Genomic DNA, 144,179 nt, shown 5'->3' with positions numbered 1-144,179 from the left:
AACCACTATTTAGGGGAAAAAAATTATCACATGATATATTTTGATTTTCTTAAAATGTAAAAACATTTTCATATCCTATTCTTTATACAACATGGTATTTCATGTTCCAGAGAAGGGTGACTCTGATAACTGCTTCTCATGCCAGCTAAAATATTGATCCATACGCTTCCCTAATAACTGGAATGTAAATAAAGATGAATACTCCTTCCTTCCTACTTAAGGATAGATAGTACAGTAAGGCTATTTATTTTTAAATTAAATTTTAAAAAAATTAAATCCAAAAAAGTAAAATTTTTCAAAAATGTCTTCAACAAGCATGATGCCACACACCTTTAGTCCCAGCACTCAAGAGGTAAAAGCAGGCAGATAGATCTCTGTGAGCTTATATTCTAAGCCAGCCAAGGCTACATAGTGAAACCCTGTCTTAAAAAAACAAAAACTGATGGGAGATGTCACTCTGTAAATATGTTTCTCGTATTGGTTAATGAATAAAGCACTGTTGGCCAATAGGAAAGCAAGATAGGTGAGACTAGGAGACGAGGAGGAGAGAGGAAGAAGTAGGGAAGAGAGTCAACATGAAGAATGGAGAGAGTAGAACGCCAGACCCTCTCCCTGGTAAGATAAGACCACGTGGAAATATTTAAATTAATAGAAATGGGTTAATATTTAAGACAGAGCTAGCCAATAAGAAATGACAGTAACAGGCTAACAGCATTATATCTAATACAGCGTCTCTGTGTGTTATTTGGGGCTGGAGCACTCTGGGACCAGGTGGGCGGAAAAACATACTCATACCAGCAGGGAAAACATACTCCTAACAAAACACTAAATGATTTGTACTTGACTCTGATTGTAGTCTTCCTCTTCTCTCCACCTTTACACCTTTATGTGTAAGCTTCTGAACCTGAGGCTGGTCACATAAAATTTATGGATACATGTTAAAAAAAAAAATTATCAGATGGGGGTGGGAACAAGATAAAAAGAGAAAGGAAGGAAGGAAGGAAGGAAGGAAGGAAGGAAGGAAGGAAGGAAGGGGAAGGGTATGACAGTCTCAACAGTAAGTGAACTGGCTTCCTACACAAGCTCTGAGCTTTTAATAGGAACAGCAAAAAGTGGATGGAAGCAGCAGCACCTAAGTTACAGCACATGTGAGGCCAATGTTTAATATTTGGATAACAAAGTCCAGACTATGACGAACAAGTCATCATGGATTTAAAACACTACTTTTTCAACTGCTGCTATGCCTTTTATTTTATGTGTTTAAGTTTTTTGCCTGCAAGTATCTATGTGCACTGTGTGTGCCTGGTGCCCATACAGATCAGAAGAAGCCACCGTATCCCCTAGGAGTTACAAATGTTTGTAAGCCACCACGTAGGTGCTGGGAACTGACCTAGGTTCTCTACAAGAGCAGCAAAGGTGCTTTTAACCACCGAACTTCTAGGATTCTGACACAAAATTTGCTGACATTCAGAAAGGGGGGGCAGAAAAGTTAAAGTGAACTTTTACCTGTATCATGCATTCAAACTGGTACATGCAAAGGCCCAATTCTGCCATGCTTGGTTTAAAGAGTTCCCGAAGTCTGTAGTCTTGCATTAATTTAACAAAGACACAAAAAGCCTCCTCTTCTGGCATCTGTTTTAAGAAGAAGAAAATAGTAACACAGTTCAGCATTTCATGATACACAAATAAGCCAAATCATACTATGAACAAGTACCACTCAATAACAAATACTGTTTTTCTTTTTTCTTTAATGTTTATGTGTTTGTGTGTACAAGTATTCATAGAGGCCAGAGATCAACCCCGGTGCTATTTCTTGAGCTCCATACATCCTATTTTCTTGAGACAGGGTCTCTCAGAGCCATGGGCTCTGACTAGCGTTGGGATTGCACACACACACACCAGCACACTTAGCTCTTGTACATGGATTCTGGACACTGAACCTGTCAGCCCTATGAATAGTGTTTTCACTGGCTACAGAGTAATGTATAAAGTGCACTGGAATTAGAACCAGGATGTTCTAGACTTCCATTCTGAGAATCAGACAATGACTCTTGCAAACTCTGAGACCAACTGTCTCAATCTGTCTGATTTATTAACTTAATCAACATATATGTGTGTGTATACATATACATATACACATATATATGACCATATATGTGACCATATATGTGACCACATATATGTGACCATACCCCCTGAATTGAACCTGTATCATCTAACCAACATTTACAGCTAGATACTGTTCTCTTTCTAAATACAAAAACAACAGCAACAAAAAACATATAAACTTTACTCTCAAGGAACTTAAACTTTCTAGAGATAAATAGGTAATATACAGACAAATCATATTTACATCAGTGGTGATGAATGCTAAGGAATCAATTAGAATAAGGGAACTCTGGGGAGACAAACTGCTATTTATATAAGTCAGGAATGGAACTTCAATGAAGTAAATTTTAAACAAACAAGAGAATGAAATTAGGGAACACTGAGGAAAAAACAATCCTGGAAGACAGAGTGTACAAAGGCCCTAAAATGGAACAAGATCCCTGTGGTGTCTAATGAGAACAGCCCCCATAGGGTCACAGATTTGAATGCTTGGTCCCAGTTAGCAGACTATCTGTAAAGGACTTGGAGATGTGGGCCTGCTGGGAGGAGGTACAGCTTTGTTGGATGAATTCACTGATGATGGGCTTTTAGGATTCAAAAGCTCACACCAGATCCTGTCTGTCTGTCTGTCTGTCTGTCTGTCTGTCTGTCTCTCTCTCTCTCTCTCTCTCTCTCTCTGTGTGTGTGTGTGTGTGTGTGTGTGTGTGTGTGTTTCTCTGTCTCTATCTCTGTCTCTTTTTCCTCCCCCTGTCCAATTTCATCCACTCCATCTCTCCCCCCCCTTCCTCCTCCTCCCTCTTCACCCTCATCCCCACTTGTGAATCAGAATAAGCTCTCAGCTACTGCTCCAGAACCATGCCTATCTGCCTGCCTGTTGGCACACTCCCCACCATGATAGTTATGGACTCACTCTCTGAAACTGCAAGCCCTCATTTAAATGCTTTCTCTATAAGCCACATTGGTCATGGTGCCTCTTCACAACAATAGAAAAGTAACTAAGACAGACCTTAAGATGCTGGCATGCTTGGTCAGCAAGCAGGAGACCACTAAGATACAAGTCAAGTTATCCCCATGAATAAAGTAAAACCTACACAAGAAATAATTAGCAGATTGTAGTGAGATATTCACCTTGTCCGCACCTGTGGCATAGACCATGCCCACTGGAGGTGGAGACAGGGCCTGACGTGACCTGGGGGAACTAAGGCTGAGGAGGGGGCTCCCAAAGCTCTCTTGCTTGCAAGACAGGAGTACATCTGGAGGCATCCTTGGGACCAGGAACCTGCTGGTGTTCATCTGTCTATGTTGTGAGTTATTTCTCCCTGAATAAACATCTATTCAGCCTATTTGTTTCTCCTGATCCTTATTAAACATCAATGGCAAATAATAAAAAATTAATCAGATTAAATGTATCCCTTTTTAAAGGGTCATGAGTAAAGGAGTTATAAAGAAGAAAAAAATTAAACCAAACACATAAGTTTTGGAAGCCATTCTATTATTTTTTTTACTTTTACCTTAAAGTAGCTACAAAGCTCTGGCAATTCTGAACAGAAATGGTACACGATGTAAATACCAAAAGAACTTCTACCTTTTAAAATTATCTGTAATTGGGTTTTAAAAGTATAAATCACTAGAAAATATCCAGTGAGAAAATAATTTAAAAGGCATTCAAAATATTTAGGCAATAGCACCTACATGGCTAGATAACTTTCCCAAAAATAATAGTTTTCTAATCTTCATTTAGTCTGTGAATGCATTTCAAAAAAGATCTCTCAGTATCTCTTATTGAAAACAGTTGGAAAATGACAAAATACATTTTCCCCATGCTCAACATGGCCATGGACAGCAGGTAAACGTGCATGTTCTTTCTCTGTGCTAACACAGCCACAGGTGTACTGTGGAGACCAATCTATTAACTCAAGACCTAAAATCCCACTGACTTCTCAGTCACTGTAAGAAGCCCAAGACCTCAGAATTCTCCATCCTATACAGTTCTCTTAATCCCCTCCTCTGCCTCTACTTCCAAACTCCCCATTCTATGCTCAATCTCATTCTTTAAGCTGAACTACACTATACCTTAGGGTAACTGTTTTCCATCTCACCACTTCAAGGAGCAGGACTGAGCAAAGCATCACTTCAGGATCACTCACAGAATGAACCTTGCTACCTTAAAACCCCACCAACCAATGCTACCCATCTGCTCCTCCACAAACTTCAATGAAGCTTCCACAAACTTCAGGGTCACTTTCATTGAGATAACTTTCTAGCTTTTGACTCCCTTTTCTCCAGTGAGCCTGGCAGACAGTTACTATCTCAGGCTCTACAACCATGCCAAAGGCTGAAACCTGTTTTCTACTTCTTGTGTGGCTATTTCTCCAGGACTAAAATATCCTCTTGTAGAGAAGCAGGAGTCTCATGAAACAAGAAACTCAGCAGGCTCGAGGCCACTTATACTGAGGTTGTGTAGTACAATGGGAGCAAAAGATGACTTTGGTGGTGCAGTTGCTTCGCAGGAGACTTGGGTATAGCAGCTGTACAAGCTCTGCAAGAGCTGTTGGGGGGGGAGGCTGTTCTCTAGAACCTAGAGTCTAGATTCTTAGCAAAAATGAATACTGTTATTTTGAAGTTAATATGAAAGAAAAGAAACAGATTTGCAGCAAAAATCACTAGATTGATTATTATATCTGACTTAACAGTAAAAAGATCTGCTAGTGACAACCATTTATAAATCAGAATGATCAGAACTTTGTGGACGCTCTACATACATCACAGCCCAAACTTATCTAACATGGAAAACCACCCGCAATAACCACTCCAAGCACGGTGAGTGGTAGTCAGTCAGTTTATGGACCAGTATGCTCTGAAAGGAGGAATGGAAGCCAGGGCTAAAATGAGAGGAGGCCGGGTGCTCAGCATGCATGAGACCCTGGGCTCATCCCTGGCACTGAGTGAAAGACAAAAATGAGGAGGATGGGGTAAAAGGGGAATCCCTGACACAGGGCTTTAAAAAGTCAGATAGTGAGGAAACTGAAGAAAAATGCCAGGGAACAGAGTTTGATGCTGCTCTGCTTTCGTCTACTCAGAATGGACAAAAGCCACTCTAGTTTTACTGTATGGCCTCACACTCGCCAAACACCATTCCAGGCTTACACCTGCATAAAGCTAGCAATAAAAGCGCACAGGCTGAGTGTAGAACTGAGATGAAAAACTACAGCCAGCACAACTCAAATCAAACCATTTTTCAGGACTAAAATTCTGAGACTATATAAAAAGTAAAATAGAATAAGGAAATTTTCAGCAAGGCTAAAGAAATGGTTGTATATCCCATATCCCATTACCCTTTCCAACTTCAGTTTGTCCTGCCCCTAAATTGTGAGAAATCAGTCAATGCTAATGTCGTATCACTAGACAGTAAAGGTAGCTGAGTAATATAACTTTAGTATAACAAGCCTGTAGCTAAATGATAATACACACACACACACACACACACCTCCAAACATGCACATAACATAAATAAGATATTATATGAAAACTTTATTCTTACCATACTTGGTTGGGAAAAGATTACTCCCCGTTAAATGCTAACAAATGAAATTTAAAAACAGGTAAAAAGTTTTTATAGAATATCTTGGTACAACTGTATATATTAAAAATTAAAGATGAGGTTGGAAAGATGGTTCAGCAGTTGTTAAGATCCCATACTAGTTTGGTCTCCAGCAACTCACAATTGCATGTAACTCCAGCTCCAGGAAGATCAATACCCACTTCCAGCCTCTACAGGCACTACAGTCATGTGCACAACCCCCCCCACACACACACACATAATTAAAAATAAAAATACAATCTTCAAAAACATAAGAGGTAGAAGTTGGGGGAGCTGGCAAGATGGCGCAGCAGGTAAAGGTACTTGCCAAGACCAATGGCCAGAATTTCATTCCTGGAGTCCATATGGTAAATGAGAATCAACTCCTACAAGCTGTGACTGACCTACATGCACATGGCCACACACAGTCTATGTAAAAAGTATTTGTAACTCTTTTTTTCAAGTTAGGGAGCTGGGCCTGCAGCTCAGAGATATAGCATATAATCTCCAAAACAGAAGGAAGGAGACGAACACAGGGAGAATGAAGGAGGGTTACAAGAGCTAAAATTTCATTTGGTGGCAAGACAGTATTACCATGTCATTTTACTTTCAAAGTGCAAAAGTAAATTACTATGTACATTATGTTTAGGGAGAGAATACAAATCTGCTTAACTTGAAGAAACCAAAGATTTTTTCAATTCTCTAACTGAGTTTAAGAAGCATAGACAGTTACTACTTACATGCATTAACTCACCTGCATAAGCAACAATCCAACTATAAATGCACTGCCTTGACAGTAACCAACCTCACGATCCACCAAGGAGTATGCCTAAAAAGTAAACCATGGTGTTCAAAATACTTCAATATGTACATTGTACCTTCCCTTCTCCAAAACCTAAAATTGGTGAGACAGTTAAAAGTCCATTTATTTGTTTAGAAAAGCTCTTGCTTACTTGTTGTAGATGTTATTCTATAAATGTTTAAAAAGCAAAAGGTTTATTACATAAAACTTGACAATTTTCCAAGAACAAAGTGGCAGCTCCTAAGGACAAAGAAAATTTACTGACAGGTAACTGATAGAGACAAACATAGTGCAGGTAGGATAAACAACAAAATTCAAATAACTTTAGAAATTGGTATCTTGCAGAGGTAGATGGGAGAAAAAGAAACTATGAAAACGCAATATTAAAAATGCAACAATAAATGTTAAAGGGCTGAGCACACTTAACAAATGGGGGCATTACCAAAGATCATGAAGCTGCTATAGAATGAATGATCCACTCTCATAAAGAACCCTGCAGTGGTCACTGAGAGTAGATTATTGTCAAGTAATGCTAAATAATGTGATGAATTTTCTAATTAGTTCTCCAAACTACTGACAATGAAGCATGAGAACCATGAACCTGATTATTATGACGGGAATTTATACTTCACTATGGAATCATGTGATTTCAACCTCTGACAAATTAATTTCACTTCAAAAAAATGAATGAGCTTACCTTCATTACATTAAATAAGACCTCCTGTCCAAGACTATCTTTTTCCTTAAAAAAATTGTGTTCTGGGTAAGTTCTAGCAATGTCTCTTCGAATCAATTTTTCACAAGGTGAAGTCATCTTCAGAAGTTCTGAATACTGGTCCTTAATTGGCATACTCTGTGCATCACATAAAAGTTGCCAAACTATTGCTCTGAAGTGGTGGGGGTATCCCTTTACGAACCAGCTCCTAAAAGTAAAAGGAGAACAAAACTTTCAAATGTTGCATACCTTACTATCCAAGCATTCTGGGGAGGGGAGTGTTTAAAAAAATGGAAAAATGTATCAAATTTATAATTTATAAAGCTTGTTTATTAATAAACTGTGAAATTCTTTAAAGAAGTAGCTGGAGAGATGGCTTAGCGGTTAAGAGCACTGGCTGTTCTTCCAGAGGACCTGAGTTTAATTCCCAACACCTACATGGCAGCTCACAACAACAGGCCTCTTCTGGCCTACAGGCAGAACAATGAATTACATAATAAATAAACATTTTGTTTGTTTGTTTGTTTGTTTGTTTCAAGACAGGGTTTCTCTGTGTTGTTACAGCCCTGGCTGTCCTGAAACTCACTTTGTAGACCAGGCTATCCTCAAACTATAAATAAATAAATCTTAAAAAAAAAAAAAGAAAGAAAGAAGAAGGAAGGAAGGAAGGAAGGAAGGAAGGAAGGAAGGAAGGAAGGAAAGAAAGAAAGAAAGAAAGAAAGAAAGAAAGAAAGAAAGTTCTAAGCCGCCACATGTCTCTTATCTTCTCAAACCGACATCCCTCAAAAGCCAATCATGGACCAGGTAATGCAGTTTGTTGAGCCAAGTCCGCAGTTCGTTAAGGACTTAATTCCACTGGTTAAAAGATGCACCAAACTCAATAGAGAAGAATTCCAGAAGACTGCCATGGCCACAGCCATAGGATTTGCTATCATGGGATTCATTGGCTTCTTTATGAAATTGATTCATATTCCTATTAATAACATAACTGTGGGTGGCTGATTGCTCTCTCTTCATGGGAACTAGTGAGCAAATGAGGATGTGAGAAGCTCATGAAGTAAAAAGTAGCTTGGATACTTTGTGGGTTTTGTTTTTGGTTTTGGTTTTTTTTTTTTTTTTTTTTTTTTTTTTTCCTTCCTTTCCCTAAGAGGTTTTCTATTTCTAAATTAAAATAATTTCAAAATAAACATTTTTTCCATGACAAAAAAAAGAAGGAAGGAAGGAAGGGAGGGAGGGAGGAAGGAAGGAAGGAAGGAAAGAAGGAAGGCTTTAAAGAAGTCTAAGAGATGGCCCTGGATAAACTGTCATTTCACTGAGAATGTGGCCTTTAAGGTCTTAAAGGCCTGACATACCACATCACTATACCCACAATATTCAAAGGACTGCTAAAGGGAAAAGGCAAAATACTAATACAGAATGTCAAGATTTCATTAACAAAATGGGAGTTTAATTTCTAAAAATAATTTTTAACTGAGAATTTCTAAGTTTTCAGGACAACCCACAAACTAAAACTTCAATCAGGCATAGATGATGAAGACATAAAAAGCCAACCTGTTCATAACATAACTCAGAAATTACAAGAATCCTGTGTTTTCCTAACGCTCTACTAATCCATGCCTGATACTCTGGGGTTGACAAAAAGAATGTGGCAAACAGTACAAATACCTTCACTTGCTTTTCTTTCTTCTTGCGCACATCATCCCATTCATTTACAATTCTTCCCCAAAGAATCCAAGAGTCTTCTTCCAGGTGACTGAGGTTGCTGGAGGCTGAGGAACTTGACACAAGAGAGGAGCCACTGTTTCTTCTTGACCCATTTACAGATCTTAAAGACTTGCTATCAGTCTCTATCAGTCTAAAACAGAATTAAAATTGTTTAAGGCACCATCTCACATGGTACTAGATGAAGTGGGGATTGCACTTAAAGCTTCACTACAATAACTAGTCTTCAAGACATGGGTTGGTTGGTTGGTTGGTTGGTTGGTTGGTTGGTTGGTTGGTTGGTTGGTTTTTCTAAATAGGGTTTCTCTGTTTAGCTATGGCTATCCTGGAAATCACTCTGTAGACCAGGCATCTCACTCTTGATTACATTAAAGGCAGACGCCACCATGCTGGCTTTCAGATACAGTTTTAACAATTTTTGTTGGCTGAAATCATCAACTGTGTACTTTTTCACTATTCATAGCAGTTTCAAAACCTGAATTAGGAAGGTGCATTTTAGTTCTATCAGCCCCATTATAATTTGTATTCAATTCCACTGAAAATAAAAAGAATCCAGTAAGAAGGCTAAGAGGATAAAGGTGCTTGCTGCCAAGCCTGACAACCTGAGCTCAATCCCCAGTGCACAAATGGAAGGAGAAAACTGACTCCATGTGTTCTCCTGATTCCACACCTGCTGCTTTCACACACACACACACACACACACACACACACACACACACACACACGTATATAGATACACACACACAACATAAACACACATGTATATAGATACACACATATACACACACAAAACAGACATACACATACATATACACACACATAACCACACAGACACACACACATATATAAATACACACACACACACACTATAGAGAGAGACACATATATATACACATATACACACACATATATACACACTCAGAGCATACACACTTATACATATATACATACATATGTATATATGTACATGTACACACACACACAAAATACTTTTTTAAAAACAAAATCTACATTTTTGTCCTCTACCACCAGTCCTTGGCAAGAGGTGAGTCTGGGCCCAATCCGGGCCCCTTACACCCTCCCCCGGGAACTCCCTGGGTTGGCCCCTGGATCCCCCTGCTCCTGTGTCCTGTCCCCATCGAGAGCACTGTTGGAGTTCTGATACACCCCCACCCACCTCCACCATGAGCCTGCCCTCCCCCTACCCTGAGCCCTACCCAGCCCACTGTCCCACTGCTCTGGTTGAGCACTGGGACAGAGGGTGGAGCCAACAGTACATACAACTTCAGGGGACTTCTGGGAGCAGCTCTGAACACAGGAGACCCTCTCTGACCCCCAGCGCCAGTCCGGGGCCCCTCCCAGAGATCCGCCTATCTCTGAGGGACCACTCTGAGTTCCAGCTGAGATCCTGCTGGCAGGATCCTTGACCCCCATCACAGGGCCTCTGCTAAAGAAGCCTCAGCTGGAGAGTGCCAGGCCCAGGATAGATCTGCCTATAGGCACAAGGAACATCCAGAGTCCTGGCCTGCATTATCTTTGACCCCCCCCCATCGCCAGTCTTCTACTGGAGCCTGATCGCTGACCCCCATCCCCGGACCCCTGCCTGTGGAGAGACCTCCTAGAGAGTTTGGACCACCCAGAGGTACAGATATCAACCTCTGACCCACATAAGACCACCGGGGAACTACCATAGAGAGAGGGAGAGACCCCCACCAACACCTACTGGAAGAAGCTATGGAAAGATGGCAATACAAGAAAAAACCTCACAACAGAAAGACAACCATGACACCACCAGAATCTAGGGAATCTACACCAACTAGACCGGAACACAACAACAAAGCAGAGGAAGCAGAAGGGAATGACTTAAAAGTTATCATCATAAAAATGATAGAGGCCCTCAAAGAAGATGTGAGAAAATCCCTTAAAGAAATGGAAGAAAAAACAAAAAAGTTGAAGACATAAAAAATTTCTTGAGGAAAGTAAAGAAAGTACAGAAAGCCAAGAAAAAACAATTAAGCAGGTGAAGGAAACGGTTCAAGACTTGAAAACTGAAATAGAGAAAATAAAGGCAACACAAACCGAAGGAATGCTGGAAATAGAAAAACTGGGCAAAAAAATCGGGAACTACAGATGCAAGCATAACCAATAGAATTCAAGAGATGGAAGAGAGAATCTCAGGCACGGAAGATAAACTAGAAGAAATAGATTCATCGACCAAAGAAAATCATAAATCCAACAAATCGTAAATACAAAACATCCAGAAAATGTGGGACACTGTGAAAAGGCAAAACCTAAGAATAATAGGCATAGACGAAGGTGAGGAAGCCCGGCTCAAAGGTGCCGAAAACATATTCAACAAAATCATCGAGGAAAACTCCCAATCTGAAGAAGGACATGCCCATGAAAGTACAAGAAACATACAGAACACCAAATAGGCTGGACCAAAGAAAAAGACCCCTCGACATATAATAATCAAAACACCTAGCATACAGAATAAAGAAAGAATATTAAGAGCAGCAAAGGAAAAAGGACAGGTAACATATAAAGGCAGACCTATCAAAATTACACCTGACTTCTCAAGGCCAGAACCCTCAAGGCCAGAAGGTCCTGGATAGATGTTCTACAAGTACTAAGAGAACACGGATGCAACCCAGCAAAACTCTCAATCACTATAGATGGAGAAAACAAGATATTTAATGACAAAACCAGATTTTCCCAATACGTATCTACAAATCCAGCCCTACAGAAAGTATTGGAAGGAAAACTCCAACCCAAGGAAGTTAACTACGCCCACAAAGACAAAGCAACAGATAATCTAACTACACCAGAAACCAAGAGTAAAGCAAGACAAATATATTCATAATACCACTGCCAACAACAAACCTAAAACAAACAAGCATTAACAATCAATGGTCCTTACTCACCCTCAACATTAATGGTCTTAACTCACCTATAAAAAGACTCAGGCTAACAGAATGGATACGAAGACAGAATCCATCCTTCTGCTACATACAAGACACACATCTAAGCTTCAAAGATAGACATTACCTCAGGGTAAAGGGTTGGGAAAATTTATTCCAATCAAATAGAACCAAGAAGCAAGCAGGTATGGCTATGCTAATATCTAACAAGTTAGACTTCAAACCAAAATTAATCAAGAGATGAAGACGGTCATTTCATATTCATCGCAGGAGAAATCCATCAACACAAAGTCTCAGTTCTGAACATCTATGCCCCAAATACAAAGGCACCCACATTCATAAAAGAAACGCTACTAAAACTCAAAGCTCACATAAAACCTCACACACTTATAGTGGGAGACTTCAACACACCACTCTCAACACTAGACAGGACCACCAATCAGAAACTCAACAAAGAAACAAAAGAACTAACAAGTTATGTCTCAACTGGGTTTAACAGACATCTATAGAACATTCCATCCAAACACAAAAGAATATACCTTCTTCTCTGCTCCACATGGAACCTTCCCTAATATCGACCACATACTAGGTGGCATAACAAACCTCAACAGATACAAGATAATTGGAATAGTCTCCAGTATCATATCAGACCACCATGTTTTAAAATTGGAATTCAACAAAACAAATCGCAGAAAACCTGCAAACTCATGGAAACTGAACAGTGTGAAATTGCACCACACCATAGTCAAAGAAGAAATAAAGAAATTAAGGACTTTCTAATATTCAACGAGAATGAGAACACAACATACCCGAACTTATGGGACACCTTGAAAGCAGTGCTACGAGGGAAGTTCATTGCACTAAGTGCCCATATGAAGAAAACAGAGGATAGTCACATAAGAGAATTAACAGCACAACTGACAGCCTTAGAACAAAAAGAAGCAAACTCACCCCGGAGGAGTAGATGCCAGGAAATAATCAACTTGAGGGCTGAAATCAACAAAATAGAAACCAGGAAAACAATACCAAAAAAAAAAAAAAAAAAAAAAAAAAAAATCAATGCAACAAAGAGTTGGGTTTTTGAGATAATCAACAAAATAGGCAAACCTTTATCCAAACTAACGAAAAAGCAGAGAGAGAACATGCAAATTAACAAAATCAAAAACGAAAAGGGGAACATAACAACGGACACAGAGGAAATCCAGACAATTTTCAGGTCATACTTTGAAAACCTGTATTCCACAAAATTTGAAAATTCAAAGGAAATAGACAAATTTCTGGATAACTATCACTTACCAAAATTAAAAGAACAGACATACAACTTAAATACACCTATAACATGCAATAAAATAGAAGCAGTCATCGAAAGCCTTCCAAACAAAAAAAGCCCAGGGCCAGATGGCTTTAATGCAGAATTCTACAAGACATTCAAGGAAGAACTAATACCAATACTCCTCAAATTGTTCCACAAAATAGAAACAGAAGGTTCATTGCAAAACTCTTTTACGAGGCCACAATAACCTTGGTACCCAAGCCTCACAAAGACAAAACTACAGACCAATATCCCTGATGAACATCGATGCAAAAATACTCAATAAAATACTGGCAAACTGAATTCAAGAATACATCAGAGAAATCATCTACCATGACCAAGTAGGCTTCATCCCTGGATTGCAGGGATGGTTTAACATATGAAAATCTATCAACGTGATCCACCATATAAACAAACTGAAAAAGAAAAACCATATGATCATCTCCCTAGATGCTGAAAAAGCCTTCAACAAAATTCAACGCCCTTTCATGAGGTCTTGGAGAGGTCAGGAATAACAGGAACATACCTAAACATAGTAACAGCAATATACTGCAAACCAACTGCCAACATCAAACTGAGTGGAGAGAAGCTTAAGGCAATTCCTCTAAAATCAGGAACAAGACAAGGCTGCCCTCTCTCTCCATATCTCTTCAATATCATACTAGTAGTTCTAGCTAAAGCTATAAGACAACAAAAGGAGATCAAGGAGGAAAGGAAGAAGTCAAACTGTCTCTATTTGATAGTTTACATAAGCGACCCAATAAACTCTACCAGGGAACTCCTACAGCTGATAAACACCTTCAGCAAACTAGCAGGATACAAGATAAACTCAAAAAAATCAGTAGCCCTACTTTATTCAGATGACAAAGAGGCGGAGAAAAAAATCAGAGAAACATCACCCTTTATAATAGCCACAAGCGACATAAAGTATCTTGGGGTAACACTTACCAAACAAGTGAAAGACCTATATAATAACTTTGTGGCTCTAGAGAAAGAAATCAAAGAAGATACCAGAAAATGGAAGATCTCCCATGCTCTTGGATAGGTAGGATAAACATAGTAAAAATGGCAATCTTGCCAAAAGCAATCTACAGATTCAATGCAATCCCCATTAAAATCCCACCACAATCCTTCACTGACCTTGAAAGGATAATAATCAACTTTATATGGAAAAACAAAAGACCCAGGATAGCCAAAACAACCCTATACAATAAAAGAACTTCAGGAGGCATCACCATTCCTGACTTCAAGCTCTACTACAGAGCTATAGTTCTGAAAACAGCCTGGTATTGGCACAAAAATAGACAGGTAAACCAATGGAATTGAAAATCCTGATATTAACCCACACACCTATGAACACCTGATTTTCGACAAAACAGCTAAAATACAGTGGGGCGAGGAAAGCAACTTCAACAAATGGTGCTGGCACAATTTGATGATGGTGTGTAGAAGACTACAGATAGACCCATGTCTATTGCCATACAAAAAACTCAAGTCCAAATGTATCAAAGACCTCAACATAAATCCAGCCACACTGAACTTCTTAGAAGAGAAAGTAGGAGGTACCCTTGAACAAACTGGTATAAGAGACCACTTCCTGAACATAACCCCAGGAGCACAGACACTGATAGCAACAATTAATAAATGGGACCTCCTCAAACTTAGAAGCTTCTGTAAGGCAAAGGACACAGTCGACAAGACCAAATGGCAGCCCACAGACTGGGAAAAGATTTTCACCAATCCTATATCCGACAAAGAACTGATCTCTAAAATATATAAAGAACTCAAAAAACTAGTCAACAAAACACCAAATAACCCTATTAAAAACTGGGATACAGAACTGAAGAAAGAATTCTCAATAGGGGAAATCAAAAAGGCTGAAAGACACTTAATAAAGTGCTCAACATCCTAAGCTATCAGGGAAATGAAAATCAAAACAACTTTACTCCTGCCAGAATGGCTAAAATTAGAAACACCAATGACAACTCATACTGGAGAGAATGTGGAGAAAGGGGAACACTCCTCCACTGCTGGTGGGAGTGCAAACTCATGCAGCCATTTTGGAGATCGGTATGGCGGTTCCTCAGGAAAATGGGAATTAGTTTACCACAGGACCCGGCAATCCCCTCTTAGGCATATACCCAAATGATCCACATCCATGCAATAAAGACATCTGTTCACCTATGTTCATAGCAGCATTATTTGTAATACCAAGAACCTGGAAGCAACCTAGATGCCCCTCAATTGAAGAATGGATAAAGAAGATGTGGCACATCTACACAATGGAATACTACTCTGCAGAAAAAAAATAATGGAATCTTGAAATTCGCAGGCAAGTGGATGGCACTTGAAGAAACCATCCTGAATGAGATAACCCAGTCACAAAAAGAGGAACATAGTATGTACTCACTCATATATGGATTTTAGACCTAGAGCAAAGGATCACCAGCCTATAATTCATACCACCAGAGGAACTAGGATACAAGGTACATTCTAAGAGATTCATATAAAGTCTCTCACAGAAGGGGGAAGGGACAAGTCCCCCAGAGTACAGAGGAAGTGGAGGGGCGGTGAATGGAGAGAGAAGTAGGAGAAAGAGAGGGGGAGGAGAGGAAAACGTGTGACTAGGAAGATTGAGAGATTGAGTCAGGGTAGGAATAGAAGACAGGAAAAAGGGAGGGAAGAGGGAGAGAGAGGGAGAGGGAGAGAGAACATAAAAGAGGGATCCAATATTGGTTTGAAGAGAAAAGTGAACCTAAAGAAAGGTCTAGAGACCTACAAGACTGCTGCCAACTAACAATTTGAGCATCCGTGGAAAGGCTACCGTAAATGCCCTTCCTGGATAGTGAGATCAACAACTAACTTGTCCATGGAGCCCTTATCTAATACCTGTTGGAAACAGAAGCAAACACCCATACCTAAACACTGAGTTGAACTAGAATCCAGATGCAGACGGAGAGGACAAGACCAGGTTGCAGAAACACATAGAGACAGCTGACCTAAATGAACAAGGAGGAGCTAACGGGCCCCCAGACTGATAGCTGGGAATCCAGCATGGGACTAACTCAGACCCCCTGAACATGGGTCTCAGCCAGAAGGACTGAGCAGTCTAAGGAACCTCAGACAGTGGAACCAGGATATATCCCTGGTGCACAAAAGGACCCTGAGAACACATTCCCCATGGAGGGGAGATAGAGTCCTAGTCCCTACTTCAAATGACCTGACAGATCTACATGACCCCACCTGGATGGCATTGCCCTACATGTGGAATTAGGGTGGGGGGATGGGAGGGTGGTCAGGATGCATGTGAGGGAGAAGAGAGGGTAAAAGGGAGGAGGGAGGAAGAGGGAACTGGGATCAACATGTAAAATAATAAATTAGAAAAAAAAAAAAAAAAAAGAATCTAATGGAGCCCAGCACAATGTAGCATTTCAGAAAGGACCCAGCTGCTCAGGAGGCTAGGAAACTTAAAACTCTCTTAACCAAGAGTTTTAAGACCAGCGTGTGATGGGAGATGTCATTCTGCAAATATGTTTGTCTTATTGGTTAATGAATAAAGCACTGTTGGCCAATAGGAAAGCAAGATAGGCGGGACTAGGAGACTAGGAGGAAAGAGGAAGGAGTAGGGAGGAGATTCCATAGAGCAGAACGCCAGCAACTCTCTCCTCCGGTAAGATGATACCACGTGGAAATACTTAGATTAATAGAAATGTGTTGATTTTTAAGACAGGGCTAGCCGATAAGAAACACTAGTAACAGGCCAATAGCTTTATATCTTATACAGTGTCTCTGTGTGTTATTTGGGGCTGGTGCAGTAGTGGGACCAGACCAGCAGGAAAAAGCTACTCAAAACAAGTGTGGGCAACACAAATGAAAAAAACCTCATCTTGAAAACCAATCAAGGACCAATGAAATGGCTCAAAAGGTAAAGGTACTTGCTGATGTCCTGAGTTTAATTCCTGGGACTCACATGGTAGAAAGAGAGAATTAATTCCCACAAGTTGTTTTCTGGTCTCCACACATATTCCCCCTCCTCCAATAAATAAAAAAATAAAAATGTAAAGTGCTTTAAATTCAAATGAGGAAAATGGGGGTGGGGCTCCAAAGGAAAAAAAATATACATCTGTAAAAAATTCAACAGAATCTATAGATTTACTAATCCTTAAATCCTATCAAGTTTACACTGTGACCAGACCTAAAAGCTAATGATTAATCAAACCCTTCTTTTTTCCTGTTCTACACATGTAAACAAAGTATTTATATATAGAGATATAAGTAAGTTGTAGGATATTAATATAAGGTATGTTACTTTTGTTTATGATCTGAAACATTTTTTAATGATGCAAAGATGTGTTTGATTAAATAAAATTCATCTGTGGTCAGGAGGCTGGGTCAGCAACTAGCTGACAGGAAGTTATAGGGAGGAAGCAGGCAAAGAAAGTTTATAAAGAGGGCAAGAAAAAACAGGAGGACTTTTTGAGAAACTCTAGGAGGAGAGCTGCTTGTTATTCAGCCTCTAGGGGAAGCAGGATTCTACCTCAACCTTTGAATCTTGAGTTCCTTAGTGAAAAAAGAAATTTAAGTAAGTATCATTAGTAGCTTTGAAAGAGTTGGTGCCTGAGGGAACAGAATTCACTCAGGCTTCAGCTCTTGTGGCCTTGTCTTGTGGTGGAGCTGCAGCTGCTCTGAATAGGATGGCTGTAACATTAAAGGCTGAAGAGAAACAACATCCTACCAAAAGCAATCCCCAGATTCAAAGCAATCCCCATCAAAATTCCAACACACAATTCTTCACAGAAATTCAAAACACAATTTTCACAAATTACACAAATGGGAACAAGAAGTCAGCAGGTATAGCGATTTTAATATCTGACAAAATAAGACTTCAAAACTAAACCAATCAGAAGTGATAGGGAAGGGCACTACATTCTCAAAAGAAAACTACACCAAGAGAATATTGTAATTCTAAATATATATACACCAAATACAAGGGCATTCAAGTTCATAAAAGAAATACTACTACAGCTAAAATCACATATTAACATTGAGTAAACTTCAATATCCAATTCTCACCAATAGGTCATCCAGACATAAACTAAACAGAGATGATGGAGTTTAATAACATCATAAATTAAATATACTTAGCAGATTGTTACAAAACATTTCACCCCAATACCAAAGAATATGCTTTCTTCTCAGCAGCCCATGGGACATTCTCCAAAACTGAACACACACTTAGATACAAAGCAAGCCTCAACAGAAAAAAGAAAACTGAAATAACACCCTATATCCTACTGGACTACTGCAGACTAAAAATGGATAGCAAGAACAGAAAGTATGGGGCTGGAGAGATGGCTCAGTGATTAAGAGCACTGGCTGTTCTTCCAGAGGTCCTGAGTTCAAGTCCAGGCAACCACATGGTAGCTCACAACCATCCATAATGAGATCTGTGGCCCTCTTCTAGCCTGAAGCCATACGTGCAGGCAGAACACTATACATAATAAATAAATCTTTAAAAAAAAAAAAAAAAAGTATACAAACTCATGGAAACTGCCCTACTCACTACTGAAAAATGGATCAAGGCAGAGATCAAAAACGAAATTTAAAATGTTCAAAAACTGAATAAAAATGAAAACACAACATACACAATACTATGTAGGGATGTAATCAAGACAGTCCTAAGAGACAAGCTTCATAACACGAACTGCCTTCCTTAAAAAAAAAAAAAAAAAAAAAAAAAAAAAGGAAAGATCTAACATTAGCAATCTAGTAGCAACTTAGAAAACTCTACAACAGAAAGAAGAAATAACACCCAAAGAATAGACAGCAAAGAATAGTCAAACTCAGAGCTGAAATCGTCCAATTAAAAACAAATAAACTGACTTTAAAACTCTGAACTCCACCAAATTGCAAAATCTACAAGAAATGGATAATTTTCTCCATATAGACAACCTACCAACATTAAATCAAGAACAGATATCCAATTTAAACAAATTTATAACCCCTAGTGAGATAGAAGCAGTCATTTAAATTCTATCAACCAAAAAAAAAAAGCCCAGATGGTTTCAGTGCAGAATTTTACCAAACTTTCAAAGAAGAATTAACCCCAATATTCCTCAAATTATTGCATAAAGGGAAACAGAAGAAATGTTGCCCAATTCTTTTTATGATACCTAAATCACATAAAGAAAATTACAGATCAATTTCCCTTAAGAACATAGATGCAAAATTCTCAATAAAGTACTGGCAAACTAAATCTAAGAACATATATATTTAAAAGATCATTTACGATTATCAAGTAGGCTTCATCACAGACATGCAGAGATGACTAAATACATATAAATCAGTAAATGAAATCCACCACATAAACGGACTAAAAGGCCTCCGACAAAAATCCAACATTCCTTCATGGCAAAAGCCCTGGAAAGAGTGTGGATACAAATGACATAACACAATAAAGGCAATCAACTTAAATGAAGAGAAACTCAAAGTATTTGCACTAAAATCAGGAACAAGATAAGGCTGTCCGTTCTCTCCATGCCTCTGCAAGAAAGTACTTGGAAGTCTTAGCTAGAGCAATTAGTCAACTGAAGAGCATAAATAGGAAAAGAAAAAGTCAAAGCATCTTTATTGGACAATGATATGATTTGATATGCAAGTGATCCTAAAAACTACCAGTTTCAGCAAACTAGCAGAATACAAAATGAACACACAAAAAATCAGAAGCATTCCCATATACAAATAACAGACTAAGAAAGAAATCAGGAAAACAGTACCCTCACAACAACCTCAAAAAATAAATACATAAATATCCTTGCAATAACTCTAACTATGCATGTGGAAGCCTTTTATAATGAAAACATTTAAGACATTAGAGAAGTCAAAGAAGATATCATATGATGGCCAGATCTCCAACATTCATTGACCAGCAAAATTAATATAGTGAAAATGGCCACCCTCCCAAAAACAATCTACAGATTGAATGCAATCCCCATCAAAACCCCAACACAATTCTTCACAGAAATTGAAAACACAATTTTCACAACTGATCAACAGAATCAAACTGAAGACCCAGACATAAGTCCGCACACCTATGGACACCCAATTCTTGACAAAGAAGCAAGAAATTCACACTGAAGACATAGCATCTTCATCAAATGGTGCTGGTCAAACTAGATGGCTGTATAGTTAGTTACCTACACAAAAATCTACTCCAAATAGAACCAGGATATATAGTTATAGAGAGACAGTTGAGGGGGAATGTAAACAAAGAATTACATGTGGATCAATTAGTGGAATAAAGGAGGAAATGTTAAGGAAGGACACTAACATTAAGGGCCATTTGAAGAGTCATATAGAAACCTTTAGATGCTACTCAAAAGAAATTTACTTATCTATTTATTTATTGGTTAGTATGGAAATCTAAATGAAGTGTCCCAACTAAATATCCTCTGACACCAAATCAAACTACCAGTGCCAGGAACGGGTTACATTTAGTTGAGTCACTACTCCATGAGACTAGTGGCCTGCCTGCATAAAATGCTAGTGCAGTAGTAGCACAAACATTGTGGACATAACCACTATTGGATTGGATTAAAGACTCACTCCCTGAGATGGAACCCATGCCCGACACTGTTTGGGTGGCCAAGAACCTATTACTAGATAAGCCATGAGCCTATAGGAAAGCCAAACACTATTGTTCTGCTAAAGTAGCATAGCAAAATGATTCCTAACAACATTCTGCTATACACACAGATAAGTGTCTCACTCATATCGTGGTTTAATAAGAATTAGGAAAAACAGGCTGAATAGATGTTTATTCAGGGAGAAATAACTTACAACAGAGACAGATGAACACCAACAGGTTCTGGTCCCAGGGATGCCTCCAGATGCTCTCTGCCCGTCCTACAAGCAAGAGAGCACTACAGGCCCCTTCCCTAGACCTAGTTCCCTTAGGTCACGACTGTCCCTGTCCCCACCCCCAATGGGCGTGGTCAGTGCCACACTCAGCCATTATTAGAGAGGCTTTCTTTCTCTTGCAGTAGGTGGGAACTAATACAGAGTCCTACAACTGGACAGTGTGCAAAGACTGAGAGACACTGGAACACTCAGTCCTAAATGGGACATCTGCATCGAACCCCTCTGCTCAGGGCTCAGAGACTGAGGAAGAGGAGGCAGAAAGACTGTAAGAACACAGGGGAGGAAGACACCGAGGAAACAAGGTCTTCTAGACTCAAAAGGTGTGGTGCACATGTCAACTCAGAGACCGTGGCAGCACAGAGTCTACAATTGTCCAAGTCAGATAAGGTCCCAGTGCTGAGAGGGCAGGGTGAACACATCTACAATCCCTAACATAGAAGCTATCTCCAACTGACAACCACTTGCAAAGGAAAAATGAGTTTTCTACGATGGAGTCACTGGGTACATAAACCACACTTAAGGGCAGGGCCCACAATCAGCAGTAGACAGCCAATTCAGAACTAACTTATGGTGTTTTTACGGATTTTTGTTTTTAAACTGGTCTTTTACTTGGGTATTATGGTTTCCAATTTTGTGTTATTGTAGGTTTTATTTCTGTATCTGTGTTTCTTGTGCTTTTTAGTTTTTGCTGTTATTTATTCTGGTTTGTTTCTTCTTTTTTACTTGCCTTTTTGTTCCTTAAACTAAGAGGGAAAACATTCGGAATGTAAATAGAGACCTGTCTTTTGTCACTGTAAGCTTTCCAAAATGTGTTTAAAATGTGAACTACTTAGTGAAAGATTATTTTGGTACCCTTTATAAAGAGAAGAGATGTAAGCATTTATCTGCTTTCTCAAGTTTCTGGTATATTCTAGAAATTTTTGGAATAATCTTTAAAACTCTAAAATCAAAAATTAAAAAGTGAAAGAAGTCCTTCTATCTGAGATTTGAAACATTTGTCTTTTCAGTCATCAGTAGTTGTTCAAAGTGAACCAGAGGTATTACGTGGTATCCTGGTGACAGCTGCATCATGACAGCATAGTACAACATATTACGAATCTGTGATGATGGTATGTTACAAAACAAACAATCATATCGTCCCTGATGCACTGTCACCTTCCCTGGCTGTCCCTTCCGCGTGGGTCTGTAGTAGCAGGCACAGACCGTGGCACGAGCCCACGAGCCCGGGCACGGGCTCCGGCGGAGGGATCTGCGGAGGAAGAGAGCGCTTCTGCGGCAGCACAAGAAGGGCGGCTGCAGGGTGATGTGCCAACCGATGTGAAGACGGACACTGTGTCCACGGTGGCTGGCCCGGGAGGGAGCTGAGTGGGCCTCGGCCCCCTGTGCATCCTGCCAGGGCCAGGCCAGAGGCGCCCACCTCCTCTTCTGCAGCTGATCCACAACCAACGAGGCTGCCTCAGCCCCTGCCTCGTCCGCCAGGGCCTACCACGACAGCCTCCCAGCATGGCTCTTAAGAGAATCCACAAGGAACTGAACGACCTGGCGCAGGATCCCCCAGCCCAGTGTTCAGCGGGCCCCGTCGGGGAAGACATGTTCCACTGGCAAGCTACAATCATGGGGCCCAATGACAGTCCCTACCAGGGCGGGGCCTTTTTCTTGACAATTGACTTCCCAACAGAGTATCCCTTCAAACCGCCCAAGGTTGAATTTACAACAAGAATTTATCATCCAAATGTTAACAGTAACGGCAGCATTTGTCTTGATATTCTTCGCTCACAGTGGTCTCCAGCACTAACCATCTCCAAAGTGCTTCTGTCCATCAGTTCTCTGCTGTGTGACCCCAATCCAGATGACCCCCTAGTGCCTGAGATCGCTCAGATCTACAAAACAGACAGGGACAAGTACAACAGAACAGCTCGGGAATGGACGCAGAAGTATGCCATGTGACCAAAGAGATTATTGGCTATCCTCTACAAATAAAGCTAGGGGAACTCTGAAAGTCCTTCTGACTCCCATCTGACTGCTGTGAGCCCACACCGCACCCGTTTCATCCCTTCCTGGCGCACCTTTGTTCACCTGATCCGGTACAGCTGCAAGTTGTCCGCACCAGAAATACTGTACTGTCCTAGCACAGGAGTGCTCTCGAGGCATAACCAAGATGTGAGATTAAAAGTTTTCCTAACTGACTTAAATGTAACCAGTGTGAAGGGGTGGTGGGTGCCCTACACTGCTTAGAAGGGAGAAAGCCCCACAAATCTGCTGGAGTTTGTGAGATTGCTTTTAAGTGGAAGCCATTTAAATTTTTAAAGTTATGAAAAGTTAGGTGACCATGAAAGTGTCTGTACTCATTTTATTCCATAACACCTAGAACTTAGATGAGCATTAGAGCCAACCAGATTAAACCCAACCCACCTGTACTTTAAGGTCTAACTGGTTAAGAAAAATAGATTGATGCTATTAGTCCATAAAGTGTGACTGGCTTTGTTCCCAAATCCTTTATACCTCCCTGACTCTTCAACCGCCTTTCTCTCCACATTCTTTAGTTTATTTGTGATTTCTCAGCACATACTTCACTAATAGCTCTTATTTTTCTTATGTTAACTGTTTAACCCATTTGGATATAAGAGTAAAAACTCCATTTGATGAAAAATAACATGTATAAAAGACCCAATGATTCCTCTGGGGCTTGTACATTCAATAATGATTAATCTGTGTAATAAACCAACTGTTCCAGCCATTATTTTTGTGTGAACAGGTTTTATTGCTTGAAGAACCTTGTTTGGCTGAAATTAGTAGATTTTTCACTCAGCCTTATTCATTTAAATTTGTCACATTTTTCAAATATGAAAGGATTTCAGTTTATAGTTTAAAAGATACCTTAAAAGCAATTTTAGCCAGGCATTGTAGCACACACCTTTAATCACAGCACTCTGAAGACAGAAACAAGTATATCTCTTTGAGTTCAAGGCCAGCCTGGTGGTCTACAGAGTGTATCCCAGGACACAGAGATATACCCTGTCTCCAAAAAAAGAGGGGGGGGAGGTTATTAAATATGATAGAGAAATAAACTTAAAGGGCTATGAAATAATATACAACCTCCCAGGAATAAAACTTAAATAAGAAACTTTCTTTATGAAACTAAGCTGTATTATACCAAAACCTTGTGAAACTCTTTGGTACACATATAAAACAAAAAAACATTACTATTACTGAGTTAAAGAGTACCTTTAACCAAACTTAGAAAACACCATCATACAGCAAGTCATTTACATAATGCACTTTTACAGGATGTTAATCCAATTTCAAATTGTGTGTGTATACAGCGTGTGTGTGTGTGTGTGTGTGTGTGTGTATTTTCCCTCATCCATACTCTAGTAAAACAATATTTGAAACATGTCAACTGTGTTTGTCTGAAACCAGTCTTCAGCCATGTAGATGTTCTCTAGACAACAGATTCTTTAAAATGAATCTTTACTCATGAAGCATAATTTGATGCACGTTCATTAAGTACCTGATTAGACAGCTTACATATTTATTGGATACTCTGAACAGCTGTAAATTAGTCCGTAATTTAACCATATAATTAAATAGATCCAACATACTGTTTCATAGTTAAATAATTTGTTTTCTCTTAATGTGACCAATAAAAGGTTTGGGCAGGAAGCTTGTTAGCATTGATCTAACAGCCTTAGGACAGCCTCCAAAAGAAAAGCATTGCTTGGTTTGGGGTTTTTTGTTTTTGTTTTTGTTTGGTGTGTGAGAGTGTAGGGAGGACAGCTCCACATGCTTTAACTGCCTCTACAGACCTTCCAGTGGGACAGGAAGGACAACTAAAAGAAACAACAATAATCCTCACTTACTAACAGACATACAAATGCATGTATACATGCACAAGTATCTTTTTAACCAAAGTTTTTCAAGTAAGTTTAATTTTAAATAAAATTTATAAATAAAAAAGTATTTTGTACACCCCCACATTGTTTTAAACCAGTTATTTTTACATGCATAAGAGTCACAAATATATCAAGATTCCAGTTTTGCAAAACACACCTATAATTCCAGCACTTGGAAAGCTAACATGGGAGGATGACAAGATCAAGACCAGCTTGAACTATGTAATTAGACTGTCTCAATGCCCTTCCACAAAGAAAGTGTGAAGAAAAAAATTATAGATCTAATGTGGTATATATTTGTAATGCTAAAACATCGGAGGCAGGAACAGAAAGATCACTAGACGTTCACAGCCAGCCTGGGCTGTATAGTAAGCTGCACAGTCAGGTCTATGTGTGAGACTGTTTCCAAAAAACAAAAACACACACAAAACAAAAAACCCCTAACTAAATCATATACTTTAAATATACAGAAAATACACACACACACACACACACACACACACACACACACGTAAAGCCTACAGCAGTGTAGTATCCTGGGCCTGCAAACTCATTTAGCTCTCATTGTAATACAAAGTTTACAGGATCTATTGTGGTAAATGTCATACACAAGCATACTATTGTTCTATATGCCTTTTTTGTTTAGATACACAAATACCACTGTCTTATAACTGACTACATTATTTATACAATATACAGGTTTAGAGCCAAGAAGCAACGGGTAAGTTGCTTCTAACTGGCAAGCACACTCTAATGCTCACATTTTAGAAAACCATTTAACAGTGCCTCTCCTAGATCTATGTCATTAAATAGACATGGCATTCAAGAAAAGCATTTACAAATGCCTTAATAAGTAGACTTATAAAAAAATATATAATTAAAATAAAGTATCTTTGAATGTGGTTAATAACTTGGAAGACCCCAAAACAGATGACCATGTTAATTTCAACATAATTAAGAAATTACAATAATGGTAGAAGACAAACTTAATGCTTGAAAGTCAACAATTTCCAGACCAGAGTCTGGGAACTGGGAAAATAGGATGCAACATCACTGATACAGTCTGTGGGCACTGAGAAGTTCCTCTAAAACTTACTCAGTTACTTTCAAACATCCTTGTGGGCAGTACCAACAGTTTGAAACACAGCCTAAAGTTCAGAGGGGAAAAAAGGTAAAGAATACAGAAATTTGGCAACTATGAACAGATGACATTAAACACTATGAATACCAGATGAGATTTGGCTAACTGTTTTCCCGTGGTTATCAGAGCAAAACACAGCAGCAACCAGTCAGCATACAAACTAGTAATCTGCAAATTGCTAAGATAGTTTGCAAAGAACTAAGGCAGAAAAATGCTGTGCTAGGAAAACAGATGGGAAACTAACTATTCTGGCACTTAAAAGCAGAGAGTCTTATCGCAAAGTGAACAGTGTTTCCAGCATAAGATTCCAAGGTCTCTAATAATATCACACTAAAACAGGATATGAAACATGTTTGGAGAAAGAAAATAATTTGTCAATTAAACGGTTAGCAAATCAGTAAGATCTGGTTCTTTAAGTCTCTCTGGGCCTGCTATAACAAAATAATTGCATTAGGTATTTTATAAACAACAGATATTTATTCTTCACAATTCTGAAGTTGGGAAGTCCACACACTAAAATTCAAGTCTGACAAGGGCTGTTTCCCACTAACAGTGCCTTATATAACCATGTCACATGTGACAGACACTGCCAAAGGCTTCCTAAAGTCTCTTTTATAAAAGATATTAATTCCATCCATGAGAACAGAGCTTCCCAAAGGCTCGACGTATTATATTTCAGATTATAGAGTCCAACAAAGGAATTCTGTAGTCACAAACATTCAGACAATATGCCTGACTCATGCTTTCCTGTCAACACATACAAATTTCTCTCTGATCAGTAAAAAAAAAAAAAAAAAACAGAAAGCACAAGAGTTTAGCATAGAAAACATGACGTGTCAAAATGACAGCTCTGAAAACCCATTTCTTTCTTTGCTTTGTTTCTTTAGAACGACATCTCAAGTTCAAGATTCCTTTATACAAAGAACTGAAAATAAAGTAACCACCCTTAGTCAGACAGGAGGACTGACATCTGTAACCCAGCACTGGGGAGGCTGAGGCATAAATTATTACCATGAGTTTGAAACCAGCCTAGACTATGCAGCATGTTCTAGGAAATTCTGAGCTACAGTGTGAGACTCTAAATACTGCTTTCACAGAAAGAAAAAGAAAAGTAGAAAAACTCAGAAAAAACAAAACCAATTCAAATGAAATGCCATTTCCCTATAATATATATATGTGTGTGTGTGTGTGTGTGTGTGTGTGTGTGTGTGCGCATTGTTTGTAATTTATATAGGTGTATATGTGTGTACACACAAACACACACACACACACACACACACACACACACACACACACACGGCTCAAGTGGTTAAAAGCACTTGCTGCTCTTACAGAGGACAGGTTCAGGTCCAGCACACATGTTGGCTTACAGCCACAATTAACTCCAGTCCAGGAATTCCAACACCCTTTTAACCTCCACACCGATTGCACACACACTTAGTCAGGCACTCACACATAAAAGAAACCTTTTTTTTAAAGATAAATTTTTGACATAGACTTGAAAGTATCTATTTTGCTTGAAAGCTTTTCATTTGTTAGTGAATTTTGCTGGATATTTTATAGAGGATATCCTTGGGGAAACTGAGGTAATGCTGTTTTTACACATTTTCTTAAGTATTTAATGAACATTAGACCATCTAGACCAGACTGTACAACCAACGGAAATATAATGAAGCCACTTATACAACTTTAAATGTTCCAGGCAGTAGCTATGTTTTGAAAATTTAAAAAGTTACTAATTTTTATAATTTATTATTTTATTTATTTGGGTTTCTTTTTTTATTTTGAGATAGGGTCCCACTCTATAGCCTTAATTGGCCTGGTACTTGTAGTAATCCTTCTGCCTTCCAAGTGCTAGGTTTACAAGCATGAACTACCACACAGAACTACTTTATCCAATATAAAGAAAGTCATTTCAAAAGAAAAAATGTCATTTTAACATATAGTCATTATCTTAAAATTAATGTCACATTACTTTTTCAAAAACCTGGTATAGTTTACACTTACCAGCATGACTAAGGCATATCTCAAGTGCCCAGTAGCCATGGGGTTAGTGGCTAAAACATTCAATAGTACAGATCAAGTGTAGACACTTAAACTAAGGTATCAAAGATTCACAGTAATTTTATTTTAAAAACATAAACTATATTTAGTATAAAAATGCTTCTGTTTTATCACTGTAATATTGTTCCTTGAAGGAAATACTAAAAAGTAAACCAAGTAAAAGGAAATAAACATGGTTGCTATACCAAAATTTTAAACATTACAAATAGATAGTTCAAACTTTAAAACAGTAATATTTCCCCTTTGAACTAAAATGCATCATCACACTTGAAACTTACCTCCTTAAATTCATCTCTGCAATGTCTTTGTATTTTTATTATGAAAAAGAAAAACATTTTAACACAAACTAAAAAAGCTGTCCTATTTTAACTTAAGCCTATCAATTATTAACTTTCTTCAAACAAATCTTTGATATTACACTGAGCCATTTCTTCACATTTTGGAGGGATTGCCATGTACACTTGCTTTTTTAAAGAAATAGTTGTAATAAAACCATATAAAGGAAAATAATTTTCTATTGTCATGCTCCTTACATTTTCATTTTCCAAAAACACTGTCCCTATTTTCCATCTCATAAATCAGTTAAAGACACAGAGTAGCATCTCCATGTGGGGAAGGAATCATACAAGCTAAATAAGAATATCTACTGTGGTATATCACAGGCAGCAATTCTGTCAAGTACCTTCTACTTTTAGACTTGTAAAATACACTTCCTTACCAGATCAGACAAATGATAGATAGGGTAGAAAGGCAAAATCGGAGGAAGAAAGCTAAACCTTCAGGTATGACATTTTATTTCGGCTGTTGTTGTTTTTAATAAAATTAAATATATCTTTTGCTGGGCCTGGCATGGGCTTTGATAACTCAAAACCACCCTCAGTGCACATCTAATCTTTTCCAAGACCATTCCACCAATTAGGGATCAAGCATTGAAATATAAGAGCCTGTAGGACATTCTTGTTCAAACTATCACAGGAGACTAATATCTGGTTTCCAAACCTATTACAAAGCTGTAATAAATAAGGCAATACAGTATAATCTTAAGACCAAAAAGTAACATATGAACAGAATGAAATTGAGTGCAGATACAGACTCAAACATCTATAAACAACTAATATTTAACTAAAGTATCTGGGTAATTATGATCAGGCAAAGAAAGGATCTAGGATTTAGTCTCAGCACTGGGGAGACAGGCAGGGGGTTTCTGGGACTTGGAGGCCACCTTGATCCACATAGGGAGTTCCTTAACAGCCACAGAGCTACACAAAGAAACCCTGTCTCAAAAAAAAAAAAAAAAAAAAAAAAAAACCTTAAACTGTACATTTTAAATATATGTGTATCACATGAGTTACACATCAAAACAAAGCTATTCAAAATTATCCTTGTCACCCTTAAAGCTGTAGTATTTACCTGCTTTGCCAGGCACTAAAGACTATTGTCCCTTACATCCTTTTGTGGATGATGGTTCAAAGAGTCCTAGAGTTCATTCTGTAGACCAAGCTGGCCTCACACTGAGAGACCTCTGTCTCTGCCTTCTTGAGTGCTGGAATTACAACCATGTACCTACACCTAGGTCCAGAGAGTTCAAAGTTTAACAACAGAGTAAACAGGCACAAAAGATCCAGAGTCCTAGAAGAAGAAACAATTACTGTATCTCATACTCCTAATGAGAATTGGATACCTTGCTTTCTACAGGATTTCCCACTCTAAAATACAAATCGGACATTCATACTAGACTGAATTCTTTTATATTTTAACCAAAGGTAAGTACTTAGAAAGTCTGAAATAAAAAAGTAGGGATGGGAGCATAGGTCACTGGGGGGAGTGTCTAACTTAGCAAGGCCTGAGGGTTGAATCCCCAATAAATAAAAATGCTAGTTTGCCCTTAATAATTCATAAAATTCAAGGACGTAGAGACTGCTATACTAAGAGTGTTATTAGCTAAAGGTAAATCTTAGTCTTAGACTAACCTCCTCAAAGAAATGTTGGAAAGTGTCTGTTCAGTAATTCTGATAAACAAGGAGTCAAATATGCTCAGTAGAAATGAATATTTAAAATTGATGGTGGTTTGATTTATATGATAACCAACAAGAGAAAAGTCCAGCAATTTCACTCACCGATTTTGTTCCTCCAGCTTAGCCAGGAGTTCTAAGTCGTCTGGACTCAACTTTGATGGGGAAGAAGGTGACAGTGCCGGTGTTGACAGTGTGGTAGATGAGGATGTAGTGTGTAGGGAAGCAGACGGGCTTGCCACCTGACTGGCCATCTGACTGACTGTATGCGAGACTGTGCTCTTCATCCATGAGAGAGTAGAACTCAGCTTTTCTGCAACCTTGTCTGTAGCCACCTAACAACAGAATAAAAAGTGTATTTTAGTTGTATTACAATCATTGCCAGAAACTCAGTGATTCTACAAAATTTTACTCAAAACTCATTGAGGTGGTAAGGGTTAAACCTGTTTTTGCTACCATTATTCTACCACCCAGACTTTGAAACTTCCTTTCTTTTACCTTTCTCCTTTCTTTTTAAGGATCCATTCATTTCATTTTATGTGTTTACCTGCATATGTGTATATACACCACATATACACCTGATACCCACAGAAGCCAGAATGTGTCAGCTCCCCTGAAACTGGACTTATCCATGGTTGTGAGCTGCCATGCAAGTACTGGGAACCAAACTCGGGTTCTCCACAAGAACAGTAACTGCTTTGTATACCAGGCTACCCTCAAGCTGACAGACATCAGCCTGCCTCTGACTCCCAAATGCTGGGATTAAAGGTGTGTGGCACCACAGCCTGCTACAATGCTTCTTACGAAGAGCTTCTGGGCTGGCAAAAATAGCTCAGCAAGTAAACACAATGCACTTGCCATGTAAGCCTAGCACCTGAGTTTGAGCTTCAGAATTCACATAAAAGGTGAAAGGACAGAACAAACTCCACAGTTGTCCTTTGTCCTCCACACATGACTATGTGTGTAAATACACATACACAGTAATTTTTTTTAAAGTCTTGATTGTGACATAGGTAGCCATAAAGATTACAAGCCAAGCAGTACTTGTCTGATCTTTGAGAAAACCTCATCTTATATGACAGGGAAAAGCAAAAGCACTGTAAACCATCTTCTGAATTAATATAATGCCAGCCACCTTAAAGTCTATTAATTCCATTAATTCATTCACAGATACTAAAACACAAATGCATGCACAAAACCATGCTTGACTTAATGACAGTAGATAGTACTCTTATTACAGATTGTCCAAAGCTATGAAATGGTAGTCTCTCCCCACAACCTATACTTCAACCTAGTATTAAAACTCTGTGCAGGGAAAGGGTAATATGGAAAAGAAATTCTAAGCCATATTAAGCCATTCAACATAGCAGTGAAGCATCTAATACAGACTCAGTTTCAAGTACTGATGGGGCAGGAATCTACCTCTTACTTTTGCTTAGCTTTCAGTACCCCTCCCTACTAGAATTTCTTTCCTTCTGGAAATAGGTATTACAGAAGAGGCTATCTGGCCACAGATACTGAGGAGAAAGACCACAAGAAAAACAAGCAGGATAAAGAATGGAACCCAAAGCAAAGAAGTATGGGGCAGATAATTTATTCAGCTTGCTTCCTTCCAGATATCTCACCCTCACCTCCAAACAACTGCTGCCAAACGTTCACTTAGAGGAATCAAGAATACTATAAGCCAGCCAGGCGGTGGTGGCACACACCTTTAATCCCAGTTTGAGGCCAGCCTGGTCTACAGAGTGAGATCCAGAACAGCCAGGGCTACACAGAGAAAGCCTGTCTTGAAAAAAGAAACAAACAAAAATCTAAAGCCAAGTATAGAAACCTAATGAAGACAAGATAGTGACTTTACACTATTGACTCCATCTACAAAGAAAAATCTACAAGTTTAAGTGTGCAAATGACATTAATTTGCATTCTGGACACACAGAATAATACTTAAAATCAGAAAACTTAACATATGGTCGGAGAAGCTCCAGAGATCCCTAAACCACAGACTTTGCTGTGAAGACACCACACATGTGGGCAGCAGGACAGAGAAATAAAGGTGGACAGGAACTAGAAGCATCTTCCCTGTACTGGCTCACGTGCACAGAGTTGCTCAAGCCCTGCCCTCCAGGCGTCATCTGACAGTTGCTCCAGGCCTGCTTACCACACAAACCTGAGGACCTGAGTTCAAGCCCAAGATTCCAACCTCAGCAACATGAAACGCTGTCTCAAAAATAAATAAATAAAATTCTAAAATGGCTTTTAGTTCTGATCTTTTTACATCTTTGTAACTCAAATTCACAATGTGCCTAACCCTTTTCTTTCACCTGCTCTAGGCTTCACTGGAGCTTTCCCTCATTCTCATTCTCTGAGCTAGAAGCTAAAACCAGCGACTTCACCCCTTCCTTTCTGACGGGCATGGTTTCTAACTTAACTCTATTGTGGCCTGACAGCACAAGTTAAAGACCATTTCAGGTGGTCTGTCTTGGGTTTACCCTCACAAGCTTAGAACAGTATGTTCTGCACTCATCAGTTAACCCAGTGCTAACTGCTCAGTGATGGGCACACTGAAAGGGACTGAACTCTACAATTCTTAGAGTGGATCTGGCTTTTACACTCAAGTTCCAGGTTTTGCTTGTTGGTTAGCTCTGTGCTAAGGCAGGGTCATATGTGGGTTCACTAGCTTGCTTTGCCCGATGAGTGTAGTGTCTTTTTTGACAATGACTGTAATGTCTTTTTGAAGAAATGGCTATATTTTGTTATGCAAGGACTGTCTTTCTTCCTAGTATCTTCATCAACTCTGCTTTATCTAAAATTAAGATAGCTACTTCAATTTTCTTTTGATTATTCAACAAAAGTCCAAAAGGCAAAGAATTATGTAAAGCTTGGTGGGGCTTATTTGTAATGCCAGCACTCTGGAAGTTGAGGCAGGTGGATCCCAAATTGAAGGCCAGTTATATAATGAGATCTCACACCTCAAAAGAAAAAAAAATCCGCAGAGACAAGAGTGAGTTCAAGACCAACCTAAACTGCAGTACCAGGACAGTCAAGGCTACACAAAGAAACCCTGTGTTAAAGAAACCAAAAAATAAAAAGAAAAATAATTAAAAAAGGAAAAAGAAGAAATACAACTTTGTATATAAAAGGATGGGCTCCCTTCTGAACAAGAGTTTTTTCCAACTATTTTACTGAGTTAAAAGTCCTACCAACACAATGAAGTTTTAAATGTTTTTTATTTTAAGTATAGGTGTTAGTATTCAGGTGTCTGTACTGGCCCGTCCTTGAGGTTCTGACAGGATCTGTGCCTATTCAATATGTTCCCTTTTAAAAGGGCCCTGTCCCTCCCTCCCATCCTCCTCCCTCTCTCTGTGTCTCTCACCCCTTTTTCCCCCTTTCCTCTCTCCTGCTGATGCTTGTCTCCTCCCTTCCCTTTTCCCTTTTCCCTTTTTATGATCCCTTTTCCTAATAAAAAAAAAAAAAAAACTCCTCTGCTTGAATGGCCTACACACACACACACACACACACACACACACACACACACACACACACACACAGATCCACCTGCCTCTGCCTCCCAAGTGCTGGAACTAAAGGCATCCACCACCACTGACCAGAATAATTAATTCTTGATTAAAAGTGGAAAATTAATTCACATCCATTAAAAGAATGAAACACAAATACGTTCTAGAACATGAATTATCCTAAAATCAGTATAGTATAATGAAACAGCTGAATCAAGAACTGCATAGTATGACTCCATTTGCATGAAACTGCTCCAGATTATTATTTTAATGGGTGTGGTATTTATGCTGCCATTTGTTTAACTGTGATTCGATCACTGTCTTTGTTTTAGACAACAATGGCCTAATAAAGAGCTGAACAGCCAATATTGAGGCAGGAAAAAGGATGGAGTTGGGACTGGTAGACAGAGAGAATAAATAGGAAAATCTGGGAGAAAAGATAGAAGAAGAAGAGGAGGACATCAGGGGCCAGCCAACCACCCAGCCATGGAGTAATAGTGAAAGTAAGATAAACAGAAATTTAAAAAAAAAAAAAGGCCCAAGTAGTAGAGATAATTTAAACTAAGAAAAGCTGGCAAGAAACAAGCCAAGCTATGGCCAGGCATGAATAAGCTTCCATATGTGATTTATTTGGGTGCTGGTGGTAAAGAGTAGTAAAGAGTAAAAACAAACAACATGAACTGTCCAGAACAAACAATCCATAGAAAGTAGACTGTTGAGGGAGAGTGGATAGGAGCAGGAGACAAGCAGCAATACCTAAAGATTAGAGTGGTGTCTCAATGAGGTAAAGAGAACTTTTTTTAAATTGGCTACAATAGTTGCATGTATTTGTAAACATGCTAAAGGCCACTGAATCATACTTTAGGTCAATGGTTCTCAACCTGTGGATCACAACCCCTTCAGCAGCTGAACAACCCTTTCACAGGGATCACATAAAACCATCAGAAAACACATATATCCACATTTACAATTAACAATAGTGATTAGTTACAAAGTAGCAATGATTGGGGTCATTACAACATAAGGAACTGTACTAAAGGGCTACAGCATTAGGAAGGCTGAAAAACACTGCTTAGAGTGAATGATCAAGGAGGAGTAAACTATTGTCATGTGAGACTTTTCCTGGAGACGAAAAACAAACTTCTATTCACCTCAATCAGGAACTCACTACAGAATCAAATATCACCGAAATCCAATGAGGTGAACCAGTGAGTTCATTAGGATTACTTACAGGAATAAGGATGAGGAGGCAGGGGCAGGGGCAGGGACAACTCAAAGGCAGCTTCATCACCAAAAGCAGGAACCCTTGAGATCATTGCACTACTTGCAGAGAACAGCAGGATAGTCTGTTCTCAGCTGTTCTTACTGTTTGTATCCTTGAGGGAAAGGGATAGACACAGACCATTTGACTCTGGTCAGTTTCAGGGATGTCCTAAGACTTATGAGCTGCCTGTAGTTCTACATTTAAGGCTAAGGCCCCGTAAGATTTCCCTCTTTCATCTACTGGTATCATTCTCGTTGAGATCTTTAGGCAGCCATGCTAAGGAGACTTCATAGGTGCAGCTACTGTGACATTTCTAGGAAATGAAATTCAACACCAAATTCCCTGTTCCTCTGGCTCTTTACAATTACAATCTTTCTGCTCTCTTCCACTATGATCCTGAGCCTTAGGCACAAGAGTTGTGTTCTAGCAGTGGAGGCTGGGCACTAACTACACAGAGGTAAACCCTAAAATCATATGATACAGGTAACTATACAGATGACTGAGCAGGTTGTACTGATATATTTAGAAATATGTAACACAGAGAGAAAGAGAGACTAAAAAACAAATTGAGGCCATAAATTTGAGAAAGAACAGGGTAGAACATGGGAAGGACCAGAGGGTAAAAACAAAGTAATTATATTTAATTTCACAAACTAAAAAGATTAACATGAAAATTAAAAATAAAATGAGTAAAACCCCCCAAAAAAGGCAAACACCACCAAGCACTGCCCTCAGATTTTCTTAAGACACTGCTCTGTTGTCTTAGACCCTAGAACTCTATGCATGTGACTAGTACATTATTTACACAAATGCAGGTGTCTGCACACACATGTGCATGCATGCTGGAACCAGAGTTGGTGATGGGTTTTCCCAACTGGTCCCCCTTACATCTTCTCTTCTGAGGTAGGGTCTCTCAATGAACCCAGAGCTCACCTAGGGCTCATACTGGCAAGTCAGTAACCTCCCGGACCCATCTCCTTTCCCACCCACCCACCCGTCCAGACTTACAGACGAACACCACTACTCAGCTTCTGGAAGGACAATGGGAGCTGAACTCTGGTCCTCATGTGTGAGAGGCAGGCACTTTACCACTGATCACATGGTAATCTGAGATGTGTTTGTTTTAGTCAGTGTGCTGCCTAGTCCTTTTTTTTTTTTTTTTTTTTTTTTTTCCAAGACAGGGTTTCTCTGTATTGCTTTGGAGCCTATCCTGGAACTCACAGAGATCCACCTGCCTCTTCCTTCTAAGTGTTGAGATTACAGGCGTGTATAACTAGGCCAGAAGCAACACTGATTTTTTTTTTTTTTTTTTAGCTTTGTTCTATGATACAGTTCTATGTGCCATAGAATTACACTTCATGTTATAATTATCCTGTTACTTTTAATATTTCTGTTTTCCTTCTCTCTCTACCATTTCCTAGAATGTAGTCTGACATAAAGCTGTGTAATACAACTGTTTATAATTAACAAAGATGGAGGGTTTACTGTAACAAATATACATGTATTTGTACAATGATTTTACACCCCCCCCCAAGACCCTCTTAAATTTTAACATTTAATTTTATGTGTATGAGTGTTTTGCCTGTACCCAGAGGTCAGAGAAGGGGATGTCAGATTCCCTAGAACTGGAGTAATGTAACTGTGAGCAACCATGTGGGTATTGAGATCTAAACCCAGGTCCTCTGCAGGAGCAACAAGTGCTCTTAACTGCTAAGCCGTCTCTCCAGCCTTCACAGTACCATTTCTCATCCATGCTCCCCATCTGTCTCTCCCATTTTAGTTTGTCTTCCTCCTCAGACTCCAAATGAGAAAATATGTTTGGGGTCCCAGGGGGATTTGTTTTGTTTTTTGTTTTTAGACAGTTTCTCTATGTAGCTCTGGCTGTCATGGAACTACATAAACCAGACTAGCCTCAAAGCACAGATCTGCCTGTGTCTGCCTCCCAAGTGCTGCCATCAGATTAAAGGGTACACCACCATGCCTACATCTGTTTGAGACTGGCCTGTAGCTGAATGTTTTTCTCTATCCCACTGGTCCCCCTGGACCAGTTCCTCTCCAGCTCTTGGGTACCTGTGGCCATTTATGAAATAATCACTCAGAGCTTAATATTAAATATAATTGTTTGGCCAATGGCTCAGGCTTATTACTGGCTCTTTCTTACAAATTAACCCATTTTCAGCAGAAAGGGGATGGGCTGGGTTTGGTGGGAAGATGGGATAGGAGGGTGAGGGAACTGGGATTGACATGTAAAACAACCTGGTTTCAAATTTAAAGAAAAAAAACAAATAATAAATTAACCCAGTTTTAGTAATCTGTATATCACCATGGCTTACCAGTAATGTTCTGGCATCTTACCCCTTTGGAGGCTACATGGCATCTCTGAGTCTGCCTCCTTTCTTTATCTGTTCGGATTTCCTGCCTACCTTTATTTTGTTTGGCCATTGGCCAAATCAGCTTGATTTATCAACCAATAAAAGAAACACATATAGCCAGGCAGTGGTGGTACACATCTTTAGTCCCAGCACTCGGGAGGCAGAGGTAGACCAGGACAGGCTCCAAAGCTACAGAGAAACCCTGTCTCCAAAAAAAAAAAAAAAAGGCAACACAGCAACACATATTCACAGCATACAGAAGTACAGAAGGACATCCCAGATCATTGACCTCTGATGACATAACATGATGACTTTCAGGTTCCAAACATTTTCCTGGAAACATGATTGCAATTTTCTTTATGACTGAACAAAGCCCTACTGTCTATATATAAAATTTTTGTTAGCCAATTGTCTTAGTGTTCTATTGCTCTGAAGACACACCATGACCAAGACACCTTGTAAAAGAAAGCATTTAACTGGGGGCTTGCTTACAACAGCAGAGGGTGATTCTGTGGCCACCATGGTGGGGAGCATGACAGCAGACAGGTAGGAATGGCTGAGAGCTTGCATCCTGTGGAGACATGGAGGTGGGAGGAGGGAAGGAAAGGAGAAGGGGATACTCATGTACCTGAATGCTTGGTTCCCAGTTGGCGGACTACTGGGATGGTTTCAGAACTGTGTCCTTGCTGGAGGAAGTATGTCAATAGGGGTGGGGGTGGGGGTGGGCTTTGAAGTTTCAAAAGCCTACTCCAGGCTCACTCTCTCTTACCTGTGGCTTGATGTAAAGCTTATTTCTACACTTTCTACTCCACTGCTCACCTTTCTGTTTCAGCACCACTACCAAGCTGGTTTTGTTACCACAGTTACACAGTATAAAAATCAATTAATGTGATACCTCCAGTATTGCTCTTTTTGCTCAGGATTATTTTACCTATTCAGCTCATTTCCATGCAGATATTGGGGTGTTTTGTTTTTTGTTTTGTTTTTGTTTTTTCTATCTATCAAATACCATTGGAATTTTGATGGGGACAACAATGAATTTATGTATCACTTTCTGCAATACAGTCATTTTCACAATATTAATTCTGCCAAGCCATGAACACAAGCAGTCTTTCCAATTTCTACTGCCTTCTACTTTCTTTCTCCAGTGCTTTGTATTTTTCATTGTAGATTTCAACAACTTTGGCTAAGTTCATACCTATGTTTCGTGTTTTCTTTTGAAACTTCAGTATCTGGAATTTTCACAAGTTTTCAGGGAGTTCTCCCTGGTATAAAGGCGTAACAGAAAAGTTACTAATGTTCACATGTGAATTTTGTATCCTGCTACGCTGCTGGAAGTTTTTTTATCAGATCTTAGTCTTCTAGCAGAGCAGTTAGCCTTTTAATTATAGGAATAATCAGATCTGCAAACAAGGATAATTTAACTTTTCTTTCCATAGTTGTATCACTTTTATTTCACTCTCTTGCCTTATTGCTCAGGCAAAGATCTCAAGTACTATAGTAAAGAACAGCAGTGACAACAGATGCTTCTCTTGTTCCTAATTATAGAAGAATTTGTTTTCCTTCCTTACCCATCTTAAAAATGTTTTTGATTTAGTGAGTTTTTGCATTCCTTTCATAGTTTGCTTTCTATTGCTATGATAAAACACCATGACCAAAAACAACTTGTGGAGGAAAAGGTTTATTTTAGCTTCTAGTTTATAATTCATGATGAAGAAAACTCAGGCAGGAACTCAAGCAATAATCCGGAAGCATGAACTGCATTAACATTTGGAAGAGTTATTATCGCCATCATACATTTCCAAAGTTCCAACATGGTCGTGATGGTCACAGATTGTTTAACACTATCTACACCAACTCAACTATCTCTCCATTAGAACTCTGCAATTTTATTGAACCCAGTGTTGTTTCAAGGTGGTGGGCTGGAGGCTGATGGAAGTTAAATGACATTCACAGAAGAGGAAGAGGAAAACCAAGGCCAAGACCATGCAGGATGGACAGTTTTCAAAATCTTTATGGGGGTCTTCTTAGACGTAGCCTTTTCATTGGGTTAGTCTTCATTGATGTTTTGCTCCAGATTCATTTAGACACAGAAAATGCTGGGTATATCTAATCTGCCCATGATAGAGGTGTTGCAGAATATTATTTAAAGGTGTGCTACATTTGTTTAGGTTACACTTGTCTAATGATTTTAAGATGTGATGCTTTTGTTTAAGTTGCATATGTTTAACTCTGTGATTCTTTGCCTGTCTAAAATACCTGATGGTCTAATAAAGAGCTGAATGGCCAATAGTGAGGCAGGGGAACGGATAGGCAGGACTGGCAGTCAGAGAGAATAAATAGGAGAAAAAGAGAAAAAGAGAGAGGAAGAAGCAAAATAGAACAAGGAGAGGAGGACATCAGGGCCCAGGCACACAACCAGCCACAGGGTAAGAGTGAAAGTAAGATATACAGAAGTAAGAGAAGGAAAAAGCCCAGGGCAAAAGGTAGATGAGATAATTTGAGATCTAGAAATAAGCCAAGCTGAGGCTGGGCATTCATAAGAGTAAGTGTCCATGTTGGTAGCAGAAGCAGGCTGCTGGGGCTCATATTTTGAACAGCAAGCATCAAGCAGAAAAAGCCCTGGAAATGGTAGTGAAGGCTTTGAAACCTCAAAGCCCACCCCCAGTTATGTAGTTCCTCCAACAAGGTCACACCGCCTAAGCCCCAAACAATGCCATTAATGTAGTCCAAGTTCACACACCTAAGACTAGGCTAAACATCTCATTCAAACCATCACACAAATATCAAAACTTTATCTGCAATCTTGCTTGCTCCTTCAGCCCATTTTAAGCTGACTGGAATGAATGGCTATAATTCTACAGATCTCTCCTAATTATACTATTACAAATTGTGGTAATCTTTTCCTGTTGTGGTTTAAATGAAAACAGCTCCCCAAAAGTTCATAGGGAATGGCATTATTTGAAAGTATTAGGACATGTGGCCTTGTTGAAGGAGGTGTGGCTTGTTGAAGAAGTGTGTCACTGAGGTTTCAGAAGCTCAAGCCAGGTTTAGTGTTTCTCTCTCTTCCTGCTGCCTGCCAATTCAGATGTAGAATTCTCAGCTCCGTCACCAGGTCAACTGTAAACCAGCTCCAATTATAAGAGTTGCTGTGGTCATGGCTTCTCTTCACAGCAAAAACAAAAAAATCCCTAAGTCTCATGCTTTGTTTTGATTTAGTGCTGAGTAGTAAAGCCAACATCCTCAGATTCCTCATCCCCATTTCTATAATTGTGCACATATGTATATGTGTGTGTGTGCGTGCATGTGTCTTCTGTATGTATATGACTCTATGTGTGTGGCTGTCTGTGTGTGTATGACTGTGTGTGACTGAGTGTGTGTATGACTGTGTGAGTGTGTGTGACTGTGTGAGTGTGTGACTCTATGAGTGTAACTGTGTGTCACTCTGAGTGTGTGTGTATGTGTGTGTTTGTGTATGACTGTGTGTCTTTTGTATGTGTATGACTCTGTGTGTGACTGTGTGAGTGTATGTGTATGACTGTGTATGTGAGTGTGTGTGACTGTGTGTGTGTTTTTTTTTTTTTTTTTTTTTTTTTTTTTGTGTTTTGTTTGGGTATGTGTGTATGTGTGAGTGTGTGACTGTGTACATCAGATGACAACTTTGTGGAGACACCTACTTTTTCACCTTCTACTTTTTGAGTTCCAGGATGAAATTCAAGTGGTCAGGATTCCACAGCAAGTGCCATTTTCCATGCTCCCACTGACAGAGGCACAGACACATACAAATGTGAGATGTGGAACCACAAAAGAAAAAAACTAAACTGGCAAGCATCCTTCCAGTAAGGTGTTCCTTTAAAATTTTCAGATTTAAGCAGGAGTGGTACCTGAAAAATGACTTCAACGTTGAATTGCAATGATTCCCTCAGAATATCAAGGATCAACAAGAAAAGAGAGCCAAACTGAAGCAAATGAAATAAATGAAATATTCCTTTAAGAAAAGGACCTGCTACCGCAAAGGTCTGGCACTGTGTGAAGTAAGTACTCTGGCCACCCCTACAATGAAATAAAAGCTATGGGAAGTAACTTCTGGTGGGGGGGGGAGAGGTTTAAAATAATGATTTTAAAATTTTTTCCAGAACAGGATAACCCTCAAAGCTCTAGGTCAAGACCCATATAAACCCTGAAGCCAGGCTGAGTTCACGCTGTGCTTCACTCAACTAAATAAGAACTTCTATAGTGCACAGGGCCACAATTTTTCTACCTCCTCTCCATATAAATTAGCATTTTAAAATACCTGAAGAGAATTTCTGTAGAATCTGTTGTGAAGTATCACTTTAAAATGTAGGGATGGGCCAGGTGGTGGTAGCACATGCCTTTAATTTCTTAACTACTTGCTTCTTTAAAAGATAAATGGAATTTCCAAAAATATTTACTCCATTTCTATTTGTGTGTGTACACACATACATATCAGATATGTCAGATCCCTGAAGCTAAAACTAAGGTGGTTGTGAGCCATCCAATATGGGCACTAGGAACTGAACTCAGAACCTCTGGAAAAGCAGCAAGTGTTCCTAACAAATGAGCCATCTCTTCAGTTCAGGAGGCAGAGGTGGCAGATGTCCGTGAGTTCAACAGGGCTATGTAGAGACCTTGTCTCAAAGAAACAAAACAATAAAATTAAATAAATAAATATGTAAGACTTGTAGTTCACTGGATTTTTTTCCTTTAACTAGTGTGGTTATATTTTGTTTATGATCTAACAAAGCTTGCCTGAAGTTCACGGTGCAAAGCTAGCCACACAGGCCAGGCACTCAGGAGACAGGCAAACAGATCCGTCTCTGGATTTTTATTATTAATACCGATTAAAATTTGTGCAAACCTAGTCACAATGAGCCTTAATAAAAATCAAACACTAAATCACACTTTGTCTTTCTTCCCTCTGTTTTTAAGTCTTGGGAACAGGGAATTTGCATACAGCCCCCTCCCCACCTCCACACCTACCATTATGCTGAAAAATGGACAATTGGAGGCTATTAAGCTTGGTTTTCCTGGACTTAACCAAATTTCCTAACACAATGGTCTAACCTACTACAAATGTACCAGGCTACTTAACAACCTCTATAACCTTATTTGTGTAATAGACCCTTCATATTTTCAAAACAGCAACCAAGTTGAGTCTTTAATTTTATTCTCATCTATTACAGGAATTCCAAATAAATATTCACGAATTTCTCATAGATTTATTCTCAGAGGGTAAAGAAGTTTGCTACACAACCCAAGTTCAATCTCTGAAGCCCACATAAAGGTGGAGAAATCTACATAACTCTTCACCTCCATTCATGTGCCATAAAACACACATGCCTACATAAATCATATACATATAACATACAAATATTAAAATTTTGAGTATTTTAATTTAAAATCCATCCTTAATTAATTTCAAGTTGTCTTCTCACCATCAAATGATAGGTTGAGTCTTCTAAACTACTATGCTATACCTGAAGATACATTTTTCTCTTATCTTTCACAAGATACCATGTTACATGATTGTTTACTAAAGCTACAATTTTATCCAGTATTCACTAACACTGCTACAATACATTCATTTGTAAAAGCCCTTGAGTTTATCTTTAACATGGCAATATATCATTTCAGCATCAATTTACAGTCAAAATCTGCATCCTCATTTCTACACCAGTGCTTTAAAAGACTTCTCCATGAGCTGGGAGGTGGTGGCGTACAACCTCTAGTCCTAGCACTTGGGTGACAGATCTGTGTAAATTCAATGCCAATCTAGTCTACAGAATGAATACCAGGCAGCCAAGGCTCTTGAATAGAGATGGGTGGGTGGGTGGATAGGTGGGTGGGTGGGTGGATGGGTGGGTGGGTGGATGGGTGGGTGGGTGGGTGATAGATGAGCCTTCGCTGTGAATAAAAGCCAGAAAGCCATTATCACAAGAAAGTCAGTTCAATCCTAATTCTCATCACCAATCATGAACACAGAGAACTAGCAAGTCCTTCAGGAATCCTAACAATGAGCTTGTAAGACAATCAAGAGCAAAACTGACAAAGCCCAGACCAGTTTAACCAGCTTTTAGGAACATTTTTCAGAACACAGCTGAATGTTGGATAAGCACAAAGAACAATGAACAAGTACTAAACCCACATTGTCTTTGGTCCCTTAAAAACGTAAATGAACTGCAATGATGTGCTCCCATGTGCCAAGCAACAAAAACTGGACTGTGCAGACTGCACAGCAGGGAAAAATCAAGTACAATTACAATAGACAGCTGGAAATGCAAAGTAAATAGCAATCAAGATGTAGTAATGAGAGGTCCTCTCTGGAAAAACTGAAGAGACCAAAGTCAACACATTCTACCTGCAAAACACAAAATTACCTGACATGTCTCTAATGAGGAAAGACTATCAGACCACCACGATAACCAGTAATTGCCAAGGTCATTCCTGACTGACATCCTGAACATTATATATAAACATAAAAAACAATTGTGATGTAGCAGAATAGTAAGGACCTTGTACCATGGTGAACAATTTTTGTGTTGTTAAATCTTGTTAAAAAGTATTGTGAAGAGTAGCATAGGGCAAAAAAAAAAAAAAATCTACTTAGCACAACCAATTTCATAAAGCTAGCTGTATATAGAAAATGACAAGACATGACTTAAAGGTACATCCTGGGCTAGGGAGAAGTTCACTGGGCAAAATGCATGACACAAACATGAGGACTACCTTATGGACCGCCAGCACCCAAGTAAATGGCCTGCATGAAATGTCAGTCCTCTTTAAGAAAACAGGGAGTTCCCCCTAGCCAGATGAACCCTCCTCAGTCATTTCTGTGTTTAGTTGAAACCCCGCCTCAATGAGTAAGGTGGAAAGTGATCAGCTACAAGCACACACATGTGCACCCACACATGCAAACATGTATACACACACCCACACACTACATACACACAAAAGGTGTATACTTTAAATTAAATAAGCTTGCCAGGCCATCTGCAGATGCAGACGCAGACGGATCTCTGAGTCTACAGAGCCAGCCTGGTCTACAGAGTGAGTTCCAGGATAACCAGGGCTACATAGAGAAACCCTGTCTCAAAAATAAAATAAATTTTATATATAAGATTTACCTTAAAAAAAAACAAAAACAAAAAAAAAACGTATTATTTCCACCTTAACAGGAACTATAGAGTGAAAACTCTGACCAAAAAAAAAAAAATTTCTAATCCTAGCACAAAGCAGGCAAGGTCTCTGAATTCAAGGCCCGCATGTTCCAGGCCAGGCCAGCCAAGACTCCACAGTGAGACCCTACCTTAAACTTTATAAATAAATAGATAGATAGATAGATGTGGGTGTATTATTTTAGTGTATGTAGATACACGCAGTCCACATGCCTATCACGGCAAGCATATTGAAGTCACAGGACAACTAGCAAAAGTCAGTTCTCTCTCCTCCTCCTCCCATGTGGGCTCCTGGGATGGAACTCAGTCATAAAGACAGCAAGCACCTGCTGAGCCATTTCACTGACCCACCTTCTGTGTTTTAAAGTAAAAGCTGGCCAGGTGTGCCAGCTTTTACTTTAATCCCAGCCCTTGGGAGGCAGAAAGATCTCTGTGTTCCAGACCAGCCTAGTCTACTTACATAGGAGAGTCAAGGACACTTAGAGAGGCCCTATCTCAGACAGACAGGACTAGACACAATGTTGCCCACCCATGATCCTATCCTACCACCAAGAAAACCAGGAGATCAAAGACAGTCTTGACTACATAGCAAATTTGAGGACAGCCTGAACTACATGAAAGAGCCCACCTTAAAAATTAAAACATGGGGGCTGGAGAGTTGGCTCAGCAGTAAAGAGCACTGGCTGTTCTTCCAGAGGTCCTGAGTTCAATTCGAAGCAACCATGTGTTGGCTCACAACCATCTGTAATGAGAATTGGTGCCCTCTTCTGGCATATATGCATACAGAACACTGTATACATAATAAATCTTAGAAACAAAAAAGAACAAAAATACATGTCTAATCCAGATAATTATTAAAATAAATAAATAAATCTTAGGAAAAAAAACTCAAAACATGAAAAGAAATGGGAGGAGGCAGAAAAGGAAGAGAGAGGCAAAGAACAGCCAAGCTATTAGATACTTAACACAGAAGCTTTCTAATGGGTAGCGCAGGTTCACCTATAACTGTGAATAAACAACAAAGATCTGTCTGACTTTAACAACAGTTTCCTACTTTTCCTGGTGTAAAAGTTTTAATAGCAGGTCTGCAGGTATAACTCCGCAATACAACATTAGCATGTGCAAGGCCCTGTGCACCTCCCCCACTACTGGGGGAGGGTCCTTTTCTAAATAAAACCTTTTAAGTCCTTCCTCACCCTATCACAGTACTTTCCTTTAAGTATTAATTAGCTGAAATGGCAAAACCATCCTAACTTTTCAATATTATAATTATTTTAATATTATATATTACAAATATGCAAAACCTATTATTTACACAATGATTAATATGCACAAAGATTTATAAGCTTTCAGATATCCAAATATATTTCTCATTCTCATACCTGACTTTTCCATATTTAGAAAGCATGAAAAAGTGCATTAGGCTGAATTATCTTTAAAATAATTTCCATGTCTGATGCTATAAGATTCTGGAGCAATGAGCACTTCTAAAAGAGTGTGAAAAGTCTTGGTGACACAAGCCTGTAATCTCAGTAGCAAGAGATGAAGACAAGAGGATCAGGAGTTCAAGGTCAGCCTGGGCTACATGAGTCTGTCTCAAACAAAAAAAAAAAAAAAGACAAAAAAAGGTGAGAGAGAGCTTGATCAAAAATGTAGGCCATCTCCCTCCTAGCAACCTAGCTTATTAGCTTGGTAACTGTTTAAAAGAACAAACATAAAACGTGTGAAACACATAAGAGGACAGTGGTGGTGAGATGACCACCATGGCAACTGGTAGATACCCAAGTCAAAATGCATACTGAACACACAACCTACATTGCTTCTTCATGAAAACACCACTGACACTTGGGCATTTTAGTTTTGCTGGGGTTGGTGAGGTGGCTGAGTTGATCAAGGCACTTTTAGCACAAGCATGGAGAGCTGAGTTCAAAATTTCATCTCCCACATAAAAATTTGGACACAAAGCAGCACAGACCTATAATCCTGGCACTGGAGATGAGACAGGAGGAGCCTATGGGACTTGCTGGCCAGCCTAGCAGACTGGCCAGCTCCAGACTCAGTCAAAGAGTCTGTCTCAAAAAACTAGGATAGTCAGCCAGGCAGTGGTGGTGCATGCCTTTGATCCTAGCATTCAGGAAGCAGAGGCAGGTGGATCTCTGAATTCAAGGCCAGCCTGGGCTACAGAACTATAGAACTAGTTCCAGGACATCCAGGGCTACACAGAGAAACCCTGTCTTAAAAAAACAAACAAAAAGAAAAAAAAAAAAAAAAAAAAACACTGATGCTGGCTCAGTGGTAAACGTGTGCCATGCAGGCCTGGCAAACCTGAGTTCAAGACCCAGAACCCATGCAAAAGTAGAAGAGGAGAACCCACTCCAGTGTTGTACTCTGACTGCCACACGCACACCATGGCAAGCATGCCTATATACATAATACAAACTCTAACAATAATTTAATTAAAAAATCCAGATGCCACTGGGTGTGGGGGGCACCCCTTTAGTCCCAGCACTCAGAGGAAGGCCAGCCTGGTCTACAGAGTGAGTGAGTTCCAGGACAGTTAGGGCTGTTATTGAGAATCTGTCTGGAAAAACAAAACAGTAAGTGCTAATGTCTGAACTAGAAACAAAGCAGCACATGCCACTGCACAGAGAACAGGTACACAGGATAAAGGTACACAAGACAAATTCCCACCATGCTCTGATTCTGTGTCAGGTCCATGGTAAAAATCAAACTGTACTTAATACTGTAAGTTTATTTTTACATTATGTATTTATTTTGTGTTTTTTGTTTTGTTTTGTTTTGTTTTGTTTTGTTTTTTGGTGTTTTGGGGGGATTTGGGGGAATTTTTTTTGTTTTGTCTTGTTTTGTTTTGAGAAATTTTTCAGTGTAGCCTTGGCTGTCCTGGAAATTGCTCTGTAGACCAAGCTGTCCTGGAACTCAGATCTGCCTGCTTCTGCTTCCTGAGTGCTGAGATTAAATGTGTGTGCCACACTCCAGGCTTAATACTATTAGGGCTTTTTTTTAAAGCACTCCATGATACTCTAACGTAGAGCCAATGCTGAGAACTATTGCCTAAGGCTAGATTATAGCGTACACCCGGACATTAGGAAGTCCTACTTATAAACTTGAGCTATCTGGTGCTCTCTTAACCACAAACAGAAAAAAACAAGAACTGCCAGCCAGCCTTGAGATCTACTACTAACAAAGCTGTAATACCAAGTAGAAAGTTAACCTGGAGGACACAAACCAGGCAAAGAAAAGAAAGCTGAGTAAAACTATCTTTAACATCCCTAGCTAGGACAGACAGGGCATCCACAAAACAACAAATAGATGAAGTATTGGCTGACCAGAGGAAGAAGCTGAACCTACCACAAGCTTACAAATGGGAATATGGTCAAGAAGCAACTAATTTGGCTACTCACAAAAGCCTAAAAAGACTAAGAAAATGCATGACTCAAGGTCAGTGGTGAAGAGGTTAAAACATTTATTAGTCTGTGTAAGGGTACAGTTAAACTTTCTAGGTTCTCATTCTAATCCTCTCATAATTTATTCCTGGAAACACTGACCTGGAGTGACTCCAGACTCAAGTAGAGTGAGGTTGAAGGCTGAAAGCCAAGGAATTAAGCAGAAGTGTTTTTAGCAAACAGCAGCCACCCAATGTCCAGTTCCTCTGCCCAGCTTTCAGAACACTGGCAGCCAGATACATGTATCAGGTCCCTATACCCACAGGGCATACATTCCAAGAGCACAGTGAACACTCTGAAGCTCTCACCACCACTCATCACAATGTGACTGTCCTGTGCAGGCAGATGCATGACCGAAAAAATAACAAAACTCCTTCATCCTTCCTCTCCTCTTACAGATTGAAGATTGTTCTTAAGTAGATCTTAGCAACATCACTACCCTGTTTTTTTTTATAACATTCACGTTTTCCAAGAAGCATTTTGCAACTCCACTTTCAAGTGACTCTCACACTTGGGGCTGTTAATAAGTAAAATAAGATACTTGAACACAGGCATGGAATGCCAAGGCCACTAACCTGCCAACCCCAAGCATTACTTACTAAAGTCTTTGTACAGCCTAGATATCCTGGACAAAGGAGTAATTGGCTTCTCACTTGAACAGTGTTCAACTACTCAAAAATGGCATGTAATTTAAAACTTAAAAACTAAGTGAGCTAATGTGTATCATGAGCTCAGAACAGTGACTGGCCAAGAGTACCTAAGTAAGTTCAATAAAAGAAAGTTTAAGAATACTAAATTGTTTACTTCTGGTGTTCTGCAGATATTTTCAGTCCACTGATAAAAGAAACCTTGGAAAGTTAACACAGTTGCTCAAGCAAGGACACTAAGTTCTGTCCCTAGCACTACAAAGAACAGTAGGAAAATAAAGAGATCATGAGAAACTAAGCGTAATACATAAAAGAGACACCTCACAAAATTAATAAGATATTAACCTCGATCACCACAAAAAAATGAAAAATAAACCTACACACTGATAAAGTACTGTACCATCACCCAAGTAGCAGAATTTTTTTTAAATAAGCGCCATCAGTAAGTACTGGACTAACTGGACTTTTACTGAGCACTAATGGGTACACTAATGGAAAAGGCCTGACAGAAACCTACAAACAAAACTATCTGCCAGACATAGTGGCAATATCCTGCAAGGAGGTGGGGGGGGAGAGTTTGTCAACAGCCTGGGCCACACAGCATGACTCTCCTCACCCTGAGACAAAACCGAATAAATTAACAAAAAATAAAAATAGAAATTCCATTCCTCTGAGGAATATATCCCAACCTAGTAAAGTCTATTTCTTCTTGGTGTGTGTTGTTTCACTTAAACCTCAACACCTGCAAACTTAGGGCTGTGATTTTTTTTTCTTTTTTGCAAATATACTTGGAATACATTTTCTACGATTTCCCTGACACCACAAACTTCTCAGAGAAGGACGAGCATTTTCTATTGTCTCACAGAACGCAAATGCCTGAAACGCTAAGGAATTTTAACTAATAATACGACAACAACCCCCCCCCCAAGCAAAGACTTAAAAACTACAGAGATCGTGTTTCTCTTCTCTCTAACTTTATCCAGGAAGCTCTGGAACTCATCCCCTCGGAGGAGAAAAAAGAGATTTTTATTCTCCGCCATAGCTCAAAGAAACCGCTTGCTGCTCTTTAAAGTTAGCTCCAGCTTTACAAAAAAAAAAAAAAAAAAAAAAAGAGGAAAGCGAGGCAGCGGGACAAAAAGTTTTGCTTAACTCTCCTGCGCAAGGACGCCTCCCTCCTCCTCCCCCCGTGACCTCAGGTCTGGGAAACCGGCAGAGACACCTCCACCACCGCAACCCGACCGCCGGAAACCGCGCGCTTCACCTGGGGCTCGCCCGCAAGTCACGGGGCGACTCGTGCGGTGTCACTCGGCACACCTGGCTTGCCCACCACCTACCCGCGGCCGCGGTCACCGTCAGAGAACGACGCCAACTTTCCGAGCGCGGGCGCACCGGCGAGCGATGGGAACGCAGGCCCCGGCGGGCTCGTACCGCAAGTTCGGCGGCAGCGCAGGGCGGCGGCGCGGCCCTCCGAACGGCGGCGCCGCGCTCACCGCCCCTCCCGCCCGCCCGCGCTCCCGCGCCGCAGCCCGGCCTGGCGCGGCGCCGCTCACCTTGGAAACCTGGGGTGAACGTCGCCGTCAACATGAACTTCCCATCCAGCCGGCGGCCGCGCCGCCGCCGCCGCCCTCCGCTCCGGAGCTCGGGACCTCGGGGCCGCTCCCGCGATCCCCCGCCGGACCCCGCCGCACCACCCGCGACCCCGGCGAACCCCGCCCCGCAGCCCCTCGCCCGCGCGCCCGCCAGCTCCGCCCGGCTCCGGCCGGGCCGCTTCAGGAAAGCCCAGGGCGCAGGCGCGGCGAGGGCCTTAAAGTGCCGCGGCCGGCCGGCCTCTACGGCATAATGGGTTCGAGCAGCTCAGGGCCCCGGCCGGGTTGGCGAAGCAGAAGCAGGAACCGAAGGGATTGGACCGCGGGCGGCGGAGGCGGGGAGATCCCTGTGTGTCCTCCGCCCCACTTTCCAAGTACCCTGCCCTCAGCCCTGCAAATTGCTGACTTCCACAGCCGCCAGAACTGCCCCGAGCCAATCCCCACAGCAGCAGACACTGCTGTGCCCCCCTCGGAGTGCCCCCCGCCCCCGTGCCCCGGGCAAGCATCCCGCGCCTGCCTGCGGGCTTCCAGGCCTGGGGTGCGCAGGACGGACGCGCATCCTTGCGAAAGCTGCCCGGAGTCCGACTCTCAAAAACGTTACTCAAATGGCACTTGAAGTGGTCAAATGGGTCTTCACCAACCCTCTGGACACCGTGGGGTTTGGTCGGAGTCCGACAGACGGCAGAAGGTGGGCAGTTATCCAGCACCAACGAAGAAATTCTTGGAAAGTACTTAGTTCGGGACAAAAACAGGAAGAGCAGGCAAGAAACAAATAGAGGCAATGTAAATCATTTTAGTTATACACGTAAAAATGACCAAAATTATAGCAACTATCACCGTACAGTCAAAAATTGTCTACTAATCTGATACCCTTGTGTTTTGTTTTTAATAGGTTCCACTATCAAGCACTTCTAGAAAAAGTATTTTTCAACAAGACTAGGAAATAAGAAAATAGGAAGTAAAACCATGTCCTCCACCCAACTAAAAGCTTTGAAAATTTCAAACTTTTCTGAGGCAATTTTTTTTGCATAACTTATGTCAATTTTACAACTTCATTGTAACTTGATGAATCTTGCTTAACAAAATAAAACATTTTTTATAATCCACTCTCCAATTTATTTGCAGATCCTGTTTTATCTGCTGGTTTCCTTGAACCTGTCCTATGTCCTCCCATCAACAACCACCCTGCTCAAGGTTACTCCTTGACTCAATTTACCCACATCCCTCCTACCCTTATCTAAATTTTCTCATAACACAGGAAGAATGTTCAGAATACTGTGTCATGTTTCCTCGTCCCATTCTCTTAGACAAACCTTCCTAACCAAACCCTTCAAGGCCAAGCATTTTGCCCACCTTGACTCTCTCCCTCTCTGCTCTGCCCACATTCCATGCTGCTCCCTTCTCCAGCTACAACTGACCTCTTTACTCTGAGCAGTTCCTCCCTCCTGTCAGTTTTCTCAGCTGCTGTTGTCTGGGAAGTTCTGGCCTTCATCTTACCTAGACCCTGGTCTCTGGATCTGAGGCATGCTCTTTGACTGCCCTTATGTTGGTCCTGTCAGTCCATTCCAGGAAATTGTAATTATAGGGCTCTTTGGGGAATTTTTGATTCTCCTACTAAACATCTGGCTCCATAAGGCCAGGAGGCTGATTTTACTTGATTTGTAGTCATATTTTCATATTTGTTCAATGAATTCTAGAATCATGGATTTGAGGACTTAAACTAGATGTGGCTTAAATGTTACTGACATCACAGGTAAATGTCACACTTTGACATTAGGAGTCAGAACCTAAAAAGAATAGATTTTAAATTATTTTAGCTGGGGTGTAATAAGATTCTTTGGGTAATATGTAAAACAGTGCTCAAACCTCCCACTGATGAAGAATATATCAGACTATGGTGGCACACACCTTTAACCCCAGCACTTGGGAAGCAGAGACAGGTGGATCTCAGTGAGTTTGAGGCCAGTCTGGTCTACACAGCAAGTTGCCAGACAGCCAAGGCTAAACACAGAGGAAACCCTGTCTCAAAACAAAAAAGGATAGCAGGAGCTGTGGACACCGTGAAACTATCAACACCAGTTGTTTCAAAAGTTGAAGGAGGGATAATTAAGAAGCATTTCCAGAGGCAGGAAAAGGACTTTTTTTGAATACCCAAAAGGCTTAAAAATAATACTTTTTTCCATTTTAAATTATGTGAATTACCAATTTTTAAATGAATGACAACAGGGTATATAGTATATAATTTCAAGTATGTAAAATTCCAGAAAAGGCAAAACTGCATATAGTGAAAACAATTATAACAGGGCTAGAGATACAGCTTATTGTGGCCAACATGTTACAAAGAAATCATTTTGAAATACTGGTCTCAAAATAATCCTCCTGAGGAGGGCCATTAGCTTGAGCCTCCGGCATTATCCCTGGCTTATGCCTTTCTTTCACTTGCCCCAAGTGTGTCAGTTTATTTGGTGAAAGAGCTTACACTTCCATGCCCCACTTTAATTGCTAACACTCTCTGGCACTCAGGCACTTTCATAAGTGATATGCACTGTGTGAATTCTGCTCTGACACCACCTCTGCTCCTGCCACTCTGCTGCTTACACTTTAAGAGTCTAGATTCTAGTCTAGAGCCTCACATGAGACAGAGGAGTGTACACACCAGTGGGCAGCACCACTGTCTTCGGAGGAGGCCATTTTATTTAGTCAATTCAGTTAGCAATTCTAAGTTTTCTGTGTCCCATACTGCATACCCCTTAGCATGGATTTAGGTCACTATCTGGGAAGGAACTCCTTTAACCTGCCAAGGGTGAAATTGCAGAAAACCATGACACTGACTGCAAAAGGTGTTCAAGCCAGCCACATAAGCCCCATTGGTCACCAAAAGAAAACAAGGGAGGCATTCTTCAGAGAGGTCAAGCCACCCAAGCTATAGGGGCAGAACTCTGCCAGGTCAGATCCACAGTGAACATCACCACTGTCACCCTGAGCAGCTGGCATCTGAGCTTCCTCAGAAAAGCAGGGCACTCATTTCTGTTCTAGGATTATACTGTCTAATTCAGGGGCCGTGAGAGCCACTAGCCCTGTGTGACGGCGGCTTGTATCTCAACAGTTTGAGCTTCTCAGTCACACTCACACATTCCAAGTACAGTAACGGCACCTGTGACCAGGAGCCCACAGTCACAGAACATTACCATCTGTCAGAAGGTGTATCAGTGACACCTGCTGCAGAAGGAAGAGGAAGACTCCACCGAGAGTCCCAGATGAAGATCAAAACTTTTTACTTTGGAAAACAGTTACAACACACCTCACCAGGCTCTTTACTTACCACAACAGGAATCTAACGTACTCATGGCAAAAAGCTGGGGGCTCTCTACTTACTGAGGTTCTAAAAATGGGTTCATTCTCACCACTTCACCTTGACCACACCCAATGATTGTAAGTCACAAGTATCACCTTAGGAAGGAAGAAGGCACTGCATGGCACACTCTTGTTGCCGCCTCTTGACCCTTGTGTGTGGGGAGATACCTAACACTTATTGAAACTGAGCCTTTGGCTCCACAGTTTCTCTCTCTCTCTCTCTCTCTCTCTCTCTCTCTCTCTCTCTCTCTCTCTCTCTCTCTCTCTCTCTCTCTCTCTCTTCCCCTCCCCCTCCAAAACAACAGGATTTCCCTATGTAACAGCCCTGGCTGTCCTGGAACTCACTCACTCTGTAGACCAGGTTGGCCTTGAACTCACAGACATCCTCCTGCCTCTGCCTCCCAAGTGCTGGAACTAAAGTCATGTACCACCATCTCCCAGTGAGGCAAAGTGGCAAAGTCTCTTGACTGAACCCAGAGCTCTGTGATTCGGCTAATGTAACTGGCCAGCTTGCTTCCAGGATACTGTCTGGGCCTTCTGAGCACTGGAATTACAGCCAAGCTGTCTAGCCACTCAGTTCTAAGGTTCTGAACATCTGTCTTCACATATGAGGGTTAAGAACATTGCTGAGCTATAGCCCCAGGCCCTCTTTCTTTCTTTTTTTCTTTCTTTTTTTTTTTTTTTTGTTTGTTGTTGTTGTTGTTTGTTTTGTTTTGTTTTTTTTGACTGTCCTGTATTGTTTTGGAACTTGTCCTGGAACTGCTCTGTAAACCAGGCTGGCCTTAAACTCACAGAGATCCACCTGCCTCTGCCTCCTGAGAGCACCACCACCGTCCAGCAAACCCGCTTTATTTTTATCTTTAAACTCCACCAAACCAAATGACATCTTTTGAAAGCATACCACCAAAATAAGACACCAATACTGTGTTAGTTCCTACATCACCTAATAAAAGGAGAAGTCTGTTTGTTTCTTGACCTTCTTAAGTATCTGTTTTAAAGCAAGATAAAATTTGATGCAAATAGAATTAGTAATCTCACTTAAATTATTGAATTTCATACAGCAAATGACTGGAGGCTGTAATCTAAGATGTTAGGCATGCTTGGCAAAAGTATATTTAACCTCCTCATATACCCCAATCTTCTATTCCATAAAACAGTTAATAATATCTACTTATGCACTAAACTGATCATTAAGTGGAATGAATATGCAAGGCATGTAAACATTCACCAAGTGGTAGCTAATGCAATTGCCATTTTCCAAAGTCACAAAGTACTGTAAGACCTGCAGAGCATGGACCTTCACACAAATCACTCATGAGAAGTGGTCTTGATGCAAATAGCATGAGGAGTTTTTATTCCAAGTGCACTGGGGTCCACAGTCATAGAGGACTGAGGACCTCGAGGGCAGAATTGAGATGCTTTTATAGGATTTACATCAAAGCTAACAAGGCCAGTTTCAAAACTAGCCTGTTATTTTCACTAGACCTAAAAGCAAGGTCATGGGATAGTTCAAAACTTGGAATGGTTAGTAAGGTTTCCTAGGTTACAGAGATTTAGCACACCTGCAAGGTTAGGGGGTTTCTTTCTCAAGAACCAGTGGGCTCAGTAGCCTTGTCCTTGAGCGGCTGGGAGAATGAATGTACTTTCCAGTCAGGGAGTTATCTATATCTATTGGCAGAGGCTCTTGTTTTCTCTATCTTTCCCTTTTTGCTATGAGTCCCATCTTTTAGTTATTAATTTTCTTTGTGGACAGGATGACCCATAACAGTTCCCAGACTGTTGTTGTGGATAACAACATTCTTCAGAAACTAGGTGATTATGACTAATAATAATAATAATATCCAGAAACCAGTCATCATGATCAAGCTATTTCATGTGTTTTTCTTTTTTCCTGAGCTTTGCATGCAGCTAGGGTGATTTTTAAATACATGCTGATGGACTTTTTCTAAATTTCTAACTTTTAGTGGTCATTAGAGAGTTAAGCTGTATTTTCATCTTTTCAGTACTAGTGCAAATATTTAAAAGACTCTGAATTAGAAAAGAAAATCCTGACTCTACCACCTGCTGGTTGTTTGGATTTAAGTCTTTTACAGTCTGTTTCTTCATTAGTCAGGTAAAGCTGAGAGTCCAACCAAAAAGATGGTGAGATGGCTCAACGGATAAATAGCACTAGCCATACAAGCCTGGCAGCCTGCATTCAATCTCTGGGGCCCACATAAAAAGATGGAAGCCAGCTGTAGAATGCATCTGTGTGCCTGCATTTCTGCTGTGAGACTGAGAAGCTCCCCTTCAGAAGGCTCACCTACCAGCCCATAGTGCACAGCAGCACAAACAAGGATCCAGCCTCAACAGGTGGAAGGCAAGAATTCAGCTGCCCTTTGACCCCCACACGTGCACTGGATACTCATGCACCTGCATTTACACACTCATGCTCATACTCTGCACAGAGTAAGGAAGCTTGAAAAGTCAAACATTAAGTCCCCAATGACAGATGTGCTGAGAGAGATGCTTCTACTTCACATGAAATGGCCTGTGTCAGTAAAGCCAGGGACAGAATTTCCTCAATACAGCCCTATTCTCATTTCCACCAAAACAAAAAACTACTGTGGCTTTATAGTATTTTTAGATAGAACCATGTGTAACCAGGATTGGCCCCAAACTTGCTATGTAGCTGAGGATAATGTTAAAGAACTAATCCTCCTGCCTCCACTTCCCAAGGCAGATAACACAGCACTTGATAACCTTACAGTAAAATTAACTTCACTTCTTTGATGGCCTGTATTCTTAAGCACAAGGGGCAACTAAGGAAAAAAAAAAAAAAAAAAAAAAAAAAAAAACTGTCAACATTGCCACTAACTAGAATTTGTGAAGAATTTGTGAGTAAATACTATGGTAACCATTTTCCTTAGGTAATCTGTATCTCCATGTGAGAAATTAGAAGCCTAAACAGACAAAGTAGGCCTCTGTCATAAATGAAATAAATACCAGCAGCCAATAACAGCAGGAAAATAAACTATTGAAGTACAAAAACTAGTTATTAAAGCACCTCTCTGGAAGGTGTGAAATTAAACTCACCACTTTATATAACTCCTGGTTGCTTACATGAATGGCCACAGTACAATGATATAATATTCTTTAAAAAGCTGAAGACATATTCACCAACTGTTACTGTGCTTTAAAGATTAAGCGAGGTACACAAATCCTAATTCAGTAAAAATTAAATTCCCTGCTATGATTGCATTTGTATAAGCACCACAGTAAAAAGAAAAAAAAAAATCAAACATTGTTTGTAGACATTTACCTGCCTCCTATCTGGGTTTCTAAAAGCAGCAGTCATTTTGGTGGTAACCATGATGAGCCTGGAAGACAAGGAGACCAGGGATTTGAATTGAATTTGCAGCTGACTCATAGGGAGTGTTTACATGATGTTGCCACTGGGCCCCACCCATTGCACACCCTTTCAGCTCCAGCCTGCTCTTCTGGTAGTAGTAACTTTAAGGGAAGCTGGGAATGTGGAGGGTTGGGAAAACTGAAAGCAAGAAGCCTTCTGGGGATCTAGACAAACTAACAGGTGTTGGATCCTTCTTCCCTCCCTCCCTCTCTGTCTCTTCCTTCTTTGTGTCAGAATGATCAAGTCTGAGGGGCTGATTTTGAGGTACTGGCTTGAGGCTTCTCTAACTTGGTACTCTCAACTTGGACTTTAACTTAAGAAAAAATTATTAACTTATCTCTCTGTCTCTGTGTGTCTCTCTGTCTCTAAGTGTCTCTGTCTCTGCATATCTCTGTGTTGTCTCCCTCTGACTCTCTCCAATACCCACCCCCAGAAGAAGGAGGTTTGAGAGCCTCACCGTTTTCACCAGTGCCCATGTGACCCACCCTGAAATGACATGAGACATGAACTATTTACTGAGGTAAGGCTTTTTGATGTTAAAGATGCCTGCCTCTAAAGGTCTGTGTGTGTGTGAGGAGGGAAGTTCTAATGTCTTAGCTATCTTTAAGTCACCATGTTCCTCTGTGAATAACATCAATAAACTTGTTGGAGATGTATGAATGTGTGTGTGTGTGTGTGTGTGTGGTGTTCAACTGTGCCACTTTCCTAAAAGGAAGGGCAGTAAGTGACTACATTTTCAGCTCTGTAATATCACAAGCATTCACACAAAATATTCATTACTAGACACACTAAAGAGGTTGTACTGGTGGAGGTGGATGGCTCAGTGGTTACAAGCACTGGCTGCTCTTTCAGAGTTCCCAGATTCAATTCCCAGCAACATGGCAACTCACAGCCTCCTGCAACCTCAGTCCTAGGGAACACTGGACACTCCTCTGGTAGCAGGCATGCACATGATGTACAGACATACCTGCAGAAGAAAACTCTCATACACATAAATAAATTTTTAAGGTAAGAAAACTGTGTTGGCCCTTAGTTACAACTGACAGTAAAGAAAACACAAAATGCAAGTTTAAGTCTCCTTTGACTGTAAAGCCTGTGTCATTTGGAGTTATTAAAATGTGGTACTTGTGTTCACAGTCATATAAGAAAATATAATTCAATATTAAAGGGGCTGGAGAGGCGGCAGGCAAGGTGGTTGAAAACACTGCTCTTGCTGAGGACCAGGTTATATTTCCCAGCCTGCATATGGTGTCTTACAACTACTTGTAACCCCACTTCCAGGGACTCTGACACCCTTTTGGGACCTCCACAGGCTCCTGTACTCACATAGGGGCAAAACACGAATCTCATGCAAATAAAATAAGTATTTTTAAAAGATAAATGCAGGAAATAAATGGATAAAAGTGTATGTGTTCTCAAATAATGGAGATTAATACAGTGGGGCAATACAGAAAGGGAGTACCCCACCTGGAAGAAAGAGTTGTTCTATTTTATCTGCCTACATCCCTCCTGTGTGCTTATGGTGGGTGCAGTTGCCTCACACAGCATCTTAGCTCCTTGTCCACACCAGTTGGTGCTAAGGAATAAGTCTGGAAGATTCTTAGCCTGAAGGTTTGCAAACCACAGCTGGAAACATCAAAGTCCTTGTCCTCTCATCAGGAACAGCTAAGGATATGAGTGAACCCAAAGGTCCCAGCTCTTCTGAGAGAAGCAAGAAGCAAAACAAGATGGAAAACAACACAAGCTTCCTAGTTCCAGCCAGCTGTGCCTTTCTTTGCTCAATACTGTAAATTTTCCAACAACCTTTGAATGGCTCATTAACCTATCGTTAGTTAGTTAGTTAGTTAGTTATTAGTTAGTTTTTTTTTTTTTTTTTCGGTCTTGTGTGAGGTTTGTTGTGTGGTATGACTTTGTGGAATTTCTTAGCTCCTGACTACCAGGATACCTTTCCCCTCAGAGCTGCAACACTTGTATTGGGGAAATGTTTTCCTTCAGAGCTAGTCTTTATGATAAGACATAGCAGAAGTTCGACAGTAACTCAAGATTAGGGTTAGGTTTATTGCACGTCTCATCTTGTTGTTTTAGGTTCACCACACATGACCTGCTCTGTGTAAAAACAACACACAGATATCCCATCTACTTTCCCAATCAAGCCTGGAAGGTGTCCCAGCAGGTAAAGGCAATGCCAGGAAATCCTGACTACCCCAGTCCTCTCCAGATCCCACTGTGGAAGGAGAAAACTGACTCCCAAAGTTGTCCTTGGACCTTCCTATATGCACACCACAGCATGTGTGCCCCATACACAAATGATGAATACAACTTTGTTTGAAATCAAAATCTGGGCTGGAAAGACAGTTTAACAGTTTAGAGCACTTTTGTTTGTGCTTGTTTTTCAGAGAAGCTGGTTCAACTCCCCACACCCACATGATGGCTCACAACTAACCATAACTTCAGTTCCAAGAGATCCTTCTCCCTCCTTTGACTTCCTCAGCACACACACATGTGATGCATAGACATACGTGCAAGCAAAACACTCATACACATAAAATAAATAAATAAATCTAAAAAAAAATCAGAACCAACTTAGCATCTGTGTCACTGAGCCACTGAGGGAGCAGATCCCTCAGTTCTAGTCATGCTTGCAGTGGCTCCAGTCCTGGCCCCAAACCACTGCACCCAGTGAGAAAGAAGGAATCAGAAAGCTGATGCTGAATTCCTACACTTGGAAACCTTAAGGGGAAATTCGGGTTCCTTGTTGTTTTAATGCATTAAATGTCAGGGTGACTTGTTACCATAAATAGCAAGTAGCTGGCCTATCATAACAGTTGCAGAAATTGTTTACTCTTGCTTTGATGAAGCTTAAGTTTCATTAAGAGAAAAGGGACAAGGAAAAGATAAGTATGCTTAAAACGTACTTAGAAAATTAAATACATACAAAAGAATGAAATTGGACTGTTCATTACCTTACACTATATACAACAGAAGATGGATCAAAGGCTTGAAATAAAAAGCCAAAGTTACAGGACTTTGTAAGAAAACTGATGGTTTGAATATGAAATTTCCTCCAAAGTGATGGGGACCAAAGCACTGAGAGGTGCTGCTCTTGGTGGCTTTGGCTCAGTCAGTGGTTTAATCCCTCATTGGATTCATAGCATGATAGCATTCCTGAGAAGTGGTTCTAGTAGGTCACTGGGGCATTCCCTTAACCCTTTCCTGTCTCTTGCTTTTTGTCCCATCATGTCCTCCCAATAATAGCACCAGATAACTATATAATGAAATCATGAGCTGAAATAAACTCTTTCCCTTTAATGTCATTTAGGTATCTGTAACAGATATATATGTATGTGTGTATGTGAATATACATATGTATGTATATATATATGTGCATATATATGTGTGTGTACATATATATACATATATAAAATGTCAAACAGAAAATATAGGAGAAAATTACATGGAGAATGATTTGTCAAATATGCATAAAACAAGCTAAATAAATGCATAAATTAAGTATTTGTTCATTTTAAATGTCTGCATGTACTTGTCTATACACTGGAAGTCATTCCATGATGTGTGAGTGGACAATTTGCGGACAATGAAGCCAGGACACTATCAAGAAAATGAAAACACAATCCATGGAATGGGATAAAATATTTGTAAGTCATATATTTGATAAGAAAATAATATTTAGAATATATAAGTAATTCCACAAACACATGTACAAGCAACTTTATCTTAAAATGGCAAATGATTTTTTTTTCAAGACAGGGTTTCTCTGTGTAACAGCTCCAGCTGTCCTGGAAGTCTCTTTATAGACCAGGCTGGCCTGAACTCCAAGAGAGAGATCCACCTGCCTCTGGAGTACTGGGATTAAAGGCAACCAACACCATGCTGGGCTGGCGAATGATTTTTAAATTACATTTTTTGTATGTGTGGATATGTGTGTGGAAGAGTGCACACCGTGCCACAGTGAGCATTTGGAGGTCAGACAGTAGCCTGCAGGGGTTGGTTCTGTCCTTCCACCACAAGGAACCCAGGATTATACTCAGATCATCAGGATTTGAAGCAGGTGCATTTGTCCACTGACAAAGGATTTGAACACACTAGCAGATCTCTGTTAACTCCTGGATAGCCAGGGCTATATAAAGAGACTGTCTCAAAAAAAAAAAAAAAAAAAAAAAAAAGCTAACACATTTCTTTCAAGAAGATATACAACAACAATTGTATGAAAAGATGCACATTGTTAGGGAAATTAAAACTGTATTTTACACCTATTAGGATAGTTATTTGAAAATGAAAAATTCCAAGGCTGGGGAGGTGGGCTCATCAAGCAAAGGCCCTTCTTGCCACGCCTGATGACCTGAATTCAATCGCGGGAGCACACATGGTATCTTCTGGCCTCCGCACATACACTATGGCACAGCCTTTCTCTCTCTCCCTCTCTCTCTTACAAGATGTGAGACATCCATGTAATGTTACTGAGTCATTGAAATAAGTGAGGTTCTGATGCAGCTACAACATGGATGAACCTTGAAGACATTGCATTAAGTGAAATAAACCAATAATTAAAGAGATGCCAGATGACTGGGTCTTGCAGCATACAAAAGAAATAAGACCAAGCCATAGATTGCAAATAAAACAAAAACAGGCAAGACTCCTTCATGTGAGTGATCTCAACTGAAGAAGCCAGCCAACTTGAGCTGAAGAGAGCTAGCACAGACCAGAGAAACCAAGCTGCCTGCTTGAACAAAACAAACCATAACATAGGCTTTTATTATTTTCCTGGGAGAGCTAAAGTTTTGTCAATTGTCTATTTGTCATAAGCAGTTTTAGAAGGTGTTCTGTGTGCAAGCATCCTGGCTTACACTGGTGCTAGCAGTTAACTACATCTGGGAAATGCTTAATCATACCTAATACAGTCACCTTGCAAAAACACACTGGCCTTACAATAGTGCTAAAGGGACAAGGGGAGGGCAGGGGAAGTAAGACACCCATCATTGGGCCAAATTAACCCAGGATTAGCATCTTAGGTAAACATTTCTTTCTCAGTTGGTAATTTGCTAATCTATATGCATAGGTGGGTATAATGAACTCAAATTTTGTGGCAAAAGAGGATTAGATATCGTACAAACTCAGAAGATGGCACACCTGCAATCCCAGCATTCCAAAGGTAAAACCAGGAAGATCAGAAGTTGAGCATCAGCTTGGGCTACACAAGATCATGGAAGGAAACAGATGCTGAGCTTTACACCCTTTTTAGTTGTGGGTCAGATATCTTTAGGTTCTAGGAAAGATTCAGTATTTTAAGCAAAAAAATGACCTTCGAGTTTCTGTAAGGTAACACAGACAATTGTCACCATCCACTCTCCAGGGATCTTATCCACAGGGAAACTGGAGGGAGACTTACTGATTGCTCAGCTACATGCCTCCCAAAATTTGTGATTTACATTATTTTATTTTATTTTTAGATTAGTGTATGAGTGTTTCACCTGCATGTGGGTCCATGCACTACATACCTCTCCAGTGCCTTAGGATTTTAGAAGTGAGTGTTGGATCTGCTAGGATGAGAATCTGGATGTCACCTTTGTTTTATTAGCTGCCATATATATGGATGCTTGGACTGAACCCAGGTCCTCTTTGAGAACAAGTGCTCTTAACCACTAGGCTATGTCTCCAGCCCCCCAAACTTGTGATTTTGAAGTTAAGAGCTGGTGAAGTTAGAGGGCTTATGTACACTTGGTTTGGTTTGAACTGGTTTTCTGGTAATAATTCTTCCTCCGTTTTGTTTGTATCTGTGTAGCCATTTTCACCCTAGTTTTATCTTGGTTTGGTCATAAGGGGCTCTTAGTCAGTAAACACTCAGACCTCATAACCTAATCTGTGTTTTAGGACAAGGGTCAAAAGGCAGGCAGAGGAAAATACATATTGTGCTTTTAATCGGTAACAGGTTAAGCTCCCGGAGTTTGCCTTTTGTCCCTTTTCGGAAGGACAAGTACCTTATGAGCTCACTTACCTAGAACAGTCAAGCTCAAGAGACACAGGATGTGGACTAGAAGGTACTAGAGCAGAGAGGTGAGGAGCCATTGTTTGATTGGGTTGGGTGATGATGAAAAGGTTTTAGAACTAGGTGGTAGAGTTATTCAAAAAACGATATATGTAGTCAGTGCCACTGACTTATAATTCAAGATGGCTAAAAAGGCAAACTTCAGATTATGTATATCTTCCCAACACAGGAAAAAAAGGTAGTCATGATATAGCTAAGTGATAAAGCACTTGCCTAACACATGTGAGGTCCGTCCAGAAGAAAGAAAGGACTCAAAAAGATGGCTCAGCAATTACATGTACTTGTTCTTTCAGAGAATTCAGGTTTCCAACACCCACATCAGGCAGCTCACAGCTGCCAGAAACTGCAGTTTGAGGGGATCTGACATCTTCATCCGGCCTTTAAGGGTACCCTGTGGTGATATTTTGTTTATGCTATAACAAATAAAGCTTTACTGAAGATCAGAGTACAGAGCTAAGCCACTAGTTAGCCACAAAGGTCAGGCAGTGGTAGCACACACCTTTAATCCCAGCAGCCACAGTTAGCTATAGAAGCTAGGTGATAGTGGGCTTTTTTTTTTTTTTTTTTTTTTTTTTTCTTTGAGAAAAGGTATTGCTTTAGAGCCTGTCCTGGAACTAGCACTATAGAGCAGGATGGCCTTGAACTCACAGAGATCACCTGTCTCTGACTCCCAAGTGCTGGGACTAAAGGCATGTGCCACCAATGCCTGGCTGTCTCTGGGTTTTTATTATTTGTACTACAATACACTGTGAATCAGAAACTCTGAGCATCTATCCTGGAGTTGATACCTTCTAGGTCCCCAAAAAATGTTAACTCAGATTTCTTGTGCTGTGTCCTCAAAATAGAAGCAATTGTTTCTGAAGATCATGAAGACTTTGGTTTCTAATGTTGTTGACATTTGAAAAATGCTTTTGCATGCAGCAGGACTTGAGTAATACTTTTTTTAAAATTTTGTTTACTTATTTTTATTACATATACAGTGTTCTGTCTGCATTTCAGAAGAGGGCACCAGATCTCAGGATGGATGGTTGTGAGCCACCATGTGGTAGCTGGGAATTGAACTCAGGACCTCTGGAAGAGCAGCCAGTGCTCTTAACCTCTGAGCCATCTCTCCAGCCCCAAGTAATACTTTTTTTTTAAACACAAGAAAAAAATTAAATTCTGAAAAAAAAAAGAACAAAAAAAGTTAAATTCTGGAATTCTTTCTGATAATGATTGCAAAAGATTACTTTTTTCAAAACTATCTGTTTTCGAGTGTATGTATGAATGTGCACTTCATACGTGTATGACCACAGTGGTCTGACAGGAGAGGGTGTTGTGAGCCACTGTGTGGGTGCTGAGGATCAAACCAGTTAAATGAGTACTGTTGAACCACTTTTCCATCCCTGTGGGAAAGTATTATTATTATTATTATTATTATTATTATTATTATTATTGCTTTTTTTCTGAGACGGTTTCTCTGTGTAGCCTTGGTTGTTCTGGAACTCATTCTGTAGACCAGGCTGGCCTGGAACTCATAGACATACAAGTATTTTTAGGGGACCCTCTACCTCCCACAAAATCAGGGTAGTAGAGTCATAAAATGCTATTGCTATGTTGGACAGTGGTGGCACAAGCATTTAATCCTAGCACTTGGGAGGCAGAGACAGGTGTTTCTTTGTGAGTTCAAGGTCAGCCTAGTCTACAGAGCTAGTTTCAGGACAGCCAAGGCTACACGGAGAAACCTGTCTCAAAAACCCTCAAAACATATAAATAATCAGGCACATTGAATTTGTTTTGGGAAGCATTTTTCAAATTGCATTCTCGTTGCGTTTATAAACCTCACCTTTATAGCAGTTCTTTCCATATGTTTAAATAATTGTTTACATTCCCCCCCCCTCAGGTATCATCCAACCCAGGCTGGCTTCCAATTCACTGTGTGGCCCAGGATAACCTTGCACTTTTCTGACTCTCCTTCCTCTCCCTTCCAGGTGTGAATACAGTAGCACTAAGCTACATCCCCAGCCCTACAAAGAGAACTTTTGAGGAAAGGGGCTTAAATAAACTCAGACTATTAGCTCAGAGTGATGGAGGTAGAGAAAACTAATGATAATGTCAGGAATCCGGGGAAGCAATGGGAATATAAGGCATCAGGAGAGTGCAATGCGTTTCGTTTTGTTTTTACCTTGTAATAAAGAACTTACTGGAGGCCAGTACTTTGCCACATGCTGGAAAATGAAAAGTGCGCTTGAAGCAGATGCCAAGACAGGGGGAATCTCTCTAAATCAAGTTTGAGGCTCTCAGGCTTCCTGCGCCCTGGGAATTTAGATGACTATTCCAGAAGTAATTAAAGTCATGGGGAAGGTATGATTTCAGCGAGAGTCCATTTTATTTAACTTAATTTTATCCCCTCATGCTTAAGGAAAAAAGTATGCATATATATATGCATATACATATATATACATATACATATATATACATATACATATATATATGTATATTTCTGTGTGTGCATGACTACAAACGTCCTAGCAAAAAGACCCCAAACCTTTATTTCCTTTTCTCACCACCAATCCTGCTTGTGAGTTTAGACAAGGCAAAAAAAAAAACTGACATTCATCCTCCGGCCAGCAGGGGGAGACAGGCCATGCGCCTTGAAGCCTCTAGCCGCTCTCTTCCCCACGTCGCGTGCGTGCTGGCGGTGCTACATACTGCGCATGCGCACGACAGTCCGGTCTTTTTCCCCCTAGCGCCGCCGGGCCCGCAGGTCTGTGTGGAGCCGCGGTTGCGGGTGTCTGTTCCGCAGGATGGTGAGTGGGTATCTAGGTCTCGGGGCCGCACATGCACGGGGGCCGCCCCCTCCTGTCGCCGATGCCCGCTCGGGATCGGACTCGTGCTGCCTAGGGGGCAGATGGCATTCGATTCCCGGTTGTGCGGCCGCCGCTCCCAGCGTGGCCTTAATGGCTGCCGGGGGGAGGGGCTGCCCAGTCCACGACGTGCAGGGCAGGGACCGCGTTCGGCCCCGGACGCCTCTGGGTTTGTCTCGAAGGCCGCCGTGCGGGGTCCCTGTCCGGGTCGGGGAAGTGGCTTTTGGACCCGGATTGTCGGTGGAGGGAGCTTGCGTCGTTTGGCATTGGGCGCCTTTTGCCTCTTGCTAACTGGTTGATGGCTGGCTTTCGTTTTCTGTGTTTCGCTGAAATCGGACTTGAGAGGTGGATTCGGGGTGTACGTGGCGTTACCCGGTGAGAAGTTCTGTGTCCGTGAGAGTGACTGCTGAACGTACTCTGTCCCGTGGCACCGAAGCACTCAGTTTAGGTTTTCACCAAAGGCAGGGAGGAAGTGTGGGGTTAAATGTCGAGGTGAGGTGTGCAGTTTAAGGCACAGGTTGATGCATAGGGTGAGACTTCGCAGAAGCTGGCACAGGGATCAGTTGGTACCACTTCACGAGAGAGCAGGTACAGGGATTGAAGGAATGTTTAAAGACAGTCCGAAAATGAGTTTGCACCTGTTAAGTAGGATCCTGCAATTGTGGAGCGCTCAGGCTTGGGTCGGGGCCTTGCTCCCTGCCAGCCTTTTTTTGGTTTAGTTATGTTTTACGAAGAAAACCACCAGGGCAGCCTGTGAGTTGGGAGTCGCATGTCAGATGTTTACGTTACGATTCGTAACTAGCAAGGTTAGAGTTAAGTAGCAACAGAATTTTATGGTTGTGGGTCACCACTGCATGAGGAACAGTCACATTGAGAACCACAGTGCTAGGGTGATTCTTGATTCCAGTCAGTTTAGAAACGTGCTACAAGTTGACAGTTGTTTTAATTTGCTTTTGGATGTTATATTGTTACGTAGCTAACTCAAGTCAGAAGTACAGAGACTAAAACCAGGTGGTTTGTGCCTATTAGCTCCCAGAAGCTACCAAAGTTAGGCTACACAGTGTCAGCCTGTCTTTAAAAAAAAAAATCATTGAATGAACCATTTAGTAAAACACTGATAACTTTTTCTTTACTTTAAAGGGGTTCGTGAAAGTTGTCAAGAACAAGGCCTACTTTAAGAGGTACCAAGTGAGATTTAGAAGGCGGCGAGGTACGAGCAGCTTTTCCTGTTGTAGTTTCTGCATCAGCTTTTCATGGTGGAACATCCTTCTTAATTATTATTTTCTCCTTGCAGAGGGTAAAACTGACTACTATGCTCGGAAACGATTGGTGATCCAGGATAAAAATAAGTACAACACACCCAAATACAGAATGATAGTTCGTGTAACTAACAGAGATATCATCTGCCAGGTGAGCTATGTTCTAAATTGGAGCGTCTATGTGATCAGACCCCACAACTCCTTTTGTCGCTAATGATTTTTCTTGCAGCAATAGATTTAAAGCTGAGACTTCAAAATTGCTACTTTGGGGGCAGGATTGGAAATTTACAGGCTGGGGGAACCTGTTTGTATGAGGTCTAGTCTCCCATTTACTATTGAGTAGAGCTTGCCATGCCCCAGTTCCTGACTCTTAACTTGATTGTGCCTTACTCATTAAAAGAGGTTGAAAGTGGGAAGACCCCCCCCCCTTTTTTTTTTTTTTTTTTTTTTTTTAATGTGCATTGATGTTTTGGCTACACGAGGGTGTCCCAGTACTCTGGAATTGAGTTGTGAGCTGCCAAGTGGGTGCTTAATCACTGAGTCAACTTATCAACAAGTGTGGTTTGAAAAAGAAGTTTGCTATTTCTTATTGTTTGAAATGGGTTTTTAAATGTACAAAAATGTCTTCCACTTAGGAAGTCCTTCAAAACATAGCAGTTCCTGTGTTCAGAAGTTTTATTATAGCTCAGACGATGGGTAGCTGAAATTAGCTGGTTAGGAAGGTGTACTTACTTTCTGTGTAAATTTATTGACTATGAAGGCAGTGTTGTCTTATGTTCTGATAATTAAGCATGAACTACCTAAAACTTAGTTGAAGATGGCTAAGAAGATATTTGATTTTTGTTGTTGATGACTACTTGATTTTTGGGGTTGGGGGATTTGAGACAGGATTTCTGTGTTCGTGTGTGTTCTTGGCTGTTTTGGAACTCAGAGACCAGGCAGGCCTGAACTCAGAGATTCATATGCTGGAATTAAAAGGCGTGTGCCACCACAGCCTTGCTTTTTATTATATGTAACTTATTATAATTAAGTTCTAATGTGTGGTGTATGTTTTGGCCATACTGTAATTTTACTAAGCTACTGTGTAGTTGACCAAGTGATAAGTTCTAGTTAATAAGTGAGGGTGACACCCATACAGATAGATGTTCATTGACTTGTCTCTTCTCCCTGTCTTGTTAAAAGGCACTTAGGTGGTATAAGTACTGAAGCAACAAATTACTAACCTGGTTTTTCTCTCGTTGTAGATTGCATATGCCCGTATAGAAGGGGACATGATAGTCTGTGCAGCATATGCACACGAGCTGCCAAAATATGGTGTGAAAGTTGGTCTGACAAATTATGCTGCAGCCTATTGTACTGGCTTGCTGCTGGCCCGCAGGGTATGTACTGGGTGTCTTCAGTGAGTTACTTACATGTGGGTAAGAGTCACCTATGGCTTCAGGAGAATGTCAGCTGTTTCCTTGTGGCTTTAAAGCCATCACCAAGGAATGGGGTTTTGTCTTTGTTGTTTCTGGATCTGTCTAGACCAATTCTGTCTGATTTTTTTCAGTGGTGGGAACTATGTGGTTTACTGTCCATTTGAGCATTTGAAATTGTTTATTTTGGGGGGGGGCACATACCTGCCACGGCATACTGGAAGACAACTGCACAAGTGATGTGTGTCTTCAGGAATGGGCCTTGATCAGCAGGCTTGGTAGCAAAGTATCTACCCACCGAGCTGTCCCACCAGCCCAGAACTCAGTTTTTAAGTTTGAAAGACCCAGCTACCTAAAGGTGTTTGTTTTTGACTAGCCTGCATTAAAATGAAGGTTTAGGGATATTCTCCTTCAGATCCTTAGCATCTGTTTTGATGGGATAGCTATCATAGGTGGTTTACATAGACATTAAAATCTGAGAAAGCGCCTCACCACTTTGGGAGATGGACATTGGCGAGTTTTCTGCATGATTGACAGTTTCTACTGGTGGGTAGAGGTGATGAGTTTTGCCTTGTTTTTGTACTGTCAGTTCTGGCCATTTTGCAGTGTAGTTGGCAAGCATATGTATCAATCAGTATTGACCCCTATCACGGGTTGCTAAAATCGGTTTTTCTAGAGGGATTTTTGTTACGATGGGTAAAAACATTTCATTGAAGCCTTGGCTTAACCGTGGAACCATGGCCAGATAGTTTGCCAGTAGAGGGGTGATGCAAATTAAATAAAATCATGTTACGAAGCAGAGCTGTAGACAGTATTTTAGACTGTGATCCTACCTAAAAGTCTATTAAAACTACATTTGTCATTTAATAGCCAAACAAGACTGAAGAAATAAATCACACAAGTAAATTTAAGGGTCAGATTGTTACATTGTGACATGAAATACATTTGGATGATAGATTTTATGTTGACTTCTATTTATAGCTTCTCAATAGGTTTGGTATGGACAAGATCTATGAAGGCCAAGTGGAGGTGACTGGAGATGAGTACAATGTGGAGAGCATTGATGGTCAGCCTGGTGCCTTCACTTGCTATTTGGACGCAGGTCTTGCCCGAACCACAACTGGCAATAAAGTCTTTGGGGCCCTGAAGGGAGCTGTGGATGGAGGCTTGTCTATCCCTCACAGGTAATGCATGTTTCCAGGCTTTCTGCCTTGACTGTCACTGGCTGATGTTTGTCCATGTTGTTCTTTTGCTGCAGCTATTGCCTATGAAACACAAGCACAAGACTTAGCACCCACGTGGAGTTTATTAATAGAGGGGAGAGAAAGAGGGGGGATTAGCCGGTGGCCAACCAAAAGCAGGAGAGGGGGGGGGGGGAGGGGGAGAGGAGCTCTTGGCCCTTACTTTAAAAGGGAATCCCCTGGCAGCCATGTAAAGCTTGAGAAGCCAGGTAAGTCATGACCATGAGCGCTCCCCCCATCATGGAGTGGCGGGGTCAGCAGAATGCTAGTTCCCAACACATCCAGTGATTGCTCTGTGTCAGATACCGTCCATGCACAAGGAACTAGAGAACAGGAAGTTAGTGCATGTTTGTTGAGTAGATAATGGCATATTGACTTAAAATTTCCCTTCAAATATTTTGATTGTGACTACACAAATCTAATTCCTTATCCTAGGTACCAATGAGGAAAAAAAGAATTTGAAGGATGGGTTTTGGGAAATGTGCTAGCCAGCACTGTTGACAGTTGTAGACACGCTGACACAGCTATGTGAATGCTTTGGGGGCAGTAGGATGAAAGCCCGGGAGTTTGAGATTGCCCTGGGCAATATAGTATATATATAATAAAATATATATAGGACTGTATATTATATATATAATAAACTGTATTATAGTTTAGACTACCTATGAGGATGAAAAGCAAATTTGTGGCATTTTTAACTTGGTGGAATTCAGAGATGAGCTGCTGGTGATGACATCCCACTAACTGAGCAATTAGTAGTTGGTCCTTTGATTGCATATGATGCAATAATTGTTTCAAGACGGGACTGATGGCAGCTCCTGAAGTGAATTCCTGGGAGTGTAGTAATTTCTTGTCTGTACACTAAAATATGAAATTTTCATTTTAGTACCAAACGATTCCCTGGTTATGATTCTGAAAGTAAGGAGTTCAATGCAGAAGTGCATCGGAAACACATCATGGGACAGAATGTCGCAGACTACATGCGTTACCTAATGGAGGAAGATGAAGATGCTTACAAGAAACAGTTCTCCCAGTACATCAAGAACAACGTTACTCCAGACATGGTAAAAATTTACCTGATATGCCCAACACTTTTTCAGTGGGTTGTATAATCTTAATGAAGGTTTATTTCAATTGCAAAATGGAAGGTTGCACGTGGATAAAGATAGGCTCCTGAGCTGCGACTGCCTTAAGTGAAGTTAGCATATTGGGTGGGGAAAGAATTTTTATGTGCTGGTATAAGTGGGCTTGCAGCATTTAAAACCTTGGATGCAAATAGGTGTAGCAGGAATGGGGTTCCTGCACTGCCTGCTTCATCTTCCCAGTCAAGTTTTCGGTGCAGTTGTGCAAACTCGATCACTAGCTCTGCATATTGTGGCAGCAGCTAAGGGAACCAGGTTTGCTAGAGCATTTGTGGTGATAGCAATGTTCCCACCTCGGAGAGCTGCTGAGGTGCCCATTCTGTCCCAGGACAATCCTGCTCTCCCCCCCCCTTCTTTGGGGGGATGATTTCCTGAATTTACCCAGGGAGTTGTTATTTAGTCCTGGGCTGCTTTTGAACTGCCTCTACCTCCCTCCCAAACCCTAGTATTGGAGTTAAAAGACAAACTACCATGCCCTGCTGTGACTAGTATTTACTTTTGAATGGAATGAAAAATACATTTTAGAGTTTTGAAATCCTAGGGAGCTGTACAGGTGGTTTGTAAAAGTAGAACGCGGGAGGAATTGTGTTTGCAAGAGTGAATTTGATATTAGAAATCTAGGAGGGCATTGGTTTCCATTGTAGATGGTTGTGAGCTACCATGTGGTTGCTGGAAATAGGATTCTGAACCTCTGGAGCAGCCTGAGCCATCTCTCCATCCTCCAGATGCTGTTTCTCAATGCCTCTGTAGGGTGTTTTGCAGGGCTAAGTGTGCATGCTTGCATACTGAGCTTGTTTGTGTCCCGTAGTTCGTTTTATCTGGAACATTTCTTTTCCTGTCTGTGTATGTGCCTGTAGAATTCTCTGTAGACATATTTTCAGTGTGAATGATTTTTACCTAAGTCATTTCCCTCGTCTGTATGTGTGAAGCTGTATTCTCTATTGGGAAGAACCATGTAGATTAACATTGACCATCTCCAGTTTTCAGGCAGACTTGCTAGCTTTGGTGAACTGTATGATAGTGCTGAAGAGGGGAATTTATTTTCTCCGATGGATTCCCAGCATGTATAAAGAGTGCTGGGATTACAGGCCTGTGCTATGTTCAGCCAAGCACGTGGTTGTTTTGTTTTTTTAAGACAGGGTTTTGCTATGTAGCCCTGATTGTCCTGGAAATTGCTGTAGACCAGGCTGCCCTCAAACTCACAGGGATCTTGCCTCTGCCTCCTGAGTGCTGGGATTGAAGGCATGTACCAACCATTGCCTGGCAAGAAATTAAATTTTAAAGGGGGTTTTGAGACATGTAATTCTACCAACACTAGAGAGACTGAGTCTTCCTGAATTATTTCCTCTTTTTCCACTTTGTCCATATGTAACGAGTCAGTTTACAAAGTTGGATCACAGTCATTTCAATAAAAAAAACATGCCGGGGATCTAGTTCTTACAACCTAATTCTTGAACCTTCTTCTTAAGGGGGCTGCAGTTAACACTAACATTCAGGATTACAACATTTTTTTTTTTTTTTTAATGAGCTCTAAAACTAAGTTTTTAGCAATGAAATCTAACCAAATAGCTCATGTTTGGGGTTCTAGAGACTGTAGTAGCTGATACATACTAAAATTGGCAATGTTAGAGTATGTCTTTGGTGCTGGGAATTGCTTTAAAAGGCCCGGCATGTAAAAGTAGGTTGTAAATCTTGGGTGAGATGATAAAAGAAATTAATGCTTTCCAAATTTGGTAGGTCCTCCTTCCCCATGTCCTTGTCCTTAGACTCAGTTGTCAGAGTCTCTTTCTTTTCCCTGTATATTTTGCAGTAGACTAGAGTACGGTATATTTGTATAAAAATAAGTTTTTGTGGGGTTTTTTTTTTTCAAATTTTATACAAAAATATGGACTCTAGGCATGGCTGCCTTCTCACTTGAGTAGACATTGAGAATGCTGTAAGGAAAAGGTGGATTAACTTTGGGATTTAAGCAGGTAACATTAGCTTAAATTCCTGAGATTTAGCAGGATAAATTGGAGCAGGCAGTAAATAAAGTACTGTACTGTAATCCTAGGGCATCTGAAGTGAAGGCAAATACTGTTTGCTTTGCTTTGTTCCAGATGGAGGAGATGTATAAGAAAGCTCATGCTGCTATCCGAGAGAATCCCGTCTATGAGAAGAAGCCCAAGAGAGAGGTGAAGAAAAAGAGGTATGTGCTCTGCCATTTTCATCTCATTGTCCACTTGGTTTTTGGGGCAGTTGTGCAAACTCGATCACTAGCTCTGCACAATGTGGCAGTAGCTAAGGGAACCATGTTTGCTAGAGCAATTGTGGTGATAGCAATGTTCCCTCCTCGGAGAGCTGCTGAGGTGCCCATTCTGTCCCAGGACAATCCTGCCTCCAAGCCTTGAGTACTGAGCTTGTAGATATGAGCCACATGCTCAGCCGAGAGTGGCTTTGAGTTTTAGATGTAATGAGCAATGAGAATCTAGCCATTGACACTTGATTGTGTGCATTAGAACTTGAAATGGGTGTGGTAGTTGGTGATCTCTGCACTCAAGAGGTTAAGGCAGGAGGATTGCCATGCGTTCAAAGCCACCTTAAAAGAAAGTGACATCTCCGAATGAGAGTTCTAACCTCCATCTGTTTACAAAGTGACTTGGGAGATAATATTCCTATGTTATTTTTTTAACTTTTTCTTTTTAAGGTGGAACCGTCCCAAAATGTCTTTGGCCCAGAAGAAAGATCGGGTTGCTCAAAAGAAGGCAAGCTTCCTCAGAGCTCAAGAACGGGCTGCTGAGAGCTAAAACAATTTTCTATGAAGATTTTTCATAAAGATAATAAACTTATTGACTAAGCAGCCATTTCTGTGTTAAGCTGTTATTATGAAACTGTAGGTATAGTATGGAGTCATGAAAACAAAGAGTGGAACTCAGGTCCACTGGCCTCTGTGGGTAAGGGCGAGAACCACTATTCCTGGCTGAGAATTTTTTTCCTTCCACAAAACAACTTAGTTTTTTCCCAGAAAAAGATGTCTTACATGGACTCCAACAGAGCTCTTGGGTTTCTAGTCTTCATGGAAGGAGTCACTGCCCTTTAGCTTGTCAATTTGGTGAAAGCAACAGACCTGTGATCACAGGGACATAGAGCTTCCATCCATTTATTACAAGTAGATAGTGGGGAAAGTACCTCAAAGTCAATCTTGAAAGCAAACCAGTGTGAATCCATGGCTGGAAGATTGGAAGACAAGTTTACAGATTTAACAATTTAAAGAGAAAGTATTGTGGCTTTCCTAGGTTTTGCTTTATGCAGATACTGAAAGGTCTATGCCAGACCTGAATATACATAGGAAAATAACTTGAAATGGTCAAACATTAAATCTTGCTTTATAAGGGAAAGAACTGGGTGATGCATCATCTTAATAGATGCTTATCTGTGTGTCAGCTGTAGTGGTTTAGGTTTTGGATCACTGCTGGTCTCTGTCAGGGTCTTTGTGATACTGGGGCTTCATGAAAAGTTAATTTTTTATATTCCTCAGCCTAAGATAATGTCTGTTGGCTGGTTGATGAACCCATCAGAGCACCTAATTTCAGTCACAGTGATCACTGGATGTGGGATATATGCTGAAGCTAAAAGTCCAACAGTTTCCTCCATCTGAAGTCATAATGTGTGATTATAATAAACCATGCTATAAACCCAAACTTTTAATAAAAGGAGTCATTTTAATTTACCTATGTGGTGTCTTTAATTTGTGTTAATGTGCAAAGTTTTACCATGCTATAACATTAGTAAATTCATACATAAATTTCCTTGTTTAGACAGCAGCTTCAATGCAAACAATGTGTCCAGCAATGGGATTTGCTAACAGGTCTACAGAGCACTCACTGTTTATGGAATGAGGCTTTTCACAGCATTAATTTATCTTTAAGTCAGTCAATAGTTAACAGTGAATGTACTTGTGAACTTATAACCGGGCAGGAATGAGTTTTAGACATCTCTTGGCCCTACACATGCCATTACTGTCACAGCACATTTAGATAGCTTCATAGGCCCACAAGGCAAAAGCCATTCTTTTAAATGCTCTTAAAATCATATGTATTTCTCAAAGATGGCAATGCTGTCCAAATAACTACGAGTCATTTGTGTAGGAAATTTTCTTCCACAATAATGTTTTTAGGTTATTTAATATCAAAGAGTGTTCCATTTCCATTTGATTTGCTGTGACTTTAAGAGCAATACAAGCATACAGCTGTTTTTCCAGTTCTTCCCGGATTTCACTTGGAGCACCATGCAGTAAGTAGTCTTTGAGTAGCTGACATGCTTTTGCCAAGTTTGGTTGTATTACTTCTGAAGTGCACTTCATTGTGCTCTGGTCACAGCTAGTTCTACAGTCTGTACCGTAGACACAGTCCAGGTCAGACTCACAGTGGCGATCCTTAATAAGTTCCTTTAAGTTTATCTCTGGCACAATTTTTCTCATATCCACCATCTTCAAATCATATTTCTCATTATATCCTAGGTTTTTGGCACTAGTGTCACACATGAGGAAGTTTCCGTATGGGCCATGGAAAACATCCTCCACAAATTCTAGAAGTCCTATGGCTATCTTGGCTTTTCTGGGCCATGATGGTGTGAACAACTGGTCCATGCTCCTTCTGAACCCAGACGGAATAAAGAGTTCAATGACCCATGGAAGACTTATTCCATAGAGAGAGGTATATTCAACACTTTCCATCACGTAGAGGTCACCACAGAATCCCATTAGTTTGGGGGTATGTTCTTTATCTTGAAGTATCACCATCAGAAGAAACTCATTCAACTGGAGAAGTGCCCATGCTGACTTGGCTTCTCCTAAGGAGACCTGGCCATCTCTGTCTCCATCGGCCACTGTCAGGATGAGGTTAACCAATTCAGAGAGGTTTCCTTGATCACCTAATTTTGCCTGTCAACATAAAAATTGTCAAGTTACAAAGGAATGAAAGCTAGGATGACCCTTAGGTTTGTGTAGCTTAGCAAGTAAATCTGAGTCTTAAAAAGCTGTTATGTGGTTCTTAAGTTCCAGTCTATAGTACTGTGTGAGGGTCCTGGATTTAATCCCTAGTCCAAAACATAACCAAAGGCATCTATGTAAAAACCAGTTCTTGTAGGTTATGTCACCATGTTAGCAGTTATCTTGCCACAGAGTAAAAGAATTCTCTGCATCTCCCAACTACTGAGCATTATTATATACGTTTATTGTGTGCATGTGTGTGTACATGCAGAATGTGTATGAATTTGGTGTGGGGGTGGAAGCTGGAGGACAACTTGGGGAGATCAGTTCCCTCTTTCCACGTGGGTTCTGGAGATTGAACTCCTAGTTAATAGGCTTGGTGGCAACTGACTTTATTCTGAGCCATCTCCCTAGAATAAAAAGTAAATCACTTCTAATCACTTTATTTTTGAAAGTAAGTAAATCTAAAGCATTTTTTTTTTTTAATTTTATTTTGAGATGGTCAAATGTAGGCCAAAACAGACCCTGAACTGATTCTCTTGCCATTGTCTTCCAAGTCCTGGGATTATAATCATTAACAAACTTGAATTTCTTTAGGTTTAATTAATAACACCACACACCTATAATACTAGTTACTCAGAGGGCTAAGGCAGGAGGATTCTGATGAGGAATGTCCTGTATATATTTCTCTTATTAGTTGATGCCTGAAACACTGTTTGACCAATTGAGGGAGAAAGACAGGCGGGACTAGGAGATGAGAGTGCTGGGAAAGGTAGACAGAGGGAGACTGCAAGGAGACCCCATGTAGTGGAGAAAGGAGGAACCGGTTCCCAAGCATTCTCCAGTAAGCCAACACCACGTGGAGATACACAGATGTATAGAAGTATAGAAATGGGTTGATAACTAAGACAGAGCTAACCCTAGCCATGGGCCAACAGTTTTATAATTAATATAAGTCTTTGTGTGTCTATTTGGGGTAAAGCAGCTGTGGTACCAGGCTGGAAAGAAAATTCCAGCCAGTCTGGTCAAGTTAGTCTGTTTCAAAGTAAGCTTTTAAAAAGATAAAAGGGAAGGACTAAGGATACAGTTTATTGATATTTGGTTCATTCCCCATATAAGAGGAAAGGACAGGATGGGAATCCAGGTATCTAGACTACATTAATTTTATTTCACTTTTTTGGTATCAGATTTATTATTTATGCACACTGCCTCAGACTGTGGCCCAGGCTGCTCTGAAACTTAACTATGTAGTCCAACAAAACTGGCCTCAAACTTGAGGCAATTCTCCTGCCTCAGTCTCCAAAGTAGCTGAGATTACAGGTATAAACCACCATGCCAGCCTCTGGTTACCAGTTGAATGTCAAAATGTGCAGCGATCCAGTACCCTTCAATTCTATGTACAGCTATTATAAGTAATATAAAGGTTAGCATCTTCCAAATCCTCCCTCTTGTTTGTTTTTCCGAGACAGGGTTTCTCTGTATTGCTTTGGAGCCTGTCCTGGAATTAGCTCTGTAGACCAGGCTGGCCTCCAACTCAGAGTTTTCTCCTGCCTCTGCCTCCCAAGTCCTGGGATTAAAGGCTTGCACCAGACCAGGCTGGCCTCCAACTCAGAGTTTTCTCCTGCCTCTGCCTCCCAAGTCCTGGGATTAAAGGCTTGCACCACCAACACCCAGCTCAAATTTATTTTCCCTTTCTTTGGAATCATTTCTTCTAGATGGAGTCTCTGAGGGAAGTAAACGAATGTCAACAATATGATGATTTAAGACAGGGTCCTGTGGGTTCCTCTATAAGAATGCACCTTCATACTGGAGGTGTAAGGACTAGATGTACTCACCTTAAAGAGACTGTAGACCATTTCTTTGAATTTCTGTACAGTAGTTCCCCTGGTTGGTTTATCAAATAGCACTATTTCTTTCCTTGGCTCCAGTTCAGTTCCAAAATCAAGATGAAGAGCTTGTTCCATTTGACATTTCACAACCCCTGGTAGATTATCCCAAATCCCTAAATACATCTTTGTGAGAAAGAAGGATGGCCCGTTATGTATTATGTGAGAGGACACTGTACAAAGCATGCAGCTGCATTTTTCAGGTCCTTTTCTACAAAATATAAACAAGCACTGAACAACTCAGCTAGAGCTATGACTTTATTTTTGCCTTTTTGAGACAGTCTCAGACTGGCCTCAAACTCAAATCCTCCTGTCTCAACCTCCTAAATACTATGTGCACAAACCAGGAAACCCAGCTCCTGACTTCATTTCTGAGTGCCAATCTGAAGTATTCCCAAAGCTTTTCCCTTGAATGACTTTTAAAAGATGAACATAATGCATAGCTAAATATAGTTTTTGAAAAGTAGAATTAAAAGGATGTGAGGCAAAAAACTAAGGTCCACTATGTTCTATTTCTCTGGTCTCTAGTTTGGGAGGAGACTTTGTACTTTTATGTAATGCACAAAAATGTGTAGCTAGGATATAGTGTCTCCCTAAGATGTTCAGGCTGGTGGGAAAATAATGGACTTTAAGTGGGTATATATCAAATTAAAATAATCTAGTATTTATTACATTTTATGCAAGGCAGAGTTTCCTGCAAACAGCTCCCTAAATGGTGTGTTAAGTTTGGACTAAAGTCAATTGCAATGGAAACTCAAAAGAGATGGATTTGAAGAACAAGAAATGTTTACTGAGGGTATTACAGGCAACATAACAAGTGGTCTTCAGCCTCAACTCCCCTCAGGGCCCACCTGTCACAGTGTGTCTGAGTCTGTAGGACTTAAATTTGAACATGTCCAGCCTCTCCTTTCTGTCCCCTCATTCCTCTATTTGGGATGGGAATGTCTTTTGTTATTTTTTTTGTATTTATTTATTTATTTATTTTTAAGACAGGGTCTCTCCTTGTAGCCCTGAATGTATTAGAACTTGGTCCTCAAACTCAGAGATCACCTGCCTCTGTCTCCCAGGTGCTGGGATTAAAGGTGTCTGTCAACCACTGCTGTTTTTTATTTTGTTTTTTTTGTCTTTTGTTTTTTTTTTTAAATGATTTTTTTTTGTGTGTGAGCCTGAGGCTGGATTAGATGGCTTATGCTTCACAGCATCCCTTCTAGACATCTGTGTTTATGTGATAGACCAGTCATGTGTAATGATAAAAACATACTCCCTATATTTGTGAAGCAGTTATGGTACCCTGTCTCTTTACAACTGGGTTCACTGATTTTTGAATACAAAAATATCCATATGTCATGAGTTGCATGCAGAGGCAGAGATAGGGGTTCAGTTCATGGCTCTTGGTGAGTGTGGTTTTTTTTTTAATAATTTCTTAAATAATTATCTTAGTTTAAGGGAAAATTCAAGTTTACCACCCAGGTACAGTGGTACATAACTGTAGAGACAGCTCTTTAGAAGATGGAGACAACATGATTAAGAAAAGCTACAGCCACAGAGAGTCAGAGCCCAGTATGAGGTACGTATGACACTGTAGCAAAAAAAAAAAAAAAAAAAAAAAAAAAACAATAATTGATAATGATGATGATGATGGTTAGACTTACTGACATTCTAGAGTACTTATTTACTGTACATACCTGGTTGTTGGGCTTGGTGGATAAACATTTCCCAAAGTACAGTGTTTCTGTGACACAGAGGCTACTGCATGCAGGTCCATCAATAACTCCAGTCTTGTATTTGTCACACTGAAAACCAGGAAATAAAAAAGTAGTAACTGAGCTGGACAGTGGTGGCACATGCCTTTAATCCCAGCACTTGGGAAGCAGAGGCAGGTGGATCTCTGTGAGTTCGAGGCCAGCCTGGTCTACAGAGTGAGTTCCAGGGCAGGTTCCAAAGTTACACAGAGAAATCCTGTTTCAAAAAACAAAACAAAACAAAATAAGATTCTGAGTAATCGATAGTTAGTCTTTAAGAGAAAGTTCTCAAGCTGGATGGTGATGTTGCACAACTTACTCCCAACTCTGAGGACACAGAGGCAGGTGAATCTCTGAGTTTAAGGCCAGCCTGGTCTACAGTGTGAGTTCAAGGCCAGTTAAGGCTACACAGAGAAACCCTGTCTCAAAAAAAAAAAAAAAAAAAAAAAGAAAGAATGAAAGAAAGAAAAGAAAAGGAGAGAGAGAGAGAGAGAGAGAGAGAGAGAGAGAGAGAGAGAAAGGAAGAAGAAAAAGGAAGAGAGAGGGGGGAGAGAGTTCTCGGACGAAAGGAACTCAGGTTTTGGATTTAGACACACCGGCCAGGATTTAAACCCAAGTGCTGTTTGCCAGCTCTGTGAAAAGCTTGTTACTGGAGCGTACAAAGAATTTTGGAAGTATTTTTCCCGCTCAATGTGGTCTGAAGCAATTGGTTTCTACTCCATCCAAGAAGAGAAGTAGTATATTTTTAAAGACAGTTTTGGTTTTTAACTACATTTAAAAGTTTAAATTAACAAAATAACACTACCTTGATTGATAATTTTGTCATCCTTGAGGTTATACAAAAACAAGAAAGAAAATGAGAAAAAGAAGGAAGCATCCATCTCTCTTTGATAAAATTACAAAGCTTGGCTTGGTGGTACCTGCCTATATCCCAGCACTCATGGGACAAAGGCAGAAGGACTGTGAGTCTGAGAACAGCTTGAGCTACAGTAAAGCCCTGTCTCAAAACAAACAAAAACGTATCAATATAACCCTACCCACGACAAATGAAGATGACCTATTAAATTCAAAGATTATGTCAGAGCCCAGGAGTAGCTGTAATATTTCAGCTACTGTTCTAGCACCATGCCTGCCTTCCTGGTGGCATACTTCTGATATAAAGGCATGCACTCCCCCTCTGAAGTCATAACCAATAAATTCTTCTATAAATTGTCTAGGTCATGTGATAAGTGTGTCTTGTCACAGCAATAAAAAGGTAACTAAAAAACTACCCTAAGAAGTTAATGAAAAAGCAAGGCACACTCTTGCCTAGCATGTATGAGGGTTCATTCCCAACACAACAATCAAATCAGTAACCAAAACTCCTTTGCTCCAAAGAAAACAAGTCTAGGAGATCCTCTGTATGCTGCCACAAGGTTTTGTTTGCAGGCATGGAAAATGGAGCCTGGGCCCAGTTGGCCTCCAGATCTTGTGCTTTTAACCAGTAAGGTAAAGAGCTATGTTGACAAGCTGGATTGCAACTAGCAGCGCAGGTATAAGGTTGACTGAGTCAGATAGATCTCCTAGAGTCCCTAGGTAAAGTCACCTCCCTTCCTCCACATAAGCTACCTGAGACAGAGCCACAACTCCCATGTTGTCTTTTCAGGGCTCTGAGCAATGCCTGACACAGAATCAAATACAAATAAAAGAGCCTGCAGAGCCCAAGAGCTGAGGGAACACATGCTGGGCTTTTCACCTGGACGAAGCACACTCTACCATAAAGAACTTCTAGGGCACAACTGAAAGCTGACTCTCTAATCCCAAGATCACTCTGTTTAAAACATAGCCTTTCTGAACACTTCCCTTTCCAAATGAATAACTGATACATGCTCCTGGGCCTATATCCTTCCTCCCTTTTTTTCTTGTACCCCCAAATCTAACATCATATGCAGCCTGGCTGTCTTGTCTACTGGAGCATAAGATGACTTAAAGTCAGAGGCCATCTTGGGCATCTCTGAAGTGCCCCTGTCCTTGAAGTACACTGTACAGTGTATAATGAAAGTACTCAGCAAATGCTTATTTAGTTTCCAAAATAAGAACACAGTGATTGGCCAGGCAGTGGTGGCGCACACCTTTAATCCCAGCATTGGGGAGGCAGAGGCAGGTGAATCTCTGTGAGTTTGAGGCCAGCCTGGTCTACAGAGATTGTTCCAGGACAGGCTCTGAAGCTAAAGAGAAACCCTGTCTTGAAAAACAAACAAACAAAGAACACAGTGATTTTCACTTAAAAATTCTACTGGGCATCAAAGACAGGGGTGTGTCTCTGCAGTCCCAGATGTTTACTGAGGAGTTCTAGCTGAGAATAGACAATTTAAAAAATTACTAAGAAAAATTTATTACTTTCCCATATTTACAGTTCCTTTTTGTTTTCTTAGTACAAAGTCTCTTACTGGTAAATCACTAAGCAGCAACAACTCTGGAATTCAGCTGTAAGAATCAGATTTCTTGATGTGAGCAAAGGTCTCAAGCCAATTCTGCATCAAAGGGGCAGTCACAAAGAACAGGCTATTCAACTTGTGGTCAAATGTTCCACACATATGTGTAAAAAGAGAAGTTGGCTCATAAAACTACCACCAAATAAGTAATAGCTACAAAAGTTCCCAGCTGTACATCAAAATAAGCAAGACTTATTAAATAATTTTTAAATAGTAGTAAGTCCTAAGACATTACTATTCTAATAAACAACACATTTCGCCTTTGTTTGCACATATCTCATAGTACCAGAAGAGGGCACTATTTACCTTTCTTTTTATAAAACCTACTTGAGGAATCCCACCCTATACTACAGACTGGACCACAAGGGGACAATAACAACAAACATATGTATAGTACCTGGCTTTTAAATATTTTCAAAAATCCATGTTCTAAAAATGTACTTCAGATGTAAATTTCAGATTGCTGCTTCTCCTTAACAAGACTGAAAAAACCAAGCACACACAGACACATACACACAGTTAGATGGACATACAGACAGACACACATATACACAAGACACAGACATGCACATACACACATATATAGAACATACAGGTATACATATACACACAGATACACACACAAAGACACAGATACAAGGCACACAGACACACACACACACATGCAGATGAGAAACAGACACACACACACAGACACACACACAGAAAGAAGAGCTAGGTTTTCCACAATGCCTGAAAACATTTTCTCTATCCCCTATCTCAAGTATTGCCAGTCTTTACCATTTTCAGCGCTGTCTTAAGCTTTTCCATTTTTCATCCCTTGACTTCCTCTCACACCTTAAAAATGCCATAGCAAGGCAAAGTTAAATGGAGAAATACTATCTAACCAAGACATGGCTCCCGATGGCTTCAATTTAGTATACCCTACAATTATTGTTTTAAGTGACAAACCATTATCTTTGGGAATGGAATGTCAAAAAAGTCTTATTAAATTTGGAGTCCTTGGGATCACTTAGTACTTCTATTTCAAAGGTGTGTTCCTCTAACACTCACATAGGCCCACTAATGTGTGCCCAGACATGCCTCAACAACTGCAGGCAGGACCTTGAGACAGCCAGTCAGGGGACTCAGGATGGAACTTTGTGGTCCCAAAAATGCACTGAAGAGAACTTCTACTCCAGCTAACGGGGGATGTCTAGGAAATTCCACCTATAGAGTCCAATAATACAAGATTTCTGTATAGTTGGGCACCAAACAGGATTGGCTGAAATGATTTAGTAGTTAGGGAATTATATCTCAGTGGAGAGGGAGGATAATTGGAAAAGGAGGGGCTCCTTTCAACCAGGGTTTAGTGGTTGCTTTTATTTTTTAGAAGCAGCTTCTCACCCCATACATACTCCAGAGGCTGACTGGAGTACCTTACTCCACTCCAATTCCTTTTTCCAGTTTTGAGAGGCTATTATGCAGGCATAGTGGCTTACAGCTAGAATCCCAGCACTTTGGAGGGCCAGGGCTAGCTAGCCTGGGTTACATAGTGAGTTCTAAGCCAGTCTGGGATAGAGAGAGATCCTGTCCTTCCACCAGCCCCCTTCACCTCCCTCTGTTCCCCCCCACACACACACACAAAGGACAGGTAACCAAAGTCCTTCCCAAACCTTTGGTGGCTTTACACGATTCTAGCCACTCCCCGCCCAGTGTCCATCAGTTGTGTTGACGGGGTGAAATGCTGGGTGAGCCTGACTCACAGTCTGGGGGAGAAACACTTTCCTTGCTGTGACTCCAGACCCTTCCCTTCCTAGTCTTTATTTATTATGTATACAACATTCTACCTGCATGTCCCTGCAGGCCAGAAGGGGGAACCAGATATTATAGGTGGTTGTGAGCCACCATGTAGTTGCTGGGAATTGAACTCAGGACCTCTGGAAGAGCAGTCAGTGCTCTTAACCTCTGAGCCATCTCTCCAGCCCTTCCTATTCTAAAAGGTTCTGCGAAGTTTTGCTTTCACAGTTGTTACTATGCAGCCCTGGCTAACTGGGAATTTACTATATAGACCAGTCTGGTCCTGAGCCTACAGAGACCTACTTCCTCTACCTCCCAAGAGGATCTGTCATCTCTATAAGCTTCTCTGTACTACCCACAGTAGTCTCTCTGCCAGCAAAGCCTTCTTTTTTGAGACAAGGTTTCACTGTGTAGCTTTGGAGCCTTTCCTGGAACTAGCTCTAGTAGACCAGGCTGGTCTAGAACTCAAGAGAGATCTGCCTACCTTTGCCTCCCAAGGGCTGGGATTAAAGGTATGTGCTACCAATGCCCTGCTCTCTTTAGATTTTTAATAGTGCAACCATTTATAGCACAAACTAAGTCATCTTAGCCTGATGTAATGTTCTTTTGTTGTTGAAGTTTGGCATTTGAGACAGAATCTCATGAGGTATAGGCTGGCCTCAAACTCACTACAGGGCCAGGTAGATAGGCTTCCTACTATTCTTCCTCCACTCTCCAGGTGCTTTAAAAATATATCTTTATTATTTGAGGCGGAGGTAGGTGCATGGGCACCATGGCAGTCGTGTGATGGTCAGAAGGTAACATGAAGTCAATTTGCTTCTCATCTTTACATGGGTCCCAGAGATTGAACTCAGGTCCTCAGGCTTGCGTAGGCGGTACTCTCCCCGAATTATCAGTTATCACCCTGACTCCACTGTTTTTTTTTTTGTTTGTTTGTTTGTTTTTGGTTTTTGATAGGGTTTCACTGTACTTCATCATCTTGCCCTAGTATTTAGTCCTGAGGTTACTGGTGGGTGCCACCATACCATGCTATAATGTTCTTGTCTTTGGTTTTGTTTGTTTGTTTTCTTTTGTTTTTTTCCTGTGTCAACTTGGCTCATCTACAGTTGCTAGGTGTTAATGCAGTCTAGGTGTTGCTGGGAAGGTTTGTTGATAGAAAGTTCACTGTCATTTGACTTTGGGTTATTATTCTAGCTAACTAGAGTGGTCCAGGGACTTAAAAGCAATTTAGCACCTTCTGTGATGAGGAAGTACAGCCTGTGGATAGCATTTTCAGTCCACACCCAGATTCCAGCCTGCCTTCCTCACAGCCCACCCTATGGGTTTTGTTTGCTTATTTTGAAACAGGGTCTCATCCATCATAGGCTGGACTCAAGCTCCATAAGTAGCTAAAGATGACTTTGATCTTGTGATCATCCTATGTCTACCTCACAAGTGATGGGATCACAGGGGAGTGCTAACATGTTTATGAGGTGCTGGAGCCTGGGGCATGCCAGGCAAGTGCTCTATCAACCGAGGCAAATCTACAGCCCCTTCCCTACAGGTCTGGGACATGACTAATCTGACAATCTTTTATAATTGGTTTTGCTTATTTGTCAGAACTCTGACAAGACATTTTATCATATATTGTCATGTTTGTGTATATAGGTATCTATTTTCTCATTCACACTCAAGGGCAGGAAGAGGAGAAAATAATAAATAATAATAGTAATATGGTTAGATGTTGTTTAATTCCAGCACTTGGGGGGCAGAGGAAGGTGGATCTGAGTTCAACTATTTTTCATATTCAAATCATATGTTGAAATAATTAACACTAGTACTAATACTAATGGTGGTAGTAGTAGTAGTATGTGTGAGGTGTGGTGTTAGTATATGAATTCATTTTGTCCTCACATTCATCTGACATATAGTCACATTTTATAAAAGCCCGGTAACTTGCCCAGCTTACATAGTTCAAAAGGGGTGACTGGACCTCAAACCTAAGGCGTTTTTACTTCAAAAAACTCACACTACAATAGATAGAACACCTCACACAGAAATAAAGACTGGAAAAGACAGGCAGCCGCACAGAGAACAAACCAGGCTGAACATGATTCTGTTGATAACTTCATCCTTAACTCCTAAGCACAGCAGAGAGTACTGCTCTAGCTGGAGCAGCTTCAGCAATCTTTCAGGGAAATCTTACTACACTCTAGTTACAGTGATGACAGCATGAGGCTGTTTGCCTCAAACTTAACAAAAGCAAGGCAAGCACTAGGGAACCAACTCTCTGTCTAAGAGCTACCAAGACTACTGGTAAGCTTATTGGTTAGAGAGGGACAAGTGGGGCAGAAATGTCTTTCTCCTCAGTAAGTTGGAATGAAGCAAAGCAAGCTATGAGAGGGGTCACAGCCCAGGGCTTTGTCTCCAGCCCAGTGTTCTCAACAGTGAACTGATATGATATAGTAATCAAGAAGTTCCTGGTACTCAGTGAACTGTATCATTAATGCAAAGCACTTTAATACATGTACTGTGGTGAAAGTAAGATTTCAGGGCTGAGCAACAGAGATGGTTCATCAAGAAAAGATGCTTACAAGGCAAGTCTCATGTAGCGTGACCTTTATAAAGGTAGAAGGAGAGAATCCACTCCACACCCACACTGTGGCATCCCTATGTTCCCCACCTCAAGTCACAAACACACAATAGTCCTATATAACTTTTTGGAGATTTACTTGTTTTATGTGTATGTGTAAGTGACTGCAAGTATATATATGTACTGTGTGAGTGCCTGGTGCACATGGAAGCCATCAGATCTCTGGAACTGGTGTTACAGATGGTTGTGAGTATTGGGAACTGAACTGAATCCTCTGTAAGAGCAGCAACTTCTTTTAACTGCTGAGCCATCTCCCCACTCCTTAACATTTAAAAGAGATCTCACAAGTCCACATGAAGACTTGCTTCCCTTTTCAGGCATTTGTCTCACTGTCCTTTCTTCTTATAAGACTTTGTCCAAAATTTCAGACAATTGCTTCCTTCCCATCAGGTTGCAATTCAAAATGCCATCATTGCAAGGAGACTATTCCTCGCATGGAAAGTGGCATACCATAGCCATTCTCTATGACATTCTGTTACCTTTTCTCAGTGTGTATGTGAGCTTAATCTGAGTTCATTATGTGTATTCATCTTTTTACTATATGTTTCTTAATGTATAGATTTTGAATATCTTACCACTGCACCCCAAGTATCCAGAAAAACTAACATGGTAGATAATGAATACTTGTTGATCTTTTCTAGGAGGGATTATATATAAAAGCTACATATAATCAACTTATAAAACTATCTACCTATATCACCCTTCTATCTATCTTCTTTCTATAGCTCTGGCTGCCTTAAACTCAGATATACTTGACTCTGCCTCCCAAGTGCTAGGATTTAGGTGTGTGCCACCATATCTGAAGAAATTACATTTTTTTTTTCTTTTTTGGTGTTTTAAGACAGGGTTTCTCTGTGTAACTTTGGAGCCTGTTCTGGAACTCACTGTGTAGATCAGGCTGGACTCACACTTTTTAAAAGACTGCTAAAGGGAGCTAGAGAGATGGCTCAGCAGTTAAGTGCACACACTGTTCTTTCAGAGGACCCAAGTCTGGTTCCCAAATCCACACCAGTCAGGTAATAACTACCTGTAACTCAACTCTAGGAGACCTAGTGCCCTCTTCTGGCCTCTGCAGGCATTGCACTCACAGGCACATAATCATTCACATATACTACACAACACACTAAATGAATGTTATATGATAGTAATCACTTTGAAAATAAATATTTTAAAATAGAGAAAATAATTAGAGGAAAGCTAAAAGCAACACCACCAACACCCAAAGAGGAAAACAAATAATGCTTCCAAAGGTTAGTGACAGTGGTGTTTGTAGCTCTTCTTTGGCTCTGATGTGTCTCTTTCTCATCTCCCTTCACAAAGCTGGAACTAAGGATTTGGGATGAAATCTGCTGAAAGCTTACACACAGAATGCTATAATCTTTTGCTGAGCATGTTTTTGTTAAGGATGGCCTTGAGATAATGCAGCTTTTTTTATTTTGCACCTAAAACTTAAAAGCAGCAACTTTATATGCTCTGGTTAAGTTTGATCTATCTACTTAAATAAAAGAACAGTAGATGTAGTCGAGAGAGAGAGAGACAATACACTTAGATGCCCTATTTCAAAATAAGAATGATCGGGACAAAATAAGATGTATGCATTGCAGAAAATTTTGAAAAACCAAACCCTAGGCAAATATTATACAACTGAAACACTGGAGGACAAATCTAAAACATATTACATTTTAAGACAGTGAGGGGCTGGTTCAGGATTTTTTCTACATATATATTGTTAGAATTTTAATATCTGTGTGAATGGTTTCCTTTTTCTTTTTTTCTTTTTACTTTTGATTCTTAAAACATTTAAGATTTGCTTTTTGTTTTGGTTTTGAGGCAGGGTCTTGCTCTGTACCTCGGGTTGCCCTGGAATTTGTTACACAATCTTCATTGATCTTTCCAAGTACTCCAATTACAGGCCAGTGCTTCTATACTGAACTTTCTATTTTAATTTTTAGGATACAGCTAACAAACTTTGTACTGAAAATAAATACCTGGTCCATTTAGGTTTCAGGTAATTACCAAAAGCAAATTTAAATATACTGCAGTTGACCCCATAGTGAGCCATGCAAGCCTCTGCCTTCAGGACTCAAGCAGCTAACTGAGCAGCTGCTGGAGTAGCAGTAGTGATCTCTGTTCTAGGACCTGCTCTCAGAGGGAGTGAGACCTTGATCACACCACGCCGCCCACAAACTGGCCAGCAATGGAGTTAAAGGTTGTCCCAGCTCCAGAGTTCCCTCTGTGTGTGTACATACACAAGTGCATGTGTGTGGAGGCAAGAAGATCACCTCAAGTTCTGTTTCTCACGAGCCCAATGCAAAGTAACAACAATTGAAAAAAAAAGTTACGAGAAAATGATAGACTTAAAAGAATTTGTAAAACAACTAGCAAATTATGCTGGAATCACATTCTGTTTCTAGTTCTTACAAATCAAAGGGAAATTGGGGTAAGCAATAGTGAGGCACTTTTAATGGTATTTCATGGTGACAGAATAATACCAACAAGTGCCTCATGTTTAATAAGATGTGAATAGAAGACAAAATCTTCACCATTTAGTTTTGGTTCTATCTCTAAGAGTACTCTCTCTAATATCACTGGATGATGTCATTAGGCTTTCCTGGAATGGGGCTGGCAGGGTGCACTTTCTCCTAGCCAAGTACAGTTATTGTCTCTTAGAGATATGAACATACACTACTACATTAAAGATACTGAAATAAATATTCAGTAATGTCAGTTGTTTATTTTTGTCAAAACTCTTTTTTCCCAAATATGTTTGACCAAAGAATACTTGATTCAGAGAGTATACATATTTGTGTGTGTTGTTATGCGTATGTACACGTGTGTGGGGGGGTGTGCCTGCACATGGAGACCATCAGTGATGTTATATGTCTTCTATTATTCCCTATCTTATTTGATGTCATGGATTGGCTAGGTTGGCCATCAAGCGCCTGAGTCCTCCTATTTCTGCCTCTCTGACTGAGACTATGGACATGCATCCCTGTGCTTGACTTTTTATGTTGGTGTCGCGGATCCAAACTCAAGAACTTTACCCACTGAGCCAAGTCCTAGCTTGATAATACCTACTCCACTATGATTACTTATTTTCATCTCTGTTCAATTATTGGCTCTATGGGAGCAATACATACTGTTCCTGTTGTATATACACATTTGAGACAACTGTCCTGGTTAAAGTGACATCCAATAATATAAAACCTTTAATGACTTATAATTACTGGACTTATAGTTACTCCTCCTTTTTTTCTTTCTTTTCCTCCTCCTCTTTTGAGATAGTTTATCATGTATCCCAGTCTTGCAATGAACTTATGATCCCCCTGCCTTAGTCTTCATCATGGTCAGCAACTGTACGATGGGGCCAGCAAGAGGGCTCAGTGGGTAAAATCACTTGGCAAATGACTCCAATGATCCGAGTTTAATCCCAGAACACATGTGAAATGCCAGATGCAGCAGCTTACACATCCTAAGGTGAGCCAGGAGAGGACAAGGAGAATTAGCCAGATGCTCACACAGACAGCACAGCGTGGAGCAGTGGCAGAAACAGGGACATGGAGGAAGGCTTGAACTGAAAGTTGTCCTCTGACATTCAAAGCCACATGCATGTACATCATGTACACACACACACACACACACACACACACACACACACACACACACACACACGCTTTTATGCTCACACACAGACACTCTCAACATTTTGCAGCTGCTTGGATGCCTGAGGTCCTTGGTTTGAGCCAAAGTGTCATAAAAATGGAACAAAACAAAAACAAACATATGGTTCTGAAATAAGTTTTATTGATGTATATTGAAAGGCATTCATAGACAATAAGGAGTTAACTTAGTCAGAACCTCAAGTATTTAAATTTGAGTGCTCTATAACCAGTAACTGTTACTATTAATCTTGAATTGATAAAATGATTTTTTTTTTTTTTGGTTTTTGAGACAGGGTTTCTCTGTGTAGCTTTGGAGGCTGTCCTGGAACTCGCTTTGTAGACCAGGCTGGCCTCAAACTCACAGAGATCTGCTTGCCTCTGCCTCCCAAGTGCTGGGACTAAAGGTGTGTGCCACCAGGCTGATAAAATGATTTTTATAAAATATTTTGAATCACTAGGAAAAAAAAGTGATAAATACATACCCTTTAGATAAAATTTTGTGTTTGATATGATTCCATTTATTAAAAATATGTATTCTAGGGTAGGTGTGGTGGCACATGCCTTTAATACCAGTACTTGGGGAGGCAGAGGCAGGCAGATATCTGAGTTCCAGGTCAGCCTGGTCTACAGAATGAGTTCTAGGACAGTCATGGCTACGCAGAGAAACCCTTTCTAAAAAACAAACAAAAAACAAGCAAAACAAAACAAAACAACTATTCTAGAAAGTCCATACATAACACATTCATACCCTAAACATTTAAAAAATCTGATACATAAAAACCCTAATTTAAAATATATTTGAAAACTAAAACAAAACCCCATTTTGCAGTGAGACTGCTTCCTTCTGTACTGATACACAGACTTACCTGTGCTATTTATTTAGAATTCTAAGTACTGAATTTATCAAAGATTTAGGAAGTTCAGCACAAGTGTAACATCAAATTGCCTTTATGTTGAAAAACTTCAGTCAGTCCTTACATAGTAACTATAGTCAGTTACAGGAGATATTTTTTAAACTGAAATATTTAATATACTTACTATGATTTTCTTACAGTCCTTCCCTCTGCATAGCTCCGTATAGGATGAATACTGCACATATATGATCCAGCTTCCAACAAAAACCACCAACCAGGAAAAGAAAAGATACTTCACTCGCACATATGAGAGACGAGCCTGCAAGTGAAGGACACATAGCAGTCACGCAGTTAGGAACAAGCCAGCACTCACTGCCCTGAGTCAGGGCACTCTCCTTGCTGCAGGAAGCTCAATGTACAGTCTGGGCTTCTGTATGGCACTTCTAGAACAAAGAGCATTTTCAAGGAGCCCAAGAAACACAGGCTTTAGAGAAGTAAGTTCCCAGGTCTTGATAAGCAAAAAACAAAATTCCCTTTAGGATGTACAACCTTTCAAATATCAGCACCAGAGCTACTTACTCAGCACAACACAGTGCTACTCCAAGACCAGGGAATGAGATCTACAGCTTCCGTTGTTAAGAAACTAACCAAACAGTTTCAGATGAGAATTTTAAAGGTCTTTATGAATAAACATAGTAACAATAAGATATTTCAGTCAGCAAATGGTGGCACACACCTTTAATCCTAGCACTCAGAAAGCAGAGGCAGGCTGATCTCTGTGTGTTCGAGGCCAGCCTGGTCTACTCTATAGCTCAAGTTGCAGGACAGCCCAGAGCTACACAGAGAAACTGTCTTGAAAAAAAAAACAAAAAACAAAAAAAAACAAAAACAAAACAGCAACAACAGAAAGAATGACTTAACCAGGTCTGGTGTGTGTGCCCGTGATTCTAGCTCTTGGGAGCTGGAAGCTGGGGAATCAGAAGTTCAAGGCCACCTCTAGTTAAACTCGTTGCCAATCTAGACTATATAACATCCTTTCTCTAAAGAAGAAAAAACAAACAAAAAAGGAAAATGAAAAAAAGCATAAATTACTCCTGGAATGTCAACTAATAAAACCACACAATAGGGTCCTCTTTGCATTGTTTTGTGCCTACTGCTCTGCTATGATCAAAGCTACTGATGCCTTTCTACACAAGCTGCTAATCTTCAAATGTGGCACCTGGTCAACATAGCCTGATATTTGCTTTTGAGATCTAGACTTTCAGTGGTTTGATTTAATAAACAGTAGAACTGAGCAAAATAAATTAAAGATGCACACACACAATGAAAAGCTAGTTTTGCTTTTATAACTCTGAGCCAGTTGGGAAACAGTATATTACTGTGAGCACTACGGGCATGAGAAGAAAGCAGAGAGAGAGACGAACGAGCCGCTCAGGGTGCACCTGCAAAAGATGACGAGTTCAAAGGGAAACATCAGGAAACACCAAACTCTGTCACAGAACCATCCTTGTGAGTTTTCACATATGGTGAAAACCCCAGTACCAAAAACTTGAGTACAAAACATTCAGTTAGATGGTAGGTTTTTGGATTTTATTACTAAATATAAAAGAGCTTGTTTGTTTTGGGTTTTTATCAAGACAGGATTTCTCTGTGTAGTCCTGGCTATTCTGGAACAGTACAGATCAGGCTGGCCTTAAATTCACAAAGATCAGCCTGCCTCTGCCTCCCAAGAGCTGAGATTGAAGGAGCATGAGGACACTGCCCGGTGTAAAAGAGCTCTTAATGAAAAATATTTTTACATAGCACTAGATAAACTCATAAAAAAAAATCTAAATTGCATGCAATACAATGGAACCAAGAGGTCTGTCTATAAAAATGTTTGAGGTTACTTGGCCCTGACAGGAAGTTTGGTTGCCAGCTATAAATTGGCATGTGCTAGCATTATTAGATTCCACTAAGATTAAAGACACATGCCTGAAAAGCTCAAGCACATTGCTGTGCACAGAGAAAATACTAAAAAACCATTAGCTAAAATCTATTTCAAGTCGCTGTGCAAGAGACCAGCAATGCTGCCACCAATGGCTACAGCCTTCTCCCTGACCTGTCAAAAAGAAGCCAAGATCTGGATCTGATCCAGCCTCTAGCTGCAATGCAGCCCACCGGAAATAGTGGAGACAGAGAACTTGAAGCAAGTGATAATTTTGTCAATTTCCCAGGCCGAAGGGGACACTGCAATATGAATTCCCAGGCTGTAGAGGAATTGAGAAAAGGAGAAACTTACAGACTGGAAAATATCTAAGAAATACAGCAAATGATTACACCATAGAAATCCTTTTAGAGTTCTTACTCAATAAAAGAAATATTTTTAGGGTTCCAAATCAAATTAAAAATATAAAACAAACAAGTAAACAAAAAACAAAACAGTAAAGAACAAAGACCTGAACTAACAGACATGCGCTCATGGAAGAGCCACAACCTGGAGGAAGATCTACAGGCAACTAAGGGGTGCTCAGTGGAGTAGTCTTCCCAGGGAAAATCACATCGACTGGTTATCCACAATACCACATGGTAAACCCTGAAATCATATTCATACGCATAACATTATACAGACTGAGAAGGTTGTATTTGTATGTTTAGGAATATACTATACATGTGTGCACAACTAAACAAAACTACACCATGAATTTGAGGGGTATACAAGGGAAGAGGAAAATGACAAAATTTTAATTTCAAGAAATATATTAAGAAAACTAAATTTGAAGGCCGGATTGATGGAACATATTTTAATCCCAGTACGTGGGAGGCAGAAGCAGTCTAATCTCTGAGTTCAAGGCCAGCCTGGTCTACATAGAGTGCTCTAGACCAGCTAGGGATATATATAGTGAGACCCTGTCTCAAAACAAAACAAAGAGAAAATGTTAATTTGTGGGACAAGACAAATTTTTCCCCTTTTTTACATTTTCCCCATTAAGAGTGAATGTATTTGTGCATTGGAGTGTGTGGTGGTCAAAGGGTAACTTGTGGGATTGGTTCTTTTCAATGACCATGTGGGTCCAGGGACTGAATCCAGGCGTTCAGTTTGGCAGCAGGCACCTGTACTAGCTAAGCCATTCTGTTAGCACACTGTCCCCCTCCTCCATTCTAACTTTTCTAGTGATGGGGACCAGACCCAGGGTTCTGTAGCTACTAGACAAGCATTATACCACCAAACTAACCTCCAAAACCCACAAAGTGCCACTAATACTTGTGAGACAATTGGTCATTTAAAGAATGACAGAATACTCAAATGTGAAAAGGTGGCTCTGGGGAAACAGGATTTTGCTCTTCTCTCTTCTTGAGCTGTATTTTTCCACATCCCCTGGCATATGTTCAAGCTGAAGAACCCTGAGAGCTGAGGTATTCCATGAATGCTAACCACACACGAAGACCATGTTGCAGGGGAAGTCAGATTAACGATGTCCCCAGCAGGGAGCTGGGCATCACTTGTTGTAGAGATCATGACCAAAGAAGCAAAACACGTTTTTATCCAGCATGCTACAGAAAACTGCTGTGTCTTATGCATAAAAAAATAGTGCAATGACCTTTATGCATCTCTTAATATCTGCAGATAAGCAGCCTTACATTTTAACATGATGAAGAAAGAAAAAGCTACAAACTACATCTCTATTTCATTTTCCCCATGTGGCATTTGCTAAAATGTTTCTAGTGTTCTGTTTTAAAACAATTACCTAGACAATTTAGCCTTTGATTAAGAAATAGAGTCTGAAAATTTTGTTTATGCCTGTTTAAAATTATACCCTATCAGGTTTTTTATAGTGCTGATTTTGTGCTTAGCTCCTAATGGAATATCACTTTATTCCTTATGTTCCTCTAAAGAAAAAGTCTTAGGAAACACACAGGACAGTGATTCCTGATTGTGTCAGTATGCTCCCCTCCCACCCCAGCAAGGCACTTGGCAACAACATCTGGAGACATTTCAGTCTTACTGTGGTTTGTTTTGCTTTGTTTTGCTTCTGGTCTCTCAGGGGTCCAGAGATGCAGGTAAACATGCTATGATGGATACTATGATCCCTCCCTGTGGTGGCCTGAAAGAATTGCCTCATAGAGACTATTTAATAGGAAGTGTGGCTTTGATGGAGTAGGTACCTTGTTGCAGAAGTGTGTGGCTGTGTGAGTGGGCTGTGAGGTCTCCTTTGCTCAAGCTACTCTCAGCGTGCCAGTTGCTTCTGCTGCCTGCAGACCAAGATGTAGAACTCTCAGCTCCTTCTCTAGCACCATGTCTGCCTGTGTGCTGCCTTGCTTGTTGCCATGGTGATAATGGACTGAACCTCTCAAACTGTAAGCCAGCCCCAATTAAATGATTTCCTTTATAAGAGTTGCTATGATCATGGTGTCTCCTTCACAGCAATATAACTAAGACACTCCCCCAAGCATCACCTAGCCCAAGATGTCAAATTTATATGACACTACCATTTTATTTTTGAATAGCCTTTAATGAGTAAATTATTACTAATTTAAAGGTATGTGACATCTGTCTGAAAATGACAGACCAATTGGAAAGAATCATCACCAATCATCTTTTATTGTAAATAAAAGTCCCTGGAGATGAAAATATGCACATGATAAACAACCCTTCTCGGTCAGTCCCACACTAAAGGATAATGGTGTGCTGGGCACACCAGTGAGGTAAATGTAGGAAGAGTTCAGGGTAAAACTCAGCTAGCTATATAGTATGTTTGGAGCCAACCTGGGTGACACGAGATCCTGTCTCAAAGACAAAGGCATGACAGAAAGAAAATTTACTCCCTCCAGAAAGCCATTTTATGACCTCTATATAAAATGAATGCATAGGGGGGGCATGCAAATACACATGCACCCCCAAATAAATATAAGGCAAAACAGAAAATCTCACAATCGTCCAGAGTGATTTACAAAGTAGCAATTTGCTTCTTTTTTAAACCATTGCCTACACCACTGTTATAACTTATCTTTAAACAAATCTGAAGGTTTGTTGTTGTTGCTTTTATTTTTGAGACAGGGTATACGAAACTTCCTGTCCTAGACCTAGCTGGCTTCAAACTCAAAAGAGAATTGGCTGCCTTTGCCTCCAGAGTACCAGGGTTAAAGGAATTCTTGCATCAGAGCTGATTTTAATGAACTGAAACAAGTGTTCTGAGATGTCCAGGTGGAAGTTACAGCACATCTGTAGCATACTTTCAGGTACCCAAGAGCAACTGAGGAAAATGAAGGGAATGACTGCCTGGAGGTTCACAGCTCACTGAGGCCCAGTCTAAAAGAGGGTTATAAAGGCATGATGTAGAGCTGAGGAGAAAGGCATGTCTGTAATACAGATCCTGGGGAGGCAGACACTGAAGGATCTGAGGGCTCAGCTGGCCAATCAGGCTAGTCTAATTAGTGAGGACTAGGCCCCAGAGATACAACTTATCTTAAAAAACAAGGTGAACTGCTCATGAGGAGTGACTGCCAAGGCCGCCTCTGGCCTCTGTGTGCACACATGTACAATAGGGAGCCCCCACAAAAACTTAATTGCCAATATTTCAAGAGTTTAAAAGAATTCTGAAAGATTCTGAAGGGTTCTTTGCCAATCATCATATTACTTCCAGACCCAGGGCAATTAAACACTGCAGTATAATCTCTTGACTTCACAGAGAAGCAGATGTGTGTGTCTGGATATTCAGGTAGCCAGAGGAAGAAGATGCTGTTCACCTCTGTCCATCAGTACTCTGCCTTAGTGTCAATGGAAGGGTGACTGGATGCTAAGGAATACGGTCCAAAAGCAGCTACTGCTAGAATAATCTGAGTGTCGGTAGAGGAGGCTACCCCAGGGGCTGGTACCATGGCCACTCTCCAGAAGCCATAGGCAAAACTGCTGTTTCTTAATGTGTTCTCCAAAAAAAAAAAAAAAAAAAAAAAAAAAGGTTGGAAAGTGTCGTCTAATTTACTCTATGGGCCATCCCTGAGGATAACGTTTTAATTTGTTAAGCAATTTCTGTATAACCAGAATGTGAAACTGGAAGAGAGCTGGAAGATTCCTCAGTGACTTGTTTTCTTTTTGTGTTTCTAAGGATGGAGCCCAGACCTTGCACATGCTAGGTCTATGCTCGATCACCAAGCCCGAGTTACTTTACCAGTCTTCTCAAGCAGCTTTTCACCAAGTATTTAGTAAAGATATCAGCACAAGCCCGGTGGAGAAATTTAAAAAAGGAAAATAATTACAAAGAAAAGAAGATCATTATACAATTGTTTTCTGCATATGTACACATACAAAATACATTATTTTCTAAGAAAAAAACTGAACTCATGTCATAACAGAAAATATCTTCTTACTTAAAACAAATATATTCCTTTCCCCGCTAGGTTTTTATTAAATTGTTAGGGGTGTGTATGTGTGTGTGTGTGTGTGTCTACAAGTGATTGCCACATATGTGTGCCTTAGGAGCACAAAGGTCCCTGTACTCACAGAGAAGCACTAAGAGGACCAGGAATGTTAACTACACAGGGGTGTCTCCTCAATGGAGAGATACAAATCAAATACCTGCATTCCATCCAGAGAGCTGAGAGTGGAGGTGGTTAACACCTGGGTACCTTGTTTCTATCTGATGGGTCAGACCTCACCCTAATTTTCCAGAATGATTTTCCCAGACTCTTCCTCCCTAGACCATTACCCATCTTTAGGGGAGACGTCACAAGTACTTTATGGCCTGCTGACCTCTTATGGGTCAGAGACCCACAAGATTCTAAGCATGTACTGTGTTAAAGTTTCTATGTAGTCACACCTTATACTTTATTGTGCACCTGAAATTGGGCTGATTGGACTGATTGTTGCCTGGAAACCCTTTCCAAAATTGAACTGTGTTTAAAAATGGTGACAATGAACAGCCTGGCATTAGACTCCCCAAAATCTGATCCAAGTTGACAAAGTCAGTCTACACTGAGTTTTCATTCTTATCTCTTCACGAGGTTTGCTCCCCTGTATGACATCTGCTGGGAACCCATATATCTGGAGGTCAGAAGAGGGTGTTGGATCCCTTGGAACTGGAGTTACAGGTGATTGTGAGCCCTCTCTAATGATGTGAGTGCTATGAAACAAACTGGGGTCCTCCGGGAGACCAAGAGGCACTCTTAACCACTGAGCAATCTTTCCAGCCTCCCCTCTTAGATTAAAAAAAAAAAAAAAAAAAAAAAAAAAAATCCCAGCACTCAGGAGGCAAAGACAGGTAGGTCTCTGTGAGTTCGAGGCCAGCCTGGTCTACAGAGTGAGTTCCAGGACAGGCTCCAAAGCAATATAAAGAAACCCTGTCTCAAAAAACGAACTAAACAAAAGGGTTTTTTTTCTTTTTTGTGTATGTGTCTGTGTGTAGTGTATGTGCAGCATCCGTGTGTGTGTGTGTGTGTGTGTGTGTGTGTGTGTGTGTGTGTGCGCACGCGCGCACACATGCCTGTCTCAGTGTTGGGGTTCCAGGCATGACAGCAACCACACCCAGGTGTGTACTTGAGTCCTCATGGTTGCACAGCAAATATTCTTAATCACTGAGCCAGCTCCTTCCCTTATTTTTAAATGATATCTCAATCTAAATAAATATATAATCTTTTAAAGTTGTGTGTGCCATATTGTATTTGACCTATTTGTACTGTTGAACATTTATTATTTCCAATATTTGCTATAGTAACAAAAACAATACTATTAATGATGATCAATATTTGGTAGTGTTGTTCCATAGCTGGAACCCATAAACACTTTAAATGTTAACTTATTTAATAATCCTCTTAAACTTTCTGAGCCATTAGAATAAGTTAGATAACAGAAAACTCTGGCCAGGTGCCACCTGCTTCTTTTTGCCACCTGCTTATATAAACATATTAAATTACAGCCACCATCCCATTTATTGATGTGTTAACTAAGGCTTCTATCCTATAACAGTGCAGTCCAGTGGTTGTAGAGAACATATGGCTAGCAAAGACAATGTTTACAAATCATTTGGACCATTACAAAAAGAATCTGCTGACTTCACACTGTCTGGAAGATCCATTCTCTCCTTTGACTCGTGGATGCTGACTCAGTATGTGATGTGCTTTGACCAGGGTTTGCCAGTGACAGCACAGTCTATGTGAACCATACCTATGTCTCAGAGGCAAGCTCAGCAGGGAGTATCTGGTGTGTGTTGATGTGTGAGGAAGAAACAAGTGCTTCTTGTATGCCACTGAGTTTGGGGATGGTGTTACACACACTGCTGTGGCAAATGAATGACACTGAGAGACTACCATCAATCTCTTTCAAGAACTCTATGAGGAAGGAACTACTCATCTTACAGACAGAGGCACTGAGAAACACCTAAGGATTAATCAAACTGTAATGGTTCTAAGTAAGAGACCTTGCATTTGAATAGAGGCAAGCTGGCTTCGGAACTGGTAATTGCTCTCCTCTCAGCCTGATAAATACATAAATCTTTGCCTGGGTATTTGATTATTTCTTCAGAGAAGATTTCTGTAAGTAACATTTCTAGGTCAAAAGCTTTGTGGTTTTAAGAGGTTTAAGATAATATAATGTTACCATGTTTCCCAAAAGCTTGTAAAAATTAACATTCGCTGTTTTTTCAAATGAAATTATTTTGCTTTCTCCAGAATCCAGTTCTACAAGCAGCTACAGTTTCATTTCTTTGACAATGGCATATTTTAAAATATGCTCTCTGAATTTTTAGCATGAAGCCTGATAAAAGTAAAGGGACACTGAGGTCAGGTGGACACTAAATAAACTACGTAAATGACCTTTTCAGAACTTCTAAAATGTAGGGTATGTCAGGGCTATATCTAGAAAACTATTGTCAAGAAGGCAAGAGATAGAGTTTATTTTTAAATTACTCTCAAAGGAAGGTTGACTTAGGTCGACTGCATATCTTAAGAGCTACCAAGGCTGAGTTCTTTGTGCATGATGTAGAATAATGAAAATACAAAGGAATCTAAAAGTTGGGCCTTTAGGTTATAGGGATTAATGGAATACAAATATAACCGTGCCCATATGCAGTCTCTTCAGGAGCATATACTACTGTGTTTGGTTCTAGCAATCATGTCAGGCACCTCACAAATGCCTAAAATTCCAGCTTTAGGGGATGTGACACTTCTGGCCTCAGTGGGCAACTATACACAGACACATAATTAAAAAATAAAATGAATCTTTAAAAAACAGTTTGTAAGATGGGCATGGTGGCACACACTTTTAATTCCAGCACTCAGGAGCAGAGGTATGTGGATCTCTGAGTTTGGGCCTGTAGCCTGGTCTATAGAGCTAGTCCCAGGACTGCCCGGACTACATAGAGAAAACAAAGAAAATAAGTTTGTAATATTAAATATTTTTAGTAGGGCATGGAGCACACACCTTTAGTCATGCCACTTGGGAAGGAGAGGGAATCTCTGTGAGTTGGAGGTCATGTAAGTTCTAGGGCAGCCAGAGCTACACAGTGAGACTCTTAACAAACAAATAAAATCATAGTTTGAAAACATTTCAAACCATACAAACAGACAGCCCTCTCTAATTTTGGAATTTCTAAGACAGGTGTTAATCTAAAAATTGCCTTCTCAATTCTCAAATTCTAAAGAAAGCTAAAAACAAAATAAAACCTAAAGAAAGTTCTTAAAGAAAACTGACAACTGTTTTGATCCCAATGTTTGCTTAGGAATAACCTTACAAAGTAGGAAGACATTTGAGAGCTATGGCCCCTTCCACACTGGTAATTATGTATCAAAACACCACCAGAACTTAGGGCTTTACTTTGCCCTAAATGGAATGCTGACAATAACAAATTAAACCTGAATTGCTACAAATTTTAAAAATATGCAGCATGTATCTAATGGCCAAAAGATGTCAAATGCTTTTAAAATTAATCAAGGGGCTGAAAACATGGGGCATTGGATAAAAGAACCTGTTGAACATGTTTGAGAACCTGTGTTCGAACTGTCCATACCCACACAAAAGCGAGTTGTGATTGTGTGTACATGTAACCCCAGTGCTGAGGGGTAGAGAAGGGAACCCTAGGAGTTTGCCGAACAGTTAGCTTTGCCAGAAAGGTGAGACTCTGTCTCAAGGCAGGATGTGACAGAACAAGAGATGATGTATCATCTGTTGTTCAAGAAAGACCTTGAACTTCTTCTTATTCTGTCTCTCAAATGCTAAACTGACAGGTGAGCACTACCAAGTCCCATTTGAAGAATGCTGAGAATTGAATTTAGGGGCCCCATGCTTGCTAGGCAAGTATTCTACCAACAGCTACAACCCTGGCTCCGAATTTTATTTATTTATTTAATGTGGTATGATGGTTTCAAAGAAAATGGCCTCCAATGGGAATGGCGCTATTAAGAGGTGTGGCCTTGTTGAAGTAGCTGTGGTCTTATTGGAGGAAGTGTGTCTTGTGGAGATGGACTTTGAGGTCTCATATATGCTCAAGCCACACCCAGTCAGACAGACCACTTCCTACTGCCTGCAAGTCAAGGTGTAGGACTCTTAGCTCTGTCTCCAGCATGGTGATGGCCTGCATGCCACCATGATGACAACAGACTAAACCTGGGAAACTATAAGCCACCCAACTAAGAGTTTTCCTTTCTAAGAGTTGCTGTGGTCATATGGGTTCTGGATGTCTCTTGGTATTACTAAATGATCTATCTCCCAGTATCCTCTCCATATTTTTCAGCTTTAAAATACTACTTGGTGTTTTATTCTGTAGTGTTATTTAAAAATTGTATTAAACAGTTCTTAAAATCAGCTGAGTGTTTGCTTTGCAGGAGTAACTGACAGGGTCACATGAGAAATTTTTGTTATAGGGGCTGAAGAAATGGCTCAGTGGTTAAGCAAGCACAAGAAATTTTTGTTGTGAGCCCAGCCTTTAAATGTTGATGCCACACCTGCATGGCCTGGGACTGAGATTGGTGGAGGGTGTTGGGTTTGAAACACTTAACAGACCACCATGAGAAGTTAAGAAGAAGCTGGTGCCACCACCACCTCATCTGGGCACCACAGTGGGTGGTCCAGGTGTGGGAGAGTGGACAAGGCAGAGCTGATGGCTGACCAACCCTGCAATCAGCCAGGCCCAGAACCACCCATCTATGATCTGCAGGAGCACCAAAGCTGTAGGATCTCCACAACACAGGGCAACAGCAGGATATCCAAGAGGAGCTCCAAGTGTGCCCAGCATCCATTGCTTGGCAGAAACCAGAGGCCTCAAACCAGATTCTTTGCAATGAACACTTGCAGGTAAAGATATATGGATAAAAGGGTTCTAATGCTCACTCACTACAGCTTCCATGATGAGGTTTTTCCTTTTCTTTTTTTCTCCTAAATTTTATTCTTTTGCAGGGAGTGTTGCAAGGTAGATGGTGAATACTAAGGTATGGGGAAATGAGTAAGATCAAGATGCATGATGTAAAAGATACAAATAATAAATAAAACAATAGCTCAGTAAGAAATATTAAAAGTATACCAAGTATTGAAATACTATTAAATTTAAACACATGTAAATTTCAAATTCTTACAAAATGTCAGATGTTGGTGTTGTACACCTTTGACCCCAGCACTCAGGAGTTCAAGGTCAGCCTGGGCTACAGAGCCAGTTCCAGGACAGGCTCCAAAGCCACACAGGGAAATCCTTCCTCAAAAGAAAAAAAAAAAAAAAATCTTAAATAAAAGTTTCAAGGATTCACCCTAAAACCTACCATGATGAGGCCTAGGAGTCACATTTATTTTATTTATATTTGCTTCCCTCCCTCCCTCCTTCTCTCTCTCTCTCTGTGTATGTGTGTGTGTGTGCATGATATGTGCATGTTCTACTCCTTATGTGTGCAGTTCAGAGGACAATGATGGAAGTCAAGATGCCAAGGCTCAAACTCAGGTCATTAGATTTGCATGGCAAGAGCCTTTGTCTACTGAGCCATCCCAGCCAGGAATATTCTCCTTAAATCCCCCACACTTAGGAGGAAATGACTATTAACAAAAGCTAAATAAATTATGAAAACTGTGAGAACACTTATCTAGTCAAATACAGTAAGATTACGCTAACCTTAGTCCCCTCCATACCATGAACTCATGTAGTTACACATGATTTATAGTAATAAAGTACTGCTAAGACAATGCAGGGGACACAGGGCAGGAGGCCTAACTCTCACAGGCTATGCTCTATGAGACCTGTCTCTATATGTCCCCACATAAATGAATACTTCATTTTTTAATTATTTATTTTTATTTCATATACATTGGTTTGCCTGTATGAAGGTGTTGCATATCTTGGAACTGGAGGTATAGACAGTTGTGAGCTGTCATGTGAGTGCTGGGAATTGAACCCAGGTTCTCTGGAAGAGCAGCCAGTGTTCTTAACTACTGAGCCATCTCTTCACCCCCTAAGCTGTTTGTTTTTATTCTTTTTTTCTACTCGGCGTAATTTTCTGGAGATTTATGCAGGTCATGCTGGTTTGAATGTTTGTGCCCCCACCCCTCCAAATTCTTCCCTCAACCAAGCTGATGGTATCAGGGGAAAAGTTTTTGGAAGACAACTAAGCCATGAAGTTGCAGCCTTGTTTATAGGATTAATAACCAGAGGCTCTGGAGTGTTTTTATTTATTTTTAGTTCTCCCCATTTGGGGACAAAGTTGGAAGGCACTATTCCACAGAAAGCAGGCCTTCACTAAACTGCATCTGCTTCCTGGAACCTTCATCTGGGGCTTCCCAGACCTCCAAGCCCCAAGAAATAATTACCATTTATAAAGTGTGAATGGATTTGGTGTCCAGGTATACTAATAGTTCTTCATTTTACTGTTGAGTAGTGCTGGAGCTTACTTATCATTTCCTAGTGAAAGTACTGGGGTGACACACAGATCTGCTAGCAACATTTATATACAGACTTTTGTATCAAAACAAGTTTTCATTTCTCTGGAATAAATAAGCTGAAGTATGTGACATTTACAAGTTTAGCTTTTAAATTAATTACCCAACTATTTTGCAGAGGGGTTTTAGTACTTCCTCCTCCGTCCCCACCACCCCTAGACAGGGTTTCTCTGTGTAGCCCTTGCTGTCCTGGAACTCGCTTTGTAAACCACGCTGGACTCAAAACTCACTGAGATCCACCTGCCTCTGTCTCCCGAGTGCTGGGATTAAAGGCAAGTGCCACCACCTCCTGGCAGGAAGTAATTTTTTTTTTTTTTTTAATGTAGAGAAAGTTCTTAAGGTATTTGAAATACTTTTTAACTTCAAGTGTATGAGTGCTCTGCCTGCCTGCATATCTGCACTTTGTATGTGCTTGGTGCCCATGTGAGGTCAGAAGAAAAGTGTCAGGTTCCTTGAAACCATAATTACAGATCTCGGTGAACCACCCACCATGTGGGTGCTGGGGACCAACCCTGTCACTCTGCAAAAGCACAAGTGCTCTTAACCACTTCCTAGGCCCTAAAAGTGATGTTAAAAGCATTACAACATATTAGGTACCTGCAAAATGGTTTTACTTACTTGAACCTCAAGCCCACCCCACACTCCTGTCAAACAAAGGCTTGTAAGATGGGAGAATGCAGTATGGACCAGAGGCCTTAACCAGCCTCGCAGCCCCTCCTGACTGGCAGAGCTTTGTATGTTGGTCCTCTCTGCTTCTTTTCTCTGAATTATATCATCTTCTCAATCCTGATAGGTAGACAAAGTAATAGGTCAACATTGCCATTCTGCAGCCTCCATGCTGGTACAGTGGGAATCAAGTTTCCAGCACATGAAACTTAGGGCAAACCATACCCAAACTGTGGCCATGTCCACAGTTTTAATACTACTGAGGTTCCAGTTATCTACTGGAGGTCTTGGGGGATATCGTCCTCCATTTTACTTATTTCAGTTTTCCTTGATGTGAGCACATCAACAAGAAATTTGGCAACTACTTGATGTTTACCACAAAGCAAGTACAGCATTGAGAGCTGGAGATGATGCCAGAAGATATCAGACTCTTGTACACTGCTGGCAGGGATGAAGACTGGAGCAGCTGCTTTGGAAAGCAATTTGGCGGTTCCTCAAAAGGTTAAAGAAAAACTCAGCATAGGACCCAGCAGTCCTAGTCCTAGGTGTATAGTCAAAAGAACTGAAAACAAATGTCCACACAAGAATCAGCCATGTTCCAAGTGCTCTAGCAGCACTACTTCTAATGTAAGAAATGGAAACAATCCAAATGCCTATCAACTGGTGAATAGATAAGCATTGTGCTGTGTTATACAATGGGCCATTACTTGATCATAAAAGAACGAAGGGATGTGGATGGAGCTTAGTAGAGTGTTTGCCTAGCAATGGAGGCACATGACTATAATCCTAGCACTCAAAAAGCAAAGGCAGAAGGAGCAACGTTCAAAGTTCTCCTCAGCTACACAGTAAGTTCAAAGTCTGCCTGGACCACAAGAGACCCTGAAGTCCTGGTGCATACCACAAGGGTGAATCTTGAAAACATTATACAGGTGAAGAAAAACAAATTTTTAAAATCTACATATTGTATGATTTCCATTCATATGAAATGTCTAAAGTAGGCCAATCCATGGAGACACAAAATGGATTATCAGTTGTCAGGGGCTGGAGTGGGGTGAACTTGTAGTTTGTCTTAATGGCTTCTGAGAATGGAGTCTGCATTTTCCCAGAAGGCCACTCTAGTATCACACATCCTGAGCATGTTTGTTTTTTATAACTCTAAGAGAGTTCTTCTTTCATTCCAAGGGAATAATTATTTGGGCCAAGGAAGAAAAAAAAAAAAAAAAAAAAAAAAAAAGGGGGAGGTGGGGGGTTTCAGATTCCAGAGTTTTCTGTTTTACTCAAATCTCCCAGGACAACAATAATCTGAATTGACAATCTGAAACTCTAGATTTTTTTTTCAGTTTTAGACATTAAAAACAGTAATATTTAAAAATGTGTCAGCCGGGCATTGGTGGTACATACCTTTAACCCCAGCACTCAAAGGCAGAGGCAGGCGGATCTCTGTGAGTTCAAGGCCAGCCTGGTCTACATAGCTAGTTCCAGGATAGGCTCCAAAGCAATACACAGAAACCCTAACCTGAAAAAAAATGTGTCTATAATTCCATTTGCTTTTCAGGCCATCTAGATGCAAAGGACTTTATAGACAACTATAACCAGTGCACATTCTTTCTGCATTGTAGCCTAGTTTTTAACAATGTTTTTCAGTGTTGCAATGTTAGTCCATACAGACAAGTGGTTATTATTTACCTAACCCCTTTCTCTTTCTTAACTTTTGTTTATTTACTCCACTCTGCTGTTCAGGCAAGCATATACACAGATTTTTGTTTCATTCTTCTCAAATATTTTCTTAAGCTGTCTTTTAACAATAGTTTACAAGTCATGCAACATGAACATTTTTATGACTCTTGCTCTCCAAACAAATTTCGACACTGTTTTGTAGTGTTGTTAACAGTAGTAGTAGTAGTAGGGATGGTGTGGGGACATGTTTAAAGATAGGTTAATTAATCAAACTTAAATAGCATTGAAGTCTTATTATTGAATCTTATTTTTCCAAACAGATCTATATCTACCTTTTAATTATAAAAATTGCAAAGGCTCACTGTAAGAAATGAACAGTTTTTAAAGTATACAAACAGAAAGTGAAAGGTAAGTCTTCCTGTTTAGGAGGGTTGATTAAAACGCATTTCTCTTAAATTTGAGTTTATCTAAGTGTAAAATGGGAAGGTCATGGGCCACAGTGGGGAAGATACTGTTGTTTTGCTAAATGGACATCATTTGTCCGTATAATTGCCTTCTAAATATTTATTAATGCCCATATCAAAGAAACTTCTTTTTTGGTAGGCAGTGGTTACTGCAGATATTCACAACTAGTCAAAGTTCTGATAAGTAGACACTCAGTCCTAAATGGACTGCTACACTCCCTCCAAGGTTCAGAGGACCACCCAGAAAAGGAGGAAGAAAGAACGTAAGAGTGGAGGAAGAGATGGACTTTTATAGACTCCTGTCTTCTGGTCTTCTGGCATGAGATGATCACTGCACTCTTGAGCAATTATCTGAACAAGATGCACAAGATTAGGTTTATCCACATTGTCATGTGGCATGAAGGGGCTCACAAAGTTCTCCCTGAGGATCTATAGGCAGTTAATGGTTGCTGGGGGAGAGACATTTTCTTCACTGATGTAATAACTGGTAAGTTGCCCATGCTCCGGGAAATAGCCCTAATTAAACTCACAGGGTGACGAACACAGAAAAAGATATGAAAGCAGAAAAAGGTTGCTTGGGAAGAGAAAGGGGATCAGCAGAAGTGTCTGGGGGAACCAGAGGGTAAGACAGGATCTCCAACTTGTCACATCACATCTGCAGTCAAGAGCAGAGACAAAAGAGCCATGCTGCCTGTGTGTGCCTTCTTTTTTTAATACAACATGGGGCATAGCCCATGAAATGGTACCATCCACAAAGAGCTGGGTCTTCCAACATCAAGTAACAATCAAGGCAATCCCCAAAGACATGCCCAAAGGACAACATGATCTAGATAATTTCCCACTGAAACTCTCCTTGCAGTTAATTCTAGGTTGTATCAAGCAGACAGATAAAATTACCCACTTTAGGAGGAGACACAAGAAAGTGGCTGGACTTTTGAGGAGGAGCCATTCCCTTACATATAGACAAGGGTTAATGCAATCAGGACACTTAGGAAATCACCAAGTGTTTGATAACACTGATTTAACATCAACCGTAAAATAAAAAAATATTAGACAATTCAGACACAAAATTCTCATCTGAAGGAAGACTGCCATCAATCAAAATGATGTATTATTTGAGCCAAATCTATTATGGCACAGAAGGCATTAGGGGCTCAGCCTGAGATATAAGCCTCTCCTTCAAAGAGCTTACAGTTCAGATGTAAAAACATAATTACCAAAGCACATAAAACCATTTTCAGGACAGGATCTCTAAAGAAATTGTGCAGCTGGAGGTAATAGAGGAGATGGTCATTTAATTCAGTCTTAGACAGTTATAATATGTCTGAACATGTTTGGCGGATAGAAGGGTCATCCAATGAAGGGTATGATTTGTGGTATGAGCTAAGTGTCTTCCTAGGAAAGAGCACATTCCAAGGGAGTAAACCCTAGCACAAAGTCAGGGACAAAGATGGGTTGGTGTTGGAGGGGTAAGGCAATAATGCTGCTTAAACTGGCCAGCTAAAGGACCAAGCTGAGAGCCCAGGCTTCACAACATACTGTACTTCCAAGCATGGGAGTGGCAGCTTCTAACCCAGAAGCCAGGCTGGAAGAGGAAGCGGAAGGGGTGTAGGGCACGGTGACTGAGAAAAACATTCATGAAACACAAGCTAGGGAAGTAATCCCACACAGAGTAGCTTGGAGAACTAGGGGACAGATTTGAGCCATTGCTGGAAGGGTTTAGAGGTAGCCAGAGTTATACTACATGAAAACTAATGATTACTTGCTGTTGTTAGTGAAAATTTAAAAAAAAAACAAAAAACAAACAACAACAACAACAAACCTCAGTTGCTTGTCCTAAACTGTGTAAGAATAGATTGAGGCACTATTGGTCAAGAGTTTGACAGTTGTGTTGAGAAAGCGGTTCTATGTTCTAGTTTTTAGGTGCTACAGAAAAGCACTCAAAGGGAGGAACGCAATCAGAGACCAGGTGCCAGTGCAGGTTCGTGGTACTCTGTAGTGCTACATGCTAACAGTGAGAGAGGCTGTACCCTCAAAAACAGAGAACAATAGACACTCTGCACTTTACTCAGTTTTTTTTTTTTTTTTTGGTAAATCTTAAACTGCTGCAAAAACTTTTTATCATTAGTTAAAGAGAGAGGGGCTAAAGAGGTGGCCCAGTATTAAAAGTCCTTATGGTTCTTCCAGAGGACTAGAGATAAATTCCCAGCACCCATGTCAGACCACTCACAACTGCCCAAAACACCAGTTCCATGGAACCATGGGACTCTCCTCTGGCTTTTTCATGGGCACCTGCACATATGAAGCAGACACAAACAGATGAATAAAAATGGATCTTTTTAAAAAAGAAATTATAGGTTCCGGGCTGGAGAGATAGCTTGGTGCTTAGGAGCACTTGATGCTTTTTCAGAGGGTTGGGTCCTGCTCCAGCACCCACAAGTGGCTCATAACCATCTATAGCTCCAGTTCCAAGTAACCTAACACCCTCTTCTGGCCTTCACACATAAAATAAAAATAGGCAATCTTTAAAATTAAAGAGTTCGTACAGTTCAGGAAGTCAGAAAAGACACAGCAAAACAAAGGATTAGAGGAATGATAAAGACAGAAACTAATAAAACGGAAAACAACCTAAAATATCCAGGTATGGTGACACATTTATGTAATCACAGGAACTGTGAAGTAGAGTCAGAAGGAACAGAGACTCAAGGCCATTCATGGCCACAGAGTGACCAGGAATTCAACCTAGCATAGGGGAGGGGCTAAAAGTAAAGATCAACAAAACTAATACCTTGTTCCTTTAAAAATTCCAAGAATAAAAGGAAATTTAGATAAAATTTCTTTACCTAAAAACTGGGTCAACATATTAGTTACCTCTCTGCTGTTCTGATAAAACACCAGGACAAAAGCAACAGAAAGATGAGTTTATCTAGGTTTATGGTCCAAAGAGATGAGAGTCCATCATGGCAGGGAGGCAGAAGCAGGAGGCTAAGAGATCACATCTTGGCCACAAGATGGAAAAGTGGAAGTAGGGCAAGGCTATACATTCTCAGCTTCCTCCAGCAAGGTCATACCTCCTAACCCTCCCCAAACAGTATCCCAACTAGGGGCCACATGTTCAAATGCCTGAGCCTATTAACAATTCTGAGAATGAATATAAAATCTCCAAATGAATAAACAAACACACACAGACTGGTAAAACGGGTAATTTAAAGGTAATCTGGATGGGAATGTGGTAGTTTTAAAAGGACTATGAGTACAGAGGACTAGTGTGGAAGCTGCTGTAGCAATCAAGACCTTGCCTGTGTTAGGATGTCAATAAGGCAAAGAATGAATCTCAGAGGCATCATTAAAGTCAAACTATTATGATTTGCAAATAAATAGGCATGGACATCAGAAGCAAAGGATGCTAAATGTATCTGAGATGTTTATTTAAAAATGAAGATGATGGATGTAAAGTAAATAAATAAATAAATAAATAATGAAGATGATGAAGAGTAAGGTCAGTGACAGGACAGAGTGACATTTTAATTAGATGCAACCTATGCTGGGTCTATACCTACAGTGTAAGAATTTCAGGTGTGTTCGGCCAGGTCTGGCAAGTCATGCCAGAAATGTAGCACTCAGAAGGTTAAGACAGGAGGATTGCTACAAGTGTGAAACCAGCATCATTACTGTGAGTTCAAGGTCAGCCTGGGACACAAAGGACGCTACTGTGTCCCTACCCCACCTCACTCACAAAAAAACAAAAAGGAAAAGAAAGTCAAGCATTTAACTTTAACTCATAACTTTTGGTTCTAACATAAATTTTTTAAACAAATTAAAATATACACATTAACTGACATGTTACGAATTAAATTCCTTACGAATTAAATATTTTCTTATTTCCAAAATGTAAAAAAATAGGATATTTTTGAAATAGTATAATGTGCCAGTTTTTCATAAGTTTTTAAACTTTATATGTTTTTTAATTTATGTGTATGTGTGTTTTGCCTAAATGTATGTCTATGTACCATGTCTGTACCTGGTACCCACAGGGGCCAAAAGAGAACATCAGATCCCCTAAAACTAGAGTGACAGAGGTTGTGAACCATCATGTGGGTGCTGAAAATGAAACCCCAGTCCTATGGAAGGAGCAACAAGTATTCTCAACCATCTCCCCAACCAACCCCTCAACTTCATGTTTTTTGGATTCATTTTCATTTATGAATATGCATGTGTCCTTGTCTATCTGTGCACAACACGTATGCAATACCTGTACAGATAGAAGACAGTGTCAGATCCCCTGGAACTAGATTTACAGTTGACAAGTCACCTGATATAGCTAGTGGGAACTGAACTCTGGTCCTCTGTAACAGCAACAAGTGCTCTCAACTGCTGGGTCATACTCCAGCCCCAAGAACTGTTCTCTTAAAAAGAATTTAAGTTATGACAGTAAGTGGCACACCTTACTCCCAGCACTCAGGAGGCAGAAGCAGGAGAATTTCTTGAGTTTGAGGTCAGCCTAGTCTACAGAGAAAGTTCCAGGACAGCAAGGGATATGCAGAGAAACCCTGTCTTGAAAAACAAAAACAACAACCACCACCACACTTATGGGATTACTTTGAAATGAAAGGTTAAGCTAAGTATAGCATCTTAAATTTGTGATCTCAGCACAGGGATGATCCCAGTTAAGGCATGGGGATTGCCCCATATTTGAGGACAGTCTGAGCTACGTACAAGTTACAGTGTGACAATCTGTCTCAAAAAAATTACAAAACACAAAACATAGTTAAGCACAATGACAAATCTGGCAAGATGTTTATCTTAAATACCTAGCAGAGGTTTTTAATTTGTATGAATGTACATGCATAGCTCAAACTCATTTCCAGAATCAGCATAAATGTGAAGTTTCTCACTCTCTTTTCATTTCATCTCTTCATTTGGTTCTTAACTCCACCCCAGAGTATCTTGAGACACAGGTAGTATAGAACAAATGAACATTCCGCATACCACCAAGCCATGCACTATACCACAAAATTAAACAGTTGTCTCTAGGGAAACCCATTTGCCAATAGAGTTCCTGGCAGAAATAACACCTGGCTCTTCTCCCGAATGCTGTACATATACATGGGCAACATCGGCCATTTTGCAGATGGAGATCGATGGCTAGTGGTCTGTGGTTACTTAGCAGTGTCAAGATGAAGGATATCAGGCGCCCATTGTTTCATGTCCAGGGACTTCTGACCATGGACTTGCTCTGCCTACTTCTTACACTCACCAATAATGAGGATTATTTACTGCAGAGGTGGTGCAGCCCTACCCAGAAAGCACAGGTCATCTGTTCAAACCACACAGCTGCTTGGTGTCAGGATAGAATGCAGCTCAATCACTGTTTGACCTATCTACCGAATGGTTCTACCTCCCAAATGATCATTTAAAAAAAAACATGAACTCTACAGACTTGGGCTTAGGTTCCAGTGACACAGCTAAATGCCAAGAAGGTCAGAATCGTCGGTAAATAGGGCACCTGCAATGTGCCTCCCTCAGGAAAATGGTGAAGAAAATTGAAATCAGACAACATGCAAAGTACATTTGTTCCATCTGTGGCAAAACCAGGATGAAGAGATGGCATCTGACACTGTGGTGGTTCCACAACGGAAAACAATAGCTGGTAGCACCCCGACCTACACCACCATTTCTGCTGTGACAGTCAAGTCTGCAATCAGAAGACTGAAGGGAATGAAAGACCAGTAAAAGTGTTACCACTTGCAACAGCTTGCAGTAAATGGGTTAATATATATATATTAACTAAACAAGATGTTCATATATTAAATATTAAATATTAAAGTCATTGCAAAACTTGAGTCATAGACATTTTCGTATTTAATACTCATTTTTTTTTTTACTTTTGCAAGACCTTCTGCACAGCAGGTTTTTATTAGGTTTGGTTTGGATTTTGTTTCAGTTTATTTAAAACAAGATTTGATTCAAGCTAGCCTGGGATTCACCATGTAGCCCTGGCTAAATCTGAATTTATGATAATCCTCCCATCTCAGCTTTCCCAGCGCTGAGATTACAAGTGTGAAATACCACACCTGGCTCAAACTAGTTTTGTTTTATTTTATTTGGTAATGACAGTGACTGTGTGTATATGTGTGTGCCTGGACGTGCATGCTACAGCACGTGTGCAGGTCAGAGGACAATCTTCTTCCACCTTTACATGGATCCCAGGGATTATGCTCAGGCTGGCAGTCTCTCTTAGCAATTGCCTTTACCTACTCCATTATTTCAGTTGATACTCACAATGACTTTCAAACAGACTACGTGGAAGAACCATGAGTTCACAGCCTGCCTAGGCTACATAGCAAGACCACATCTGAAGATAACCAAATCAATTAATTAATTAATTAATTAATTAATTAATTAAGAAAAACACTATGTATTTTAAGTTCTAGAGTCACCTAAAATTAAAAAAAAAAATCAGAATTGGTTTAAAAAATAAAATCTGCCAGGCAGTGGTGGCCACACACCTTTAATCCCAGCATTCAAGAGGCAGAGGCAGGCAGAGCTGGGTACCAGAACAACCAGGGCTACACAGAGAAACCCTGCCTCTATTGTGGAATATTACTTTAATGAAGCAAAGATGAGTTACATTTGTTTATGCTGCATTTGTTTAATTATGTAAAGATGTACCACTGATATACCTTGCCTGCCTAAGGCACCTGATTTTATTGATCTACTAAAAAGCTGAACAGCCAGTAGCTTCCCAGGAGAGGGACAGGCTGGGCTGGCAGGCAGAAAGAATAAATAGGAGAAATCTAGGCAAAGAGGAGGAGAGAATGAGGAAGAAAGAGAGGGACATGCCCAGGGCCAGAAGCCAGTCAAACATGGAGACAGCAGGAAAGCAAGCTATACAGAAAGGAAAAAAAAAAAAAAGGTTAAAAGCCCAAAACATAGATAAAGAGAAACAGATTAACACAAGAGCTAAGCTAAGGCCAAGCATTCAAAACTAATAAGTATTCATGTGATTTGGGAGCTGGCTCAAACTAGTTTTGTTTTATTTTATTTGGTAATGACAGTGACTGTGTGTATATGTGTGTGCCTGGACGTGCATGCTACAGCACATGTGTGCAGGTCAGAGGACAATCTTCTTCCACCTTTACATGGGTCCCAGGGATTATGCTCAGGCTGGCAGTCTCTCTTAGCAATTGCCTTTACCTACTCCATTATTTCAGTTGATACTCACAATGACTTTCAAACAGACTACATGGAAGAAAAGAAAAGCTTGCTACTGTTTAAGAAAACAAACAACAATAACAACAAAAGAAAAAAAGAAAAAAAAGGAAAAAGAAAAAAGAAAACAAGAACATCTTCATCTGTCAACTTTGGATGACTCTTTAAACCTTGTGGTCTAATAAATTTACAAGGATATGGTAATCAAAGCCATTAGAATTGGCTATGAAGTGGTTCCCAGCAGGTGGCACTATTTGGAGTTAATACCTTTAGGAGATGGGGCACAGTTAGAAATAGGCAGTGGATTCCTAGAGCCTACATCTTGTCCTTACCCCTTCCTGTATCTTTTTCTCTTCTTCCTGACCACCATGAAGTGATCAGTTAGTTCACATTTTATACCTCACCATGGCCCAGAAATAATGAAGCTGCTGACCATGGATGGGTATCTCAGAAACTGTGAGCTAAATATATTTTTTTCTGAATTGCTTAATTCAGGTATTTGTCAAAGGGATGAAAAACTGGCTAATACAGACTTAAATTCCTATGTAACTGACCAGTCTATTTCCTCCTCATCTATACAATGAGCAAATAGAAATAGAACCATGAAAATTAATAGCATTATTTAAAACTTGATTCCAGATAACTCAAAGATATTTTTCTATAAATTTTATTTAAATTAGAAACAATCTTATTTTACATACTAATCCCAGTTTCCTCTCCCTCCCATTCTCCCATGCCCCCCACTCACCCCAGGGAGGGTGAGGCCTTCTATGAGGGATCATCAAAATTTGTCAGGTCATTTGGGACAGGGCCTAGGCCCTCCCCTGTGTAAAAGATAAGATCTTTACTTTATCCTTATTACCATGTAGCCCTAGTCGCATCAAAAACTACCATCTCTTTTGTTTTTTCAAAAAGTTACAGACTCAGCTCTGTTGTAGAATATTATTTTAAGATGTGTTACATTTGCTTATGCTGTGGAAACTTTATTTAATGAAGCAAAAGATGTGTTGCATTCTTTTTTGTTGCATTTGTTTAACTCTGTGAATCTGTATTACTTTGCCTTCCTAAAACATCTCACTGGTTTAATGAAGAGCCGAATGGCCAATAGCAGGGCAAGAGGAAGGACAGGAGGAGCTGACAGGCAGAGAATAAATAGGAGGAGAAATCTGGAAGGAGTGAGAAAAGAAGGGCCAGCTACACAAGTGGATATGGAATAAGAAGAAAAGATATACAGAAATAGAGAAAGGTAAAAGTCCAGAGGTAAAAGGTAGATGGGAATAATTTAAGATAGCTAGAAACAAACCAAGTTAAGGCCAGACATTCATAAGTAAAAATAAGTCTCTGTGATTATTTGGGAGCTGGGTGGCAGGCTCCCAATAGAGTAAAAACAACCAACAACACAGCTCTGCACAGTCACAGAGAAAAAAAAGTTGACAAAACCCATAATACATAGTTGACATTACAGAGATTTGAATCTCATTGTTTTACAATTATTTACCTAAGCAGATAGTTTTTAAATCCTAAGTTTGACTTTTCTGAAGGGGAAACAGAAAAGCATAAAGAAGCTGTCTGAGTCCAAACACATCAAGTATCAACCATGGCTGTCAGGCATGAAGAACCTGTGTACTCACTTGTTTAGTGTCATTATATTGTATTTCACTACATACACCTTGTTCCCACTCTTACCCTCTTCCTTTGTCCCTCCTACCTTCTCTTCCTCAAGTTTGTTCACCATCTCCTAGTTAGCCCACCTTTTGTTTTCCCATTGCATATACTACACTACCCTCCCCATTTTCTGCTCTTAAGATCTCTTCATCCCCTTTCATGATCTCCTTTTTAATTCCATGACTACAAACTCATATGTAAATACACATACATTGTTGGTTCCCACACGTTATAGTACATATTGCTTGAAATTCACTGTTGGAGTCTCCTTGGAAAACTAAGACGTAAAATGCACTCCCTGCAGATACCAAGAATTCACAACTGAGTTCCAACATACAAAATGCGATAACCTTGAAGCATATGGATACATCCTTTCTAGGCTTTTTTAAAATCTTTTTTTTTTTTTTTTGTATAGATATGTAAACTAGGCAGTCCTCGAACTCACAGAGATCCACCTGCTTCTGCCTCCTGAGAGCTGGGATTGAAGTCCCCACCACCTGGCTCTTTCTAGTTTTTATACTTTGCTTTGTGTTTTTGTTTATTTATTTATTTATTTGTTTGTTTTTTGAGACAGAGTTTCTCTGTATTGCTTTGTAGGTTGTTCTTGTACTCGCTCTGTAGACCAGGCTGGCCTCGAATTTACAGAGATCCTACACTTTGGGTTTTAATTTTAAAAAACTTGATTGTATTTCAGACACTTACTTCTGTCTTAGGGTTTTTGTTGCTGTGAAGAGACACCATGACCACAGCAACTCTTATAAAGGAAACATTTAATTATGGTGGCTCCTTAGCTCAAAGGCTCAGTCTCCATCACAGTGGGGAGCATGGTAGCATGTAGGCAGGCACGGTGAGAGTTGTCTTACATCTTCACAGGCAGGCAACAGGAAGTCAACTGTCTCCCTGGGAGGTACCCTGAGTGTAAGAAATCTCAAAAACCGGCCCTCACAATAACTTACTTCCTCTAACAAAGCCACATCCTCTCCAACAAAACCATGCCTATGAGATTATGGAGGGCAATTACATTCAAACTACCAGTTTCTTACCTACCAGATCTAAAGCAGAAAATCTGTAAAGACTAGAGAAAGAGGTTCATGTGACATAGGAAGCAAATCTAATTGATGGCTGTAGAGGAAGGTGAATGGACAGTGTGGTTATTCTGCCCTGTGAGCCAAAACACAGGCAGGAACTGCTAGTATACTCCACCTCATTTATCAGATCTAAAGTTTTGTTTTTAAACAAACATTAAAGCTTTATATCCCTTTCTCAGAATAAATTGTACAGAATAAACTAATTTTGGGATATTTGTCCCTCTGGGTCAGTTTGCCTGAACTATCTGATGAAGTTGACTGATGAAGGCAACCAGACCCCTCCAGCTTCCTCTCAGCATATTACCTGGTCACTCAGCACATAATCTGTGAATGTTACTTGATAGTGAACTGCAAGTTATATTTCTTCTTAACCCATGGGACTTTCAGTGTGTAGGATATTGATGGAAACTTCCACTTGCTTTACCAGTCAGTCAAGAAAGAAAAAGAGGCCTCCAGATATCCTTAGGTTTCTGCTGGGGCCAGGACTGAAACTTATTCTAGAGATGAATAAATGACTTAGTAGTTGCTGTGGTATTCCTGTTGCTTTCAAAAACTCTCAACCCAATATTTTATTATCCAGTGGTGTGGGGGGGGGGCATCTCAAACGCAAATTATACATTATAGATTTTGACAAAGTTCTGAATGTGAAAGAAAGACAATAAAGTTTTGATAGCTATAAAAAAAAGTTGTAGACAAAAACTCTAACCATAACAGAAAAAATGATAGCTTTGATTACATGAAGAATTTATTGGGGCTGGGGCATGATTAGGTGGACAAGCATGAGGACCTGAGTTTGAATACATAAAAAGTCATGTTTGGGGACAGAAACAGGCAATTCTAAGAGTTTGCTGGCCAGCAAGCCTCTCTCTCCAAAGTGGCAAGCTTCCAGTTCAGTGAAAGACCTTGCTTCAAGGCAATCAAGACAGAGAGGAGTAGATGAAGATATTCATGTCCTGTTGTGGTCTCTGCATGCAGGCACAGGCAAAGGTATCCACTCATCCACATGCACACACCACACCCATATCACACACCAAACTACCAAGAATTTATGCCTAGCAACTGTTCCCAGAAATGCTATAATATTGATGACAAGTTGATTGGCTTAACAAGTAACTTTTGTCTGTTCTGTGCAAAGCACTGTGAGAAAAAGAAGGGGAGGAGGAGGGTAAGAGGGAAATGGAGAGAAGAGATGCAGAGGCAGCGATGGGAGGGAGAAGTGAATGACCAAAGTGTAATTACACATATGTATGGAAATGACATAATGAAACCAAACTGTGGGGCTAGAGAGATGGTTCAGCTGTTAGAAGCCCTGGCTGCTCTTCAAAAAGACCCAGGTTAAACTCCCAGCACCCATATGGCAGCTCAAAACTATCTGCAAGTCCAGTTCCAGGGAATCTGACAGCTTCACACTGACATACATGCAGGCAAAATACCAATGCCTATAAAAAATTAAAATGAGCCAGGCCTGGTAGTGCACACCTTTAATCCCAGAACTCAAGAGGCAGAGGCAGATGGATCTCTGTGACTTCGAGGCCAACCTGATCTACAGAGATAGTTCCAGGACAGGCTCCAAAGCCACAGAGAAACCCTCAAAAAACAAAACAAACAAACAAACAAACAAAAAGCAAAAAACCCTAAAAGTACACATAAATAAAAATATTTAAACAATTGTGTGTTTTCAGGGAAGGTGTGTAACCTATATGTGGAAGCCAGAAGTCAACCTGAATGTTGTTCCTCAGGTACCACCCCCCTTGCTTTATTTGAGACAAATTCTCACTTGACCTAGAATTTGCTAACTAGACCACACTGGTTGGCCAGAGGGCCTCAGAAATCTACTGTCTCTGCCTCCCCAGTGCTGGGAAGACATGCATGCTCCCCATGCCCAGCTTTCTTACATGGGCTCTGGGATTCAAACGCTACGCCCCTAACCCCTATTAAATCCTCAATTACACAGCAGTCTAGAGGCCAGCATGTGGGCTACGTGGCACCCTGAAGAGAAAGAGACAGATACACAGAGAGATTGATTCTCCAACACACACATGAACAAAAGACCTGACATTGTGTGAGCTCACAGGGAGTTCCTCTTCTGCCCTTTCTGCCCTTCTGCTGCCTAATGGAGGTGGCAACAGCCATGAAAACAACCCTCACCTTGATTCTGAAGTTCCAATACCTACAGAACTATAAAATAAATTTACTTTTAAAGTTTTCCAGTCTTGTGTATTGTTAAAACAATGCAAACAGACTGCAGCACTGCGTGTGTGTGTGTGTGTGTGTGTGTGTGTGTGTGTGTGTGTGTGTGTGTGTGTGTAGTGTATGAAGCCTGAGGTGCCCTCCTGTTTTGACCACTGCATGATGCCCAGGCTCCTCTCCAGTCAAAAGTCAGCATGTGTTCATACCCTGCACAGCATCTGGCATGGTCACGCTCCCTCTACCCACATTAGCAATAAAATCTCCATGAGTTTGAGAAAACAAAACAAAACCTAACCCAGTCTTTTAGAGAACTGACTTTAAGTATTTATTAAAACAGTACAAAGGGGAAATGTACCTCAAAGGATACAAAATTTCATCTAGATAGGTCAAAGTACACAAAATTTGAATTAGATGAGAGAAGTAAGCTCAGGAGATCTGTTGTGTAGCATAGCACCATAATTAATAACAATGTATTGTAGCCAAGTACACTGACTGCCTATAATCTCAGAATCAGGAGGCTGGGGCAGAAGGATTGCCAGTTTGGGGATTATAGCAAGATTATCTCAAAACAAACATTCATGCAAATCTACAATGCATTGCATACTTAAAAACTGGTGAAAGCAGAATTTTAAATGTCCTCACAACTTAAAAGTTTTTAAAGATTTTTAGTTTTATTATTAATGTGCACGTGTGTGTGTGTGTGTGTGTGTGTGCATGCACACACTCGTGAGCGTGTACATATCTTCCAAGTCTAGAAGAGAGCTGGTCCACCCAAACTGGAGTCATGAGCATCTGTGAATCCACTGATATGAGTGTTGGGATTGGACACTGTTCCCCATAACTGAGCAGCAAATGCTTTTAAGTGCTGAGCCATCCCTCTATCCCCAAGATTGTTCTACTATCTCAGAAGTCCCAGAATTTCATTTCTACATAAGCCATATCCACTCCCACGCTGACAAGCACCAGAAGTACTCAAGAGGTCAGGAGGATGTGTTGGTGGGGACCACCATAGAGTCAATTTGAACTGTGAGCCCACAATTAATCCTTCAGGTCACTTTGGGAAATTTGGTACAAGAACTTAACACCTGAAAATGGAAAACTGGACACAGGTCAGTCAACAGACATGGGCAAATTAAGCAAACAACAAACAAACACAAACAGCCTGGGGCTACCCTCCACTGTCACTGACTTGGTGCTATCAGGCCACTGAAATTTGATGAAAATGCTCCCTGTACAGCCTGTGATCTCCAAGGCCAATTCTTCAGTAGAAGGGCTGAGGAGGTTTTCGGATCTTGGGGTACCTATGCCTTGGTGGCTTGAAAGTGTGGACAAGAGTTCATTAAATGCTAATAAATTCTCTGAGCATGGTGATGCCTGTAATTCTAGCACTGAGAGAAGGAAGCAGGAGGAAATGGTATTCAAGTCACCTTGCCTACAAAGAAGTTCAAAGCCAGACTAGCATAGGAAGATCCTGTCTCAGTCTGGCAGCGGTAACACACACCTTTGATCCCAGCACTTGGGAGGCAGAGCTAGGCAGATAACTATGAGTTGGAGGCCAGCGTGGTTTACAGAGCAAGTTCCAGGACAGAAAAACCCTGTCTCAAAAAACAAAACAAAATAAACAAACAAACAAAACTCTTGTCTCAAAAACCAAAACCCATACACATATAAAAAAGTATTACTATTTGCAGATGATATGATAGTATACAGAAGCAACTTCAAAAATTCTACCAGGGATGCCTTCAGTGAAATGGCTGAATAGAAGATTAACTAAAAAAAAAAAAAAAAATTAGTACCTCTCCTATATACAAATGACAAACAAGCTGAGAAAAAAATTAGGGAAATAACACCATTCACAATAGCCACAAGTAATATAAAATATCTTGGGGTAACTCTAACCAAGCAAGTGAAAGACCTGTGTAGCAAGAACTTCAAGTCTCTGAAGACAGAAATTAAGGAAGATATCAGAGGATGGAGAGCTCTCCCATGCTTATGGATCGGTAAGATTAACATAGTTAAAATGGCATCCTACCAAAAGTAATCTACAGGTTCAACAAAATCCCCATCAAAATCCCTACACAATTCTTTACAGACCTTGAAAGGACATGCCCATTTTGGTCTTAGTTACTTTTTTATTGCTGTGAAGAGACCAAGGCAATTTACATAAAAAGTAAATTAATTGTGGGCTCACAGTTTCAGAGAGTGAGTCCATGACTATCATGGTGGGGAGCATGGCAGCAGGTTAGCAGGCCCAGCTGTGGAGCACCAGCTGAGAGCTTTCATGTGACCCACATACAGGAGGCAGAGAGCTGACTGAAATGCTGTGGGTCTTTGAAAACTCAAAGCCCAGGGACATATCTTCTAACAGGGCCACATCTAGTAATCCTTCCCAGGCAATTCCAGCAACTGAGGATTAAGTGTTTAAATACATGAACCAACAGGGGCCATTCTCATTCAAACCAGCACATACCATAGAATACATAATAGTCTCTTGTCAGATATCTTTCCATTGATTGACTAAGATGAGGTCTTGCTACAGGGGCTGGGCTGGCCTCAAACTCAGTAAACAGTGTCACAACTCCTGGTTGTTCTCTTATCTTTTCAATAAGGTTTACTATAAAGCAAGAATTCAATTTTGATACAATTCTACTTATTTATTTTTATTTTTGAAGAGCATGCTCTTTCAGGTCCATATCTTCAGGGAACACTTTTCTGGAGTCAGTTTCTTCCATTTTTCCAAAGGTTCCTGGCTCCCACTCAAGCCATCAGGTTCCCCAGCTAGTGCTCTTACCTGAAAATCATGCATCATGTCCCACCTCGCACTAATATTTTCAATTGCCCTTTGGCATTCTGGTAGAGTTTTCAACAGGGCAAGGATCAAGGAGCCTTCTTTATAAGACCCTGGAGGATCTCTTGACTTTCTTTTTGCAAAAGTGAGAAAGCAGCAACCTGTACGGGGAAGGGTAGGAGAGCCCAAATGTTCATCACAGACACACTCAGAGGAAAGGCACACAGGGGACTGAAATATCTCAAAACTGATTTCTGTAAACTATTCATGCTATTCTCTGAAAAGAAAACCCATACCAAGATAAAAGTCAAAGTTGAACTGCTAGGTGAGGTAGTACTGGGAGAGAGTGGCAGGTGGACCTCTGTGAGTTCAAGGCCAGCCTGTCTACATAGTGAGTTTTAGGCGAGGCCGGGCTTCCTTGTGAGACCCTGTCTAAAACATACAAAAAAGTCAAAGTATGGCTGAGACTATAGATCAACTGACAGGGTGTTTGACATGCTGGACCTCTAGTACCATATAAACCCACCTGGCATAGTGATAATAACCAGGTGTGGTGGCACTTACCAGTAATCCTGGCACCTGAGAGTTTAAAAGCAGGACCAGAAGGTCAAGATCATCCTTTGCTACATATTAAGCTTAAGGCCAGCCTGGGATAGAGACTATTTCAAAACAAAAAAGTCAAGGTGCACGTGTCAGTTCAAGCACAGGGAATCCAGGTCAGTGAGCAGTTGAATAATGAATATTTTTTGATGAGGACAGGACAAGTGCAAAACCAGGTGCATAAAATAGCAACACAATATCCATCAAAAGAGCAACTCCACTTGAAAGCTAAGAATCAGACTGGAGCAAATTAGACTATTGCTTTAATGATGATAATTAAGGATTATAAATTCACCTAATTCCCTGCCATAATGGACTAAGAAGTTTTGTTTATCCCTTCTCTGTCCTAGGGGGATAAGTTATCTCACAAGTCCATTTCAACCAATGCCATTTAAAAGCTGATGAAATGCACAATCAGTTCATTCTATTAATATAAAAATCCTTTATAGGACATAAATATGAACCAAAGTATAAGTAGCATTATGAGTAAAGTGAGAAGTATTGTTATAGTATTGGCCATAGAAATAAGGCATAAAGAAGTAAAACTTCCCATTAATTTTAAGACCCTGCTCGTGTGTGTGTGTGTGTGTGTGTGTGTGTGTGTGTGTGTCTGTGTGTGTGTCTGTGTGTGTGTCTGTGTGTGCATGTGTGAGCCAGAGATCAACCCTGGCTGTTGCTTCTCAGAACTGTCCATCTTGTTTTCTGGAATAGTCTCTCACTGGGACACAGGGCTCACAGATTAAGCTAAAATGGCTAATCTTCAAACTTCACCTTCCCAGTTACTAGGATTACAAGTATGCATCACCACCGCCAACCTTTCACACAGGTTCTAAGAATTAAACTTGGGTATTCATGCTTGTGAGGCAAACAATCTATCACTGAGCTATCTCCCCTATCCTGAAGTGAAGGCATATTCCATCATGGTTTTGTTTTTTCATTTCTCTGTTGGCTAGTGCATTAGTTATTTTCCTCATTACTGTAATCAAATATCTAACTTAAGGAAAGGGTTATTTTAGCCTTCAGTAGACAGTAGTCCATCATGGCAGAGAAGTTGCTCACATTGTGCCCACAATCAGGAAGCAGAGAAAAGGGAATGTTGGTGCCAAGTTCACATTCTCCTTTCTAGGGCTGGAGAGATGGCTCAGTGGTTAGGAGCATTGACTGCTCTTCCAGAGGACCCAGGTTTGTTTCCCAGCATGCATGTGGCAGCTCACAATTGTCTCACACATTCTCCTTTCTGTTTGGTATTCAGTCCAGGCCCCTGTGCATGGAATGGTACTGCCAACATTAAATTTTTCTCTCCTTATTTAACCCATCTAGAAAACTCCTTCAGGGGGCTGGAAAAAATGGCTCAGTGGTTAAGAGCACTGGCTGCTCCTCCAGAGGACCAGGGTTCAATTCCCAGCACCCACATGCCAGCTAACAACTATCTGTAACTCCAAGATCTGACAACCTCACACACACAGACACACAGGCAGGCAAAACACCAATGCATATAAAAATCAATAAATTATTAAAAAAAAAAAACTCCTTACAGGCATGACTACAGGTTTTTCTCCTAGGTTATTATAATCTAGATCCTGTCAAGTTGACATCAGTAGTAACCATCCATTTAGTTATATGGAGCACTTCCCCTATACCTGTACATATTCTTTTGAAAAATATCTGTTTAGGTTCATTGAGTTATTTGAGTTTGGGGCCATTGACAGGGGAGGGGGAGGGGAAGAGGGAGAGAGAGCATGCATGTGCACTCACAACACCCATCTGGAACACAGAGGTTGATGTGACACCTGGTGTCTTTGTCTATCAATCCCTACCTTTTTGAATCAGTTTCAGCTAGACTTGTTTGCCAGTGAACCCCCAGCTGTCCCCACACCTCACCATGGGGTTAAAGATGTACTCTGCCTTCACTGGCTTTAATGTGGGGCTGGGGATCTGAACTCACGCCATCATACAAATATTCTGCACATTGGGCTGTCTCCCCACTCCCCTAGCTATCAAGTTTTTCCTTAAATATTCTGGGTCCTAACCCTTGTAAGACACACACTTTGTAAATGTTTTCTTTCATATTCTAGGCTGTCTCTTCATCAAAGTGACTTCTTCCTTTACCTTGCAGAAGCTTTCCAGTCTGATGCAATCTAAGGCTATTTACTCTAATTCTCTTGCCTTGTTTTATTGAAATAACTTACTAATTCTGCAACAACTAATTACACTGCAGGCATGAGGATAAATAGGGCAGGTAAATATTCAAACAGAAAGATTAAATTTCATATCAGGACTTTCAATTCAAGATGTTAGATGGAAGATATATGTTTGCTATTTATACAGCTTGCCACACTGTATTCAAATAAGCAAAAGAAGCAATAAAATGCTAACATTAACAAAAAAGTAGGACAGTCACTTGTGTAAAAGTCCTAGTGAAATAGAAGAATTAAAAAAGCAAGTGTAATACTGTTAATAGATGAAGGAATAAGCCACTGCCCAGAATACTCCATCAGACAGCCTACAGGAATTGCAAGCCAAACTGCTGTGGGAAACTTAAAGGGATCCAGAGAGCCAACCTTGGGATACCTGAGGGTGTTAGGCTTGGTATCAACCAGCAGGAAAGATGACAGGCATGAGCAAGTGAGTCTGGTGACAGCAAGAATATTTGAGTAGCTGTAACTGGACCTTGCAGCTTGGCATGCTGATTGCTTCCTCCACTCAACAGAGATCAGCCAAACAACAACAATAACAACCACAACCATATAAACAAACAAACAAACAAAACCCCAGGTTTCTGGCTGGGCCTGCTACCTCATGCCTATAGCCCCAGCACTTAGCAGAGCAAGAGAATTTCCTGAGAGGTTGAGACCAGCCCATGCTACATAGTAAATACCAGGCCATTCTGGGCTACGGTGTGAAAACTTGTTTCTAAAAGCCAAAAAGGAAAGAAAAGAAAAATGGGATTTCTGAAGAAAAGAGGACCTGAGAAAGGCAAAGCATCTATGTGGGTACAGGATGACCAGAGGAAGTACTCCAATGGCACAAGAAGCATAGGACCATAAAGCAAAGCAACAACCACTACATCCTGGCTTTAGAGGGGACTCAACCAGCCACCACACAACTCTACTGAAAAAAACAGAACAAGTTCTACCACACCAGTTACTCAATCCTTTCTGAAACAAATCCCAAAGCCCAATAGGTACATGAGGAAATCCAGGGGCATGAAAAATAAGATCCACGAAAACACACATGAAAATAAAACACACTAAAGTGAAAATAAAACATTCTTTAAAATTAATGTGAAAACTGTAAACACATTGCGCAGTAGAACACTTGTCTAGCAAAGCTAGGTTTTGATCTTCAGCAGAACCAGAGCAAAGAAGCAGCTGAGGAGGGTGGGAACCCATAATCAAAATCCTAAAGATAAAAATCCACGCACAGAACACAGGGCTGGGAATGTAGCTCAGTTGTTAAGTACTCTCCTATCATGCATGCATTGCTGGTTAGATACCCAGTCCTACATAAACCAGACATATGTATGTATGTGGAGGAAGCAGGAGGGTAAGACATTCAAGGTCTGGCTAGCTATGGAGATGGCCCAGTGGTTAAAATCACTTGCCGTGCAAGCCTAATGACCTCAGTTTGATCCCTAGAACCCATTGTACAAAGTGGGAATCAATTCCTGAGAACTGTCCTCTAACCTCCACTTACATACGGTGGCTCGAGCATTTGAAATACACGAGTATACACACACTTGTTTTTATCTTTTTAAGAAAAGAATTCATGGTCACCTTCAGTTATATGACAATTTCAAGGCTAGCCTGGGATTCACAAGACCCTGCATGATGATTACTCCTGGCTGTCCCCTTGACACACTGAAAAGAGGGAGCCTCAGGTGAGGAACTGCCTCCCTGAATTAGCTTGTGGGCATATCTGTGGGCATTTTTTAAATTACTAAGTGGTACAGGAAGGTGAAGCTCATGTGGGCAGTGCCATCCCTAAGCAGTTGGAAGGGTCTGGACTAGAGGAGAAAGGCTGAGCATGCCAGCAAAGGCTATAAGCAGTATTCCTCCACAGCACCTGCTTCGTGCCTCCCTTCATGATGGGCTTTAACCTGTATGGGGAAATAAACCCTATCCTCCCCAAGTTACTTTTGGACATCTTGTGAAAAAGGATACAAAGATGGACGTAGCAAAGTAAGAAGACACAAGGAACCAATCCAAGAGACACATTATCCAACAAAAGCCCCAGAAAGAAGAAACAGAAGAATACAATAAACTATTAAGTGAGCACAGCCTGGAGCTGAAGTAAGAAAGTTCTAAGTTTTATGGCCTGAAGTGATGTTGGGCACAGGGGCATATGCCTGTAATCCCAGTGTGTGGGAGGCAGAAGGAGGCAGAAGTAGACAGGAGGAGGCAGAAGTAGACAGAAGAGATAGCAAGACACTATCTCAAACTAACAAACAAACTATCCAAAGGGCACAGCTCCTGCCCAATACAATATACAGTCTGTAAAAATCCCTCTTCCTAGGGAATTCATAACAACTATAAAAAAAGAAAAAGATGTAGCCAGATCTCATACAAAGGACTGAGACTTAAACTGGCTCCTTGGCAACAAAGATGATAGTAGGTAGACAGGAAGCCATGTTTTCAAATTTTCAGAACCCTGCTCAATAACAAATAGGAACTAGAATATAACAAACTCAATTTTAGACATGAAAGCACTCCAAGGTTCACATCCTTCCTAAAGAACTTATTTCAGGATGCATGCCAGCAAGGTGACAGCATAAACCAGGACAGGAAAACTCAGGATCCTAAAAACAGTGAGTCCAGTCCAGAGAGATGAGGGAATCCTAGGGAGATGGTGTGTTGTAAGCCCAGAAAAATCCATGATTTGGAGAATGGAGGGTTATTGGTTCTAATTTTAAAAAGACAAGCTCTATGACAAAGGCATGTTGTGCCAGGGAAAACAAAAAACAAAACAAAACAAAAAAGAGTAAAGGCAATTCGAAAACACTTAGGGAAAAAAATTGTTCTTACTGAGATCCCTGAAAGAGAACAGAAGAGCTGGGCAACAACCAGAGAACAGCCTGCAGCACAGGAAAGCCAGGGATAGGGATGTACTCCTTTAACCTCAACACTCAGGAGGCTGAAGCAGGACTAGCCTAGTTCCAGGCCAGCCTGAGCTACAAAGTTATTCAAGACAGGGATTCTCTGGGTAGCTCTGTAGAACAGGCTGGCCTCGGACTCACAGATATCTGTCTGCCTCTGCCTCCCAAGTGCTGGGATTAAGGGTGTGCTCCACCGCTGCCTGGCTTTTTGTTTGTTTTTAAAAGGAACCAAAACCAAACCCCACTCTATGCCCAAAGGAAACAGAAATTATAGCAGGACATCCAGTACTCTGATTATGAAGAATTGATGGTTTATGAGAAGAGTATTCAGTTGCTATTAATATTGAAAGCCTGGGGACCCAAGGGTCAGAAGAAATGTAACCTTAGCATATAAACTAGGTCTGTACTGAATAGTATTTATAGAATCACATTTTAGGGAACTCTAAAATTAGAGATGTCTTTCATGTTAGGCCAGAACAAACTTTCATTATGTTGGGTCTCAAGACATACACTGCAGTATGCTACTTTGCCTTTTAGAAATACACAATGTCAACTGACATCCAGTTGTTCCTTTCGACACTCTCTCTGGAGGTGAGAGTCATTTCATTTACTCAAATGGTTTGATGCTCTTCAACTAATCCACTTCACTTGGAGTTAGGGGTAGAAATGTCTGCACCTAGAGCTGAGTGTAGCCAGGTAACTTTCAATAGGGAAACTCAGGGAAGATGGCCTATGATGCTCCCAAACATGGCTCGTATTTTCTTAGGACTAGTTTTAAATCATTAAATCATGACAGAAATGTCAAAAAGCAAGCAAACCTAGGAAATTTGCAAATGCCACATTTTCTTCCCTAGTGGCAAATATGTGGTGTTCTCTGGGAAAGGAAAAATCCTGACAATGAACTTAATACCAGAGGCAACTGTTAAAGTCTGTGGGTCTCAGGTTTATGAGGGAGGTTTTATTTCATAGAAAAAACAACAACCTATATAATGTAATACCATTTATAGTTTTCATATTTATTTTTTCTTGCACAATTTCATACAGATACATAATGTACTTTGATCATATCCCCACTCTGTTATCTTCGAAGCCCATTCCTCTGAAGTCCCCAGCTACCTTTCATATCTGTTCAATGTTTCTTTATTTTCATGCTTCACTGAATTTAATTAAGATTTCCTGGGTTGGTGAGATGGTTCAGAGAGTAAATGTGCCTGATAATCTGAAACAATAAATTGGAAGGAAAAAAAATAAATCCTGCAACAATTTGACCTCCATATCTCTAATATGGCATATATACAACCACACACACACACACACAAATATATATCTGAGTGAAAATATAGAGTTAAAAATGAAGTAGCATTATTCACATGAGCATGGTGGACTCAGGTAGAATTCTGTGAGTTAAAGGTCAGAATACTATACACAGCAAGTTCCAGAACTACAAGCCTCAAAAAAGGAAAAAAGAAAAAACCCACAAATAAAATACAGAAAATCATCTATCGTAACAAAAATATATGAAATTTTCTTTATTGTATATTTTATTAATTTCTTCCAGCATCCACATTCATATTAGGTGGCTCCTAGGATATATACAATATTCTTTCGAGACACAGTTAGAAGTTAGAGGTGTAGTTACCAATTAAGACAAATGCTTTGGGAGTAAAGCAGGTCAGAGTGAGGTGGAAGGAAGCACTTATGACTTGTTTTTTTATGATCAGCTATGCACTTTTACTTACTATGTATACATTCCTTGACATAAGGAATTAATGCATCTAACCAATTCCATAAAGTTCTTTTTCTTGAAGCAGCTATAGTGGTGCATGTATGTGATCCCAGTCCAAGAGGCAGGAGAATCACTTGAGTTCAAGCCACCCTGGTTTACACACAAGAACCTTTCTCAAACAAGCAAATGAACAAATAAAACACCCTTCCTCCACTCCCCAGTAAATCCCCTCCATATCTCTATAAATGTTTAAGCAGATTCACTGTATTCCACAGTTGGCCTCCTGTTCTGAGCCAGGCATAATGGACAAAAAGAGGAAACTGACATTTCAGCTCTCAAGGAGCTCACAACTTTGAGAAAAAGATAAGAAAATTCCCAATTCTTCAGTAGCATTTACGAAACTCGGGTGCTAGATATCACTTGCTTAGAGTCTGGGACAAACAAAAGAGGAAGCTGACACAAGGTCACTTCCTCTTTAAATTGAGAGTTAAAAGATAAGTTGAGAATAAAACAGATAAGCAGATGTGAAGGTTCAGTGGAGGAAGAACTACAGGACATAGAGGAAATGGTAGAACAGGGGTGTGATCACATGGTAGAACAGCAGGGGTGTGGTCTCAGGTCACATGATAGAGCAGCAGGGGTGTGGTCACAAGAGAGTACTTGTCTAGCATTCACATTCTGTGGGTTCAATCTACAACACTGCAAAATTTAAAACGTTAACTTAAAGAGGAAAGGACAGTGGACATGGGAGAGTTAAGTGGCATTCTGGTATGTTTAGAAAAGTCAAGACTGATGGAATAGACTGTGTCTGTGGTGGTAGTGGCAGGAATAAAAGGCAGGGTAAAGGAAGGGAACTGGGGAAGTGAGCTCACTGAAGGGAGGCACAGGAAGATTTGTACTTTGGGAAAGATGATGTTAAATCAAGGAGGATGGCTTAAACTGGTGGAGTAGGCCATTCTAGGCCAGCCAGTGGAAGATCAAAAGTTATGCTGAATTCATGTAGTTTTTAGTCTGCATGAATATACAAAAGATTTGAGCACTGACTACTGTAAAAACAAGAGTTTCCAAATTTGGTATTTGCATTTTCCCTCTTGTCATAAATACCCCAAACTTTCCCATAGTAATTGCCAGGTCAATACATACACAGTTCTTTCTCTTTTTAAAACTACACATATACAGTTTTACATAGCTATATACTGTCTAGGAACCACAAAGTAGAGGGAAAAAAATCAGTATTTAACTTTCTGAGATTGTCTTAGTTCACTTAACATGAGGCTCTCCAGTTGCATCCATTTTCTTGCAAGCAATGACTTGGTGGTTCTGTTTTCTTTCTTCTTCTTCCTTCTTTTTCTCCTCCTCTTCATCAGTTTGTTTTTTAAAACAATTGTTTCTCTGTATAGCCCCTGGTCTCCTGGAATTCACACTATAAATCAGGCTGGCCTCAACCTCAGAACCCCCTGCCTCTGCCTTCCCAGTGCTGAGACTAAAGGCCACCTCCTGGCTGACTTGGTTCTTCTTTATGGCTAAAGAAAAAAAAAAAATCAGTGTACACATACCAAATTTGTTCTTATCTGTATCTCCGCTGTTGGCATCCAAGTTGGTTGTGTAATGTAATTACTGTGGACAGCATTGTGAAATACGTAGCTTCCTTCTAAAATCTCTCCTTTGGTGCCACCTTTCCCCCAGTGCTGGAAGGAACAGGACTGTGCCTGGTTAGCAGGTACCCCACCACAGACCTACATCCCTAGTCCTGCTACCACAATAAACCTAACACTACTAAGAAAGAAATAAAACATTTTTGGAAATGAATGTTTTCTTTTAAAGTCTTAGAATCCACACATCTGTCTTTAGCAGAAAGAATTCCAAAAATGTCCTTCAGGGTTCCTACTCCCTGGTCACTCAATCAACACTAATCGAGGAACTGTCCTAGGACTCTACAGATGAATGCAGTTGCTTATCAGAAGACTTTGAAAGAAGCTGTCCTGGTGGACTCAATGTAGTTAATTATACAAGCCTTGGGACCAGAGGGCAGAGGAGTTAGATGAAAAGGGAGAAGGAAAAACAAACAAAAAGGGAAGCTGCAGACACTTGAGACAATGTCCCATCCACTGCTGCTGAGTTCAGAAGATGAGAGAGTCATGAATGTGGAAGGTTAAGAACAACCATCCAGAAGCCACCATGGAGAACTGAGAGCCTCAGTCCCACAACCACATGGAAATAAGTTCTGATAACATACTAAAGGAGTCTGAAAACCAATTTATTCTTAGAACTCTGGAAATAGGCCTAGAGACCTTAACTTCATCCTTGTGAAACCTGGAACAGAGAAAGAGCCAAATGAGTCACACTGTGCCCAGACATGTGACCTATAGAACTGAAATCACAAATAACTCAACTTTATTTCAGCAGCTAAATCTGTGGCAATTGGTGTCAGAACCCTGGAATGCAAATACATTCCCATAAATTACTTCAAATATGATTTTTCATGGGGCTGGGAATGGGGCTCAGTTGAATGGTTGCCCAGCATACTTGAGACCTAAGATTCAATCCCTAGTGCCTCATAAACCTTATGCATAATCCAGCACTCAGGAGGTAGAGGCAGAAGGACCAGAAGTTCAAGGTTATCATCTGCTACATTGCAAGTTCAAGGCTGGCCTGAGCAATAAGAGCTGTGGTTTGAATAAATTCCATTTGAATGTCTGGAACTTGGTTGACCTGTTTGGGGAGGCCTGGGAGGTGTGGCCTTACTAGAGGTACATCACTGGGAGTGGGTTTTGAAAGCTTGAAGACCTTTGACATTTTGAGTTTATTCTCTCCATGTGAGTTCTCAGCTGTTTCAGCCACCAAGCCTGCCTACTGCCAAGATCATCATTATGATGGTGATGGTCTCCTACTTCCCTCTGAAACATAAAGTACCACCCCAAAACCCTTCTATTCTAACACAGAGAGACTCTATCTCAAACAAACAAACATAAAACAAAACTCTAACTCTTTCAAATCTCATTCTATCTCTTAATATCATTCTAGACAGTTGACACATTTCTAATCATACTTAAGTTATTGTAAGCCAGGTACGGTGGTGATGGTGCACACCTTTAATCACAGCACTTGGAAGGCAGAGGCAGGCTGATCTCTGTGAAGCCAGCCTGGTCTACAGAACTAGTTCCAGGGCAGCTAGCGCTGTTACACAGAGAAACCCCATCTCTAAACACAAAACAAACAAAGCAAATAAACCTACATAAAATGTGAAAGAAAAGCACAGTGAATCCTCTTATTCTCATAACTATATTCAATTGCTTTTTTTCTCCCACCAAAGACATTTAGCAATGCTGAAGAAATGTTTGACTGCCACTACTGGATGATATCAGTAGCATATAGATATAAACCAGGGATGTTGCTAAATATTACAGTATAGAACCCTACACAACAAAAAATAACTAGTCCAAAATGTCAGTGATACTGAGATTAAGAAACAGTGCTCTTGGCCAGGTTTTGTGATAAATTACTTTTGTTTTTTGTTTGTTTGTTCTGAGACAGGGTCTCTCTACATACCCTTGGCTGTCCTGGAACTCACTCTATAGATCAGGCTGGTCTCCTACTCACAGAAATCTGTCCACTTCTGCCTCTTGAGTGCTGAGATTAAAAAACATGATACCTCAGCCTGCTAGGTGGTGGTGCATTATTTAAATCCCAGAGAGCCAGCCTGATCTATGTAATAGAACTATGTATTAGAGAGAAACCGAGTCTTAAAAATAACTAAATATAGGGCTGGAGAGATGACTCAGCAGTTAAGGGCACTGACTGCTCTCCCAAAGGGCCTGGGTTCAAATCCAGCAGTTAAGGGCACTGACTGCTCTCCCAAAGGGCCTGGGTTCAAATCCCAGCACTCACATGACAGCTAACAACTTTCTGTAACTCCAAGATTTGACACCCTCATACAGAAGTTACCTGCAGGCAGAATCTCAATGCACATAAAATAAAAGTAAATAATTTTTTTGTTGGTATTTTTTAGAGACAGGGTTTCTCTGTATTGCCTTTGGAGGCTGTCCTGGAACTTGCTCTGCAGACCAGGCTGGCCTCGAACTCACAGGGATCGTCCTGCCTCTGCCTCCCAAGTGCGGGATTAAAGGCATGTGCCACTGATGCCCAGCTACGTAAATAAACTTTTAAAAAACTAAATATAAGTAAAAATAAAATTAGATCCAAGCAAGGGTTTCTAGACTGGCAAGAAAGGAGCTCTGATTTTTTTTTCCTTCCTTCCCCCGCTCCACCCCTTTTCTGGTTTCTAAGACAGGGTTTCTTTTTATCCTGGCTATTCTGGAACTCACTCTGTAGACCAAGCTGGTCTCAAACTCAGAGATCCATCCTGCCTGATGTTCAAGAAATGCAGAGTGAGGAGTGAGATGTGGCACTGACAGTAAAACCTAATAACCTAATAACTGACGTGGTGTCTGTGCACTAACTCATTCAGAAGGTTGTAAGCACACCCAAAACCTTTCTTTCAGAAATGTCTGTTATTTGTAAAGAAAGAGGAATGTTTACAATAACCCACAGTCCCACTGAAAAACATCATACTGAAGCAATAAATCAAGAAGGAACTGCTCCTTAAAAAAGACATACAATGGTCTGCAAACATACAAGAAGATGCTCAATATCACTAGTCATGAAGAAAACAAAACTCAGCACCTGAATGAGCTACCACCTTTCACGAGGATAGCTACTCCACTCCAAACAGAAAATAATTAAGTGCTAAAAAGAGTGTGGGAAAACTGGAACACCTGCACACTGCTGGTAAAAATGTAAAAAAAAAAAATGGCCATATGAAGAATAGTATTCATTGTATGTGGGCTGTGAATGTAGTTAAGAGGAAGGAAGGGATTTGAAGGAAGGAGAAGGAGAACTAGAGGAGAAAGAAAAACCAAGTATTGTTCATTTTTCTCATATTCATATTATAGAAACACACATGCAAGAGAGGTAATATTTAGGAGGCAGAAAAGGAAAAGAGGAAGAAGGAAACAAAAAGGGTTGTAGACATTAAGAATATAAACAAAATACAATCACATATGATAAAAAAGACTAAAATGTTACAATGAAATATTTTATTCTATGTGCTAACTGAAATATTAATTTTTAACTATGCAGAAAGGTATTAAGATAAGGGGCTATATTATTATTACTTTTTGTTTGTTTGTTCTGCTTTCAAGACAGGTTTCTCTGTGTAGCCTTGGCTGTTCTGGAACTCATTCTGTAGATCAGACTGACCTCAAACTAAGAGGTTCACCTAATTCTGTGTCCTGAGTGCTGGGAATAGAGGCATGCACCACCACACTCAGCTAGGGCTGTAGTTATTACTGGTAGAACTTGCACGTCGTGTGTAAGGCCCTGGGGTTTAAGTACCACAAGAAGAAACAACATAACTACCACAGTCATCCCATTCTCCCAGTCTCTGGTACCAGCAGACCTGGCTGCTCTCTGCACTGGTCAGAGCAGCTGCTTTTTTGCAGTGGACTGCAGACAATGAAGAGATTTGTAATTGATGAGAATGATGGGCATCCATGTCAACCCTATACCAGCAAGATTCAGGGAACACTGCAGAAGGGGTGAATGAAAGCCAGAGCTGTGGAATGGGAAGAGAGCTGAGAAATTCCAACTCTGGAAATGGCATTGCACTCAGGAACTCTCAGCAGCAGAAGTTACCTGCACAAGCTCTGGACAAGATCAAGCCAGCCAAGTTCCCATCACAGATGGGGTAGGTAATCTATAGATCCCAACTCTTACTCTGGACCTATTCATTCTGTTTTGAGAAGTGGTCACTGGGAGGTTTCCAAGCTTCAGTGGATAGCCCCACACCCCATGCACACCAACACCAAATAAATTTATTGGGTTATTAAAAAAAAAAGTTGAGATGGGACCATATGTTGGGGAAAATATGAGATGAGTTGAAGGAGAAAGTAGGGGGTAGGAGGTAGATGGGACCATATTTAGTTGCATACATGTATGAAACGCTCAAAAATAAAATTAAAAGTTAAGAATTATTATTAATTATCTTTAGTAATGAGGAGGTGGAAGCACAAGGATCTTGAGTGCCAGACAGGTCTAGATACAGTGAGACAAGGGGAAAAAAGGCAAGAAGAGAGAGGAAGCAAAGGGAGAGTGGGGAGGAAAAGAGGAGACAGGAACCAAGGGAGATGAGAGGAGAAAAGAAGTGAAAGGAAGAAGCAGGAGAGAGAAAAGGAGAGGCAGGAGGAGGGGAGATAACGGATGCAAAAATACGGTAGGGTTCTATTTATGTGAGGTATTTTAAGAGAGTCAAACTAACAGAAACAGAAAATAGGATGTGGTTACCAAGGACTAGGGTGGGGTAGGAGCCAGAAGGAAATAGGGAGTAGTTCAATGGGTGGGGTTTCAACTTTGCAAGATGAAAAATTTGAGGTCTGATACACTCAGGGTGCACAAAGCACATTTAAAAATATTTAGGTTGTTGGATGTTGTACTGCACACCATTAATACTAGCACAAGAGGCAGCAGCAGGCCAATCTCTGTGAGTTCAAAGACAACAAAGTGAGTTTCAGGTCATTGAGGGCTAAATACTAATGTGGTGATATTTTGTTTAAGATCTAACAGATAAAGCTTACCTGAAGATCAGAGTACAAAGCTAGCCATAGCCATAGAGGCCAGGCAGTGGTGGCTCACACCTTTAATCCCAGCACTCGGGAGACAGAGGCAGACAGATCTCTGTTAATAAAAGGCCACCCTGGGCTACATAAAATTGATCTGGTCTGAAAGAGAAATAGAGCTCACACAAAAGTGATCTCAGCACTTGGGATCCCTGGCCTTTAATCCCAGCATTAGAGAGGAATTTAAAGACAGGACCTCAGTGCAGTCAGAGGTTTTGTGGGAACAGATGCAGTCTGGAGATACAATCTGAGGACAGGATCGCCCTTTCAGTCTGAGCAACGGTAGAGATAAGGACTCTACTGACTGGCCACTCTGCTTTTCTGATCTTCAACATTAACCCCAATATCTGTCTCTGGGTTTTTATTATTAATACCAATTAGAATCTGTGCTACACAGTAAGACTATCTCGAAAAACAAACAAACAAAAAGTATTGTGAGGGCTGGAGAGATGGCTCAGCAGCTAAGAATACTTTTTTCAAAGGACCTAGGTTCAATTCCAAGCACCTAAATGGTGGCTGACAACCATCTGTATCTCCAGTTCTAGGAGATCCAACACTTTCTATTGGACTCCACAGTCACTAGGCACAAAACACCAATACACATAAAAATAAAATAGCTGTTAAATTGGTAAGGATGGAATTTGCTAGAAAATTTATCATTGTTGCCTCTATGCTTAAATTTGGCTTCATTTTGATTGTTTTTGAGACAGTGTTTCACCAGAATATATTAAAACTCTCAATCTTCTTTCTCAGCCTCCTAAATCCTGGAACTGTAGGCATACACTATAATTTAAAGCACTACAGGTCATGGACATTCTCTGTGCACAAACAACTTCAGCGCTAATTATAGCTCTAGAGATTCAATTCCAGGCAAAGGTCAGCACATGGGCTTGCCCCTCTGCCAAGTTTTAGGAATACAGAACTACCTACTCTAAGTACCTGTTGACTCACAAGTTTCTGGAGACCATATTGCTTTTACTCTAGTGTTTGTCAACACTGTTACAGCTACCATTGATATGTCAGTAACTGTCCCTGGAACCGAAACCCACAAAATACCCATAGAAAGGAACAAAGAACCAAACTATTTGAAAAATGGTGTTAATATAAGCTAAATTCCCAGGCATGAGGAATTTTAGATGATAGATGGCATACCAATGCTTGAGAAGAAAAGGAAGGAAGACCAAGAACAGTCAACATACAATTCTGTCTGAAACAAACAGAAGAAATGTTAAGTAGCGGCAGTCTAATTAGATCAGGCCATTGTCTGACATGGTGGTGCATACATGTAATCCCAACAGAAGGAAAGCTGCCTGCCACAAGTTCAAGGCCACATATAGGGAGTTCCAGGAAACTCTCTCAAAGAATCAACAAAACAAAAAATGTTTATCCGTTCATTCATGACAGCCCTGACTGAACACTTAGTAAAAATGCTAGGGCAGTCATTTTGGAGATAATATCTCAAAATTTAAAACTTCTCCCTAAAGGGATTGAAAAAATCTTCAAAGGAAGAAATCTTAGACTTCAAATTTCCTTAAAATTGCACAATCTTCACCTGTATTACAGAGCATGAGCAGAATAACTGGAACAAAGAATGTGTATAATCAAAGCATACTAAATTACCCCAAACTGCCTTTTTTTTGGGGGGGAGGGGAGTTTCAAGACAGGGTTTCACTGTGTAGCCCTCCCTAGCTGTCCTGGAACTTGCTCTGTATACCAGGCTGGCCTGGAAATCCCAGAGTTCCGTCTGCCTCTGCCTCATGAGTGGCGGGATTAAAGCCGTGTGCCACCACTGACCAGCAGCCCCAAACTGTTTATGCTCTAGTGGTAAATGAAGGAGAAATACCAACTAAGAGTGGTTTATTTAAGCTGGTTGACAGACAAGTTTCTGAGCCAAGAGTCAAGAGTCTAACCCTGTTCAACAACCTACAATACTTGGCACATACAGAAAGTGCTATTTCCAGAGTAATTTTTCAACAAAAAGTGGCAAAAGAAGTCATACATTAGCCTGCTCTGAGAATGATGCCTTGACATGGGAAAACCAGTGCTCAGGTACATGTGTATTAGCTAACTTATGCAGAGGGGCTGCATAGTGTACTTGTACTGCTGCCCTGGAAGCAACTACTGCCTGTGCCAAAAAGCTGGCATCGGTTAAAGCTGTGGCAAGGGGGCAGAAGCAGTGTCCTGAGGATCCACTCAATGGATCACTTTCCTTTCTACTTCCTCTCATCCTTGTTTTCTGTCTACGGAATTACAACTCAGATACTACAGAATTTATTTCTAAAAAAAAAAACAAAAAACAAAACAAAACCTACCCTTAGTAGACACTCTTTATTTTCACCCAACTCTAAGCAACTACTAATCTATTTCAGTCTTTACTACTAAATAATATCTCATTATATGATACAGAATGTAGCTGGAGTTTCCCTCCTGCCAGGTCCCGCTGCCACTTCAGCTTCAAATAGACATAAAGAGATGCTATACTAATTATTAAACTGCTGGCCAATGGCTAGGGGTTCCTACTGGCTAGCTCTCCCCCAATTATCAACCCATTTCCACCAATCTAAGTATTTCCACATGGTCTCATCTCACCAGAGAAAGGTCCTGCCCTGTTACTCCTTCCTCCTCCACTACATGGCATCTCCTCACTATCTCTCTCTGCCTACCTTTCCCAGAACTCTCATCTCCCAGCCCCTCCCACCTTCCCTTCTCTGTTGGCCAAACAGTGTCCCATTCACCAATCAACAAGAGAAACACATATACAGAAGGACATCTCCCATCAACAAAACCTAAATTCTTTTCTTCACAAGCAGTAGAAACCCTTGGCTGTATCAACAAAGATGGCCACAGTTGTTAGATACTTACAGGCTCCTGTGATAGCCTATGGTAGAAATTATAACATTAATTACAATATACTAAGTTTTTGGGGGGAGAGGAGGGGACTTAATTTCTGTTTTATTTTAAACTAGCTCAAGATGCTTAACTTTCTAGAAGTGACATCAGGACTAACAGAAATTCTGAAATTCTGTGAGTGAAGTTCCTTGACACATCAAATGTTTAAGTTTCCCCTTCTAAATTATAAGGAAAAGGACTAGACATATGGCTACTGCTCTTGCACAAATAAAAAAAAAAATTCAGGTTCAGTTTCTAGAACCTTCATATTGGCTCACAACTACCCATAACTCCACTTCCAGTGGACATCCTCCATAGGCACCAAGCATGTTGCACATAACACATGCAGGCAAAACATCCATATACATATAATAAAAATAAATGTCTTCATTTTGTTTTGTTTTTATCTCAATAGTTTGTGTTAATTTTTGTTATAAGTTTGTTTGTTTTTGAAAGAAAAAGAATATAATGTTGGATAGATCAAGGAGGGGAAACATGATCAAATATATTGTATGAAAAATAAATTTTAAAGAAAAAATTGTTAGTCAGGTGTGGTGGCATGTGCCATTTAGTCCCAGCACTTGAGAAGCAGATACCTGTGAGTTCAAGGCCAGCCTGGTCTACAAAGAGAGCTCCAGGATAGCCAGGGTTGTTACACAGAGAAAGCCTGTCTCCAAAAACTAAAAAAAGAAAAATTGCTAAGGAAAAAAAAAAATCGAAAGCCCCAAGACCAGAATTGGAACATAAATAATCTTTGACCCCAATCAGTTGAGACAAACAGCAAAACTGCCAAGTATATAAAACTGGTCTCTATATAGCCAGTGGGTGGTGGTGCATGCCTTGAGTTCCAGCACTCACTTGGGAGGCAGAGGCAGGTTTGAGGCCAACCTGGTCTACAGAGCAGTTCCAGGTTAGCTAGAGCTAAGAGAAACCTTGTCACAAACAAACAAACAAGCAAAAAAAAAAAAAAAAAAAAAAAAAAAAAGAAAGAAAGAAAGAAAGAAAGAAAAAGAAAATTGATAAAACTGGTCTATAAAAACTCCATCTCCTCCACCTGGCCCCTTTATCCCCCTTGCCCTTTGAAATAAATGGAGAACCTAGCTGTTTCCTACCCACAAAAGAAGAGTATCTGCTCCCCTGTTGAATGATTATCTCACTGTAACTTAAAATGTATGTGTGCAGAAATGTTACTACTATCTAGTTAATAGATTCGGCAGGGCATGCCTATCATCCCATTATTTGAGAGGCTAAGGCAGAAGGTCCACCACAAGTCTGAGGCCAACCTAAACTACATTATCAAGTACCAAGCCAGCCTGCAGGTATACACAGCAAGACCTTATCTCAAAGAACACAAAAGTGATAATGAAACCATTCAACAGGAATTTGTATTATAAGACATTCTCTCAAAACATAAAATAATAATTAGTTTCCCCATAGTAAGGTATAGTGGGGCACATGTGTACTCCCTGCACTTATCAGGTAGAAGCAGGAAGGTCAGAGCTCAAGCCAGACTAAGCTACTGAGCCTTAGTCAGAGAGAAGGGGGGAGGGAGGAGAGGGGAGGAAAGAGAGGGGAGGAAAAGGAAGGGGAGGGAGAGAGAAAGAGGGAGGGAGAGAGAGATGACAAATAATCTGTTAAGGGGAAAGTTTTTAATTTTCTTTTGCCAAAAGATAGTGCAAATAAACCCTCTCCATGACAAATCAAATTTAGTTAGTTAATGCACTGCTGGGGATAAATGTACAACTTGGAAGAAGGAAAGTAGAGGGAAAGTTGGGGCTGTGGAGCTAGCTCAGTCTGTTAAGGGATTACTGCTCAAATATGAGGAACTGACCCTACTGCCCAGCACCTACACACCCTTGCAATGCCAAGGCCAGATGAGTGGAGACGGGAGGTCCCTGGGCTCAGTGGCCAGCCAGTCAGGCCAGCATATTTAGAGAGGTCTACTGGAGAGGTCTCAGAAACAGGGAGGAGGCCAGGCAGTGGTGATGCACCCCTTTAATCCCAGCACTGGGGAGGCAGAGGCAGGAGGGTGTCTGAGTTTGAGACCAACCTGGTCTACAGAGTGAGTTTAGGGCTACAGAGAGAAACCATCCAGCAAAACAAAACAAAAAGGCCAGGAAAGCGGGCTATCAAGAACATACTGACTTGTGCCCTCTGCACTCTTGTAGACACAAAAAGTAACAGAGCAGGAGGATCAGAAGTTCAAGGCCATCCTCAGCTACCTGTCTGGTTCTAAGCCAATCTGGGCTACATGAAAACTTGTCTTTAAAAATAAATTTTGAGTTTACCTTAATTTTTTTTAAAGACAGGGTCTCTATGTATTCCTGGCTAGTTTAGAACTTGCTATGTAGACTAGGCTAGCCTTGAACTCACAGAGGTCTGCCTCCCATGGGCTGGTATTAAATAAGGTCCACTAGCAAGCTTACCCTGATTTGATTATTGATAAAAAATGAAAATTCAGAAAACTACAACACCATTGTCATTAATGGAAGTACAGCTTTTTGTAAAACTATTTTTTTGTGGTGATGGGGATTGAACCTAGGGGCCTCCAAGCTATAGCCTCAACTAAATCAAATCAGAAAACCTGTGTGCCAAAGAGTGTTTGTGTTCACATCTGTGGGAATCACTTAGAGCCAAAACAACTAAAGTCTAAAACTCTATCATAAAAAACCCTAATAATAGAAAGCTAAGTAGTTTAACTTTAGATTGTAAATATGACAAAATACTTTAACAATAAAGGGTCACCCGAAAAGGGTGGAATTCGAAATTGGCTTCTGATACTGGTGCTCAAGGCACAACTACTTCTGGGGGTGCTGCTACAAACAGAACATTCAGTCTTACCCTCTTAATACCATGAACTGTCAAATCATCTTTTCAGGGTCTCATTTCAAAGTGTTATTGGGTTATGATGGTTCCCTCTCAACTATTTTTTTCACACTTCTAAGAAGCACCATCAGCTGACCCTAAATAGCCTTCCCATACCATCAAGACTCTTAACACAACACTGCTGACCAAGTGTGGGGCATTGATCTGTAGTCGTAGTGATAGATTTGCAATCAGCTACTCACAAATGCCTACTAGGTCCCCCTGGTGACCAAACAGTGCACGAAGGCAGCGAAAGCCGGCTGGCAGCGAAACACAGAATCATGAAGAATTAACACGCCAACAGTACACACGACGTGACTTGAGAAATGCGTTCGCATTGCTGAGGAGCTGACTGGAGAGCCGCGCAGCAGTCACTATTCCCTTTCCTTTGACCAAAGCGAAATGCCCATCGCCTCAATCAACCAGGGTTAGGATTGGGAACGCCAAGCCCAGGGGTTCTGCACGAGGCACAGCCGCTGCCTGGGACTTGGGGACCCACTGGTGTAACAATCTGTCACGATTCTCTAAAATATGGAGGACTGACACACCACCTTTTCCTACCCGAGACACCGAGTCGGGGATGGCACGTCTGGGGGCCCTGGAGGAAAGGGGGAGCACGCCGAGGAGCGAGGGAGGGAAGGAAGGAGGGAGGGAGCGCGGCGCGTCCCGGGCCAGGACTCGGAGGGGCGCGGGGCTGGGGCGGCGCCCGGGGAGCGGGAGCGGGGAGCCGGGCGAATCGGGACCGGGAAAGGCGCGCCGCCAGGTGCCGACCGGTCCGCAGGAGGCGGCGGAGGGCGCGCGGAGGGAGGACGCGGCGCGGAGTTCCGCACGGTGCTGCACGGAGCGGAGCGCAGGGCGCGTGGCGGGGCCAGGCCGGCCTACCTGGAGGTAATGGGGTTTCCTCAACCAGGCCCCCGCGCAGAGACTCCTCGCCATGGCACTCACATCGCCCCGCCGCGCCGCAGTCGGAGGCGGACCCGAGAGCGGCCGCCCGCCGGCCGGCCTGCCTCCCCGCCCCAGCCCCGCCGGCCCGGCCCGCCCACGGCCCGCCCCCGGTGCACGCTCCACCGGGCAGCGCTGCGGCGAGCGAGGGCGGCGGAGGCGGGCTCTGCGCGCGGGACCCCGCCCCCACCCGCAGCCGCCGAGGCTGTCTAGGCGCGGGCGCCCGGCTCCGCCGTAAAGGGAGGGAGGGGGGGAGCCAGGCCTGGCGTCCGCCGACACAAATCCGCCTGCGCCGTGGTGCTTAAAGGGGAGGCGCGTACGTGGGAGGGGCGCGGGCGAGCGGCGCAGGGGTGCGCGGAGCGTGGGCTCGGTGGAGCGCCCTCTCCGCCGTTCCAGACTCGCAGCTCCCGGTGCAGAGCGTGGCGGCCCGCGCTCCTCCCTGGACTCTGTTTAAGTCAGGTCTTGTGTGAGCGGGTTCCACCGCAATTCCGAAGACGCTCGGAGCTGGTTCCAAGGGGATCGGCTCAGAGTCCCACTCCGGGAAGGGAAAGGAGGCGCCCGCAGCCACGGAGACGCCATCACCAGTATGCGAGGGAGGAGGGTGCTCCTTCCCACTCAGTTCTGCGTGGCCTTTGCGTACCTTCAACTTTTCCCCCACTTTATTTCTTTTTTTTCAACTTTGACTTTTTTTTTTAAGTTTGCATTGTTTTCTTGCCTCTGCCACAGAATCCAGATTCAAAGGTTAAAAAAAAAAATTAAATAAACGGCGAATTAAATACTTGTGAAGACAGGAGCCCTCCTGGGACCTGGCATAGCAACTCAGTTAAGGCTGCATAACGCCTGGCATGGTGCCCTTCTTGGTTACTGAGGGACAAATAAGGGAGAAAGAGCCACCCTAGAAGGAGTACAGCTGTTGATCTGAGTGACTGTTGTAGGAAGATGCGGTTCCCAATTTATTTTTTCCTCGTATGTCATGCCTTCCCTTGATGCCCATTAAGTTTATGTTTCTAATATTTTCAGTTTCTGGAGATAGGTTTTTAACCCGAGTAGTAATTGTTTGCAAATAAATACTGTATCCACTGATTTCCATATTTAATTAAACGACTTAAGTAATTTCTAAGATAAAGGAGAATATGAACAGTGTAAGCATTGCAGAGGCTCCAATGGGATAGAAAGAGATTCAGCCATAGGGATACTGAGTGTTACAGCTCAGTCGGAAAGGTATTCTGACACTGGGAGCCTAGGATTAGCACAGGTCACAGTAAGCATAGCAACTTACAGCCCTGCTTCAGGGAAAGGCTTTCCGGGTGTATGGGCTCTGCTCTGGCACGAGAAGGCTTCCAGCCCTTGGAGGTCTAAGCAGGATCAGGTGTTCAAGCCCAATCTGGACTACTTAAGGCAGAAGAGAGGGGAAGGGAAGGGGCAGGGGGGGGAGGATGGGTGATACTGATTTTGTTTAATATTTTAAATTTGTATTTGTGTGTATAATGTGTGTGATTGTCCATATCACCTGGAGCGGGAACTACAGTTGCTCCTAAGCTGTATATCTTGCGTCCTCTGAAATAGCAGGAAGCCCTCAGAACGACAGAGCAATCTCCCCAGCCCTTGATAAATATCTTCTTAGTACCCAGACACTGTTCAGATTGTCCTGCTGTATACACAGAAAGACAAAAAAGGCAAAAAAAAAAAAAAAATGTCATCCCTTTATGGATATTATATTTTGGAGATGGGGTGATAGGCAATAAATAATAAAGTGAATATATAAAAAGTCTGGGCTGGATGTTGCTGGCACATGTCTTTAATTCCA

General features: G+C 40.8%; 3 protein-coding genes and 3 non-coding genes across 7 annotated transcripts; 5 read left to right on the top strand and 1 right to left on the bottom strand.

Annotated features, from left to right (window-relative positions):
• Positions 1-22,220: 22,220 nt before the first annotated feature.
• On the top strand, positions 22,221-23,267 carry LOC127232076 (ubiquitin-conjugating enzyme E2 D2B). The gene has a single exon (XM_051198029.1). It carries the CDS (start codon positions 22,585-22,587, stop codon positions 23,026-23,028), a length of 444 nt encoding a protein of 147 aa, XP_051053986.1. The 5' UTR covers positions 22,221-22,584; the 3' UTR covers positions 23,029-23,267.
• Positions 23,268-65,700: 42,433 nt separating this feature from the next.
• Positions 65,701-73,790, top strand: Rpl5 (ribosomal protein L5). Its single transcript, XM_051198020.1, has 8 exons — positions 65,701-65,833; positions 67,031-67,100; positions 67,185-67,300; positions 68,394-68,528; positions 69,546-69,748; positions 70,692-70,869; positions 73,047-73,135; positions 73,634-73,790. Exons 1-8 carry the CDS (start codon positions 65,831-65,833, stop codon positions 73,731-73,733), a joined length of 894 nt encoding a protein of 297 aa, XP_051053977.1. The 5' UTR covers positions 65,701-65,830; the 3' UTR covers positions 73,734-73,790.
• On the top strand, positions 70,528-70,621 carry LOC127232091 (small nucleolar RNA SNORD21). Its single transcript, XR_007835358.1, has one exon. It is a non-coding gene; the product is annotated as a small nucleolar RNA SNORD21 (small nucleolar RNA).
• On the top strand, positions 71,150-71,282 carry LOC127232093 (small nucleolar RNA SNORA66). The gene has a single exon (XR_007835360.1). It is a non-coding gene; the product is annotated as a small nucleolar RNA SNORA66 (small nucleolar RNA).
• On the top strand, positions 73,188-73,320 carry LOC127232092 (small nucleolar RNA SNORA66). The gene has a single exon (XR_007835359.1). It is a non-coding gene; the product is annotated as a small nucleolar RNA SNORA66 (small nucleolar RNA).
• An 838-nt stretch (positions 73,791-74,628) lies between the features above and the next one.
• Dipk1a (divergent protein kinase domain 1A) lies at positions 74,629-142,437 on the bottom strand. Of its 2 annotated transcripts, XM_051198017.1 has the most exons (5): positions 142,313-142,437; positions 91,130-91,264; positions 79,488-79,595; positions 77,752-77,928; positions 74,629-75,868 (listed from the first exon to the last, which is right to left on the bottom strand). In XM_051198017.1, the coding sequence occupies exons 1-5, from the start codon at positions 142,364-142,366 to the stop codon at positions 75,056-75,058; spliced, it is 1,287 nt and encodes a 428-aa protein (XP_051053974.1). In that variant the 5' UTR covers positions 142,367-142,437; the 3' UTR covers positions 74,629-75,055. The 2 variants fall into 2 exon arrangements, with proteins under 2 accessions (XP_051053974.1, XP_051053975.1); XM_051198018.1 differs by lacking the exon at positions 91,130-91,264.
• Positions 142,438-144,179: the final 1,742 nt, after the last annotated feature.

This window comes from Phodopus roborovskii, unplaced genomic scaffold (assembly GCF_943737965.1).
Source record: "Phodopus roborovskii unplaced genomic scaffold, PHOROB, whole genome shotgun sequence".
NCBI classification, from domain to species: Eukaryota; Metazoa; Chordata; class Mammalia; order Rodentia; family Cricetidae; genus Phodopus; species Phodopus roborovskii.
This window is presented reverse-complemented; position numbering and strand designations above follow the sequence as displayed.

Excerpts from the sequence above, each read along its gene's own strand:
- Rpl5 (XM_051198020.1), top strand. Across the intron at positions 67,101-67,184 it reads GAGATTTAGAAGGCGGCGAG|AGGGTAAAACTGACTACTAT; the intron begins GTACGAGCAGCT and ends TTCTCCTTGCAG. Across the intron at positions 70,870-73,046 it reads ACAACGTTACTCCAGACATG|ATGGAGGAGATGTATAAGAA; the intron begins GTAAAAATTTAC and ends GCTTTGTTCCAG.
- Dipk1a (XM_051198017.1), bottom strand. The coding sequence starts at position 142,366 with ATGGCGAGGAGTCTCTGCGCGGGGGCCTGGTTGAGGAAACCCCATTAC. Across the intron at positions 91,265-142,312 it reads GGAAACCCCATTACCTCCAG|GCTCGTCTCTCATATGTGCG; the intron begins GTAGGCCGGCCT and ends CTTCACTTGCAG. Across the intron at positions 79,596-91,129 it reads AGGACTGTAAGAAAATCATA|TGTGACAAATACAAGACTGG; the intron begins GTAAGTATATTA and ends CCTGGTTTTCAG.
- LOC127232076 (XM_051198029.1), top strand. The coding sequence starts at position 22,585 with ATGGCTCTTAAGAGAATCCACAAGGAACTGAACGACCTGGCGCAGGAT.